Below are 129,320 nucleotides of genomic sequence, written 5' to 3' on the forward strand. Positions count from 1 at the left end.
GTTCCTGGCGAAGCGAACGGTGGCGACAGCTTGGTCGGGCGGCGTCTAGTTTGGTCGCCTCGCTTCCATGTCTGCCGCGGCGTTCACGGGAACAGGTCGTCGTCTCCGGCGCCGGCGGTCACGGGTTGGTGTTGGGCGCGTGTCTGGCGGCATCGCGGTGGCAAGCAGGCGCTCAACTCGTTCACAGGGGGTCCAGGGGCTGCGTGAGGGCGTGGGTCGGCGCGTGGCCAGTGCACGTCCACGGCGTGCACACGCACGACATGAGCGGCATCCTGGCGCGTTCTGGGCACGCTGTCTCCGGCGAGCTCACGGCGTCTACGGCGACAGGGCCATTGCTAGGCGAGGTAGAGAGGTGAGGTGGCGAGTGTGGGCACCAGGGCCAGGGTGGAGAAGAAGGGAGAAGAGAGGGGGCTCGACATGGCCGGCATGGTGTGGGCATGGCCATGGCTTGGTCTCCCTAGGGTTCTTCTTAGGTTTACTATGCTGCATTGAGTGAGAGAGGGAACCAGGGGACAATTTGGACTAGGGTTTAGGTGGAGTTGATGAGGTAGATCACTATTTGCAATAGTGTCAAATAGTGCCATAGTTGCAATTTGTGAATTTTGTCTAAATTTGAGTGAATTCGAATGGTTGACCAATTTGAATTGTGTGTGTTTGGTTGAGTTCTAAATGACCAGAGATGATGAGAGGTGGTGGTGGAATTGTTGAATTCAAAGTTTTGCAAAAATTGATAAGTGGGAGATTGTTGAACTTAATAAAAAGTTGCAACTTTGGATGAGCATAGCTCATGATCAAGAAATAATTTGGCATGGTGATCTTTACAAAAAGTGTTCACCTTGATGTTGACTTGGAAGTGGTGCAAAGAGTTAGCAAGGTTTGGTTTGAGAAAATTGAATTGTAATGGCTCAAAGTAGTGATCAGACTATAATTGGCAGATTTGACCATTATCATATGTGAGCAAGTTTTGTATTTGAAATTCATTTGAATTGTGATTCTTTGATTCAAAAAGTTGTAATAAGTGTTTAGTAACATTATTCAACTAATGGGGAAGACCAATTTGGTCTAGGGTCAAAATTTATAAAAATGCCATAGGGCATATGTGAGGGTTTTTAGGGTTTTGCATTTATTTGATTTCTTTCTCTTTTTGATTTTATTTGGTTTGTGATCTTCATATGATCACATTAGGGTTTTAGAGTATAGCACATACAAGTAATAACAATCATCATGGCATATCAATCAAATGCACAAATCCTATGCAGGGTACTATATGCAATTTAAAAAGTTTTTGTTGGTTTGAAATTTTGCTCTCTGGAATTCTCTAACTTTCTTTTTATTGAAATTTGGGATGTTACAAGCACTCACCAATCCCGGTGCAGCAACTCTGTTCAGCATATCTATATTGGAAAACGTACAGAATTTGTCATTTTGTGCCAAAGAGTTCGAATTAGATGTAGGTAATAAAACAGGGACAAAACAGCTCAATTTTTTTACAACACTGGTTACCTGGAGAGGCACATTTAACATCCACAGACCCAAACTGGATATCCTCTAAAAAATCACATTGTTCTTGCATAACATCTCCTCCTTTATTAGAATTTGAGCCAACTTGATCACATGAATGTAAGGCATTACCAAAAGGAGTTGGCTGTGTCCAAATGGACCTGTCAGTATGGTATGCAGCGACGAAGGATCGAGAGTCGGAGAACAATTGCTTCGTTGTTCAAGACACTGCCTACATGAGGAAGTAAAAATAGGTTAATCATCTGATGTCCTAGTGCCAACAGAGGAAACAGAGGAGTGCCACACCAGCGTAAGACCTCACATGTACCTGAGGAAGATGGGATGGTGAAGGAGGAGGTGAGAGCTTAAATAGGGGAAAGCTTCGCGAACTCACGTCGGCCGCCGTCAATTTCCGTTTCTCGCGGAGTTCACGGGGGAGAGGAAGCGAAGAGTGCATTTGGAGATTAATGGTGAAGAGGGAGTGGGAGGCGGTGGGGCGAGATCCGTTCGATGGAGAAGAGGAATAGTGGTCGTTTGGTCCGTCATACGGAGTACCCTCCGACCCATATTATTTGATGCTAATGTAGATGTATCTAGACATATTTTAGTTGTAGATACATCCATTTTAGCATCAAATAATATGGGTCAGAGGGAGTATTATTTTTTTCGAGCAGTTTTGATCTACCTGGTTCAGCCCGTAAGAATGAAGAGGAGAAGTGGACTTGTGAGGATTGGGCCAAAGCTACGAAAGACAAGGCCGTGTTTGGAAAATGCACGAAATAGTCGCGTGTGCATCAGTTGAAGAATACTGATCGGCTTGAGTGTCTGTTTGGTTGGATATATAAATGTAGAAGCCACACCTTTTTTTTCCTTCTTAGATTTATTTAAACACGAAATACGTGGATGATGTGTCAATGATGCATGTGTAACAAATGACCTTAGATATGATATCCGACGGCTAGGAATAATTAGGGTGATGTGGCTGCATGAGGTTTGAGCTTGTAAACATTAAATGCATTTTAGTAGGGATGAATTTTATAGATATTATAGATTTAGATTTGTCTTATATAAGTTAAATTTTATTTAATTCAATCTATTTCGTAGGAAAAAAAGTAGTAACGCTTACGATACTAAATTAGTACCGTTAGATTCATCTTGACATGTAGTTTTATAAAATATACAATTTAATGTTATATACGTTGTACTTTTGTGTGAAAAAGTTGGTCAAATTTAATAAAGTTTGACCCAAAACAAAGGTAAACCGGAGTGGGTATTAATTAAAAGAAGACAGTACCGAAACGTATAACACTTTTTTGGATACGTATCGACATGATCACTTGACCATTCCGTGCATGAGCCAAAAGAACAGGAAGCACAGCTGTGTACTTGCTGGAGTAATAAAGGAAATACTGTCATAAAAGACACAGCTATGTCTCAGCGAGGGCCAGACTCCTCTCTCCCATTCTCCCAAGACTCAATCCAGCCACCGCTTTATAAACCTCGACGACGGCTCCTCTACCCTTCCTCCCTCCTCTGCAACAAATCATCCATTATTGCGTATCTTCTGCCGTCGACCTCAAGTGCTGTGGAGAAGGAGTTAGATGGCTGGGCGCAAGGAACAGGGGAACAGGCGGTCGGGGCAGCAGGAGAGCAAAGCAAGCAGGGCGGCCATGGCGGGGAGGGACAACACGAAGAGGAAGGGCGATGGGAGGAGGAGGAGGGAGCAGGGGGTTGGGAAGGAGGGGGGCAAGAAGGTTGGGCAGCAATTCTGCAGGCTGTTCTTGGCCCCTGAATCTGGGGAGCGATTGGTGAGGGTTTTTGAATCTTTGTCTAATCTTTCAGTGATGAACTCGATATGTGTATGTTTAGCTCCAGTAGATTTTGGTTGTCTAAACATGAAAAAATCTGGTTTTGATCGTGTACTCATCCTCCCTGTATCTGAATCTCGGCCACAATTTGCACCACTCAGTAAGTCAGGATGGGGGGGAAAAACTATATGCCCTTTTCTTCGGAAGTTTTTGTATACCTAGCTAATGAAAGTGGACTGATCTAAGATGTAGAGAGAGATGGATTTTCGTAGTAGCAGTAGCTGGAGAGAGGAATGGAACACTGGCTTCCTTGAAACCAGATCTTAGACACTAGACGTGATAGTGCGACGAATATGTATTCCTGTCGTTGCGGGTCCTTGAACATTCTTGTTTGGTAGCTGGAGGGGATTACATTGTTAGTAGGCTAGTACTAGTTTTTCTTTACTGGCAACTGTTGGTAGTTCAAAGATATTCAGATCGTGTTAACTTCCTGGTCACCTTGTCTATATAGTGACAAGGTACTACAAAATTACTGAAGCAAATTATCTATGTATCATTTTGAACACATTAAATCCATTATCATAAGTGAGGAGCACAAGTTTATTCTTTCTAATTCAGAATAGATGTAGTACTACAATGTTTTACAAGTTTCTTTTACGTGCATGACTGCAATAGCTGTCTATAATCTTGGGTTTTGAACCCTTGAGCTTCATATCAAAAGAATTGATTTTTCTTGGACCAATTCATTCGACAATGTTAGGTAAGTGTAGATTTGATGAATTGTACTCAATTCTGAAGTTTTATTTATAGGATTCTGTTTGTGTGGGTTTAATCTATTCATGAACATGGCACTACAATATCCTAATTTTGGCATGCGGAGCTAATTAGCGTGGACACACCAGTTCAGAAACTAATAAAGAAGATTCAGCAGATTAAAAAATTAGTTTTGAATGAGCACTCAACATTTCAGCGCAAAAAGAAAAACAAACCTCCACTGTCTCTTGACAGGAGAACTGCATCTGTGGATGTATATTCTTGACATGGGTGGTTTTCTACGATTTTTTTCTTGCATTCTTTATTTCATCGATTATCTTTGATTAGGCTGGATGATTCAGATTTGATTTATTTTCTTATTTTTTGAAATTGAATTGGTATTGGTATTGTTCAAGTGCACTGTTTAATTGGAGCATGCAGAGATCGGATAAAGCTAACACAACAATGGTCATGCCTACACTATTATCTGATTTCATTTGGTTTGCCTTAGCTAGTTATCAGGGTTGAAATGGTTATTCTATTTGTTTGCTTTGACTGTTTCAGTTAACTGGTTTAAGTTAGATATGCTTACTACTTGTACAGGATCGTGCTTTATTAGTCCAATATATGATAGAATGCTCCAAAAGTGTTCTCGTTCATTCTCATAACATCCTCAGGTCGTTGGGTCATATTATCAAATCTAAGATGGTTTGTGTGATTTTGGTAGAGATGATTACAGACTTCATGTTAATTAATTTGTTTGAATATATAGATGATATTTATCCTTCTTAAACTTGTACATTAATATATTTGTGACATCGTCTGATGGGTAACCAATATAAAAGCGATTATGTGTGTTACATGTTCTGTCTTCTACATTTGAAAGTCAGGCAACCTTCATTAAATCATTGAATTGTTAAGGCACATCATAGTTGTTCAGCATAATGGGCACACATGGGCATAGTTATTGAACTTGGATATCTAGGGTTACTGGTTGAGAAAAAAGGAAGCATGGCAATGGGAATGCACTTGACATTTAACCAAGATGGTCTCAACAGAGGTTAAATAAGTGGTTTTACTGAAGTCGAGTATCAAGGTCGTGACAAGATATGAATTTTATCCTTTTTGGAACTCAATTAAATGTTGACATTAAGTAGATTGTAGAACTAATGATCCATCTTCCCAAATACAAAGTTCTATATATGGATATTGTTCGGTGTGCATTATTACATGGTTTGATGAATGGCAGAACCATTTACCAATATACTATTTGTGAAATACATTAATGTGTGTCGTTCAGGGGGGAAAGTGAAATTTAGATGTCGTAACAACTTCTTTTAGGTAATGCACATTATGTTGGGAGGTTCTGAATTCTGTGAAATTCAGAGTAAAAATATAAAAAATATTGGTTATTATTTCTTAGGGTTTTAGTTATTTGTTTTTTAAGTTGTTTGCTTCTATCAGTCATGTATACTCTCATATTATCAGTACATTTTGTTATTGTTGAGAATTTTCATAACATGAACTTTTTCCTGGTGTATTGTAGAGAATTCCACCAGCATTCTGTCAGTACCTTCAGAATATTCCAACTGGATTGATATCCCTGAAAGGTCAAAGTGGTAACACATGGCCTGCAAAGCTTTCTTCAGACACTGAAGGGTTATTCTTTGGACATGGGTGGAAGGAATTTGTTATGGATCATTCCATAGAGTCGGGACACATTTTAACGTTCTCTTATGATGGACACTCACGATTCTCGGTGGTGGTATTTGATGGACTATGTATTGAGAAGTCATCAGCTTTTGATGCTAAGCCTTCAAACAATCTGGTTTGTATAATAGAAACTGATGAAGAGGACAATGATATATCAGCTGCTTCAGTTGATTACAAATCATTAAGCCTTAACAGTACTGAAGGTAAAAGCCTTGTTAATTGAAAAACTGGTATTAATCCTTAATGATAATTAAGTTCTTATAAAAATGCAAATATAGTAATTCGTGATAGGTGATTAGGCGCAATTTTCTAAATTTGTTAGAGCAACAAGATGATAAGATTATTTAGAGTGCACATTTGACTAATAAATGCATAACCGTGCAGCAAGCGTCGTCACACATATTTGAACATTTGATATATAATAATATTGAGTAATAGTTGCATAAATTATTTGCCCCTTTCGTTTCATGGATATCGCCATGCATGGTCATAATTTATGAGGCTTCTTGTCAAATGGTAGTAAATGCTATAAAAAAATTGATCTCTCAGCAGTAGGTTAGATGTGGCTTCTATCATTGTCCTTATACTGGTTTTGACAATTATTGTTGTACATAGTACATGGTGAAGATCCTAAGGGTTGATATGATTACCCTTCAAGCTCACTTCTCATGTAACAGATTCTGATTCACCAAACCACGTGTTAGAAGAAAGTGTCACACTCAAAGATTCTTCAATGTTTTCACCGATGTTCAGAATTTCTAAGGAAGTGGATGAATCTGGCAAAAGTAAGTTATCCGCCCCTGCACTCATTTGTTATCAGCAAGTTTGCTACCACATATGTTTAGTAAGAGATGCATTTCTCGGTGAATGATTTAGTTAAGTAATTTAATTATATTGCACTTTCCAGCTGTTGTGAAAGTCCAACGAGGACCAGAAGCAATGTCGCAAAGGCTGCCAGTAAGTGAAGATCAGAAGAACTATGCTCTTCAAAAGGCAAAGAAATATAAATCGAAGTACCCTACAACTCTGGAAATAATGAAGGACACTAATGCCTACAAGACATTTTTCATGGTACTGTTCCTTTCCCCCCGTATTTTACTACTTATATCGAGCTTAGAACTGCTCCTTTTTTTCCTGTAAGAATGTTCATGATCTTTAGTACATGTATCGAACATTAATATTTCTCGCGGTTTCTTTTTTCTATTTTGGATCAGTGTTAGAGATTTTCTTGATGATTTTCCTTCAGAAAGTTATTAGCTAGTTCATTGTTCTACACATCCATTTGCATCATTAAACCTTGTTTTTGTCCATGGAATGGCCATTCATAATGAAATAACTCAAGTAATTAACTATATGCTTATTGTTGTTCAAGAGTTTAATGATCCAAGGTGCTAGTATGAATAGACTAGAGAATGAGGTTATGCGATTCATATGGGGGTATATTATTTCCCATCTCAGAATGTGGAAATGGTTAACCCCGCCAACGTAGTATGAGAAAAATTATGTTTCAGATTCTTTCATCTGACTGATGACTACTGATTCCGCATAGTAGTATGTTTACTTGATTCCTTATCTTTACTGTTACCAGTTTCCTGACTTATAGTCGCATAAAAAAATCATCCGCTCGTACATCCATATAGTGTAAAAAAACAACAAGTATCCCAGAATAGGCGCTTGAACATGCAAGGCAGAAGTACCATTGTACTGTATATGATAGTTTTCCTGAAGTACTTTCTTGTGTTGCAGATTATTCCAAGTGATTTTGTGAGGGATTATCTTCCCCACACCGACAAGAAGTTGACACTCTGGGATGAGCAAGGAAAGGCTTGGGAAGTTAGCTATGTCTATTGCAGTAAGCGTTCCTCTGGCGGTTTCAGTAAGGGCTGGGGCGCGTTTTCTCGAGGTAATCATCTGGAGAAGTTTGACGTGTGCGTCTTCGAGCTCTTCTCAGAGGACAACATAAAAGTACATGTCTACAGAGCTAACCCCGGACTAACTCCGTACATCCTACAGTCGAACAACTAGCTAGTAGCAGGGCTGCAGCTCCATATTTTGACCTGCGACTCTAGCTAGTAGTCAAATGGGAATGTTCGGATGGCGAAACATAATTTGAAATAAAGCTAGTGACTCCCTGATACACAAGGTTTTTGCGTCGATCGAATTGTTGGATGAACTGTCTGTACCCTGTTGTATCAGTGCTAGAATTAATATTGTTGCAGGCTGCTGCCGTTCTATTGCTGCAGTATATGTACAATGCATATCCGTAATCTGTCAGTTGTGTATTGGTTTCCATTGATAGGCTTATTGTTACGTGTTGCATGTACTATGCTATGCCCACAATAGATGTGCTATCCCACGTCCAGGCGATCGGGTAACAGCGCAAAGATCTGGTCAAAAACCAGACGCAATCATAGCTAACTTGATCCTAGGAAAATACTAGCTGAAAAAACTACAACCGGCACGCTAACTGAATTTTGACACTTATCTATACCTAATAATAAAGGAAAAAGTGTTTCCGTGGTTTGGTCCGTCATAATGCGCTTTCGTCGGTCCATCAATGCGTTTTCGTCCGTTATCCGATGCTGAAGTTTCCTAAAACCAACAAAGTCCGGATCAAACTGTACTCTTTTGTCGAGATCGAATTCCATCCAACTTCACCACGTTCGGGTCTAGGACGTGTGCCTTGCGAAAGTTTGTCTCCGTCCTGGTATAGCAGTTTCTTGTATATATGTTTTGGGAAACGTAACCGACCGAGCTAGGGACCTGAGCTCTAAACGCAATGAATAACGCCACCAAACCATCGTCTACGCACCGCGTTGGCGTCCTACATCGGCAAACCCGACATGGACTCCGGTTGTCAAGCTGAAGGCAGTAAAAACGACCCGATACCCTCGACAGAAACTCCAGATCGACTGCAAGTTCCGCTGCTGGATCCGTGTCAACCCGTGCTCGACCTTGACGTCGTCTCGCCGGAAATCGTCTTGCACGCTCTTGCCGATGAGTCTAGAACAATCTCGTCATCCTCAAACAGTCTCGCCGTCTCGTCATGTCCGGAGGTCGTGGCTGCCTCAAAGACAAGCAGTGAAGGAGATTCGATTACCTTCGTGCGAAGCTCGCCAGCACCGTCCTCGAACACTCTCGCCGTCTCGTCACGAACGGCGGTGGTGTACGCCTCAAAGACAAGCACACAGGAAAAAGGTATCGCTCCGCGTCGTCCCCCGCGAGCGACCGGGGCGAACCCTAGCCCCAACCGCGCTTCCACCCCTCCTCCTCCCCTCCTCCCCCGCCGCCGCCGGCGAGCGCCGCCGGGCAAAGCCCGCGCGGTGCCGGCGGCGGTGGGTTCTCTCACCGCGCGCGAGGGAGTCTGCGCGGGGCAGGCTCGGGCGGCGGCGGTGCTCCTCGGGGCTTCAAGTGCGCAGTCCGGCGGTGGTGGCAGGGCGTGACGGCGGTGGCCCCAGGCGGCGGTGGTGGCGGGCGCGGTGCGCGGCCATGGGCGGCAGCGGAGGGCGACGGCGGAGATGGCCTGCTGGCGGCGCGGCCCGGATTGGGGCCAGCTGGGCTCCGATCTGGGCACCGCGGGCCTTGTCCAGGGACAGGAGGTCTCGAGACGGCCAGCCGGCGGGACGGTCCCCTTGTTGCACTGCTGCTCGTGCTAGGTCTGGGCCAGGCGGGCCTAGATCCGGTGGCCCTGGCAACGCGGCGTCCGACCCCTCTCTCGTCCGGGAAGGTCGTTGGGATGCCTTGCTGCCATTCAAAGGCGCGATCTTGGATGCCGACAAAGTGACCGGCTCGATCGGCGGCGTGGCGGTGTCGGTAACGGCGCGGTGATGTCCCCGGGCGTTGCGGCGAGGGTGCTTCTTTGCGGCGGTGTGAGGCCTTGGCCATGGCTGTCTTACGGGAAGTGAGGTCGCGGGGACGCTGCGCATGGTACCTGGCTAACACATTGCGGTTAGGTTGGGGGCGACTTGGCTAGGTTTGGGATGGAGCTGCAGATATGGCTTAGGCGGCATGGGTGTAGCAGCGTGGCGGCACAGCTAATGGGACTTGTTCGAGACCTAGCAGGCGGCTGGGCATGATCTTGGCCTAATTGGTAGTGCTACTGCGTCCGGACGACGGTCACCTCGCGTGGCGGAGGGCGGATCCCCTTCCCTGTCTGTCGTTGGCCTGTTGGCTGTTGGCTATGTGTCGGCCTGCCCTGTCCAATCCGCCGGCCTTGCGGTGTTGTGGCTAGGCCATGGGCTCGAGTTCGTGGGATGCCGGGGCGGCGGCCCTGGAAGGCGGACTGCGCGGTTGGCTCTACGGCGGGCAACGTTGCGGTGGTGGTGGTCTCACTCTTCGGCCATGAGGATGGCGTGGAGCGGACGGCGGGAGATCCTGGTGTTGGCGGCACTTCGGCTGTGGCAGCTCCCAGATCGTGGTTTGGGAACCTTCCTAGGGGGCAGCGGGCGGCTGAGTTCTCGGGCGTGGTGTGAGGCTACTTCCGGGCGAAAGCTCAGCGCCGAGGCGCCAACGACGGCGATGCCCGCGGGTGTCGTAACCCTCTTGGGGGCGTCGTTGTGGGTACCCTCCCCGCGGTACGGCTCCGGGTGAAAACCCTAGACCTCACGGTCTCGACGACGGCGGCGTAATGCGTCGTTACCCTCTTGGGGGCGTCGTTGTGGAGCCCCGACTCGACTCGGTCTGTTCCAATGTCGTCGCTAGTTTTGGTTTTCCTTGTTCTTTTTTTGTTTATCCTTTGATCTGCTTTGTAAGAGGTTCTCCTCTCCACCATGTATCGGTTCGGCCGTTGTGGCTTTATTTATAAAGCGGGGCGAATGCCTATTTCGAGGAAAAAAGACAAGCACACAATGAGATTCGGTTGCACTCCTGTTTCCCGTCCCATCCTTCCGGCCTCCGGCCCGCTGCTGCACCCACCCAGCTGCGACAACCATGGATCTCCAGCGCATAGGCGTGAGGGCGCCCGAGTGCTCCTCTCGGTCCGGAGGTGAACGAGCAGGTTCTTGATCGCATCCTGCCGATGCTTGCGTGGCGGTGCGCGTCACTAGCGCTTGGGCTGGCCCCTAAGCAGCCCATCGATCTATTGCGCCACACGGAAGGGCGGCAGCGTGTACAGCCGACGCTCCTGGCGGGATACTTGATCGGCAAGGTGATCGGCTCGCTGGTGGACGATGTGATAACGATCAGTGCAGGCTTGCCGGGGCCAGCGCCAACCGTGACAGGCAGCTTTTCGGTGGACATCTCTAGAAGATGATATTGGATTTCTGAAATCCGTGGTGGTGATGAAGTAAAATTGGACCTGAGCTAGGGTTTCGGGTCAGAAAAGAGGACCAACTAGAATGTTGTGATGAAGTAAAATTACACAAAAACCTTGCATGTTTTATTCTTTACCTTTCATTATGATGCGATGATAACAATTTATCTCCCGATGCAACGCACGGGCACTGAAAAAACTACAACCGGCACGCTAACTGAATTTTGACACTTATCTATACCTAATAATAAAGAAAATAAGGTTTCTTGTTCGTCCGTCTTTTATTACCCCTGATTTTTGTACAATTTACAACACTGCCACCGCTTATGTAAAAAGAAAAAACGGTTCATCGGCTGGAACGACCACGTTCGATGGCCATCCCCCCGAAGACCCGAACAGATCGACCCGACCGCCACCCGATTGATCTCTCGCTCGCCACCGGCCCACCGGCGACCTCCATCTCCTCCGGTGGGTGGAACGACACCGTGGCAGCCCCAAAACTCTCAGCCCAACCTCCAGGCCCTCATCCATCAGTTCTTTCCCAACCTCGCCTGTAACGGAGGCTTCCAACAGGCGACCACGCCGCCCATCAACCGATTTACCATGGAGACCTCCAGCTGCTTGCCCGGCCCACTCTTTTCTACGTGTGGGCACCATACCGGAGTAGCGGTGGTGGCGTGTTCACGGCCGGCTATCGGTTGCCATGCGTCGGCACGCAGGAGCACGGAGCCTCACGAGCGTAGTGGCTGCCGCCGGTGGGGCGCACCGGGGCAGGCGTCACCCCCAACTACCAGCACCGTCCCTCTCTTTTATCTGGACCCTCCAACAGAGCCTCCTCTCTCAAATAATTACTAAAAATCAACCAAAAATGCTATTAAGTTGTTTCCAACTCCTATAGCTCATATTTTACTTACATTAACTAGCTGGGTTACCCGCGCACTTGCGCGGCTAGATTTCCTATATGTCTTAATCGATATCATTTATATTTTAGTTAGTTATGTGCCTGGGATGCTAAACCGTAGTGTCGTACTAATTTTTAGTTTTATCTTTTCACCAACTATGATACCTTTTTCTACTCCATTTATCATTGATCTATAATATCTCCGTTATCTTTAGTAGCTGAAGCATTTTGAATCAAAGGAACATGATCATATTTGACCATACGTGAATGCATGTTTTTGCTATGTTTAAGATGTATTTTCAAAGATCACCCGTATATTTAAGCCTACCTTTAAATGAGGAATATGATTGGTTGGCTTCTTAAGATTTGTAACCGTGCTTAGAATAGGGACCACCCCTACAGTTCATGCTCAGCAATTACTATAATATCATGCCTATATATATGCTTCAACTCACGACCATCTTAATGTATTTACTCATTTTATTTACCCATACTTTCACCGAGAAAAAAGGATCCACAATATATCTACTCATATATCATCATAACTTGTCATTTCGTATATATCCTACCCATTTTTTTTATTAACTGTTGTTACTTTGACTCGTTGCTACATCATCAGCTATGCTTCCTTGACATGGTATGTTAGCTTCCACATGTAAATTAATTGATTCTTATTCGAGTGCATAAGAATGGGCCTACGTAAATGTTCAGAACCAAGTGATCGCACACATGGACGATGCATTAGTGCATATCCGATCTACAAAATTAAACCACATGTATACATATTTTAAGAACTGAAGTACATATGCTTAGGGTTCGTTGAAGTGCGGTAGCAGATTCAGATTGGGCCTTCAACAACAGTAGAGATTGCCGCTTGCCGGATAGCCGCCTAAGTATGCGGCAGCGCGCCTGGTGGCATGCCGGCATGTACCGGCCTGATCAGCTAAAGCGATGCACGGGTTGGTGGATTAACCACGGCCTTGCATTTGCTTCAGGAAACGTGAAAGCCAACGAACATATAAGCCGGAGTGAATAACTTAATCTCCTTGTCCTTCTATTCAATCGTTTCTCTCAACTTTCTCGCTCTATATTACCTTTTTCTTCATTGTCATCGGAACCATCCATCTATTGTTGCTTAACCTGGAGCTTGCTATCATATGAAAGTTGTTAAGACATGTAGGGATGGGAACCGCTAATCGCACGCCAACAAATATTTACAGATATTACCCAAAAGCAACAACAGTGTCGTTATGCCTTCGATCTATTTGGTATTGGATTGCTGATGCCATGTCTTTGATGTGCCCGCTACCGGGCGTATTGTGAGGTCTATAACCGTTTAAAACCTTGAAAACATGCATCAGATATGTTCTGGTTCAAGCCAGCCTTGACACGGAAGTCGGGAGCTTCCGATCCGTTTCAGCTCCTCCGAGAGCTGGATGCTATCACTTTTACGATCTAGCTCTTTGGCACGTTTAGTAGAGTTTTCAAGGCTGAAATCACACCTGCCTGAAATCCTTTAGGGCCAAGTCCTTTGCCGCCGTGATCTTTCATACATACCGAAGGAGAAACTGGAACGTGCGCCGATGCAATCTGCACTCTCCTTTGCCAGCACCAAGGAAGCGGATCTGAGCAACACGACTTGGCAGTTGGCACACAGATAAGGTAGTGGCCCTGTCTACACTGCTTGATTGATTTTCCCTACTCATCTCGTTTTGTTGTTAGCTGACGCCCACAGCATGTTTGCGTTAATGCCTGAGCTGTGAGGAGTACGTTTGTTTGATTATGAAGAAACTGGGCTGAACGTTTCAGAAAGACACGAGGAGTTGCCCTCTTGGTATTAAATAACCGCAGCTGACATTAGTTTTTGAGACACTACTGAATGTAAGTTTGAGATGGAGAAACTGAACGTTTCAGAGACGAGGGGGATGCCGATGAGCCACGCCCTTTAGTCCTTTGCCTTGAACAGCAGGGTCCAACCCCTTTGAAAATATATGCAAGTTTTTAATATTTTGTATTAATCATTTAAAAAGCTTTTGTATTTATCACTATGTTAGGTCTGATGCTCTCATGGCCGCGATGCAAATAAATGACAGTCTATGATGCTGGAATTCAATGTCACGCGCTGAAAGCAGTGGCTCCGTTTCTCAGTTTTTTGTCTAATGAAATGTTGTGGCTTCCTCCTATAAAGGTATAACAGTAGTATGTTTTATTAGATATTAGGAAAAAAAATCTGTGAAAATCGTGCGCTCGTGGTTGACATTTTATTTGTTTAAACCAAGAGTTAATTTCAGACATACACACATACTCTTGGAGGTTGTTGTTCAAAATAAATGGAAAATGGAGGTGTTGTGTTATCCTGATTCATGGTGGTCTAGAATAAATTTTCTAGAACTCTCTCTTGTTACTTTGATATATAACATATCCACATCCTTCGAAAAAAGTAAAATAAACCCTGTTCACATTACACACTCCTCGTTATTTAATCGATATTTCAACTGATCAGGGAATACTTAGCTTGTCTGTATCGATATCCACTCTTTTTCTGCTAAATATTGTTCATAGTTTGATCAATATTGAACATTTCATGGTCTATGCAATAGGGTCTGTTGTTGCAGGACGGGGTTAAATTGGAGTACAAGTGGCTCTATCCTCTTACCTACGTATTAGAAGTTTCTATATGATATCAACATACTATAAGCTTATGAAAAAGTCGTATAATAAAGTGTATTCCGTAAACTAGCTGACATTCATAAACATTTATGTGTAGCAATAATCAAATCTGAAAAGTTAAATTCAACATAACGGTTCTTATGTAGTAGGTTATGTATGTCAACAGAAAAAATAGAAACAAATAATTTAACCCGTAGCATCGCACGGGTATATTTCCTAGTCTATACCTAATAATAAAGGAGCTAAGGTTTCTGCCAAAATTTTCGTCCAACTTTTTATTGGACGGATTTACCCTCCCACCAAAGTACATATTACATCAAATTGCCACAATGCCGGTTCGTTTTTTTGTTTTAATTTCTTTTTGGCTCCGCCTTAGAGCAGAGAACTGCTCCGCGCCCCGCTATGCGCCGCTCCCGCTGGCGCCAGCGCCCCTCATGCGCGCCTCCCGTCGCCGGCCAGGCCCCCGCCGACGTGCGGGCCTCAAGAGCGAGCACCCCCAATGAACAAATCAACCTCCACCGCCACCAAATCCAACGCCCCGCGACCAAGGCGACCTCCACCGCGGTCAGATCAAAGATTCCAGCAACCAGATCGAAGCTCCCAGCGATCAGATTAACCACCTGGTGGACAAGCTCCATAGCAAGACATGCTACGAGCGCCACCTCGAGAAATAAGATCAGACCAGGCCGCCTCCTTGAGAAGTCAGATCGAATTGAATCATGTGTGTTGTGCCTCGCGTGCGGCGATAAGGTCTGGGCTCCGGCACCGAGCTCGAAACATGGCCGACTGCCGGTGATGGTCGTGGCCGGGTTGCAGCACCACCAGCGAGGTCCTGTTTGGCCATTAGTACAGGCAGCGGCGAATGGCGGCCGAATCGAGCTGGCGCGAGGAGGACGGCGCTGGCGTAGAGAGGAGTGGAGGATGTAATCGGGAAGGATACCCATGCTGGCGATTTTGTGGAGGACAGAGCGTGGATGAAGGGACGGTTGCTCTGCTTTATTGCTTCGGTGCATTCGAGTTAAATTCCTAGGCAGACAGACATGGTTAATTTGAGGTACAATTAGTGACCCTCCTTCCCGATGGGCTCTGGCCGCTTCTTCAGAAATGGCATCTGGACTAGATCCCTTAACACCAATCCAAAGGTATGTGCTTTAGCATCATGAATCAATTCAGTCATCCATGTGACGGGTTGATGCGAGTACCATATGAGATGTGCAACCTTGGAGTTGCAGGAACGGCACGAATTGATACTGCACTCGTCCGTAACGCCTCCAAAGGTTTCAAATCCAAGGAATTCAAGATATTGATGCAATTTCTCTGAAAGATTTAATCGGGAGCAATTGGTCTTTTTTTTCGATAAGCAAAGTCTAGCCGTGGAAGACTGGAGCGGTCGAGGACAACAAGACGTCAGCCTTTTCTTTTGCTCGAGGTAGTGGAAATTGGATCGGTGGAAGATTTATCACTTCAAAAAAATAAGTTTTTTTTACTGCTCTCAATTATATGGCATACATTTTTATGCAAGGGCTGCAATCATGGCAAGCTGTGTCAAGAGCCTCTAATTTGAAAAAGCATTTGGTTAAGTTTTGCGGGTTAAGAAACACCGGAGCACTTTTAGATCAACGTTATATTTCTACTATCATACAAAAAATGCATACTGCTTCCAAGGATTCTCGCAAGTATCATGGAGCAAGTTTCTGTAGCATATTATATTTCTTTTTAACTATCTTTTGCTTTTCTATGGCAAAAAATATATATTTGTTTTTGGTGGCAACATAGAATAGTTTGCTAAAATGTTTGAGTATTTATTTTTTCCGATGCAATGCACGGACATTTTTGCTAATCTATACCTAATAATAAAGGAGCTAAGGTTTCTGCCAAAAAAAATCGTCAATGCTTTTTTTGGACCGTTTTGCCCTCCCACCAAAATACATAATACGTTAAATACCAACGTACTGGTTTGACGTACTATCACCGTACCTATTCACGCGATGCTTTCAGTAGTTACGGTTCCCATCACCAATTGCTCACAGGGGCCCAACACGACTGTTGGGGGTGGGCCGAACGATCGCTTAGCAACCCAGGGAGAGCGCAACAACCGTCCGTCTAGCCTTTAACATCTCTGCACTACTGGGCTTTTTTTATGGCCTGCGAACCATACCACATCTTAACTAGGCTCTTCCTATCGTTGCAACGAGTTTCACCGATTCATATAGTGCAAGTTGCCAGGATTCTGCAAGCCGCCTTGGGAATAAGAGAAGCAAAGCCTCCGTCGTTTGGTCGACGGGAGAGAGCGGGGCCTATATGGCCTAATTAAACGGGGGACCCTTTACATGCAAGGAATAGTGGAGCGCCTAAATTAATCGGGGATATGCAAAGAGAGCTCGGAGAAAAAAATTGAGTTAGACAGATAACACATTCCGTTAATCCGTTCTTAGCGACCGACCTGACGGAGACACACACACTTACCAAGAGCCTTGCCCAATGTCCATCTTCCACAACGGGCAGCTCAGGTGCGGCACCACTGCATCCACGTACTCCCTGCTGCTCTGATGTGTGTGTGCCCATGCACGAGGTCTCTTTCCAATTTGCTAGCTGATGTTGTTTGCAAAAAAAAATATTTTTGACGATTGCAATTCTCAGTTTTACCAAAGCTAGAAAATTAAATTTAAATTACATATTTGGAAAGACTAAATTGATTATTAAATCATTTATGTGCCAATATTTACTGCTATACTCCTAACATTAAAAAGTGGACTGCTTCTCCCCATTTGTTCGTCTCTTTTCTTTTATCTAGATTTTCAGTTAAAATTATAGCCGCTGTCACTCTTTAAGTGAAAAAATGCTTCACACCATCTTCATCGCACATTTGGGAAAGCAAAGGATCGACGCATGAGCAACTCATCTATAATATTTCGCGAGTTAAAAAAAGGGGATGCATTCCAATCATGTGAAAAAAGATTTTCTTTCATCTTTTTGTTTTTTCCAACAATTGAGGGCTTTACTTTAGTAACAAAAAGTGTAACTTTCCTGTTTTTTTTTTTTTTGACAAACAAAAATGTTGCAACTTTCGTTTTGTTCCCGAAAAGAAGACAACCCGTAAAGATACACAATGAGTAGGGACTAAACTGTAGAATATAAAGTTGTTTATTTTGATGTGAGGCCGTGGCAACGCACGGGTTTCGTGCTAGTACTTGAAAAACGACTAGATTAGCTGAACCCTCTGCCAAGCAGCTCCTGTCGTCCTGAGGACGCTTTCTTTTTTTTTTGCAGGGAAAAGAGAGTATTAACTTAGGAATACAGTCGTTGGCAGCAGCTTCAGTCACTCCTTGAGGGAAGCTCCTAAGCCAAAAGTTAGTTCTGCCTTGCACCTCACCCAGCTTGGCCAGTTCATGACTGACCACATTAGCATCCCTGCGAATCTTAGCTATTGTTGAACACTGGACATGTTTCTGGCCCAAGTGGCCCAAGCCCATATGTGTGCTGACATATAAAAGGAGGGAGCTGGAGGAGAGCTAACCCTAAGATAGTAGAAACCACGCCAGCCGCCAGGGACCAAGCAAGAGGAGGTGAGCTGCTCCATGACCAAGAGGAGTTGAGCAGCTGCTCCAACATGGTATCACAGCAAGGCGGCAGTGGGGCCTGAAGGGAAGCCGGTTCAGGCAGGGAGTGGGTCTGCGCGGCGGAGAGAAGACGAGGTGGTGCTACGTGCAAGGGGAAGGAGAAGGACAAGCTGGACTGTGGTTCTTGCTGCTGCGTGCAGCTGCTCGTCCAGGAGAGAAGCAGGGGTGGTGGTTTCTAAAGTTGTCTATGCCTTCAGGCAGGGACTAGGTCTATGCGGCGGAGAGAAGACGAGGTGGTGATGCGTGCAAGGGGAAGGAGAAGGAAAAGCTGGACTGTGGTTCTTGCTGCTGCGTGAAGCTGCTCGTCCAGAAGTGAAGCAGGGGTGGTGGTTTCTCAAGTTGTGTGTGCCTGCTGCTGGTGAAAGGAGGTTGCTGGTAAGCGTGCCCCGAAGCTGTTTGTTGTTTTTGCTGGGTGAAGGTGAGAGTGCAGATGGGTGAGTTCAAAGGCCTTGCGGAGGCTCTCGAGCAGCTCACGCTGTTTCTCTCAAAAGGGGGTGGCTCTGAGGCCATTGTTCCCCGACAAGAAGTGGTTCAGAAGATTGACATGTCACCCATAGACATCAAGCTAGAGGGGGTTACCAACTATCTGAGTTGTTCTCGGAGGGCAATGTTGGCTGTGGATCAGAAAGATCTTGATGGGTGCTTATTGGGGACTGTCAAAGAACCAGGAGACAAGACTAGTGCTGAGGGAAAGAAGTGGAGAACCGTCAACTCTCTGCTTATTGGGTGGCTGTTGAACTCGGTGGTGCCCTCCATTGGGCGTTCCGTGGATGGGTTGTCTACAGCTGCTGAAATATGGAAGACCTTGTCCATCCAGTACTCTGGTAAGGGCAATGTCATGCTCGTTGCTCAGATTGACGGGAAGATTCGCCATCTCCGCCAGGGGGACATGACAGTGATGGCATATGTGGCAGAGCTGCAAGCCTTATGGGCTGATCAGGATAACTGTGACACTCTCGAACTCTATGATGCAGCCTCCATCGAGTCAGTGCAAAAGTGGATAGCACGCAGGCGTGTGCTCAAGTTTTTGGAGGGGCTAAGTAAGTGCTTTGATGGCGGGAAGGCATCTCTGCTGCACCACACCTCCTTGCCCACTCTTGACGAGGCCATTGCAGCAATAGCTCAAGAGGAGGTGCGGCTCTCTCTGCAACCAGCAGATGAGAAAGTTGTGTCAGCTCCAATGTTTGCTGTGACCGAGCGTAGAGAGTGGAAAGAGACTAGGGACTGTTTCATTTGTGGGAGACTGGTCACCTGAAGTGGTACTACCCAACTCGTGGTAGAGGCAGCGGATATAACAGAGGGGGAAGTAGCAGGATGTCAGGAAGTAGAGGTGGATACTCAGGACGTCAAACTGCTAGAGGTAGAGGACACACCGGAAACTCCGGTGGTCAGAGTGCACACATGGCGACTGAAGTGGACAATGGGACGTCAAAGGATGCAGAAGCGGATGGTGCTGCCTATGGAAACTTTGCTAACTTGGTCTCCATGGATGAAGGTAATTCTGAAAAAGCATCCCTTGCTACTAATGAGAATGATACATAATGGATTCTAGACTTTGGCGCATCTAAGCATGTTGCGGGTAAATTTGGTGTGTTTGAGTCTTACATTAAGCATCCTCCTACTCACAAAGGCACCATTCAAACTGCTGATGGTACAAAACAACATGTTGTTGGAGAAGGCACAATAAAGTGCACTTCAAACATCTCTTTGTCATCTGTTCTACACGTCCCAGCGTTTCCTGTTAATTTTCTCTCTCTCTGAGTGCTCTCATTGATGACATAGACTGTAGTGTGACTCTTAACAAGTTTGGTGTCGTGATTCAGGAGCGAGAGACGAGGCAGATGGTTGGGACTGACACCAGGCGTAAGGGGCTCTAGTATATGGAAAAAAGGGGTGCAGCCAGAGTTGGTGTATGCTGCAACCATGGAGGACAAGGAAAAACAAGCTATGACCCATTGATGTCTACGCCCCCTCCTTTTCCTGTAGACAGTGTTGGGCCTCCAAGAGCAGAGGTTTGTAGAACAGCAGCAAGTTTTCCCTTAAATGGATCACCCAAGGTTTATCGAACTCAGGGAGGAAGAGGTCAAAGATATCCCTCTCATGCAACCCTGCAACCACAAAGCAAGAAGTCTCTTGTGTCCCCAACACACCTAATAGGTGCACTAGTTCGGCGAAGAGATAGTGAAATACAGGTGGTATAAATAAGCAGCAACGGCACCAGAAAAGTGCTTTGCCCAGGACAGTAAACAAGCAGTAGTAACGCAGCAGTAGTAACGCAGTAAAATAGTAAACAAGCAGCGATAGCAGTATTTAGGAACAAGGCCTAGGGATCATACTTTCACTAGTGGACACTCTCAACATTGATCACATAACAGAATAGATAAATGCATACTCTACACTCTTTTGTTGGATGATGAACACCATTGCGTAGGATTACACGAACCCTCAATGCCGGAGTTAACAAGCTCCACAATTCAATGTTCATACTTAAATAACCTTAGAGTGCATGAAAGATCAACACGACTAAACCAAGTACTAACATAGCATGCACACTGTCACCTTCACACTATGTAGGAGGAATAGATCACATCAATACCATCATAGCAATAGTTAACTTCATAATCTACAAGAGATCATAATCATAGCCTACGCCAAGTACTAACACGGATGCACACACTATCACCATTACACCGTGCAGGAGGAATAAAACTACTTTAATAACATCACTAGAGTAGCACATAGATGAATTGTGATACAAAACACATTGCAATCATAAAGAGATATAAATAAGCACTTCACTATGCCATTCATAACAGTGAATAAGTATTCTGTGAAATTTAGCCTAAGAGACCCACACGGTGCACACACTGTCACCTTTACACACGTGGGACAAGGAGTCTCCGGAGATCACATAAGTAAAATTCACTTGACTAGCATAATGACATCTAGATTACAAGCTCATCATATGAATCTCAATCATGTAAGGCAGCTCATGAGATTATTGTATTGAAGTACATAGGAGAGAGATGAACCACATAGCTACCGGTACAGCCCCGAGCCTCGATGGAGAACTACTCCCTCCTCATGGGAGACAGCAGCGTTGATGGAGATGGCGGTGGTGTCGATGGAGGAGCCTTCCGGGGGCACTTCCCCGTCCCGGCGGCGTGCCGGAACAGAGACTCCTGTCCCCCAGATCTTGGCTTCACGATGGCGGCGGCTCTGGATGGTTTCTCGTACCGTGGCTTTTTTCGTATCGAGGTTTTAGGTCCAGGGGCTTTATATAGGCGAAGAGGCGGCGTCAGAAGGTCGAAGGGGCACCGACACTATAGGGGGGCGCGGGCCCCCCCTTGGCCGCGCCGGCCTAGGGTTTGGTGGGCCTGTGCCCCCTCTCTGGCGGTTCTCGTGTGTTCTGGATGCTTCCGGGCAAAATAGGAACCTGGGCGTTGATTTCGTCCGATTCCGAGAATATTTCGTTACTAGGATTTCTGAAACCAAAAACAATGAAGACAAGCGGCACTTCGGCATCTTGTTAATAGGTTAGTTCCAGAAAATGCACGAATATGACATAAAGTGTGCACAAAACATGTAGATATCATTAATAATGTGGCATGGAACATAAGAAATTATCGATACGTCGGAGACGTATCAGCATCCCCAAGCTTAGTTTCTGCTCGTCCCGAGCAGGTAAACGATAACAAAGATAATTTCTGGAGTGACATGCCATCATAACCTTGATCATACTATTTGTAAGGCATATGTAGTGAATGCAGCGATCAAAACAATGTAAATGACATGAGTAAACAAATGAATCATATAGCAAAGACTTTTCATGAATAGTACTTCAAGACAAGCATCAATAAGTCTTGCATAAGAGTTAACTCATAAAGCAATAATTCAAAGTAAAGGCATTGAAGCAACACAAAGGAAGATGAAGTTTCAGCGGTTGCTTTCAACTTGTAACATGTATATCTCATGGATAGTTGTCAACATAGAGTAATATAACAAATGCAATATGCAAGTATGTAGGAATCAATGCACAGTTCACACAAGTGTTTGCTTCTTGAGATGGAGAGAGATAGGTGAACTGACTCAACATAAAAGTAAAAGAATGGTCCTTCAAAGAGGAAAGCATCGATTGCTATATTTGTGCTAGAGCTTTGATTTTGAAAACAAGAAACAATTTTGTCAACGGTAGTAATAAAGCATATGCATCATGTAAATTATATCTTACAAGTTGCAAGCCTCATGCATAGTATACTAATAGTGCCCGCACCTTGTCCTAATTAGCTTGGACTACCGGATCGTTGCAATACACATGTTTTAACCAAGTGTCACAATGGGGTACCTCCATGCCGCCTGTACAAAGGTCTAAGGAGAAAGCTCGCATTTTGGATTTCTCGCTTTTGATTATTCTCAACTTAGACATCCATACCGGGACAACATGGACAACAGATAATGGACTCCTCTTTAATGCATAAGCATGTGGCAACAATTATTATTCTCATATGAGATTGAGGATATATGTCCAAAACTGAAACTTCCACCATGAATCATGGCTTTAGTTAGCGGCCCAATGTTCTTCTCTAACAATATGTATGCTCCAACCATTAAGGTGGTAGATCTCTCTTACTTCAGACAAGACGGACATGCATAGCAACTCACATGATATTCAACAAAGAATAGTTGATGGCGTCCCCAGAAACATGGTTATCGCACAACAAGCAACTTAATAAGAGATAAAGTGCATAAGTACATATTCAATACCACAATAGTTTTTAAGCTATTTGTCCCATGAGCTATATATTGCAAAGGCGAATGATGGAATTTTAAAGGTAGCACTCAAGCAATTTACTTTGGAATGGCGGAGAAATACCATGTAGTAGGCAGGTATGGTGGACACAAATGGCATAGTGGTTGGCTCAAGTATTTGGATGCATGAGAAGTATTCCCTCTCGATACAAGGCTTAGGCTAGCAAGGTTATTTGAAACAAACACAAGGATGAACCGGTGCAACAAAACTCACATAAAAGACATATTGAAAACATTATAAGACTCTACACCGTCTTCCTTGTTGTTCAAACTCAATACTAGAAATTATCTAGACCTTAGAGAGACCAAATATGCAAACCAAATTTTAGCATGCACTATGTATTTCTTCATTAATGGGTGCAAAGTATATGATGCAAGAGCTTAAACATGAGCACAACAATTGCCAAGTATCACATTATCCAAGACATTTTACCAATTACTACATGTAGCATTTCCCGTTTCCAACCATATAACAATTAACGAAGCAGTTTCAACCTTCGCCATGAACATTAAAAGCTAAGAACACATGTGTTCATACGAACCAGCGGAGCGTGTCTCTCTCCCACACAAGCATTTATTCAAACAAAAATAGAAACAAATAGACGCTCCAAGTAAAGCACATAAGATGTGATGGAATAAAAATATAGTTTCAAGAGAAGGAACCTGATAATTTGTCGATGAAGAAGGGGATGCCTTGGGCATCCCCAAGCTTAGATGCTTGAGTCTTCTTGAAATATGCAGGGGTGAACCACCGGGGCATCCCCAAGCTTAGAGCTTTCACTCTTCTTGATCATAGTATATCATCCTCCTCTCTTGACCCTTGAAAACTTCCTCCACACCAAACTCAAAACAACTCATTAGAGAGTTAGTGCACAATCAAAATATACATGTTCAGAGGTGACATAATCATTCTTAACACTTCTGGATATTGCACAAAGCTACTGAAAGTCATTGGAATCAAAAAAATCCATCGAGCATATCAAAACAGGCAATGCGAAATAAAAGGCAGAATCTGTCAAAACAGAACAGTTCGTAAAGACGAATTTTATTGAGGCAACAGACTTGCTCAAATGAAAATGCTCAAATTGAATGAAAGTTGCGTACATATCTGAGGATCACTCACGTAAATTGGCATAATTTTCTGAGTTACCTACAGAGAATTTTGCCCAGATTCGTGACAGCAAAGAAATCTGTTTCTGCGCAGTAATCCAAATCTAGTATGAACCTTGCTATCAAAGACTTTACTTGACACAACAAAACACAAAACTAAGATAAGGAGAGGTTGCTACAGTATTAAACAACTTCCAAGACACAAATATAAAACAAAGTACTGTAGCAAAATAACACATGGGTTATCTCCCAAGAAGTTCTTTCTTTATAGCCATTAAGATGGGCTCAGCAGTTTTAATGATGCACTTGCAAGAAATAGTATTTGAAGCAAAAGAGAGCATCAAGAGGCAAATTCAAAACACATTTAAGCCTAACATGCTTCCTATGAAAAGGAATCTTGTAAATAAACAAGTTCATGAATAGCAAAGTGACAAGCATAGGAAGATAAAACAAGTGTAGCTTCAAAAATTTCAGCACATAGAGAGGTGTTTTAGTAACATGAAAATTTCTACAACCATATTTTCCTCTCTCATAATAACTTTCATTAGCAACATGAGAAAACTCAACAATATAACTATCAAGTGAAACATTCTTATCATGAGTCTCATGCATAAAATTATTACTCTCCACATAAGCATAATCAATTTTATTAGTAATAGTGGGAGCAAATTCAACAAAGTAGCTATCATCAAATATAGGAGGCATATTGTAATCATAATCAAATTTACTCTCCATAGTAGGTGGCAACAAAAGACTACTATCATTATAATCATCATAAATAGGAGGCAAAGTATCATCAAAGAAAATTTCCTCCTCAATGCTTGCGGGACTAAAAAGATCATGCTCATCAAAACCAGCTTCCCCAAGCTTAGAATTTTCCATAGCATTAGCAACAATAGTGTTCAAAGCATTCATATTAATGACATTCCCATTAGCATGCATATAAAGTTCCATGGGTTTTTTAATTCTCTCTTCAAACACATCATGTCCTAATTCAAGATAAAGTTCATAAAGATCTCTCATATTTTTGTTGTTTTCCATTATGCCTAACTAGTGTAAACAAGAAACAAAAAGATGCAATTGCAGGATCTAAAGGAAATAGCTTCGAGCACAAACACAATGGCACCAGAAAAGTACTGTTACCTGGAACCGAAGTATGAATGCCTTTTACCTTTCCTCCCCGGGAACGGCGCCAGAAAATAGCTTGATGTCTACGCCCCCTCCTTTTCCTGTAGACAGTGTTGGGCCTCCAAGAGCAGAGGTTTGTAGAACAGCAGCAAGTTTTCCCTTAAGTGGATCACCCAAGGTTTATCGAACTCAGGGAGGAAGAGGTCAAAGATATCCCTCTCATGCAACCCTGCAACCACAAAGCAAGAAGTCTCTTGTGTCCCCAACACACCTAATAGGTGCACTAGTTCGGCGAAGAGATAGTGAAATACAGGTGGTATAAATAAGCAGTAACGGCACCAGAAAAGTGCTTTGCCCAGGACAGTAAACAAGCAGTAGTAACGCAGCAGTAGTAACGCAGTAAAACAGTAAACAAGCAGCGATAGCAGTATTTAGGAACAAGGCCTAGGGATCATACTTTCACTAGTGGACACTCTCAACATTGATCACATAACAGAATAGATAAATGCATACTCTACACTCTTTTGTTGGATGATGAACACCATTGCGTAGGATTACACGAACCCTCAATGCCGGAGTTAACAAGCTCCACAATTCAATGTTCATACTTAAATAACCTTAGAGTGCATGAAAGATCAACACGACTAAACCAAGTACTAACATAGCATGCACACTGTCACCTTCACACTATGTAGGAGGAATAGATCACATCAATACCATCATAGCAATAGTTAACTTCATAATCTACAAGAGATCATAATCATAGCCTACGCCAAGTACTAACACAGATGCACACACTGTCACCATTACACCGTGCAGGAGGAATAAAACTACTTTAATAACATCACTAGAGTAGCACATAGATGAATTGTGATACAAAACACATTGCAATCATAAAGAGATATAAATAAGCACTTCACTATGCCATTCATAACAGTGAATAAGTATTCTGTGAAATTTAGCCTAAGAGACCCACACGGTGCACACACTGTCACCTTTACACACGTGGGACAAGGAGTCTCCGGAGATCACATAAGTAAAATTCACTTGACTAGCATAATGACATCTAGATTACAAGCTCATCATATGAATCTCAATCATGTAAGGCAGCTCATGAGATTATTGTATTGAAGTACATAGGAGAGAGATGAACCACATAGCTACCGGTACAGCCCTGAGCCTCGATGGAGAACTACTCCCTCCTCATGGGAGACAGCAGCGTTGATGGAGATGGCGGTGGTGTCGATGGAGGAGCCTTCCGGGGGCACTTCCCCGTCCCGGCGGCGTGCCGGAACAGAGACTCCTGTCCCCCAGATCTTGGCTTCGCGATGGCGGCGGCTCTGGATGGTTTCTCGTACCGTGGCTTTTTTCATATCGAGGTTTTAGGTCCAGGGGCTTTATATAGGCGAAGAGGCGGTGTCAGAAGGTCGAAGGGGCACCGACACTATAGGGGGGCGCGGCCCCCCCTTGGCCGCGCCGGCCTAGGGTTTGGTGGGCCTGTCCCCCTCTCTGGCAGTTCTCGTGTGTTCTGGATGCTTCCGGGCAAAATAGGAACCTGGGCGTTGATTTCGTCCGATTCCGAGAATATTTCGTTACTAGGATTTCTGAAACCAAAAACAGCAGAAAACAGCAACTGGCACTTCGGCATCTTGTTAATAGGTTAGTTCCAGAAAATGCACGAATATGACATAAAGTGTGCACAAAACATGTAGATATCATTAATAATGTGGCGTGGAACATAAGAAATTATCGATACGTCGGAGACGTATCACCCATCACTGTAGGATGGGGCATGTGTCTTTCGATAAGATGAGTAGAATATTTCCTGATATTATGTGTGGAATAAGCAATGGCAAGTTAACATGTGATGCTTGTGAATATGCTAAACATACAAGAGCCTCATATGTGAGTAAGGGGCTTAGGAGCATATCTCCTTTTATGCTTATTCATTCAGATGTATGGACTTCCCCAGTGGTGTTAGTGAATGGAATGAAGTACTTTGTTACCTTTATTGACTGCTATTCTCGTATGACTTGGGTTTATTTGATGCGCCACAAGGATGAGGTGTTTCACTGTTCAGAACTTCCATGCATATGTAAAGAATCAGTTTCAAGCACAGGTGCAGGTGCTCAGGACTGACAATGGCACGGAGTATTTGAACACCATCTTTGGGGCCTTCTTGTCTGAACAAGGTATTCTTCATCAAACGACTTGCCCTGATACCCCTCCCCAAAACGGTGTGGCAGAGCGGAAAAACAGACACGTTTTGGAAGTAGCTCGCTCGCTGATGTACACAATGAATGTGCCCAAGTTCCTGTGGAGTGAAGCAGTCATGACAGCCATTTTTTTGATTAACATGAAATCCTACATCATACTCGGTATGAAATCCCCATGCGAGTTGTTGTTTGGAAAAAATAAGTTTGTTGTCCCTCCGAAATTATTTGGCAGTACATGCTTTGTTCGGGGCCATAAACCATCGATTGGGAAGTTAGACCCACGAGCAGTAAAATGTGTTTTTGTTGGATATTCCTCTAGTCAGCAGGGATATAAATATTGGTGTCCCTCTGCAAAACGCATGTTTGTAAGTATGGATGTTACCTTCAGGGAATCCGAGCCATTCTATGGTGAGCAAACTGATCTGAGCTTGTTGTTTGCAGAACTTGACCAACTTCACTCTGTGCAAGATGGTCATGAGGGGGAGATTAAGGTAGTGTCTCACACTAAGGGCGATTCTATGGGTACTAAACCTGATGGTGATGTGCAGCTTCAAGTTCAACCAATAGTGGGTACGATTCCGCTTGATTCTCCCCAGATTATTGCTCCTGTTCAGGATCGGTGGCCACCGAATCTCCAAGTGTACACTCGATGGCAGCCACATGTGCAGGGGGAGCAGGAAGGTAGTGATGTTAGTTCATCTGACATAGTGGGACAGTAGCAACATGTGCAGGGGGAGCAACAAGGCAGTGCTAGCAGCCCATCTGACACAGTGGATTTGCCAATTGCATTGTGAAAGGAGACACATGAAGCAGCTAGAAAGGGTGAAGTGGCAAGGAAGGCTCTTTGCGAAATGCATGCTCTACAAACTGTTTCTGATGAACATGACATTAGCAAATTTGTTTCTTACAAGGCTTTGTCTCCTTCCTATAGAGCTTTTGTGGCCTCTCTACAAACCGTGTCAATTCCAAACGATTGGAAGACATCAAAGCAAGATCCGAAGTGGTGCGAAGTGATGATAGAAGAGTTGGAAGCACTAAAGAAAAACAAGACATGGGTGCTAACCACATTGCCAGCATGGAAAAAGTCAGTGAGTTGTAAGTGGATCTATACTGTGAAGCAAAATCCTGAAGGGAAGGTAGAAAGGTATAAGGCCAGATTGGTCGCTAGAGGGTTCAGTCAAACTTATGGAATTGACTACAATGAGACGTTTGCTCCAGTGGTGAAGATGAACACAGTAAGAATATTGGTTTCATGTGCTGCTAACTTTGGGTGGAAGTTGGATCAATTAGATGTCAAGAATGCATTCTTACATGGTGACCTGCAGGAAGAAGTGTACATGGAGATACCACCAGGTTTTGGTACCTCACAGACCAAGGGAAAAGTATGCAGGCTAAAGAAATCCTTGTATGGTCCGAAGCAATCTCCAAGAGCATGGTTTGATAGGTTTAGACGAGCTGTGTGTGGTATGGGTTATGGCCAATGCAATGGTGACCACACGGTGTTCTATAGACACGCTGAGCGGAGGATCACCATTCTTACAGTTTATGTGGATGACATTATCATCACTGGAGATGACCAAGAGGAAATAAAGAGATTGAAGGAGTGTCTGAGCAAGGAGTTTGAGGTGAAAGATTTGGGCAACCTGAAATATTTTCTTGGCATAGAAGTGGCTCGGGCAGAGAAGGGAATATCTTTATGTCAACGAAAATACACCCTAGATCTCTTGAGTGACATGGGCATGATGGGATGTCGTGCAGCCCCTACCCCAATTGAACAAAACCATCAAGTGACTGCACAATCAGGTGAGCTAGTGAATAAGGAAAATTATCAGAAATTGGTTGGGAGACTCTTGTACTTGTGTCATACCAGGCCTGACATTACATATGCCGTGGGTGTGGTGAGCAGATACATGCATGAACCAAGGAGTGGGCATCTTGATATAGTGCACAGAATCTTGAGATACTTGAAGGGAACTCCGGGGAAGGGGTTCTGGTTTGCAAAGAGTGGGCACCTTGAGGTTGATGGCTATAGCGACTCTGATTGGGCTGGTTGTCGAGATGATGGAAGATCCAGGCTATTGTGTGTTTGTGGGAGGAAATCTGGTGTCATGGAGAAGCAAGAAACAAATAGTTGTGTCCAGATCAACGGCAGAAGCTGAATACAGAGCTTTATCAAAAGGGGTGTGTGAGATGCTTTGGGTGAAGCATCTCCTGAGTGAGTTGAAGCTTCTCAGAAAGGGGCCCTTGAGAGCTTGGTGTGTCAATCAGTCAGCCATAAGTATTGCAAATAATCCAGTCCAACATGATAGGACAAAACATGTGGAAATTGATCGCTTTTTCATTAAAGAGAAACTTGATGCTGGGATCATCAGCCTTACTCATGTCAGTTCTGGGAAGCAAATTGCTGATTGCTTGACAAAGAGACTGGGAACAAGGGAATGCAACTTGCCATGTGACAAGATGAGATTGATAGATATCTACCATCCATCTTGAGGGAGAGTGTTGAATACTGGACATGTTTCTGGTCCAAGTGGCCCAAGCCCATATGTGTGCTAACCTATAAAAGGAGGGAGCTGGAGGAGAGCTAACCCTAAGATAGTAGAAACCACACCAGCCGCCAGGGACCAAGCAAGAGGAGGTGAGCTGCTCCATCACCAAGAGGAGGTGAGCAGCTGCTCCAACAGCTATGCTAGTTTCTCTCTCCCTCAACAATTCACGAATTACATTTATTTGAAAGGCATAGATCGACCTGTTTGGAGTACTATCTTTGATTAGCTCTACCTTCTCCGCATAGTCCATCTCGATCTTGATATTGAGGTTTGTCCACAGTAACGCCAACCGCAGTCCTTCAATCGCCTGAAGTTATGTTGCATCTTGGCAATGGTGTAGCTGTCGGCATGCTGCGGAGATAATATCACCACTCTGATCTCGCAAGACCATACCCGTCCCTGCATTTGTGCTTATGAAGGCACCATCACCATTCAGTTTGGCTTCTCCCTGGTCAGGTCGAGTCCATCTCTTCCGCTCCTTCTGCCTACCATCAGAAACTGTAGCTGGCCGCTTAAACCCCTGATCAGTGTCAACCACCATCTTGCCCTTCACAATACTTGCATCAGGGAATTGTTTAATCATCATAAGCGAGTTTAGGTAGCTTACTAGGAAGCGTCCGGATCTCAGTCATTCGGCCATACCACCCTTTACCACTCTTGTTTGTTGCGGCGGACTGTTCAACCTGCGAAGCATGTCCGACACATGTAGGCGTTGCAACTTCATCGTTAGGGTGGTCTGTTTGTTTTAACAGCCAGTCAAACACAGGTTTCTGTTCGTAATGTAAGTCCATAAATATGTTTTTATTAGAAGATTATAAATATGATGTATGTACCTTGCGTTAGATTAGATTGCTGCAAGGTAGAATATGTAATATCCTGTTGACTTGTACCACTATAGATTCCAGGGTGGGGAATAACTATAGACAACATTATAAAAATTATGACATATGAAGTGAAGTTTACATTGGTATAGTAAAGACAGTCTTAATACCAGGTGGCTCAAGTGCCGGGTATGCCTGAGCATTCTTTATGGAGTAAGCAACAACTCGTTTTTGTTGTCGGGCTTCGCGTTGTTTGCGTAGGTACTCAGCTCTTTGTTGTTCGGCCATACCATCCTTTACCACTCTTTGTTGCGGCAGACTGTTTAACCTGTGAAGCATGTCCGGCACATGTAGGCGTTGCAACTTCATCGTTAGGGTGGCCTATTTATTTTAACAGCCAGTCAAACTCAGGTTTCTATTCGTAATGTATAAGTCCATAAATATGCTTTTATTATAAGATTATTGTCGTCGTGGCGAACGAGCAGATGCCATGGGATGGCTTAAGTTGGGGCCGAATGGGCACAAGAGGATTCGGGGGAGGGTTTGTGATTAGATGGGATGAACTTCCGGATGCTTTCCTCAAGAACTCAGCCAAAGGCAGTGATACAAGAAGAAACACACAAGGAAGAACTCTGCTCTAGATTAGGATCTTCATTGATCTCAACATGGTACAGGTTTCTGGTTACAAGGTTCCTCTATTCCTCTATCATCTAACCTCTGTGTAATCATCTGTGCAACCGTGCCCGTAAGGGCTATGCCCCCTCTCCTTATAAAGGGGAGAGGGTGGCTTACAGGGGAAGAAACCCTAATGGCATCTTTGACTGGACAAACTACTTTACAAAGCTACTTTAATCATATATGACGCCGGGGTCTTCTTTAATCAGGAAGGCTGACGTCCTCCGTCTTCTTTCAGCGTCATCCCTCTCTTTGGCGCCAGGGCTTCGTTTAAAGCCACTTTGCTTAGCTCATCCTTGTCCTCTAGCTCTGAAGAGAATCTTTGACCAGTCTTGCCGACATGCTCTTCTTACCGGTAGCCCGATGTCTTCTGCATCCGGTTCCGGTATACCCCTCTTGGGGATACCGGCCTGGCTTTACTTAACCAAACTATTATCTTTGTGCTCCGGTATAAACATTAAACCGGTATCTTGATGGCTCAAACCATCCAGTTTGGCATGCCTTTGGCATACCGGGGGTCATCCCCCCAACATTAGTCCCCGAAGCTGGTATAGTCTGGTGGATTCTATCCAACAGACCATGCCAGGTTCTCACATCTTAGGATACCGGTTTAATCTTTCCGGCGGTTAGCTTGGATCCAGCATTTTTGCCCGGACTCTCCTTTTCTCTCTTTGCAAGGTATTTTCCGGTATCTTATTCTCCGGTATCTTAGCCATTAAACCTCTCCTCGGCGAAGTCAAGAATTTCTCGGGTCCCGCGCCTGTCAGTGACATGCGCACTGTAACTGACGCGCCAGTGTCAGGGGTCACTTCCCTTCGGATTCTGCGCCCGCAATAACTGCTGCACAGCGGATCCTGGCTGCCGTTCCGGATCCGTGTGGCCTCCCTGTGGCTTTCTGTTTTCTACGCGTGTATCGCTGCACCACGTGGCGCCCCGTGGAGCGAACCGTCGCGGCCCGGCGGTTTTCGGCCCACTTCTTTCCTCTTCCTTTATAATGAGAAAACCGCCCCTTCTTCTTCCTTCTTCGCATTCCCCACTTCCTCGCGCACAGAGCTCTTCGCCCTCTGCGCCTCCATCGCTCCCGTTCGTCGCTCGCACTTCGCCGCCCGGCGAACCTCCGCTGCTGCTCCGCCGGTCCTCGCCGAACTCCGCCGCGTGGAGAATCTTCGCGGTGCTTCCCTCGCAGGCGCGGCACTGGTGCTTCCTCAACCTTCTCTCCACCTCGCCGTCGCCGGACTTCCTCGGCAACCGCAAGTTCACCGCTCCGCCGATGAACTCCTTCCTCAACGACTCCGCCGCCTCAGGTTACGCCCAATCTGCATTTGCCCCTCTTTTGCTTGCTTTCTAGATCTTGGGCCGGTAGTATATTTACTTCCTCTTTTCTTTTGCTTTTTCTCTTACTCGTAGATCTTCGCGCAAGGGTAGATCGTGGGGATTGTGTTTTTTCGGGTCAAACCTCATGTCTAGCGAAGAGTCCTCCTCCGCTTCATCCTCCAGTAGCCACCATAGCCAATCCTCTGACGGATTAACAGCCGATCTTGTCCAGATGGACGTTGATGCCGGTAACGACCAAGAGGCCGGCAGCTCTAGCCAAACCTCCGGCATAGATCTTTCCGGTATCACGCGCGGGGCTTGGAAGGGCTCCGATGTTTCCCGATATGAGATAGACTGGCTTTACCGGTCTAGAAGGATACCGGAAGGAGTATCCTTCCGACTTCCTGGCGACGAGATTGAACCGGTACTTCAACCCGGTGAGCACGTCGTCTTCCTCGCTCACTTCGAGCGCGGCTTCGGCCTTCCCGCCTCCGATTTCTTCCGGAGTTTTCTCGATTTTTACCAACTCCAACCTCACCATCTTCCCGGCAACGCCGTTTTCTATCTCTCTTGTTATGCCACCTTTATGGAGGCTTATATCGGCATTCGTCCCACTCGCGAGACGTTTGCCCGCTTCTTTTCTCTTCGGATTAACTCCGTTCAGGGCAAGGAAATTCCTAAACCCAAACCCCCCGTGCAATGCGGGTCTTGCATCATCGGCTCCCGCCAAGGGAGCCCTTTCTTCAAGTTTTCCGGTCTCGAGTCATGTCGGTTATGGCAAGGGACCTTCTTCTACGTGAAGAACGACGGCGCCGCAGATCTCATCAATCTGCCACCTTTTAACCCGGCGCCGCCCAGAAAAATCAACTGGGGCTTCAACCCGAAGACAAATCATGTCGAAACAAACCGGGTGATATGCTTCATGGAGCAGCTGATGAAGGAGACTAACATCTGCTCCGATGATATCATCCGCGCCTTCATCTCGCGCTGGGTGCTTCCTCTTAAGCGCCGGGCTCACAAGATGAGCGAGATGTACGGTCCCGGTGATCCTACCAAGATCACCGGCCTTCCTCTCAGCAAGAAGGACATTGTCCTCAAGGCTAGGCAGATCTGCCAGACTGCCATGCCGGATGATTGGGAATGGGGCTTCCGGCCTCTCAGTTCCACTAACCCTCCGACCCAAGAAGTAAGAGATTACGCAACTCGGGTCGATTTACCGGTAACTTTTATGTTGTGGTTAACCTTCTTTTCATTTATTTCAGGCCAAGGACCGCTTCCCCCGCATCGACGCGGATCGGCGAGGCCCTTGCCAGAAGCATCCTCTGGACAAGGTAGACCTGGACCCCTACATCCATTGGCAAGATCTGAAGATGGGCCGGACGCCAGCCTCGCGCCTCGGTAAATCTCCACCTGAAGCATCCGGTTCCTCCGACGACCTGACCTTGCTTGAGGTAGCACTTCTTTTTGATCTCTCATACTCTTCTGTTATTGTTTCTCTGTAGATGTTCCCTCAGCCAACACCAACCCGCAGGTCCACGAGCACGTTCCTCCCCTGCGGGCCGAGGCAGGCCAAGAGTTTGTGGAGAAGCTCATGGCCCAAGGCCAGAAGAACAAAGCTCCGGCATCTGACGCCGGTTCGAGCCAGGCCCCTGCATCCAAACGCTTTCAGACGAAAGCCTTTGCGGGGAAGGTCGCACGCGTGAGGCGCTACAAGGGCAAACAGATGCCGACCTCTTCTGGGTAAGCCCCCGTTTCTCTGCTTGTTTTGTTTTTACCAAGTTCTTTTCCGGTTGCTTTTTTCTAACCCTTTCTTTTTCTGTCGTTCAACCCTGCGCTCAAGCTCGGCCCAAGGCCTGAGGGCTCTGATGGATCCGCAAGGACCTCAACCCCTCCTCCTCATTCAAGCCCGGCACCATCTGGTGCCGGCAACGCTTCTGCCTCCCCTCTGGGAGGCACTTCAAGTGCGGGGCGCGCGGCCCCTACACCGCCTGATCACCGCGCGGAGGAGGACCTTGTCTCCCCTCCTGAGAAAAAAGACACCGGCGCCGAAGAAGAAGCTGCCGGTCGGGCGGAACCTCTGGTTCCTCCTGTCCAGAAAAGAAAGAAGAAGAAGACCAAGGAGTCTTCCCCCTCCAGAGCCGCGCCGGATACTTCCGCGCCGGCTTCCTCCAACCTGGGTCAGGATGCGCCTGACACTCCTCCCTCTCCCAAGACTACGCCCGCGCCACCTCCAGAAGCTCCCCGCGCCGAACCAGCCGGGGCCACGCCAACGCCGCCGCCAACAACCTTGAAGACCGTCAAGGGGGAGGCGACGGCTCCCAGCACTTCCTCCGCCGGCCCGCAGCCCTTGGTGCTGCACGCCGCCCGCTCCGCTGCCGGCGAGAAGGCCACCGGCCTGCTTGGCCGGATTACAGAGTTCCAGCGCGAAGGCCGAGAGCTGGGGCACCTGCTGCCCTACGCCGAAAAGTGGAACGCCGCGGACGTGTCTGAGGCGACCCGCGGCCTGGGCAAGGACCGGCTACCGGCGCCTGACCCTGCTGGTCCTCGGTGCTCAGAGGAACACTTTATGCGGCTGCGTCGGGCCGTCAAGGAGCTGGACAGCGCGTGGTTCGATGCCACGAACAATATGATGGTAAGTCTCACCAAACCTTTTCCGTTTTTCGATTCACACCGGTTTCTTTTCTTCCGGATCTATTCTATTTTCCCTTCAACTTTTAAAATCTATGCCGGTTTCTCTTTTGCTAAATGTTGTCTATCTTCCCAGTCCCCGAGTTTCGTGTTGAGAGCGTAGCTCTTAGCGCGAAACTTAGGTAAAAACGCGCAAAACCGGCATAGCCAGTCCCCGAGTTTCAGGTTAAGAACTTTGCTCTTAGCGCGAAACTTAGCTAGAAACACGCGAAACCGGCATAGCCAGCCCCCGAGTTTCGGGTTAAGAACTTTGCTCTTAGCGCGAAACTTAGCTAACATCTTTTTCTTGAACAGACCACGGCTGACGCTCGGAAGATCCTCTTTGAGGAGCTTCTTTGGGAGCACCGGAATCTCGCTGAGGCACACATCAAGTGCCAAGGTAACCTTCTGTGCCTCCGGCATCTTCTTACCGGGAAGCTTTCTTTCTCTTAGTACTTATGATTCTCTGTTTAACAGCTATCCCGGAAGCTTCTATTGAGGCCCTCAGGACTCAGCTTGCCGCCACCCAAGGTACTGCTTCCTCTTTCCCGGTTGACTTGCTCCCTCTTCATTTTATCGGTACAAATTTGCTGACATTTTCTTTCCGGGCCCCAGAGGAAAAGGACCAGCTCATCCGGCAGCATCAGGAGGATCTGAGCGCCCAGAAGGCCATCTCCAAGGAGCTTAAGGACCAGCTCATCCAGCTCGGGCTCGAGCACAGCAAGGCACTGAAGGCCGCCCAGGCCATCGCTAAAGCCAAGCTGGATGAGGCGCTGGAGGATGCCAGCAACTCCAATGTGGTGTTGCAGGCCGAGCTGGAGGAGGCCGCCAAGGCGCGGAAAGCAGCCGAGGACAAGGCCGCGCGGCTGGAGGTGGAGCAGAAGGAATATGACCTTCTGGTCACGCAGACTGACGCGCTTGCCTTCCGTAAGTTTCCCTTTTTTCTTTTCCGGTTTCTGCTTATACGCTTATCTTTTCCGGTAGCATGTGCTTAGCTTCTTTTCTTCGTCTTGTAGGGCTCTTCCCAGACTCCCAGGCGTATGCCGTGAAGAAGGTTGGAGAGCGCCGGGTTGCACAGGCATATGAGAACCTGGATGCGCCCTGGGACCCTTATGACCACTTGGTCGCGCTGAACGCGCGGGTTTCCCACATGCGCGCCGTGGACTGGAACCTCTCCGACATCCCGCAGGTGGCCACCCAGCTCTTCCGGACTCTCTGGCCTGGAGAAGAGGTGCCAGACACCTTCTCGCTCATCAGCGACCACCTGAAGGGTGCCGGTCGAAGGATCCGGGAGTGGCAGTGCTCAGTTGCCCGTGCCGGAGCGGACTCAGCGCTTCGCCTTGCCTGCTCCTGGTATCCGGACCTGGACGCCCTCATCGGCGTGCGCGAGCAAGCTCCCACTGACTTGGACCCGGTCCTCACCGCGAAGCGGCAGGATCGAGCATACCACATCGCGGAGTACGCCGAGATGCGCACCTTCATCCCCCCTCCTCCAGACGTCAAGGACTATCTGAGCGACGAGGAGGAAGGTGAAGACGATGAGGAGGCCGGAGCTGGTGACGCGCCTCTGGAAGGTCCTGATGCCGACGACGCCCCTCATGAAGCCCCTGCTGCTTAAGTACTCTCTGTTACTTGTTTGCCTGTGATATGCTTGTCTGCCCTGTTTAACTTCGAAACAATGTCCGTTAAATTCTACCCGGGTATGTCGGGGTCTATGATGTAAGATAAAACTTATTCGCTCTTTTGGTTGTGCTACAACAGTTCATGCCGGTATGTTATACCGGTAGTTAATTAACTTATGTTTGCCTTAGCATATTTGCTTATTGTGTTACTTTTTCTTGCAGTGCAAAGATTCTGAAATTGTTTCCGCATTCAATTCGACGCACATTTGGCTCTTTTGCTTTGGCTCTGCCTGCCTTCTCTGGGTGTTCTTTGGCGTATGAGCACAAAGTTCTTTTACCAAACAAGCACTTTCTTGAACTTAGAAATAACTCGAAATTTTTGCAAAAAACCGGTTTAACCGGGGTTAGTTAAGCTTTTCCAGATTGTTCGTTCCCACTGTCTCTTTTCGCAGTTCGCGTGCTTAATTGCTACCGGTTTATCTTGCTTGCCATGAAGCCGGGTTGCGGACAGCAGCAGAGTCGAAGACTCCGGTAGGTTTAGCACGCTACTAAACCGGAAAGAAAAAATGTTCACTAAGCAACCGGTGAACTAAAAAAATAAACATATTGCATGCAACTTTAGGGGTAGTCCCCGAGATTCATTCGAGGTTCCGACATCTTTTATTCGTATCATATAAGGTACAAAAAAGGAACTTCTTACACCACAACTTCAAGAGTAGAATGGACGCAACAGGGCTACGTTCCATGGACGCTTGCTCTCCTCTCCGGACATGTCCGCCTTTCCTTTTTTCCATTCCTGTGCATCGATCAAGTAATAGGCATCATTGTGGAGAGCTTTGCTCACAATGAAGGGACCTTCCCATGGAGGTGAAAGCTTATGCCGGCCTTCAGTGCGCTGCACTAGGCGTAGCACCAGATCTCCTTCCCGGAATACTCTCGGGTTAACCTTCCGGCTATGATAGCGTCTGAGGTTTTGCTGGTAAATGGCTGTTCTTGCCAATGCCAATTCTCTTGCTTCTTCTAGCAAGTCCACATCGTTTTCTCTGGCCTCTTTTACCTCTTGCTCGGTATAGAGCTGCACTCTTGGTGAGTCATGGAGAATGTCGGTTGGTATGACCGCTTCTGCTCCGTAAACCATGAAGAATGGAGTGTATCCGGTGGACCGGTTTGGAGTTGTTGTTATGCTCCACAACACTGATGGTAGCTCATCGAGCCAACACCCCGGTGACTTTTCCATCGCCTCGATGAGTCTGGGTTTGATACCGGAAAGCACCAAAGCATTCGTTCTTTCCACTTGGCCATTGCCTTGTGGGTGTGCCACTGAACACAAATCCAACCGGATGTTGTTATCCTCACAAAATCTTTTGAACTCACCTTGAGAAAAGTTGGTTCCATTGTCAGTGATGATGCTATGCGGGTAGCCGTACCGCAAGATAACATCTTTTAAGAATTTCACCGATGTGCGCCCATCACACTTTGCGATAGGTTTCACTTCTAGCCACTTGGTGAATTTGTCCACCATGACCAAGATGTGGGTCATATTCCCTCTTGCAGTTTTGAATGGGCCAACCATGTCAAGGCACCAGAACTGACAAATGGCCAAGTTAGCGGTATGGTTTTTAAACCGGATGCTGGGGTATGATTTTGCTTGGCGTACCTCTGGCACCCGTTGCACTTTCTTACCAAATCCTCAGCATTTTCCAAAGCCGTGGGCCAATAGAACCCATGCCGGAACACCTTTGCTACCAGTGCCCTTGATGAAGCGTGGTGCCCACATTCTCCCTGGTGAATCTCCTCAAGCATTTCTTTTCCTTCTTCCGGTTCCACACACCTTTGAAGGACACCGGTAACACTTCTCTTGTACACCTCGCCATTGATGATGGTGTATGCTTTGGACCTCCTCTGGATCCTTCTGGATTCGTTTTCGTCATCCGGCAAGGTGCCGTTGATCAGGAACTCCTTAATAGGTTTAACCCATGATGGTGCCTCCCGAACCAGAAACACCGGTGCGTCTATCTCCATGTTATCCACCAGCATTGTTTCTTCCGGTATGGCCGCAACAGTCCCTGAGCTTACCGGTGCAGTCCCCGAGTTTGCCAGAGTAGTCCCCGGGTTCCCTTCATCGATATCCATGGGTACTATGTGCGATTCCGGTACAAAAATCGATTCCGACTCCGGGCTTGGTTTGATCGATGGTACCCTTAAGTGTGCCAAGGCTATTCCGGGAGGAATTTCTTGGCTAGATGAGCCCAACTTGGACAAAGCATCCGCGGCCTCATTTTCCGCTCGTGGCACATGGTGAAACTCACAGCCCTCAAAGAAGCCGGCAATCTTTTGCACGTGAAACCGGTACGAGGCCATGTTTGCATCTTTTGCGTTCCAATCTCCGGAACACTGTTGCACCTCGAGATCTGAATCCCCATAGAAAATGATCCGGTGCACACCGATTTCTTTTGCGACTTTAAGCCCATGAATCAGAGCCTCGTACTCAGCGACATTGTTTGATGCCCTGAAATGTACTTGCAGAACATACCGGAGATGATCTCCCTTAGGTGAGGTAAGCACCACACCGGCACCTAGACCCTCTTTGAGTTTGGATCCGTCAAAGTGCATCTTCCAGTACTCTATTTTCTGATCCGGCGGCTTGTATTGCATCTCCGCCCAATCAACAAGGAAATCTGCCAAAGCTTGCGATTTTATGGCATCTCTCCTTTCGTACACCGGTACGTATGGTGATATCTGAATTGCCCACTTTGCAATCCTTCCGCTAGCATCTTTGTTGCACATGATATCGGAAATGGGTGCCTCGCTCACCACTTTCATGGGGTGCTCCTCAAAGTAATGCTTAAGCTTTGTGGCGGCCATGAACACGCCATAAGTCATTTTCTGGAAGTGAGGGTAGTTTTGTTTTGAGAGGGAGAGCCCCTCGCTCAGGTAGTATACCGGCCTCTGGACGGTTTTTCCTTCCTCTTCTCTTTCAACCACAACCACTACACTCACAACCCGGTTTGTTGCTGCTATATATAATAGCATAGGCTCTCTTTCTAGAGGTGAAGCCAGTATGGGCGCTGTGGCCAGCATTGTTTTTAGCTCTTTAAACGCCGCGTCTGCCTGAGGGGTCCAGACGAACGTATCGGATTTCTTCATGAGAGCATAGAGTGGCAGAGCTTTTTCTCCCAACCTGCTTATGAACCGGCTTAGCGATGCCAAGCTACCGGTGAACTTTTGCACGTCCTTGAGATCGCGCGGTATAGTCATTCTTTCGATTGCCCGGATTTTTACCGGATTGACCTCAATGCCCCGGCTTGATACGAGAAAGCCAAGCAGCTTGCCGGCAGGGACACCGAAGGTGCATTTTGCCGGATTGAGTTTCATCCGGAATCTTCTCAAGTTATCAAATGTTTGCCGGAGGTCATCGATTAAGGTTTCTTTTACTTTGGTTTTTACCACAACATCGTCCACATAGACTTGCACGTTTTTTCCGATCTGATCAAACAAGCATTTTTGCATACAGCGTTGGTACGTTGCACCAGCGTTGCGCAAACCAAAAGGCATAGTGACATAGCAATAAGCCCCGTGCGGGGTAATGAACGCAGTTTTTATTTGATCTTCCTTTTTCAAAGGGATTTGATGGAAACCGGAATAAGCATCCAAGAAAGACAACAGCTCACACCCTGCAGTGGAACCAATCACTTGATCGATCCGAGGTAAAGGGAAAGGGTCTTTCGGGCAAGCTTTGTTCAAGTTGGTGTAGTCGATGCACATGCGCCACACCTTTGGAGCTTTTGCTTCCAGGTTCTCTTCTTTCTTCTTCTCGACCAGCACCGGATTGGCTAGCCACTCAGTGTGCAGTACTTTCACGATGAAACCGGAAACCAACAACTTTGTCACCTCTTCTCCAATGATCTTTCTCCTGTCTTCAGCAAACCGGCGCAGCGGCTGCCTTACCAGCTTTGCATCTTTCCGGACATTTAATGAGTGCTCAGCCAGGTCCCTCGGAACACCTACCAAGTCATCAGTAGACCAGGCAAAAATATTCCGATTCTCACGGAGGAAGCTGACGAGCGCGCTTTCCTATGCCTCATTCATGCCGGCACCGATACGAACGGTGCGCTCAGGGTAAGCCGGGTCCAGCACAATGTCCTTTGTCTCTTTTGTCGGCTTGAATGCCGGTGTACCCAAGTTTGCACTCATTGCCGCTAAACTCAGCTGTGAGGACTGAGCCAGCGCAACAACAGTTTGCATCCACCTCTTTTCCTCAACGATCACTAGCGACTCTGCCAGGTTTGATCCGGCGGAAGCAGTTTCCAGTGAGACTTTGTAATTTCCCACCACAGTTAAGGGTCCACGAGGTGCCGGCATCTTCATCTTGAGATAGTCCGTGTGAGTTGAGGCCATGAAAGCAGCCAACGCCGGTCTCCCCAGCAACGCATGATAAGGACTATCTAAGTCCACCACCTCGAACTCAAGGTTTTCAACCCGGCAGTTGTCACGTCCTCCAAACGACACATCCACCCGGACTTTCCCAACCGGTGCGCAGGACAGGCCCGGAACGATTCCATGGAAAGTTGTACGAGTTGGCTGAAGCATGTTTTATGTTATGCCCAGCATGTTCATGGTGTGCCGGTACATGATGTTTATGCTGCTCCCATTGTCTATCAGCACCTTGCTGAACTTGACTCGAGCGTTTGGCCCTTGCATGATTGGGTCCAAGACAAGAGCATAGCCACCCGGGTTAGGCATGATCTTGGGGTGATCCTTGAACGACCAAGAGATCTCTTGATCTGACCACAACATGTATTTTGGCACTGCCGGCATCACTGCGTTCACTTCCATAGAACGGTGATGCAGGCTCTGTCTGTCGGTTGGCTCAGTTACGAACACAACGCAGCACATATCTGGGTCATGGTAAACATTCCGGCCCAAAGGTGCCGGTGGAGGCGGTTGGCCATTGCCCTCTCCCACCTGGTTAACTTGCTGGTACTGCAGCCGGTTTGGCTGAGGTTGTACCGCTAAGGCATTTGCCCCGGTAAGCGGTGGTGGTGGTGGTAGCTGCTGCTGCCGTAGCATATCTTGGGATGGTGGTTGCATGGTGGAGCACCCTTGCGCTTGCGCATCTTTCGCTGCTCCCTTTAGCATCAAGTACTTGGTCCAGGTACAATCCTTCGTCAGATGATTTGACGGGTGAGCCGGATTCGGTGTGTGCCACCGGCAAGGTTGGTCCATGGCAGCTTCCATGGTGTACTTCGCGGGTTCTTGCCAGTTCTGTTTACGGCCCAGGGGTTTCTTTTCGACCCACTGTTTCTTTGGACCCGCCCATGGCTGCGATCCGGTTCTTTGCCTCACGATCGCCGCTGGCCTCAGAGTTTTCTTGTACAGTAGCAACTTGCTGCGGACCGTACCTTCGATCCGGGAAATCTTCCCTTCTTTTGTTATTCCGGTTATCCCGGTGTTGCTCTTGGCGTTGCTGAGGCGGGTTTGATTGTTCCGGCTCAGGTTGCACTGCCGGTTGCATTGGGTCTCCCAACGCATAGTTATCCGCCACGCGTATCATTTCCGCCAGCGTTGTCGGCATGTTCCGCTGCACCTTTTGCCACAACGCGAACCTCTTCTGCACCCACTACTAAACCAAGCAATGGCTTGCGCCTCTATCACCCCTTCACAGGAGTTCCTTGTGGTGTTCCACCGGGCCAGGTAGTCCCGGTCTGTTTCATTCGGGCGCTGTATGCACAGGGCGAGCTGCTGCGGCCTGTTTGGCCTTCGGTAGGTGCTGCTGAAGTTACTCACAAAAGCTTCCTCAAAATCCAACCAACCGTTTATGCTTCCTGCCGGCAAGTTGTTCAGCCAGATTCTTGCCGGTCCCACCAAGAATGATGGTATGATTCTCACGGCCCAACGCCGGTTTCCTCCTCCTGCTACGGTTCCTCCACCACCAGCGACGTATACCGCGGTCACATAATCCGCGAGCCAGTCTTCCGGCTTCGTGGTGCCATCGTATGTTTTTGTGTCACGGGGCAACTGGAAGTTGCGAACCGGTGGCCCCTCTTTCATGATCCTTGGACCAAAACACTTTGGGCCCGGAGGACCTTCTGCCTCGATCATTTCCGACAAATATACTCTGTCCAGACGGTGCTTGCATCCCGTTCTGGCAGGTATCTTTCTCCCAAGCGTTCTCCCAATGGGTTCCGGTATGCTGCCGGTCTTGTGGAATCAGCCTCATCATAACAATCCGGTACCGTGGCCCTTGCCTGCCGGTACCTCGGGGGAAGCATTTCCTCCTCATCATACGCTGCCCTTGCAGCTTGATAATTTTGCCCGGTTTCGTGTCTACCGGCATGATTGTTTCCGGCATATCCTTCTTTGGCGTAGCCTCTGTTTGCCCCTTGGCTTTTTCTACCGGCATCGTGTTGCACGGCTTGTTGTTTTCCGGCAAGAACCGGATCGTACACAGTCATCTGCTGCGCATTCATCTCTTTTTCTCTTCTTCTGTCCGGATGGGGGGACGAGGCCTGCCCATGGGACTTGCTACCGGCATTCCTTGTTGAACGCGCGGATTTTGAAGCCACAGCCTTGTTCAGCTTATCAAGTTGCTCAGCGTTCTGCTGCTCGATAGTTTCAAGTAGCTCCCGGACACGCTCTTGTTGTTTTGCCAGAGCGTCCCCGGAAAGCGATTCACACAGCTGTACTGCAGCTTTAGCAGCTTTTATAGTTTTATCCGGGCTACTGTACTTAGGCTTCTCTACAATGCTCACAGATGCAGAGGTGCTTTTGCCGACAAGAATTTCCTTACGCAGATCCTGGTCTAGATTGCGAGCCTTAAGCCGGTTCTCCGGTATCCTAGCAGCATGAGCGCTAACAGAAGCAAAGCCATGGGCAGCGTTATACTCACGTATGGTTAGGTTCAGCTCGCGCTGCGCACTGACGACGTCCTTGCCGCTCTCGAGCACCTTCTGGCGCTGCGCCTCCAGCTCCGCCTGAGCCGCTGCCGGGTCGATGTTCTGCGCGATGGGCGTGGCGAGGATGCTCATCGCCGCTTGGAGCGGTGTCTCCGGTAGCGCGGACGATGCTCCCGCAGCGCCTGCGTCGCGCTCGAGCGGTGGCTTGGCTGCACGGGTTGAAGCCGCACGCCCAGCACCTTCTTCCACAGCTTCTTTGCCGGTGCCGACCACGCCTGCCATCATCACCTCCACGCTGCCGGGTGCGCGGCCAGCATGTAGCCACCTTGGCGGATCCGGTGCCACCAGCACCGGCGAGGGGCGCTGGCGCACAGGAACGGTGCCGAAGTAGACGCGGTGGCTGCCGAACTCGATGATGCGGCCGTTCTTGGGGAAGATGCCGCCGTTGGCAAAGCAGCTCGCGTTGTCGTTGATGAAGTCCATGTCGTAGAAGTGCTGCACCAGCGCGGACACCGTACGCTGGCCGGCGACGTCGAGGATGCCCGCCCGAATGTGAACTCCAGCAAGCGCCACTTCATGCCCCACGGTGGGCGCCAACTGTCGTCGTGGCGAACGAGCAGGTGCCATGGGATGGCTTAAGCTGGGGCCGAATGGGCGCAAGAGGATTCGGGGGAGGGTTTGTGATTAGATGGGATGAACTTCCGGATGCTTTCCTCAAGAACTCAGCCAAAGGCAGTGATACAAGAAGAAACACACAAGGAAGAACTCTGCTCTAGATCACGATCTTCATTGATCTCAACATGGTACAGGTTTCTGGTTACAAGGTTCCTCTATTCCTCTATCATCTAACCTCTGTGTAATCGTCTGTGCAACCGTGCCCGTAAGGGCTATGCCCCCTCTCCTTATATAGGGGAGAGGGTGGATTACAGGACAAGAAACCCTAATGGCATCTTTGACTGGACAAACTACTTTACAAAGCTACTTTAATCATATATGACGCCGGGGTCTTCTTTAATCAGGAAGGCTGACGTCCTCCGGCTTCTTTCAGCGTCATCCCTCTCTTTGGCGCCAGGGCTTCGTTTAAAGCCACTTTGCTTAGCTCATCCTTGTCCTCTAGCTCTGAAGAGAATCTTTGATCAGTCTTGCCGACATGCTCTTCTTACCGGTAGCCCGATGTCTTCTGCATCCGGTTCCGGTATACCCCTCTTGGGGATACCGGCCTGGCTTTACTTAACCAAACTATTATCTTTGTGCTCCGGTATAAACATTAAACCGGTATCTCGATGGCTCAAACCATCCGGTTTGGCATGCCTTTGGCATACCGGGGGTCATCCCCCCAACATTAGTCCCCGAAGCTGGTATAGTCTGGTGGATTCTATCCAACAGACCATGCCAGGTTCTCACATCTTAGGATACCGGTTTAATCTTTCCGGCGGTTAGCTTGGATCCGGCATTTTTGCCCGAACTCTCCTTTTCTCTCTTTGCAAGGTATTTTCCGGTATCTTATTCTCCGGTATCTTAGCCATTAAACCTCTCCTCGGCGAAGTCGAGAATTTCTCTGGTCCCGCGCCTGTCAGTGACATGCGCACTGTAACTGACGCGCCAGTGTCAGGGGTCACTTCCCTTCGGCTTCTGCGCCCGCAATAACTGCTGCACAGCGGATCCTGGCTGCCGTTCTGGATCCGTGTGGCCTCCCTGTGGCTTTCTGATTTCTACGCGTGTATCGCTGCGCCATGTGGCGGCCCATGGAGCGAACCGTCGCGGCCCGGCGGTTTTCGGCCCACTTCTTTCCTCTTCCTTTATAAGGAGAAAACCGCCCCTTCTTCTTCCTTCTTCGCATTCCCCACTTCCACGCGCACAGAGCTCTTCGCCCTCTGCGCCTCCGTCGTTCCCGTTCGTCGCTCGCACTTTGCCGCCCGGCGAACCTCCGCTGCTGCTCCGCCGGTCCTCGCCGAACTCCGCCGCGCGGAGAATCTTCGCGGTGCTTCCCTCGCAGGCGCGACACTGGTGCTTCCTCAACCTTCTCTCCACCTCGCCGTCGCCGGACTTCCTCGGTAATCGCAAGTTCACCGCTCCGCCGGTGAACTCCTTCCTCAACGACTCCGCCGCCTCAGGTTAGGCCCAATCTGCATTTGCCCCTCTTTTGCTTGCTTTCTAGATCTTGGGCCGGTAGTATATTTACTTCCTCTTTTCTTTTGCTTTTTCTCTTACTCGTAGATCTTCGCGCAAGGGTAGATCGTGGGGATTGTGTTTTTTCGGGTCAAACCTCATGTCTAGCGAAGAGTCCTCCTCCGCTTCATCCTCCAGTAGCCACCATAGCCAATCCTCTGACGGATTAACAGCCGATCTTGTCCAGATGGACGTCGATGCCGGTAACGACCAAGAGGCCGGCAGCTCTAGCCAAACCTCCGGCATAGATCTTTCCGGTATCACACGCGGGGCTTGGAAGGGCTCCGATGTTTCCCAATATGAGATAGACTGGCTTTACTGGTCTAGAAGGATACCGGAAGGAGTATCCTTCCGGCTTCCTGGCGACGAGATTGAACCGGTACTTCAACCCGGTGAGCACGTCGTCTTCCTCGCTCACTCCGAGCGCGGCTTGGGCCTTCCCGCCTCCGATTTCTTCCGGAGTTTTCTCGATTTTTACCAACTCCAACCTCACCATCTTCCCGGCAACACCGTTTTCTATCTCTCTTGTTATGCCACCTTTATGGAGGCTTATATCGGCATTCGTCCCACTCGCGAGACGTTTGCCCGCTTCTTTGCTCTTCGGATTAACTCCGTTCAGGGCAAGGAAATTCCTAAACCCAAACCCCCCGTGCAATGCGGGTCTTGCATCATCGGCTCCCACCAAGGGAGCCCTTTCTTCAAGTTTACTGGTCTCGAGTCATGCCGGTTATGGCAAGGGACCTTCTTCTACGTGAAGAACGACGGCGCCGCAGATCTCATCAATCTGCCACCTTTTAACCCGGCGCCGCCTAGAAAAATCAACTGGGGCTTCAACCCGAAGACAAATCATGTCGAAACAAACCGGGTGATACGCTTCATGGAGCAGCTGATGAAGGAGACTAACATCTGCTCCGATGATATCATCCGCGCCTTCATCTCGCTCCGGGTGCTTCCTCTTAAGCGTCGGGCTCACAAGATGAGCGAGATGTACGGTCCCGGTGATCCTACCAAGATCACCGGCCTTCCTCTCAGCAAGAAGGACATTGTCCTCAAGGCTAGGCAGATCTGCCAGACTGCCATGCCGGATGATTGGGAATGGGGCTTCCGGCCTCTCAGTTCCACTAACCCTCCGACCCAAGAAGTAAGAGATTACGCAACTCGGGTCGGTTTACCGGTAACTTTTATGGTGTGGTTAACCTTCTTTTCATTTGTTTCAGGCCAAGGACCGCTTCCCCCGCATCGACGCGGATCGGCGAGGCCCTTGCCAGAAGCATCCTCTGGACAAGGTAGACCCGGACCCCTACATCCATTGGCAAGATCTGAAGATGGGCCGGACGCCAGCCTCGCGCCTCGGTAAATCTCCACCTGAAGCATCCGGTTCCTCCGACGACCTGACCTTGCTTGAGGTAGCACTTCTTTTTGATCTCTCATACTCTTCTGTTATTGTTTCTCTGTAGATGTTCCCTCAGCCAACACCAACCCGCAGGTCCACGAGCACGTTCCTCCCCTGCGGGCCGAGGCAGGCCAAGAGTTTGTGGAGAAGCTCATGGCCCAAGGCCAGAAGAACAAAGCTCCGGCATCTGACGCCGGTTCGAGCCAGGCCCCTGCATCCAAACGCTTCCGGACGGAAGCCTTTGCGTGGAAGGTCGCACGCGTGAGGCGCTACAAGGGCAAACAGATGCCGACCTCTTCTGGGTAAGCCCCCGTTTCTCTGCTTGTTTTGTTTTTACCAAGTTCTTTTCCGGTTGCTTTTTTCTAACCCTTTCTTTTTTTGTCGTTCAGCCCTGCGCTCAAGCTCGGCCCAAGGCCTGAGGGCTTTGATGGATCCGCAAGGACCTCAACCCCTCCTCCTCATTCAAGCCCGGCACCATCTGGTGCCGGCAACGCTTCTGCCTCCCCTCTGGGAGGCACTTCAAGTGCGGGGCGCGCGGCCCCTACACCGCCTGATCACTGCGCGGAGGAGGACCTTGTCTCCCCTCCTGATAAAAAAGACACCGGCGCCAGCAACATCGGCGCCGAAGAAGAAGCTGCCGGGCGGGCGGAACCTCTGGTTCCTCCCGTCCAGAAAAGAAAGAAGAAGAAGACCAAGGAGTCTTCCCCCTCCAGAGCCGCGCCGGATACTTCCGCGCCGGCTTCCTCCAACCTGGGTCAGGATGCGCCTGACGCTCCTCCCTCTCCCAAGACTACGCCCGCGCCACCTCCAGAAGCTCCCCGCGCCGAACCAGCCGGGGCCACGCCAACGCCGCCGCCAACAACCTTGAAGACCGTCAAGGGGAAGGAGACGGCTCCCAGCACTTCCTCCGCCGGCCCGCAGCCCTTGGTGCTGCACGCCGCCCGCGCCGCTGTCGCTGCCGGCGAGAAGGCCACCGGCCTGCTTGGTCGGATTACAGAGTTCCAGCGCGAAGGCCGAGAGCTGGGGCACCTGCTGCCCTACGCCGAAAAGTGGAACGCCGCGGACGTGTCTGAGGCGACCCGCGGCCTGGGCAAGGACCGGCTACCGGCGCCTGACCCTGCTGGTCCTCGGTGCTCAGAGGAGCACTTTATGCGGCTGCGTCGGGCCGTCAAGGAGCTGGACAGCGCGTGGTTCAATGCCACGAACAGTATGATGGTAAGTCTCACCAAACCTTTTCCGTTTTTCGATTCATGCCGGTTTCTTTTCTTCCGGATCTTTTCTATTTTCCCTTCAACTTTTAAAATCTATGCCGGTTTCTCTTTTGCTAAATATTGTCTATCTTCCCAGTCCCCGAGTTTCGTGTTGAGAGCGTAGCTCTTAGCGCGAAACTTAGGTAAAAACGCGCGAAACCGGCATAGCCAGTCCCCGAGTTTCGGGTTAAGAACTTTGCTCTTAGCGCGAAACTTAGCTAACATCTTTTTCTTGAACAGACCACGGCTGACGCTCGGAAGATCCTCTTTGAGGAGCTTCTTTGGGAGCACCGGGATCTCGCTGAGGCACACAACAAGTGCCAAGGTAACCTTCTGTGCCTCTGGCATCTTCTTACCGGGAAGCTTTCTTTCTCTTAGTACTTATGATTCTCTGTTTAACAGCTATCCCGGAAGCTTCTATTGAGGCCCTCAGGACTCAGCTTGCCGCCGCCCAAGGTACTGCTTCCTCTTTCCCGGTTGACTTGCTCCCTCTTCATTTTATCGGTACAACTTTGCTGACATTTTCTTTCCGGGCCCCAGAGGAAAAGGACCAGCTCATCCGGCAGCATCAGGAGGATCTGAGCGCCCAGAAGGCCATCTCCAAGGAGCTTAAGGACCAGCTCATCCAGCTCGGGCTCGAGCACAGCAAGGCACTGAAGGCCGCCCAGGCCATCGCTAAAGCCAAGCTGGATGAGGCGCTGGAGGATGCCAGCAACTCCAATGTGGTGTTGCAGGCCGAGCTGGAGGAGGCCGCCAAGGCGCGGAAAGCAGCCGAGGACAAGGCCGCGCGGCTGGAGGCGGAGCAGAAGGAATATGACCTTCTGGTCACGCAGACTGACGCGCTTGCCTTCCGTAAGTTTCCCTTTTTTCTTTTCCGGTTTCTGCTTATACGCTTATCTTTTCCGGTAGCATGTGCTTAGCTTCTTTTCTTCGTCTTGTAGGGCTCTTCCCGGACTCCCAGGCGTATGCCGTGAAGAAGGTTGGAGAGCGCCGGGTTGCACAAGCATATGAGAACCTGGATGCGCCCTGGGACCCTTATGACAACTTGGTCGCGCTGAACGCGCGGGTTTCCCACATGCGCGCCGTGGACCGGAACCTCTCCGACATCCCGCAGGTGGCCACCCAGCTCTTCCGGACTCTCTGGCCTGGAGAAGAGGTGCCAGACACCTTCTCGCTCATCAGCGACCGCCTGAAGGGTGCCGGTCGAAGGATCCGGGAGTGGCAGTGCTCAGCTGCCCGTGCCGGAGCGGACTCAGCGCTTCGCGTTGCCTGCTCCTGGTATCCGGACCTGGACTTGGACGCCCTCATCGGCGTGCGCGAGCAAGCTCCCACTGACTTGGACCCGGTCCTCACCGCGAAGCGGCAGGATCGAGCATACCACATCGCGGAGTACGCCGAGATGCGCACCTTCATCCCCCCTCCTCCAGACGTCAAGGACTATCTGAGCGACGAGGAGGAAGGTGAAGACGATGAGGAGGCCGAAGCTAGTGACGCGCCTCTGGAAGGTCCTGATGCCGACGACGCCCCTCCTGAAGCCCCTGCTGCTTAAGTACTCCCTGTTACTTGTTTGCCTGTGATATGCTTGTCTGCCCTGTTTAACTTCGAAACAATGTCCGTTAAATTCTACCCGGGTATGTCGGGGTCTATGATGTAAGATAAAACTTATTCGCTCTTTTGGTTGTGCTACAACAGTTCATGCCGGTATGTTATACCGGTAGTTAATTAACTTATGTTTGCCTTAGCATATTTGCTTATTGTGTTACTTTTTCTTGCAGTGCAAAGATTCTGAAATTGTTTCCGCATTCAATTCGATGCACATTTGGCTCTTTTGCTTTGGCTCTGCCTGCCTTCTCTGGGTGTTCTTTGGCGTATGAGCATAAAGTTCTTTTACCAAACAAGCACTTTCTTGAACTTAGAAATAACTCGAAATTTTTGCAAAAAACCGGTTTAACCGGGGTTAGTTAAACTTTTCCGGATTGTTCGTTCCCACTGTCTCTTTTCGCAGTTCGCGTGCTTAATTGCTACCGGTTTATCTTCCTTGCCATGAAGCCGGGTTGCGGACAGCAGCAGAGTCGAAGACTCCGGTAGGTTTAGCACGCTACTAAACCGGAAAGAAAAAATGTTCACTAAGCAATCGGTGAACTGAAAAAATAAACATATTGCATGCAACTTTAGGGGTAGTCCCCGAGATTCATTCGAGGTTCCGTCATCTTTTATTCGTATCATATAAGGTACAAAAAAGGAACTTCTTACACCACAACTTCAAGAGTAGAATGGACGCAACAGGGCTACGTTCCATGGACGCTTGCTCTCCTCTCCGGACATGTCCGCCTTTCCTTTTTTCCATTCCTGTGCATCGATCAAGTAATAGGCATCATTGTGGAGAGCTTTGCTCACAATGAAGGGACCTTCCCATGGAGGTGAAAGCTTATGCCGGCCTTCAGTGCGCTGCACTAGGCGTAGCACCAGATCTCCTTCCCGGAATACTCTCGGGTTAACCTTCCGGCTATGATAGCGTCTGAGGTTTTGCTGGTAAATGACTGTTCTTGCCAATGCCAATTATCTTGCTTCTTCTAGCAAGTCCACATCGTTTTCTCTGGCCTCTTTTACCTCTTGCTCGGTATAGAGCTGCACTCTTGGTGAGTCATGGAGAATGTCGGTTGGTATGACCGCTTCTGCTCCGTAAACCATAATAAATGGAGTGTATCCGGTGGACCGGTTTGGAGTTGTTCTTATGCTCCACAACACTGATGGTAGCTCATCGAGCCAACACCCCTGTGACTTTTCCACCGCCTCGATGAGTCTGGGTTTGATACCGGAAAGCACCAAAGCATTCGTTCTTTCCACTTGGCCATTGCCTTGTGGGTGTGCCACTGAACACAAATCCAACCGGATGTTGTTATCCTCACAAAATATTTTGAACTCACCTTGAGCAAAGTTGGTTCCATTGTCAGTGATGATGCTATGCGGGTAGCCGTACCGCAAGATAACATCTTTTAAGAATTTCACCGCTGTGCGCCCATCACACTTTGCGATAGGTTTCACTTCTAGCCACTTGGTGAATTTGTCCACCATGACCAAGATGTGGGTCATATTCCCTCTTGCAGTTTTGAATGGGCCAACCATGTCAAGGCACCAGACAGCAAATGGCCAAGTTAGCGGTATGGTTTTTAAACCGGATGCTGGGGTATGATTTTGCTTGGCGTACCTCTGGCACCCGTTGCACTTTCTTACCAAATCCTCAGCATTTTCCAAAGCCGTGGGCCAATAGAACCCATGCCGGAACACCTTTGCTACCAGTGCCCTTGATGAAGCGTGGTGCCCACATTCTCCCTGGTGAATCTCCTCAAGCATTTCTTTTCCTTCTTCCGGTTCCACACACCTTTGAAGGACACCGGTAACACTTCTCTTGTACACCTCGCCATTGATGATGGTGTATGCTTTGGACCTCCTCTGGATCCTTCTGGATTCGTTTTCGTCATCCGGCAAGGTGCCGTTGATCAGGAATTCCTTAATAGGTTTAACCCATGATGGTGCCTCCCGAACCAGAAACACCGGTGCGTCTATCTCCATGTTATCCACCAGCATTGTTTCTTCCGGTATGGCCGCAACAGTCCCCGAGCTTACCGGTGCAGTCCCCGAGTTTGCCAGAGTAGTCCCCGGGTTCCCTTCATCGATATCCATGGGTACTATGTGCGATTCCGGTACAAAAATCGATTCCGACTCCGGGCTTGGTTTGATCGATGGTACCCTTAAGTGTGCCAAGGCTATTCCGGGAGGAATTTCTTGGCTAGATGAGCCCAACTTGGACAAAGCATCCGCGGCCTCATTTTCCGCTCGTGGCACATGGTGAAACTCACAGCCCTCAAAGAAGCCGGCAATCTTTTGCACGTGAAACCGGTACGAGGCCATGTTTGCATCTTTTGCGTCCCAATCTCCGGAACACTGTTGCACCACGAGATCTGAATCCCCATAGCAAATGATCCGGTGCACACCGATTTCTTTTGCAACTTTAAGCCCATGAATCAGAGCCTCGTACTCAGCGACATTGTTTGATGCCCTGAAATGTACTTGCAGAACATACCAGAGATGATCTCCCTTAGGTGAGGTAAGCACCACACCGGCACCTAGACCCTCTTTGAGTTTGGATCCGTCAAAGTGCATCTTCCAGTACTCTATTTTCTGATCCGGCGGCTTGTATTGCATCTCTGCCCAATCAACAAGGAAATCTGCCAAAGCTTGCGATTTTATGGCATCTCTCCTTTCGTACACCGGTACGTATGGTGATATCTGAATTGCCCACTTTGCAATCCTTCCGCTAGCATCTTTGTTGCACATGATATCGGAAATGGGTGCCTCGCTCACCACTTTCATGGGGTGCTCCTCAAAGTAATGCTTAAGCTTTGTGGCGGCCATGAACACGCCATAAGTCATTTTCTGGAAGTGAGGGTAGTTTTGTTTTGAGAGGGAGAGCACCTCGCTCAGGTAGTATACCGGCCTCTGGACGGTTTTTCCTTCCTCTTCTCTTTCAACCACAACCACTACACTCACAACCCGGTTTGTTGCTGCTATATATAATAGCATAGGCTCTCTTTCTAGAGGTGAAGCCAGTATGGGCGCTGTGGCCAGCATTGTTTTTAGCTCTTTAAACGCCGCGTCTGCCTGAGGGGTCCAGACGAACGTATCGGATTTCTTCATGAGAGCATAGAGTGGCAGCGCTTTTTCTCCCAACCTGCTTATGAACCGGCTTAGCGATGCCAAGCTACCGGTGAACTTTTGCACGTCCTTGAGATCGCGCGGTATAGTCATTCTTTCGATTGCCCGGATTTTTACCGGATTGACCTCAATGCCCCGGCTTGATACGAGAAAGCCAAGCAGCTTGCCGGCAGGGACACCGAAGGTGCGTTTTGCCGGATTGAGTTTCATCCGGAATCTTCTCAAGTTATCAAATGTTTGCGGTCATCGATTAAGGTTTCTTTTACTTTGGTTTTTACCACAACATCGTCCACATAGGCTTGCACGTTTTTTCCGATCTGATCAAACAAGCATTTTTGCATACAGCGCTGGTACGTTGCACCAGCGTTGCGCAAACCAAAAGGCATAGTGACATAGCAATAAGCCCCATGCGGGGTAATGAACGCAGTTTTTATTTGATCTTCCTTTTTCAAAGGGATTTGATGGAAACCGGAATAAGCATCCAAGAAAGACAACAGCTCACACCCTGCAGTGGAACCAATCACTTGATCGATCCGAGGTAAAGGGAAAGGGTCTTTCGGTCAAGCTTTGTTCAAGTTGGTGTAGTCGATGCACATGCGCCACACCTTTGGAGCTTTTGCTTCCAGATTCTCTTCTTTCTTCTTCTCGACCAGCACCGGATTGGCTAGCCACTCAGTGTGCAGTACTTCCACGATGAAACCGGCAACCAACAACTTTGTCACCTCTTCTCCAATGATCTTTCTCATGTCTTCAGCAAACCGGCGCAGCGGCTGCCTTACCGACTTTGCATCTTTCCGGACATTTAATGAGTGCTCAGCCAGCTCCCTCGGAACACCTACCAAGTCATCAGTAGACCAGGCAAAAATATTCCGATTCTCACGGAGGAAGCTGACGAGCGCGCTTTCCTATGCCTCATTCATGCCGGCACCGATACGAACGGTGCGCTCAGGGTAAGCCGGGTCCAGCACAATGTCCTTTGTCTCTTTTGTCGGCTTGAATGCCGGTGTACCCAAGTTTGCACTCATTGCCGCTAAACTCAGCTGTGAGGACTGAGCCAGCGCAACAGCAGTTTGCATCCACCTCTTTTCCTCAGCGATCACCAGCGACTCTGCCAGGTTTGATCCGGCGGAAGCAGTTTCCAGTGAGACTTTGTAATTTCCCACCACAGTTAAGGGTCCACGAGGTGCCGGCATCTTCATCTTGAGATAGGCCGTGTGAGTTGAGGCCATAAAAGCAGTCAACGCCGGTCTCCCCAGCAACGCATGATAAGGACTATCTAAGTCCACCACCTCGAACTCAAGGTTTTCAACCCGGCAGTTGTCACGTCCTCCAAACGATACATCTACCCGGACTTTCCCAACCGGTGCGCAGGACAGGCCCGGAACGATTCCATGGAAAGTTGTACGAGTTAGCTGAAGCATGTTTTCTGTTATGCCCAGCATGTTCATGGTGTGCTGGTACATGATGTTTATGCTGCTCCCATTGTCTATCAGCACCTTGCTGAACTTGACTCGAGCGTTTGGCCCTTGCATGATTGGGTCCAAGACAAGAGCATAGCCACCCGGGTTAGGCATGATCTTGGGGTGATCTTTGAACGACCAAGAGATCTCTTGATCTGACCACAACATGTATTTTGGCACTGCCGGCATCACTGCGTTCACTTCCATAGAACGGCGATGCAGGCTCTGTCTGTCGGTTGGCTCAGTTACGAACACAACGCAGCACATATCTGGGTCATGGTAAACATTCCGGCCCAAAGGTGCCGGTGGAGGCGGTTGGCCATTGCCCTCTCCCACCTGGTTAACTTGCTGGTACTGCTGCCGGTTTGGCTTAGGTTGTACCGGTAAGGCATTTGCCCCGGTAAGCGGTGGTGGTGGTGGTAGCTGCTGCTGCCGTAGCATATCTTGGGATGGTGGTTGCATGGTGGAGCACCCTTGCGCTTGCGCATCTTTCGCTGCTCCCTTTAGCATCAAGTACTTGGTCCAGGTACAATCCTTCGTCAGATGATTTGACGGGTGAGCCGGATTCGGTGTGTGCCACCGGCAAGGTTGGTCCATGGCAGCTTCCATGGTGTACTTCGCGGGTTCTTGCCAGTTCTTTTTCTGGCACCAGGGTTTCTTTTCGACCCACTGTTTCTTTGGACCCGCCCATGGCTGCGATCCGGTTCTTTGCCTCTGACTGCCGCTGGCCTCAGAGTTTTCTTGTACAGTAGCAACTTGCTGCGGACCGTACCTTCGATCCGGGAAATCTTCCCTTCTTTTGTTATTCCGGTTATCCCGGTGTTGCTCTTGGCGTTGCTGAGGCGGGTTTGATTGTTCCGGCTCAGGTTGCACTGCCGGTTGCATTGGGTCTCCCAACGCATAGTTATCCGCCACGCATATCATTTCCGCCAGCGTTGTCGGCATGTTCCGCTGCAGCTTTTGCCACAACGGCGAACCTCTTCTGCACCCACTGCTAAACCAAGCAATGGCTTGCGCCTCTATCACCCCTTCACAGGAGTTCCTTGTGGTGTTCCACCGGGCCAGGTAGTCCCGGTCTGTTTCATTCGGGCGTTGTATGCACAGGGCGAGCTGCTGCGGCCTGTTTGGCCTTCGGTAGGTGCTGCTGAAGTTACTCACAAAAGCTTCCTCAAAATCCAACCAACCGTTTATGCTTCCTGCCGGCAAGTTGTTCAGCCAGATTCTTGCCGGTCCCACCAAGAATGATGGTATGATTCTCACGGCCCAACGCCGGTTTCCTCCTCCTGCTACGGTTCCTCCACCACCAGCGACGTATACCGCGGTCACATAATCCGCGAGCCAGTCTTCCGGCTTCGTGGTGCCATCGTATGTTTTTGTGTCACGGGGCAACTGGAAGTTGCGAACCGGTGTCCCCTCTTTCATGATCCTTGGACCAAAACACTTTGGGCCCGGAGGACCTTCTGCCTCAATCATTTCCGACAAATATATTCTGTCCAGACGGTGCTTGCATCCCGTTCTGGCAGGTATCTTTCTCCCAAGCGTTCTCCCAATGGGTTCCAGTATGCTGCCGGTCTTGTGGAATCAGCCTCATCATAACAATCCGGTACCGCGGCCCTTGCCTGCCGGTACCTCGGGGGAAGCATTTCCTCCTCATCATATGCTGCCCTTGCAGCTTGATAATTTTGCCCGGTTTCGTGTCTACCGGCATGATTGTTTCCGGCATATCCTTCTTTGGCGTAGCCTCTGTTTGCCCCTTGGCTTTTTCTACCGGCATCGTGTTGCACAGCTTGTTGTTTTCCGGCAAGAACCGGATCGTACACAGTCATCTGCTGCGCATTCATCTCTTTTTCTCTTCTTCTGTCCGGATGGGGGGACGAGGCCTGCCCATGGGACTTGCTACCGGCATTCCTTGTTGAACGCGCGGATTTTGAAGCCACAGCCTTGTTCAGCTTATCAAGCTGCTCAGCGTTCTGCTGCTCGATAGTTTCAAGTAGCTCCCGGACACGCTCTTGTTGTTTTGCCAGAGCGTCCCCGGAAAGCGATTCACACAGCTGTACTGCAGCTTTAGCAGCTTTTATAGTTTTATCCGGGCTACTGTACTTAGGCTTCTCTACAATGCTCACAGATGCGGAGGTGCTTTTGCCGGCAAGAATTTCCTTACGCAGATCCTGATCTAGATTGCGAGCCTTAAGCCGGTTCTCCGGTATCCTAGCAGCATGAGCGCTAACAGAAGCAAAGCCATGGGCAGCGTTATACTCACGTATGGTTAGGTTCAGCTCGCGCTGCGCCCTGACGACGTCCTTGCCGCTCTCGAGCACCTTCTGGCGCTGCGCCTCCAGCTCCGCCTGAGCCGCTGCCGGGTCGATGTTCTGCGCGATGGGCGTGGCAAGGACGCTCATCGCCGCTTGGAGCGGTGTCTCCGGTAGCACGGACGATGCTCCCGCAGCGCCTGCGTCGCGCTCGAGCGGTGGCTTGGCCGCACGGGTTGAAGCCGCACGCCCAGCACCTTCTTCCACAGCTTCTTTGCCGGCGCCGACCACGCCTGCCATCATCACCTCCACGCTGCCGGGTGCGCGGCCAGCATGTAGCCACCTTGGCGGATCCGGCGCCACCAGCACCGGCGAGGGGCGCTGGCGCACAGGAACGGTGCCGAAGTAGACGCGGTGGCTGCCGAACTCGATGATGCGGCCGTTCTTGGGGAAGATGCCGCCGTTGGCGAAGCAGCTCGCGTTGTCGTTGATGAAGTCCATGTCGTAGAAGCGCTGCACCAGCGCGGACACCGTACGCTGGCCGGCGACGTCGAGGATGCCCGCCCGAATGTGAACTCCAGCAAGCGCCACTTCATGCCCCACGGTGGGCGCCAACTGTCGTCGTGGCGAACGAGCAGATGCCATGGGATGGCTTAAGTTGGGGCCGAGTGGACGCAAGAGGATTCGGGGGAGGGTTTGTGATTAGATGGGATAAACTTCCGGATGCTTTCCTCAAGAACTCAGCCAAAGGCAGTGATACAAGAAGAAACACACAAGGAAGAACTCTGCTCTAGATCACGATCTTCATTGATCTCAACATGGTACAGGTTTCTGGTTACAAGGTTCCTCTATTCCTCTATCATCTAACCTCTGTGTAATCGTCTGTGCAACCGTGCCCGTAAGGGCTATGCCCCCTCTCCTTACATAGGGGAGAGGGTGGCTTACAGGGCAAGAAACCCTAATGGCATCTTTGACTGGAAAACTACTTTACAAAGCTACTTTAATCATATATGACGCCGGGGTCTTCTTTAATCAGGAAGGCTGACGTCCTCCGGCTTCTTTCAGCGTCATCCCTCTCTTTGGCGCCAGGGCTTCGTTTAAAGCCACTTTGCTTAGCTCATCCTTGTCCTCTAGCTCTGAAGAGAATCTTTGACCAGTCTTGCCGACATGCTCTTCTTACCGGTAGCCCGATGTCTTATGCATCCGGTTCCGGTATACCCCTCTTGGGGATACCGGCCTGGCTTTACTTAACCAAACTATTATCTTTGTGCTCCGGTATAAACATTAAACCGGTATCTTGATGGCATGCCTTTGGCATACCGGGGATCATCCCCCCAACAATTATAAATATGATGTATGTACCTTGCGTTAGATTAGATTGATGCAAGGTAGAATATGTAATATCATGTTGACTTGTACCAGTATAGATTCCAGGGTGGGGAATAACTATAGACAATATTATAAAAATTATGACATATGAAGTGAAGTTTACATTGGTATAGTAAAGACAGTCTTAATACCAGGTGGCTCAAGTGCGGGGTATGTCTGAGCATATTCTTTATGGAGTCCGCAGCAACTCGTTTTTGTTGTTAGGTTTCACGTTGTTTGCGTAGGTACTCAGCTCTTTGTTCTTCAATCATTCGGCCATACCATCCCTGACCTCTCTGCTTTTTTTGGGTAGGTTGATCAACCTGCGAAGTATCTTCAACATTTATGGGCGCTGGAATTAAATTGGTGTCCTGGTCTATTTCTCATACGTTGCATATTAACAATCAGTTGAAATCAAGATGCCCCTGGCTGTAGGTGTAAGTAAATCATAATTTCACCTGTGGACGATGTGTTTGTTATATCTTGAAACGGAGCACGTTTTCTTGCTGGGTGAAAGGATAAATTATTTAATTTTTGTGTCATATGGTAAGAGTAGATGAAGAACCACGCATAGTCATGTACTGATTTACGTACCATATACATCATTTCTTGTGTATGTATAGGCACTTGAGACTTACCAGTTAGAGAGCCTTGACTCGAAGTTGTATTTTACGACAGGGCTGATGGCGAGTTTGCAGGCTCCCAAGGTGGCGGAGGGTCACCACGACGACCGTCTGGAGTACGCCGGCGCAATGTGGCGGAGGTTCACCGCGGCGAGGAGTCGTCACCTGTCGAGTATGCCGGCGCGCGGCGACGGCGAGACGCGGCAGTGAGTCAGGCAAGTAGTATAGTTCACGCCTGGTGATGATGGTGAGCAATTGGTGGATCTGAAAACTGCATATGGTAGGTGTAATCCCTCGAGCAATCAGTGGGACAATTGCCTATCATACGTGTACAATCTTGGAGCAATAATTACCGCAGTTAATGGGAAAAAATAATTGGGAAAATTACCTATTATACGCGGAGCTGCAAAATGGGAAGTTGGGCAATGTCATGCCCAATGTTATTGGAGAGTCCTGAATCGTTAGATGAAGATACAATAGAGGGTTGAGATTTAATGTTCCTGTCATGTTAGTGTTTTTATAAGTAGTGGAGATGGAGATGGGCAATTAATGAATTCTTTCAATGAAGTTTAACCGGTGCGTCGGTACTTGCTAGACGTTTTGTTAATATGTACTCGCCTTGGCTCGCATCGGGCTAGCAATTTTTGGCTCGTTTGGTTGCCTGGTCTCGCTCACGTTGTTGCAGGAACCGCTTCTCAAAGCATCCTCGGGCCATGTCCTGGAGGAACGTCCGGTTCGGCCGTTTCTAGCGAGCCACCATCGTCTCCGTACAAATCGACAATGCTGCGTTCCCGCAGAGCCACCGTGGGAGATGGCGCGAGCTGGCGCGGAACAACGAAAACTCAGCGGGTGAATTCGGTCACCACGCTCCAAATTTCACCAGCGTATATAGGGTGGCTCTCTCACCGCCAAATACAAATCCCCTATTTACCCCCATTTCGAGCTCATCCACCCTTCCTGATCTAGTGACATGGCCGTCTCTTCCTCAGTTGCACGGTTGCCAAGGCTGGCGGCGGCGACGTTGGCTGTGGTGGCGGCTACTGGTCGCGGATTGTCATCTTCTTGCTCTACGTCGATCATTCCGGTTGTTGTAAACTTCTGCAAACCCTAGCCTTAGATCTTGATCTTTTTGGTACATAGGGGGGTCTGAAATAATCCATTGTAACCCATTCCTTCGTCGTCGGTCGAGGTTGGATCTGACTCTACCACGGGGACGGTTGTCGAGGTTGCATCTGACTCTTCCGCGGGGACGGTTGTCGCTGTTGCATCGGACTCTTCTACGGGGACGGTTGTGCTGCCTGCATCTTCGCTAGGGTCCCCTGCTTCCTCGACCTCGGTGTTGCGTGTGGCTCCTCTCATTGTAAGGCCGCTCTTCCTTTTCTCGTAGTTCTTTGAGGTGGTAGTGCTTAAGGATGTGGATGTGGTAGTGATAGTTCATTGATGTGGCAGTGTGTAAGGATGTGGATGTGGTAGTGGTAGTTCATTGATGTGCTAACTCTTAGGTACATTCTTCTGGTGTTTGTCATGTAGGCGATCATACCAGTGGGTTCCCTGATCTTTCTACTCCAACTGTCAATGCTCATCATTGTCAGTTTTCAAGCAAATCTGCCATGGTTTGGAAACCTGAGATTTTAGAGTTTGTGCTAAATCGGTTGGTTCAGCTCGTCCATAGAGACATTTGTTTTAACCTGGAATTCAAAGAGGAGCAGATGAAGAATGTAGCTGCTGATGTTCGTGCATTCACTGACATACATGTGAGCACTCTTCAAATCTACAACTACATCACAAGGCGGAGAACCAAGTGAAGCGTTATAATCAAGATGAAATCCGATTGCACTCTACATTGGAGCGAAGATGGTTGCTGCTTCTATGCTGCCGATGAAGAACGGCGCACGAGTACATTGAGGTAGTAAGCTTCATTGAGTTCCTTCATAGATTTGAAAATATGTCATTGTCATCCGCACTAACAATTGTTCCTTTTGGATTGCATCGCTATCCGAGGCATCGTCAGTACGTCGGGACCCCGATCACGAACTATGCTTAGATAAAGACGATTTTCACGCCCCGGTTTGTCTGCAAGGCGCAGCTGTTCTAACCTAACTTACTGGTCAGGGCAATCGACTACATTGTAGACAACAAAGAAGAGTATGCCAAGTACCGTCAGTTGCAACCATCGGAGAGGAGGACCTTTCCTGCCTAGTGCTTATGCTTCCTTCGTCATGATCTGCTGATTTTGGGAGGTGCTCTCGTATCCCCCATTAGCTAGGACTTGTTTGAACCCGATCCCTGATCTGTAATGATGAACTTTTTCGAGTATACTAACCCTTGTGTGATGAACCTGTGATACATCACGAAGAATAATTGCTTTGCTCATGATGCATCGCCCGATAGGGTAACTACTTGCTATTCTTAGCAGTACTGGGTAATCTCACAACTCTAAGGAAAGGAGTTACCACAGTGCGCTCATGTCTGCAACCAAACAAGGTGTGCGTTGCACAACCAAGGTAGAAATACGCCTGTGCATGCATCTAAACAATGGGGTTGGCTTCCCTCTTCGGTGCACAAAATCACACAAACAACTAAACAACACGTCTTTTAAATTACTAGCAAATTTGCCCGTGCGTTGCAACGGATTCTTCATGATCTCGCCGACTTTTTTAGTTTCTTATTTTTAGCTTAAAATGCCTCGTTCCTAGTCTGCTTATGTTTTCTATGAACTGAAAATAAATTTGCTTAAAATCTTGAAAATATAATACTTCTCTAATCTTAAATAATTTCTCTATTTAAAATACCATGCTATAGCCTATAGCCGCGGCGATTTTTAAAGCTATAAAAAGCTATATTGGGCTAAGGCCATATAGCTAATTTGCTAAATACCATGAAAAATATCAATATTTCAGCAGCATATAGTATATACATAAAAAATTCACATATGCATAGTATACTAACTAAAATATAATTCACAGATAGTTCTGTACAAAACATAGTTCACATATAGTTAAGAACATAGTTATGTCCAAATATTACAACGGCATTAAGTAGCAGCAGTTCATTACATAGTTGCATGATAGTTTTGTCCAAAATATAGTTCACAGTTAGTTAAGTTAGCCACGTGCGGATTTTCCTAGAGAATTAGGCCGCTCTGAATTTTTTTTGTCAAATTTGTTTGAGCCAATTCAACGGGAAGATAGTCCCTATTAGAAATCGGCTAAGCTAGAATATAACGGGAAGTTCTAGCCGTAGCCGTAGGCCTCGCGAAAGGCTATAATCGGCTAAGCTAGAATATAGCAGGCTATTTCAAACAAAAAATACTTGTCGTAGATTTAGGTACAAAATATAACAACCGTCTATTGTACGACATCTCTTTCGGTTGTCCTTTGAACACCTCCATAGCTCGTTGACAACAACATCACGAAGGATAGGATAGTATCTCACGGAGGCACCTCATGTTGTAGAACGCCAAGAATCACGATGCAGGCCTTACATATTTGATATGGCCAGTGGCTTGAGAGTGAGCAGCTGACCTGCAGCTTGTTTGACGCCCACGAGAGATACAATTTAGAAATATTGTACTTCTAGATCATATAACCAGACCACCAGATCGATTGAATTCTTTGTAACTCCTGCTGAAATAGTTGAGGCCACTGCTCTGCCACTGTTCATCGGGGACACTACCCACCCATGGCAGTAGCATGCTATGGAACGGCACCCAGCGCATCGCGTCAACCATCCTAGGCTCCTTGTGGTAGCACCGGCGAGCAGGTGGGCTAGTCGCCGATGTTTGTTCCCCGGGGAAGCATGTTTCGAGGCGTTTCTTTCAGGCCAGTAGAACGTTTCGAGGCGCATGCTGTTCTCTAGGAAGATGTCGACGGTGTCCGTGGCTAGCGGTATCAGCAAGGGCGCGACGAGCCTCCCGGCGATTCAGATGATGGCTAGTTCGCCTGGCAAGGGCGCGGCCTCCACGCGGTTGAGGTGATGGAGAGCTCGCTCGGTAGGGGTGCTACCTCCACGCGGTCTAGGTTCCGGCGACGGCGAGCTCGCCGGCAGTGGGGTGCCGCCTCCAAGCTCACTGGTAGGGGGCGATGCGAGGCACGCTTTTGGGTGTCTCCTGGCTCTGCAGTCTGCACCTTGCCGGTCAGGCGGTGGCTGGCTGATGGGTGAGCGGTAGAGTTGTGAGTGCGTTAAGGAAGAAGACGGTGTCGATCATAGGGCTTTTGATAACTCTGTTTCGCACGACATTGATGACTGGAAGCCTAGCGATTGGATTTTCTCCCTCCGGCTATATGGCCATTGCTCCGAACTCGATTGGCTCCGGTTGGTGTCCTGACGTACAGGGTCGAGGAGTGGCTACCGTTCTGATCTGATCTCAATTGTTGAAGGACCGTTCAGACCGATCTTAGCCATGGCAGTTCACAGGTGTTTATGTTGCAGGAGATCGCCGGCATCGGCGTCGCCGACACCCAGGCCCCAGCACGCCTCCGGCCACTGAGGACGTGTTGGCCGCGTGCAGTACATCGACCTGCCGCACACGCGATCTCTCCTCTTCCGTCCGCGACGGCCCGTGGTGGCGGTGGTGCATTGCATTATGGATCGATTTGCTTCTGTCTTTCGTCGATCGATTCGCTTCTGTCTTTCGTTGATCGATTCGCTTCCGTGCTTCGTTAGGCCACACAAAGAAAGAGGTTTTTATTGACCTGACAGGTGAGATGATAAAATAAACCAACCGGTACCATGGCAATGTGAAGTATTAAGTGATTTGGTGGGAGGGTAAATCGGTCCGGAAAAGTGTTGAACCAAGGGTATAGATATAGATTCCTGACGCAATTTTGACTCCTCCTTCCGCGGGAGAGGGAACACAAAACGCGAGGGAGCCACCCAACAGCTCGCATTTCTCCTCGCTCGCTTTGCGACTCGCGCCGTCTCCCCTCCCCAGCTCCCGGTCGATCCCCTATGCGCCGCCATCGTCGTAGGCCGATTCCGACCGGCTCCGGCGAGGCCTCGCGCCCCCGACCTCCATCCCCTCCCCCTCCTCTTCCTCCTCCATCTGTCACATGGCGTGGAGACTCCGATCTGTAGCCCCCACCCCCCGATGAACCTTAGACAAGCAGAATCCAGTCTCGCCGGCGCCGCCCCATGGCGACGTCCCCGAGCTTTTGCCGCCGGCCATCTCTATGGCATGCTTCTGCCAGTCACCTCCCCAACCATCTGCTGCCCGGTGAGCTCCATCTTCCCCTCCTGCATCTGTTTTTGCAAAACAAATCTCCTTTGTTGCATACAGATAGAGGATATGGATCCTCCATTTTCTTTTGACTCTGTTTAGTTGTGCATAGCCGGAAATTTATCTGTGCATTTTTGTGTGTGCAATCCTAGTAGCACGGGCACGCTGCATTTTCTTATCATGGTTAGAGGTGTTCAGTTGTTTAATTTTTTTTTGTGTGTACTTGGAAGTTGGAAATAGGTTCAGATTTTTATCCATATTTGTATGTTATCCGGTTATTATGGATACACACATGATGCTGAATCTGATTGTTGCCCCATGTGCAGTGCTAGAATCTGACCATCAACTTGTTTAGCTACTTGTCACGTGATATGGCCCATGTGTGCTTTGAACTGTTAAAATCGCGTGTCACCAAAATCATAGCTCCGTTTGATTGACGTCCTCTCTTGTGCCTATCCATTGCAGGCACCAAAAGTGGAAATAACTACAGGGATGATTTGTTGCGGAGGTCAGAGCGGCCGGAGCTTGTCAACAGGTGGCGGCCACAATGGAGTTCTTGCGGCCACAATGCCCTTCTGCTCATGTATCCCTGCCGCCCGTACCAAGAGCCGAGAGGCGCCCCTGCCCCAATTTAGCTGACGACAAGGTTGTTGATCCGGTGCAAGATTGCTACATGAGTTCAATGAAAACCTGGGTTCTTTCTTTTATGCTGGGATGTGAAAAGCATCTATATTCTTAGAGGTTTAACAACACATGTAACATTGCGAAAAGAATCAGTAGCCTATTTAGTTTCTCTATTTCTTACCATATTAGTACTCCTGTAAATTAGCCACGATGGATCTAGATTCTAGAGTACTAATATTTGCTGTGTTCTTGCACGTATTGAGGAACTTCCCTTTGGCCTACAGGGCAGTAAGGGCTACATGGCATTTAGAGTTAATTTCTAAATTCAGTATACTTCTTACATGATTGCATTCTTCCTAGATTTGGTTGTTCCATCTCAACCCTGGTTTTTCTCGGAGTAGCTGTTAAGTTCTACTACTTTCTTCTAGAAAGTTTACTATGTAAGTTAAACGTTTTCATTGCTTTTCATGAATAGGCTTGAGCTTTGGCATCCATGGCGTCGATGGCGTGGCAGCTGGTGATGGCAATGTGGCATGGTGACTGGCTGGACCGCATGGAGCTGATGCCGGTCTCCTCAGAGCTTACAGGAGAAAAGGCAAGGTGCTTTGCCAGCAGGGTGTGGCCCTACGTGGGGCCTCCTTCGGGTTTTTGTTCAGATTGTCATTCACAACAAAAAGAAGGTATGGCTTTGTTCTAAACTTTTGGTCCTATGTAGCTGGACTCAAGTCTCAACTCCTCAATGGAAATTATTGTTGCTGCCGAGTCTTGGGTTAATTCAGGCCATCGGTTGATTCGAATGACTCATTGTGTTCGATCACCCGTATTAGCGAGCATCGAATTTCTAAAGTTTCGAGTCATTTGTGTTGCTCTTCTTATGGATGTTCATTCTACTTGAGAAGGGTTTGTATTTAAACGCAGGCAATATTTTGAATATTCAAAGCATGAATCTGTTGTTCAGAAATTAGCCAACCGGGTCCCTGACCCTGTGTCCTAAAGTGCAGCATTTATAAATTGCTGTAGCTGCATGGCACTCTGGAGGCGAGATGAACACCAGCCGCTTCGTCCCCGATTCGATGGCTCGGCCGACTGCGATCTTTTCTCGAGCAGGTAATCAGTCGCAGAAGCTCCTTCACGATGTTGATGTCCTCTCGGCTGCCCCCTTCACGACGGCGGCGATGCCAGGATCTCTTTCACCATTTGTTCTTCATAGTTATGTCCTGGATGGATTTGGATTGGGTTCTACCTATTTTCTCTCCAATTTGCTCTTCATGGATATGTCCTTATACTGGTTTCTAAAACTGTTAAAGCAACAAGCTGATAAGATTATTTAGAGTGCACATTTGACTAATAACTGCATAACCGTGCAGCAAGAATGGTCACACATATTCAAACGTTTTATTTATAGCATTCTGTTTGTGTGATTTTGGTAGAGATGATTACAGACTTCATATTAATTACTTTTTTTAATATATAGATGATATTTATCCTTGTTAAACTTGTACATTAATATATTTGTGACAATGTTTGATACGTAACCAATATAAAAGCAATTATGTGTGTTACATGTTTTGTCCTCTACATTTGAAACTCAGACAACCTTTATTAGATCATAGAATTATTAAGACATATCATAGTTATTCAGCATAATGGGCACAAATGGGTATGGTTATTGTAACTTGGATATCTAAGGTTACTGGATTGAAAAAAAAAAGAATGCACTTGACATTTAACTAAGATGATCTCAACAGAGGTTAGATAAGTGGTTTTATGGAAGTAGATGGACCAAGTGCATCAAGGTCGTGACCAGAAATGAATTTATTCTTTTTTTAACTCGATTGAATGTTGACATTAAATAGATTGTAGTACTAATGATCCATCTTCCCAAATACAAAGTTCTGTATATGTATATTGTTGGGTGTGCATTATTACATGGTTTGATAAATGCCAGAATCATTTACCAATATACTATTTTTGAAATACATTTATGTGTTGTCGTTTCATGGAGCAAGTGACATTTAGCTGTGTAAGAACTTCTTTTAGGTAATGCACATTATGTTGGGAGGATCTGAATTCTGTGAAATTCACAGAATAAAATTATAATTTTTTTATTGGTTATTACTTGTTAGGGTTTTTAATTTTTTTGTTTAAGTTTTCTTTTGTCAGTCATGTATACCTTCATATTATCAGTACATTTTTATGTTGTCGAGAATTTTCATGACATGAACTTTTTCCTGATGTATTGTAGAGAATTCCACCAGCATTCTGTCAGTACCTTCAGAATCATCCAACTGGATTGATGTCCCTGAAAGGTCAAAGTGGTAACACATGGCCTGCAAAGCTTTCTTTAGACATTGAAGGGTTATTCTTTGGACATGGGTGGAAGGAATTTGTTATGGATCATTTCATAGAGTCAGCACACACTTTAACCTTCTCTTATGATGGACACTCACAATTCTCAGTGGTGGTATTTGATGGACTCTGTATTGAGAAGTCATCAGCTTTTCATGCTAAGCCTTCAAACGATCTGGTTTGTATATATCGGCTGCTTTAGTTGATTACAAATCAGCAAGTCTTAACAGTACTGAAGGTAAAACCCTCGTTAATTTTAAAAAAACTGTTATTATGCTGGACTTCATAATTAAGTTATTATAAAAATGACACATGTAGTTATTGGTGACAGGTGATTGGCGCAATTTTTTAAAACTGTTAGAGAAACAAGATGATAAGATTATTTAGAGTGCACATTTGATTAATAACTACCCGTGCAGCAAGCATGGTCACACATATTCAAACATTTGATATATAGTTATATTAAGTAATAGTTGCATAAATTATTTGCCCCTTTTGTCTCATGTGTAGTACAGTACAGTCTTATATTGTTGTTATCACCAGAATTTGACCGGATCAGAGGTGGGCCGTAATTAAGATGGACTTGAAGAATATACACGGAAGATATACATGAATCGGCCTTGTACACGAAGTTTGGGCTAGTTTGCCCGTGTATCTGTAAATATAGTAGGATACGTGTCGGTTAGTTAGAATTTGGCTCGTACACGGTTGGGATTATTCCCACGTTAGAAAGTCTACGGACTATAAATATGTATCTAGGGTTATTGAGAAAACAACAATCACGTTCATCACAAACCAATCTAGGCGCATCGCCAACCCCTTGTTTCGAGGGTTTCTTCCGGGTAAGCATCATGCTGCCTAGATCGCATCTTGCGATCTAGGCAGTATACGTTTATTCGTTGTTCATGCGTTGCTCGTGCTGAAGCCTTGTTGATGGCGAGCAACGTAGTTATCATAGATGTGTTAGGGTTAGCATTGTTTTACCACGATGCATGCTTTGCTCCATGCTATCCCTAGACGTCTAGCCGCCTTTACACCTATCTTAGGTGTAAGGGCGGCACCTTGCTTGATCCGTGTTTAGTAGATTCGATCTGTTATGATTGCTCCTTGTTCTTCAAGGATTAGTTTGATATCTGCATAGTTAGGCCTTGCAAACGGGTTGAAGGATCCAGTAGCATGTAGGGTGTAGTTTGCTAGCCCTAGATAAGATGTTCCGGGGATCAACTCTATGTTGGTTTTTAGGCCTTATCTAGGGCTGGTTCATTATCATCTTACGTGGCTGCCAGGCTCAATCACGTGTAGGACGTTCCGATTATGCGGTGAAAACCCTAAATCGTCGTAGGTTGTTTTAGCTATATATTGATCAAGCAGGACCACCATGTGATCGTAGACCTCATACGAACCATGGGTGGATCGGCTCCTTGAGCCGATTCACAGGACAACCTGAGAGCCGATCGAGGCTCGTATTTAATGTTTACGTGTATGCCATGCAGGAAACTAAGCGAAGCAAATCCATCACCTTCACGACCAGGTATAGGTCGGGTGGCACGCCTGCACCGGCATCGGGACGTGCGTACCAGAGCTTTGCGGGCCGTCGCTCGGAGGGACCAGGGCCAGCCGCGATTACGGGAGCCTCCCGGCTCTTCGTGTTGCCGGCCGCAGCTCGCCGGTGGGTTTCGGACGCCAACACATTTCGGCACGCCGGTGGGACAGTCTTCGACATCAATCGCATCGCCATCTACATACGAGATGGCGGAAGGTACTCCAGTCACGTACGAGGATCTGACTGAGGAGCTCAAGAAGAAGTATGACGAGGTCAAAGCTATCCTCGAAGCCGACCTCATCGGCTCTTTCCAGAGGACCCGCTCACACGGCATCAGGTGGAAAGGGTTCTCGCCTGAAGGCGCGCTCGATGGAGTGGACCTGTCTACCCCTTCAGAAGAACGCACTAGGTCTCTGCGTCAGGAGATTAATTTCATGGTAGCACATTCGCTACACCGCCATTCTGAGAGCCTGGTGAACACTTTGGAGCGTGTCGCCCTTCGGGTGATCCAGGAAATCATGAGGCATCAGTACTCTCCGTCAGGACCTGCTCTAGGGACTCACCAAGGAGAGATACCACTCCAGTCCCGACCACCGCTGCCGTTCGCGTTGGCAGCACCAGAAGTGCCGAGTTCACCGGCATTCGTCGTCTACAAGATCGGTGGTGACCCTAGTGATTACCAGTTCTTGTATGAGGCGCCTAAGGAGATCCCTCACGGGTACACGTGCACATACGTGCCGATCGCAGAATCGGGCACTCACGAACCAGATCGCAGTCAAAGAGGGACTGGAACAAGCGAGGGAGGAGCTTGGATCAGATCTTGAGAAGCGACGTGGCTAGCTAAGTATGCCACTCCGACGAACCTCCGAGCTCAACTCCTGCAATGGCTCGGATCGTGAGAAGCGACGTGGCTAGCTAAGTATGCCACTCCAACAAACCTCCAAAGCTCAACTCCTGCGGCTAGCTCGAGCTTGAGAAGCAAGCGTGATCGGCTAAGTACGCCACTCCGGCGAATCTTCGAGCTCGACTCCTGCCGGCCCGGCACCGCGGATCGGATCGGTACAATCTTGAGAGACCAGTTCGGCATGGTGCCGAAAAGGAGGGCAATCGGCTATTCCAAGCCGTACCCCAACGAGTACGATTTGATCCCACTACCACCCAAATATCGGCTCTGAATTCTCCAAGTTTAGTGGGTCGGATGGCTCAGTTCAATCGAGTATGTGAGCCGATATTTGGCGTAGCCGGGCACGATCTCGGCATCGGATGAACTACGTGTGAGGTTCTTCGCACAGTCCCTCACAGGATCGGCTTTCGGGTGGTACACCTCGCCGCCACAGATTCAATCCGGACTTGGAAGCAGATGGAAGAGCGGTTCCACATGCGGTATCACTCGAGAGGCTTCCGAGGCTGGCATTGCCGATCTAGCACAAGTACGGCGAAGCGCGGAGAAACGATGTCGAATACATCCGGCGCCAGGGGCCATCAGGAACCGATGCTATTCGGCTCGTTTGACTGAAAAAGAAGCAGTCGAGTTGGCGGTGGTGGGTCTCGCATCGCCGATCAAGGATATGGCTTCTCAAGCAGATTACCCTTCACTGGCGCATATGGTTCAGAAACTATCATTATATGAACAACGCCACCCAGAGTTGTACCAGGACAAGTTCAAGCGTGCGGTAGTCCTGGTTGAGGCAGATGAAGATGAAGGCTCTGCGGGAGATCAAGAGGTAGCAGTGGCTGAATGTACTCGGGGGGCAAGCCCCGTGTCCTGCAAGTGGGTTAAGCCACAAGGTCCTCCAAGAGGGTATGACTTCGACGTGACCAAAGCTGAGCAAATTTTCGACCTCTTGCTCAAGGAGAAGCAGCTAAAGTTACCCGAAGGCCTCAAAATCCCCACGGCACAGGAGTTGAACGGAAAGCCATACTGCAAATGGCATAACACGTTCACCCATACCACCAACGACTGCAGGGTGTGGCGTCAGCAGATCCAAATGGCGATAGAGCAAGGGCGTCTAATCTTTAGCCAGTACGCCATGAAAGTCGACACGCACCCCTTCCCCGCTGTTAACATGGTGGAGTGCACTTACCCTGGGAGGTGCCAGCCAGGTTTCTCATTCAGCATTAACATGGTAGGGCCTGGGCACCACTCTTGTAAGGACAGAGACGAGGGCAGCCGCTCTCGTAGCAAGGACAAGGAGGAAGCCGTTCCGCGCGATCGGCTCCGACACGATGGCAAGCGCTACATCATAGAGGGAGAAGTGAAGAATGTGCGATATCAACGACCTCTCTCTGATCATCTCCTCAACAAATATGTGAGTCAGTACGACCAACGCCGACGATACGACGACGGTGACGAAAGAGATCGTCTGGCTAGCAGGGACGCCAGGAGACATCGTCGGCATGATCATGACGAGGAGAGATATGAGCGCCATGCCAAGGGAAAATCAAGAGAGCAGGACGATATGGACAAGCACTGGGATTGTCCCTTCTTCAAGCACTGCTGGGATTCAGGAATGAGCCGATTGCCCACAATCGGCAACTGCCCAGAATGTAGACAGAAGAAGAGGGGCACAGGAGATGTGTCAGTGTTCAAGCGTCTAGGACCTCTCCCATCTCGGAACAGGCAAGCTGAGTCCTCTCGGGTAGAAGATCTCGAGGAGTTAGAAGATGACGATGAAGAAGAAGAAGATAAGTACCACCGGCCAAGGTGGCGCCCTGATGGACTCAGCCGTTCCCAAAAGCGCAGGGTTCAGCGACTACGTGGTTTGGAGGAAGCCGAAAGGTTATACCTGCACACGTTAAGGAAGGCGCGGCCCGATCTGGCCGCGAAAATTCAGCGAACTCTGGACGAAGAGGGTCGACCACAAAGGAAAGAGTGGCGCCCCAAGCAAAAGAGAGCCGATGACGAGACATCGGCTGGTACAAACATGGTGTTCATCCTGCCAGCAGAGTTTTGTGCTCCTGGAACAGAAGAGGCATCTGTGGCACAACTTGACTGCGGCCCACGGCCGGTTATTTTTGAGAAGCCACGAGAAAGAAGCTACAGACACCTGAAGGCCCTGTACTTACGAGGTTACATCAATGGGCAGCCTGTCAACAAGATACTGGTGGACACCGGAGCGGCAGTCAACATCATGCCATACTCCATGCTACGTCGTTTGGGACGCTCTAGCTCGGATCTGATCAAGACCAACGTCACACTGAGCGATTTCAACGGCCAAGCATCAGAAGCACAAGGTGTTCTGAACGTGGATCTGACCGTGGGGAGGAAAACCATCCCTACGACGTTCTTCATTGTCGATAGCAAGAGCACCTACGCTGTCCTGCTAGGGAGAGATTGGATCCACGCCAACTGTTGCATTCCATCCACGATGGGATGGAGATGAAGTAGAAATCGTCCACGCAGATGACTCAGCTGAGATCTCAACGGCTGGCATGAATGTTTGGGAGACGGCAGGCCAAGAGCCACTCTCCGGCATCACTTTGGACGACTGTGAGCGCATCGACGTGACAAAAAACGGGGTGAGGCTGGTCTTATCCACCGGCCTGACCGTGTAACAAGAGCAAAAGCTATGGACGCACGTGGCAAGGCCGATCGGCCCCAAAAAATAGAAAGTGATAATCTTGTCTCAAGCATGTCACGTAGTCATAGTAAAGCAAGACCAAGATGTAAACCTTCATTGAGCAATGCAATCAAAATGGGGGCCGATTCCAGCAATCGGCCCATATTATTATCCTCGCCATACGTTTTGCCTGTGTTCAGCGTCAATCTAACAGGAGACGGAAAGCTATGGGTTTACATCGGCTTATGGGCTCTAAGAAATCGACATTGGTCATGACTGCAGAGCCGATATCTGCAGTAACCTGATAGATTCGACTCGGGGGGCACCTAATCAGAGGAACATGTGCGATACATGGGCAGTGAAATGTGAGGGGCCGATAGAAAAATCGGCCAGTAAAAAATTTTTTTTTTTGCAAGTCATAGCCGATGCGCAGACATCGACTTGAGGAATATGGATACCAGTACAGCCGATGCACGGACATCGACTTTAGAACAATAAAAAGCCGATGCAGAGCCATCGACTCTAGACAGAACAAGCTCAATTGAGCAGGTTAACAGATCAGTTTCAAGCCAGAGTCCATGGCATTTGAGATGATTCTCTCATTGGATTTGCTGAGGAGTCGAATCTGCGCGTTTGAGATTGGAGGATGGCGTAGACACGGATAAGATCTGTTTGACTGCATGAATAGGCAACCGATTTGGCCTTAAAATGCGTGTTATGGTAGGAGCCGATGCTCTGCCATCGGCTCTTTGAGCGTTGACTTCGTTTGACAATCGGCAAATTGGACAAGAAGACAAAATTAATAGAGGAATATTTTCTTCATTAATAAAGGATTTCTTACAAAGAAAGAGCCGATTGCTCGAGGAGAGAAGAACAAAAGAAAGGCCTATTGGCCAATCTGCTACTACTACTAGACCTATACTAGTAGACGCTACCCTACGGGCCGTTGCTGCCCTCGTCGTCGGAGCTCTCGTCGGCGCTGCTGCCGGTGGGCTCCTCGTCGCTGCTCCCATAGCCCTCTATGGAAGCTTCTTCCTCCTCGTCGTCGTCGTCGTCGTCGTCGTCATCATCCGATCCGGCGCGGAAGCGCTTCGCCGGCGGATAGTCCTCGAGGGAGTCGTCGTCGTCGTCTTCTTCCTCCTCCTCGGAGGAGGTGTAGCCGTCCCAAGAGAACGAGTCGTCCTCGCTCGTCGCTTCCAGTTCCCCATCGGCAAGGAACTGGAGGTCGTCGTCGCCGCTGGTCAAGGACTTGTCGTCCTCGGACCAGACGTAGGGCTCGTGGTCCTCGTTGTCCCACTCCGTTGCGGCGAGGATGTCGTGCGCCGCCAGCGAGCCCCACTCCGGCGTCGGCTCACGAGATGAAGAAGAATTGGAGGAGAGATCTGACGAGGTGGAGGAGGACGAAGAGGAGAAGGACCGGGAAGAAAGATCCGACGAGGCGGAGGAGGAAGAAGAGGAAGACATTGCTACAGGAGATGGGGAATTTTTGCGTGCCGATGGCTAGAACAGAGCAAGGGGATGAAGAGGCGAACTGTTCGGCGCGGTTAAATAAAAGGGGGTATAGTGGATTTAATGCCACAGCATTTTCCGAGGAAGTGGTGCCAAGAAAAAAAAAACAACGGTCAAATCACGCGGAGAAGTTGAGAAGGCAAGGCATCATGATGAAGGATACTGCGACGGTTTTGCCCTGCCACGACATGACCCAACAAAGAAAAGGCAGAGTGGTTTTGGAATTATCATTTCCAAAACTAGGGGGGCATGTGTTATCACCAGAATTTGACCGGATCAGAGGTGGGCCGTAATTAAGATGGACTTGAAGAATATACACGGAAGATATACATGAATCGGCCTTGTACACGAAGTTTGGGCTAGTTTGCCCGTGTATCTGTAAATATAGTAGGATACGTGTCGGTTAGTTAGAATTTGGCTCGTACACGGTTGGGATCATTCCCACGTTAGAAAGTCTACGGACTATAAATATGTATCTAGGGTTATTGAGAAAACAACAATCACGTTCATCACAAACCAATCTAGGCGCATCGCCAACCCCTTGTTTCGAGGGTTTCTTCCGGGTAAGCATCATGCTGCCTAGATCGCATCTAGGCAGTATACGTTTATTCGTTGTTCCTGCGTTGCTCGTGCTGAAGCCTTGTTGATGGCGAGCAACGTAGTTATCATAGATGTGTTAGGGTTAGCATTGTTTTACCACGATGCATGCTTTGCTCCATGCTATCCCTAGACGTCTAGCCGCCTTTACACCTATCTTAGGTGTAAGGGCGGCACCTTGCTTGATCCGTGTTTAGTAGATTCGATCTGTTATGATTGCTCCTTGTTCTTCAAGGATTAGTTTGATATCTGCATAGTTAGGCCTTGCAAACGGGTTGAAGGATCCAGTAGCACGTAGGGTGTAGTTTGCTAGCCCTAGATAAGATGTTCCGGGGATCAACTCTATGTTGGTTTTTAGGCCTTATCTAGGGCTGGTTCATTATCATCTTACGTGGCTGCCAGGCTCAATCACGTGTAGGATGTTCCGATTATGCGGTGAAAACCCTAAATCGTCGTAGGTTGTTTTAGCTATATATTGATCAAGCAGGACCACCATGTGATCGTAGACCTCATACGAACCATGGGTGGATCGGCTCCTTGAGCCGATTCACAGGACAACCTGAGAGCCGATCGAGGCTCGTATTTAATGTTTACGTGTATGCCATGCAGGAAACTAAGCGAAGCAAATCCATCACCTTCCTGACCAGGTATAGGTCAGGTGGCACGCCCTGCACCAAAGATCGGGACGTGCGTACCAGGAGCTTTGCGGGCCGTCGCTCGGAGGGACCAGGGCTAGCCGCAGTTCTGGGAGCCTCCCGGCTCTTCGTGTTGCCAGCCGCAGCTCGCCGGTGGGTTTCGGACGCCAACAATTGTTTATAATCAGGAGCCATCTTTAAACCTTTCGTTTCATGGATATTGCCATGCATGGTCATAATTTATGAGGCTTCTTGTCACATGGTAGTAAATGCTATAATTTTTTTTATCTCTAAGCACTAGGCCCGATCAAAAGATCTTAGGTTTTCAACTTGAAGATAGTCCCCGTTCTCAAAACAATGCCTTCAACAAGGCCATTGCCAGGCACAACCACGGATTTTCACCCTGAAAGGTAAGACTCGAACCTCCATTGCTAGTACTCCAATCCGGCCTTCATGATATTCTCCGACTGTGTTTTCACCATGGACCAGAATGTCATCAGATGGCAACATAGAACAGAGCTTGGGTGCACACTACCGAATACCACCTGATCCAGCAAACTCCAGGCATAAAGGGCCGGTCTTAGGAAGGTCACCATCTTCGCAAAAGAAGAACCCTAGGGCAGCCACCTTTATTAGGCAGATCGGTGGAAGAAGAGGTCGCTGCTGACCACAAACCCATCGACGAGTCGTCCGCCGCCACCCCAAACACCGAAGTAGGCCACCACCGTGAGCCGCCGGGAGGGAGAGGCGCAGAGGACCTACCAACCACCACCAGGCACGACCACGCCGCCGTAGACGCTGGATCCGCAGCCATCGGGGACACCCCCGCCGCCAACCGCATCGCCGAAGCATCACCCGGCTGCCACAAACCTTGCTCGGGCAGCTAGGCCCGACGCGCCGTAGAACCACCGGTCGAGGCCGCCGCCCTGGATCCCGCCCAGGACACCACCACGCCGATCCCCGACCAGCCCCGCTACCGGCCGGCGATCTCTGTTGTCGATCCGGCGCCTCCTCCGCGCGCGCACACAAGAGGGTAGCCTGCCGCTGCCGCCGCCCAGAGCACCACGGTTTTTGTGTAATTTCATATTAAACAACTAAAATTGTTGATATTTTTTGCGACTTCATATTATGCGTAACTTTAATAGATCAATTTATTATTTACATATTTAGGTTCAAATTTGTTCGGCAATGTCAACGGCTAATTCAATCAATGTAGGCAGCATTTTCCACTTAAGTGAAGAATTGCAACCGTATGTGTCTCGAACTCGAAGGAAAACCGAGACAGGCATGCATCATCTCTTTTTGGCATGACTTGACAATTTTGTATTTGGGCGTGGCTAAAAACGCTAAAACTTAGTTGCGTCCGTCTGGGAAACTAAGTTCGGTCGTACTTCCTAGGTTCACAAATAAGTGTATATTTAGATTTGTTTTATATAATTTATAAATTTATTAAATTTGATTTTTTTTTGAAAAAGTAGCAATATTTATCACACTCGTTAGATTTATCTCGACATGTAGTTTAATAAAATTTACAATTTAATGTTATATATGTTGCTATTTTTATATAAAAAAATTGGTAAAATTTAATAAAATTTGATCTACGAGAAAGCTAACCAGGGACGAGTAAATAACATACACATCAAAGGAAATTCAAATCCCGGTTGTACACGGACAGAAGGCAGAAGTACCGACACGTAGAAAATATGTGGATACGTGTCGATTGATCACATGACCATTCCGTGCATGAGCTAAGGAAAAAAAAAGGAAGCGGAGCTGGTGTATTTACTGGAGTAATAAAGAAAACAGTGTACTGTCAAAAAAGAACACAGTTGTGTCCCAGAGATAGCCAGCCTCCTCCTCTCTCCCAAGACTCAATCCAGCCACCGCTTTTTAAACCTCAACGACGGCTCCTCTACCCTTCCTCCGTCCCCTGCAACAAATCATCCATTCTTGTGTATCTTCTGCTGTACTCCCTCCGTCCTCAAATAAGTGGATATCTAGCCTCAAACTTTGTCCATGAAAGATTGTACTTCTATGTTTTCAATGCACTTTAAATTAGCAAAAGTTGTTTCTCTCCCATCGCACGGAAATCAAACCCAATAATATTCAACACATGTTATCTTAACTTTGTACATGCACTTAGCCTATTGGATGTGTAATAATTATAGAGGAGAGAGATGTTGGTTGCATCTTCCCAATACAATTTTTTTCTCCTTTTACTAATTTATCTTGAAAATCCCGCACGTCCACTTATTTGTGGACGGAGGGAGTAGACCTCAAATGCTGTGGAGAAGGAGTTAGAAATGGCTGGCCGCAAGGAAGAGGGGAGCGGGCGGTCGGGGCAGCAGGAGAGCAAAACAAGCAGGCGGCCATGGGGGAGGGACAACGCGAAGAGGAAGGGGGATGGGAAGAGGAGGGAGCAGGGGAATGGGAAGGAGGAGGAAGGCAAGAAGTTTGGGCCGCAATTCTGCAGGCTGTTCTTGGCCCCTGAATCCGGGGGGAGTGATTGGTGAGGGTTTTTGAATCTTTTTCTATTCTTTCCGTGATGAACTCAATATGTGCATGTTTAGGTCCACTAGATTTTGGTTGTCTAAACATGAAAAATCTGGTTTTGATCGTGTACTCATCCTCCCTGTATCTGAATCTCGGCCACAATTTGCACCACTCAGTAAGTCAGGATGGGGAGGAAAAATGCCATGCCCTTTTCTTAGGAAGTTTTTGTATTCCTAGATAATCAAGGTGGACTAATCTAAGAGGTAGAGAGAGATGGATTTTCTTAGTAGCAATAGGTAGGGAGAGGAATGGAACACCGGCTTCCTTGAAACCAGATCTTAGACGCTAGACGTGATAGTGCGTTGAATATGTATTCCTATCATTGCAGGTTGTTGAACATTGTTCTTTGGTAGCTGGGGATTACATTCCTAGTACTAGTTTTATTTATGACAACTGTTGGTAGTTCAAAGATATTCAGATCGTGTTAACCTCCTGGTCACCTTGCCTATAGTGACAAGGTACTACAATATTACTGAAACAAATTGTCTCTGTATCATTTTGAACAGATTAAATCCGTTACCACAAATGAGGAGCACACTTTTATTCTTGCTAATTCCGAATAGATGAAATACAATGTTTTACAAGTAATTTTTATTACGTGCATGACTGCAGTAGCTGTCTAATCTTGGGGTTTGAATCCTTGAGCTTCGTATCACAAGAATTGATTTTTCTTGGACCAATTCATTTGACAATGTTAGGTAACGTGTAGATTTGATAAATTGTACTCAAATTGTGAAGTTTTATTTATAGGATTATGTTTGTGTGGGTTTTATCTAGTTATGAACATGGGACTACAATGTCCCAATTTTGGCACGCGGAGCTAATTAATGTGGACACACCATTTCAGAAACTAATAAGGAAGATTCCATGGATTAAAAAATTAGTTTGGAATTAGTGCTCAACATTTCAGCGTGAAAAGAAAAACAAACCACCACTGTTTCTTGACAGGGAAACTTCCTCTTTGGATGTACATTCTTGAGCACGGATGGGTTTCCTTGGTTTTTTCTTGCATTCTTTATTCAATCAGTTATCTTTGATGAGTATGGATGTACATTCTTGAGCAGGGATGGGTTTCCTTGGTTTTTTCTCGCATTCTTTATTTCATCAGTTATCTTTGATCAGGTCATACGATCTACCGAAACAAAGATGGTACAAACCAAAAGTGGATTTTTTGTGTGATTTTGGTAGAGATGATTACTGTTGAACCGTTACTGGGCTTTATGTTTCTGGCCCATGTGGCCCATCTGCTGTGTATGTGGCTGAGCTATATATATTCTCACCTCAGTACCGTGTAACCCAAGACAGAATAGAGAGTGAGCTTCCACCCACAAGGTTAGCCGCCGCCTCTGATCTCTACATGGTATCAGAGCTCTAGAGGATGGAGGGGGTGGCGCTGGAGATGAAGACCCAGTGAGTGGATCTGTTGGAGGCTGCGAGGGATTTGGTGGTTCTGCATCAGGAGGTCTGAGGGAAGTGTTGTGGCAAGGCTGAGCCATGGGAGACGATTTGGCAAAGGCACTGGACAGGCTGGCGGAGATCCTCACCGCCAAGACTACAGAGGCTACGGCTGTGGTCAGGTCAGGAGATGGGGCTCTACTTGCTGGAGTCTCACAGGCAGAGGGGGTGCAAAAGCTGGAACTGACACCAAACGAGATTAAACTGGAGGGTGTTAGCAATTATTTGAGCTGGTCTAGGAGAGGACGGCTGTTGCTGAAGACGAAAGCTTTGGAAGGATATGTTCTGGGAGAAGTTGTTGAACCTGTTGAGAAGCAAGGTGCCGAGTGGAAGAAATGGAGCACTACTGATTCAGGAATACTTGCGTGGTTGCTCAGCTCTTTAACCCCGCCAGTTGCTGCATCTGTTGAGGCACTGCCTACTGCAAAAGAGGTATGGGAAGCTTTGTCTCAGATGTATTCTGGTAAGGGAAATGTGATGCTTGTTTCTCAACTTGAGGATAGACTGCATGATCTCACTCAAGGTGAAAAGTCAGTGATGACTTATGTGGGGGAGCTGAAGCAGTTGTGGGCTGATTTGGATCATCTTGATCCTTTGGTGCTCACCCATACTGAATGTGTTGTGGCAGCAAAGAAATGGATTGAAGGCAAGCGAGTGCTCAAGTTTTTGAAGGGTCTGAATCAAGACTTTGAGAATAGGAGGGCGAATCTGATGCATGAAACTCAGTTGCCTTCACTTGAAGCTGCTATTGCCGCTATTGCACAAGAGGAAACAAGACTGAAGTGCAATGAAAAAGGGGAACTTACACAAAGGCCTGCCTATCTTGTGTCTGAGTGGCAGCAGACCAGAGAGTGCTTCAACTGTGGAATAAGTGGCCACCTTGTCCATCAATGTACAGCTCCACCTCGCCGAGGCAGAGGAGGTTTCAGAGGCAGCAGGTATGGCAGGGGATACTATAGAGGTGGTAGAGGCAGAAACGGAGGAAATTACTACCACAACTCAGGCGGTCCACAAGGAAGGGCCAGAGCCAATATGACATTTACAGAGGGAGGTAGATCAGTAACTCAGAATCAGGAAAGTGTTGAAGGGGAAGTGAAGAAAAATGAACAGCAAGGAGAAACGAGCTTCGGGCAGTTTGCTCATTTTGTCTACAACAAAGGTAATACAGAAAATGTCTCTCTAGCTGCTCATAAGCTTGATTCTGATTGGGTATTAGATTCTGGTGCCTCAAGGCATGTTACTGGTAATAGTAGAGAGTTTGAGATGTATAATCAGTACCCATCTACATACCATGAAACCATTCAAACGCGGATAGATGGTCTTGCTCAACTTTGTAAAAGGTGTTGGAGATGTCCAGTGTTCATCTAACATAAAGTTATCCTCTGTCCTACATGTGCCTGCATTTCCAGTGAGCTTGATCTCTTTGAGTAACATGGTGGATCAGATTGATTGCCGCATTATTCTTGATAAGTATATGTGTTTAATTCAGGAGAGGATGACTGGAAGGAAGCTTGGGGACGGAATCAGATGTAGAGGGTTATGGTACCTGGACCGAGAGAAGCCTAAGTTGCTAGGATACTCAGTGGTGCTCGCAGCGGTCCAAGGTGATAAAGAGAGCAAGGCCATGATCCATCATTGTCGAATGGGGCACATTTCCTTTGATAAGATGAGCAAAGTTTGTCCTGATGTAATGAGTAGAGTAGACATGAACAAACTGAAATGTGATGCATGTGAGTATGCTAAACATACCAGAACATCTTATGTGAGTAAGGGGCTGAGAAGTATAGCTCCCTTTGCTCTTGTGCACTCTGATGTATGGACATGTCCTACTATGTCGATTAGTGGAATGAAATATTTTGTAACCTTCATTGATTGTTATACCCGCATGACCTGGGTGTATCTTTTACGCCACAAAGATGAGGTGTTTCAATGCTTTCAGGACTTCTGTGCATATGTAAACACTCAATTTAGGGTGCAGGTACAAATGCTCAGATCTGATAATGGGACAGAGTATGTTAACAACAGATTTGGCAGATTCTTATCCGAGAAAGGTATCATGCATCAAACTTCCTGCCCAGATACTCCTCCCCAAAATGGAGTAGCTGAAAGAAAGAATCGACACATATTAGAGGTAACTCGCTCTCTCATGTACACTATGAATGTACCGAAATTTCTATGGAGTGAGGCAGTTCTAACTGCTACCTTTCTTATTAATCGCATGCCTTCACGGATTTTGGGCATGAAATCGCCATGTGAACTTTTATTTGGAGAAAACAAATTTCCTGTTGCCCCCAAGGTCTTCGGCTGTACTTGCTTTGTCAGGGATCACAGACCATCAGCAAGTAAGCTTGATCCCAAGGCTGTGAAATGCATTTTTATTGGCTATCCTCCCGGACAACAAGGATATAAATGCTGGAATCCAACTGAGCGCAGAACTTTTGTGAGTATGGATGTCACCTTTCGTGAATCTGAACCCTTTTATGGTGAGCAAACAGACTTAAGCATATTGTTTGAAGGTCTTGATCATCTGTCACAGTTGAGCGCTGATCAAGAGGGGGAGAATACAAACGGTACAGTCACACCTGCAGAAAATTCTGATGCAACAACAAAGGGTCAACCTTCTCCGCTGGTGATTGGATCGGATCTGATCTCTTCAGAGTCTGAAGCTGATGGTGCCCATGTAACTGCACCACAACAGGGTGCCCATGTAACTGCTTTACAACAGGGCCAAGAAAAGCAACTTCAAGTGTACACAAGGAGGCGACGTGAGAATGTTGAACAGGGGGAGAATGCTGAACAGGGGGAGGAAGATAATTTGGTACAGGGGTCACAAATACAAGAGGAAGAACAATCTGCTGAAGACAGACAATCTGCTGAAGATAGTTCATCGAGTGCACCGTTGGAGGTGAACTCAAATATCACTAGAGGATCGGCAGACCTACCAATTGCACTAAGAAAGGGGACTAGAGCAGCTACAAGCAGACCTGTGAAGAAATATGGGTTTAATGTTCATGATATCAGCAACTATGTGTCTTATGAAGCCTTGTCACCCTCCCATCTGGCATTTGTTGCGTCTCTCCAATTAGTGCATATTCCTACTGATTGGACAGTTGCAAAACAAGATCCTAAATGGTGTGTTGCTATGAGAGAAGAGTTGGAAGCATTAAGGAAGAATCAAACTTGGGAGTTGACTACCTTACCGGATGGAAAGAAAGCTGTTGGATGCAAGTGGGTGTTTACAGTCAAACAAAGTCCGGAGGGAAAGATAGAAAGGTATAAGGCAAGGTTGGTTGCAAGGGGATATAGTCAAACATATGGGATTGACTATGACGAAACCTTTGCCCCTGTGGCGAAAATGAACACTGTGAGGATCTTGATATCTTGTGCAGTTAATTTTGGATGGCCACTACATCAGCTTGATGTGAAGAATGCCTTCTTGCATGGTGACCTTCAGGAAGAGGTGTATATGGAGGTGCCACCAGGAATGGCTGCTGCTGAAAATGGAGGTAAAGTGTGCAAACTAAAAAAGGCTCTCTATGGTCTGAAACAATCTCCAAGAGCCTGGTTTGATCGGTTTAGAAGGGCCGTGTGTGCCATGGGATATAGACAGTGCAATGGTGATCACACTGTGTTTTACAGGCATTCAAACCAAAGGATTACTATTCTGGCTGTTTATGTGGATGATATCATAATTACTGGGGATGATGAAGCTGAAATACTCAGATTGAAGAAGTGTCTAAGTAGGGTTTTTGAGGTGAAGGATCTTGGCCAACTCAGGTATTTTCTTGGGATAGAAATAGCACGATCGGCAAGGGGCATAGTGTTGTCACAACGCAAGTATGTTCTAGACCTGTTGAATGACACAGGAATGATGCAGTGTCGAGCAGCCGCAACCCCCATTGATCAAAATTATAAGATAACAGCTGAATCTGGAGAATTGGTGGAAAAGGAAACTTATCAAAGACTTGTAGGAAGGTTGCTATATTTATGTCATACAAGGCCAGACATTGCTTATGCAGTGAGCGTTGTAAGTAGATATATGCATGAACCAAGGACTGGTCACCTAGATGCAGTACATCGAATTCTGAGGTACCTAAAGGGAACTCCAGGAAAAGGGTTATGGTTCAGAAGTAATGGACATCTAGTAATAGATGGTTATAGTGATGCTGATTGGGCAAGTTGTCTTGATGACAGGAGGTCAACTTCAGGATATTGTGTATTTGTTGGAGGTAACCTAGTATCATGGAGGAGTAAAAAGCAACAAGTTGTATCAAAGTCATCCGCTGAAGCTGAATACCGTGCCATGTCTGAAGGATTGAGTGATATGCTATGGGTAAAAAATCTCTTACGTGAGCTGAAGGTGCTAAGAGATGGTCATTTAAATGTTTGGTGTGATAACAAGTCAGCAATATGTATAGCAAACAATCCAGTCCAACATGATAGAACCAAACATATAGAGATTGACAGGTTCTTTATCAAGGAGAAATTAGATGCTGGAATTATCAAGATTGATTATGTGAACACTAGACAGCAGATTGCAGATTGTTTAACAAAAGGACTAGGAACAAAGGAATGCAACTTGGCTTGTGACAAGATGGGGATGATAGATATATATCACCCATCTTGAGGGGGAGTGTTGAACCGTTACTGGGCTTTATGTTTCTGGCCCATGTGGCCCATCTGCTGTGTATGTGGCTGAGCTATATATATTCTCACCTCAGTACCGTGTAACCCAAGACAGAATAGAGAGTGAGCTTCCACCCAGAAGGTTAGCCGCCGCCTCTGATCTCTACAATTACAGACTTCATGTTAATTAATTTGTTTGAATATATAGATGATATTTAACCTTGTTAAACTTGTACATTAATATATTTGTGACATCGTCTGATGCGTAACTAATATAAAAGCGGTTATGTGTGTTACATGTTTTGTCTTCTACATTTGAAACTCAGGCAACCTTTATTAGATCATAGAATTATTATGGCATATCATAGTTGTTCAGCATAATGGGCACAAATGGGTATAGTTATTGTAACTTGGATATCTACGGTTGCTGGCTTAAAAAAAAGGCAGCATGGCAATGGGAATGCACTTGACATTTAACCAAGATGATCTCAACAGAGGTTAGATAAGTGGTTTTACCGAAGTAGATGGACCAAGTCAAGCATCAAGGTCGTAACCAGAAATGAATTTTATTCTTTTTGGAACTCGATTGAATGTTGACATTAAGTAGATTGTAGTACTAATGATCCACATTCCCAAATACAAAGTTCTATATATGGATATTGTTCGGTGTGCATTATTACATGGTTTGATGAATGCCAGAATCATTTACCAATATACTATTTGTGAAATACATTTATGTGTCGTTGTTTCAGGGAGCAAGTGACATTTAGATGTCGTAACAACTTCTTTTAGGTAATGAACATTATGTTGGGAGGATCTAAATTCTGTGGAATTCATAGAATAAAATTACGGAGTATAAAATTTATTGGTTATTACTTGTTAGGATTTTTAATTTTTTTGTTTAACTTGTTTGCTTTTGTCAGTCATGTATACTCTCATATTATCAGTACATTTTTATGTTGTCGAGAATTTTCATGACATGAACTTTTTCTTGATGCATTGTAGAGAATTCTATGAGCATTCTGTCAGTACCTTCTGAATCATCCAACTGGATTGATGTCCCTGAAAGGTCAAAGTGGTAACACGTGGCCTGCAAAGCTTTCTTTAGACACTGAAGGGTTATTCTTTGGACATGGGTGGAAGGAATTTATTATGGATCATTCCATAGAGTCAGGACACACTTTAACCTTCTCTTATGATGGGCACTCACAATTCTCAGTGGTGGTATTTGATGGACTCTGTATTGAGAAGTCATCAGCTTTTCATGCTAAGCCTTCAAACGATCTGGTCTGTACAACAGAAAGTGATGAAGAGGACAATGATATATCGGCTGCTTTAGTTGATTACAAATCAGCAAGTCTTAACAGTACTGAAGGTAAAACCCTTGTTAATTTTAAAAAACTTGTATTATGCTGGACTTAATCATAATTAAGTTCTTATAAAAATGACACATGTAGTTATTGGTGACAGGTGATTGGCGCAATTTTTTAAAACTGTTTGAGAAACAAGATGATAAGATTATTTAGAGTGCACATTTGACTAACTACCCGTGCAACAAGCGTGGTCACACATATTCAAACATTTGATATATAATAATATTGAGTAATAGTTGCATAAATTGTTTGCCCCTTTTGTTTCATGTGTAGTACAACAGTCTTATATTGTTTATAATCGGGAGCCATCTTCAAACCTTTCATTTCATGGATATTGCCATGCATGGTCATAATTTGAGGCTTCTTGTCACATGTTAGTAAATGCTATAATTTTTTTTTATCTTGAATCACTAGGCCCTATCAAAAGATCTTAGGTTTTCACCCTGAAGATAGTCCCCGCTCTCAAAAAATGTCTTCAACAAGGCCATTGCCAGGCACAACCAATTAAGGCTCGACCTTGGATTTTCACCCTGAAAGGTAAGACTTTGAACTTCACTTATGTTGCCGCCCCCCACTTGCATACTGCTAGTGCGAAAAAACCCCGGCTAGGGCAGCCAAGTGGGACGCGCCACAGAACCACCGGCTGAGGCCGCCGCCCCGGATCCCGCCCAGAACACCACTATGCCGATCTCTGACCAGCCCCGCTACCGGCCGGCGATCTCCGTCATCGATCCCGCGACTCCTCCGCGCGCGACACGAGTGGGCAGCCTACCCTGCCGCCCAGAGCACCCCGTTTTTTTGTATTATTTCATATTAAGCAACAAAAATTGTTGATATTTTTTTTACTTCATATTACGCGCAACTTTTTTTTTTTCGAGAAAACGCAAAGGACCTTTGCGCTTCATTTCATTGAAAAGAAAGAGTTGTAATTACAAGTCTCCTAGGAGACGGTGATACAGGGTGGGGGATGGTTTGCCTAGTGCACATCCCAACTCGTTGGAAGGACGGCCCTCAGTCCTAGAGCTCCTGCCCTTGCCCAGAGACAAGCTTCTTCCTTGATGTTGGCGAGCAGCGCTTGCGTCGATGGCTGGGCCCTGTCAAACACGCAGTCGTTTCTGTGTTTCCAGAGCATCCATGGTATGAGCAAGGAGGCTGATGCGAACCCTTTCCGAAGCGGCTTTGGGAGTGCAGGCTTGACCTTTGCCATCCAGTCACTGAGCGAAGCGTCCTCGGCGCTAGGGATAGTGCATGGCATCCTAAGCCAGGATAGCACCTCATGCCAAACTAGCTTGGCAAACGGGCACTCCAGGAGCAGATGATGCATGGTCTCAGGCAGCTGATCGCAGAGAAGGCATCTGGGATGGTGCTGCAACCCTCTCCGTGCAAGCCTTTCCGCGGTCCAGCAGCGATCTTGGAGGGCCAGCCAGAGGAAGAATTTGACCTTCTGGGGCGCCCAGGTGCGCCAGATGAATTTGGCCGCAGGGCACGCCGTGGACCCGTGGAAAGTGGCCATGTAGGTGGATTTGGCAGAATATACTCCCGAGGCAGTCCACTTCCAGTTGAGCCGGTCCGGCTCACCACTGAGCATCGTGCCCTCGATCCTTCGCCAAAGGAGCAGGTATTCGCCGATCTCTTGGATGCCCAGGTTCCCGTGTATGTCTGTAGCCCAAGCGTTTCCTTGCAGCCCATCGGCGACGGTGCGGGATTTGCGGCGTCTTTTTGGTATGCACTTGAACAGCGATGGCGCAATCTCACCCACCGAGCGGCCCTCAATCCATCAGTCGTCCCGAAACTTGGCTTTAATAGATAAATTTATTATTTACATATTTAGGAACAAGGATTTGGTGCACATGGGCACCAGTGCTCCTTTCACTTTTAGTTTTTTGAAAATTTCAAAACCTTACCCTTTTATATTTAAAAAATTATGGCGTTAAATATGTAGATAGATATGTACATAAGAAGTGTATGCAAAAAATGTCCTGGTAAAAAATACTTTAAATTTTGGGAAATACAAAAAAACAAATTTCTCACAAAAGGATACACTATTGTTATATTATTTTACTACATTTACTGTCAGAAATTTGTCTTTTTTATATTGTTCAAAATACAAAGTATTTTTTAAGGGGACTTTTTTGCATACACCCCACCCGTATATATCTATCTATATATTTAACGCCATAATTTTTTTAGACTTAGAAACGCGAGGTTTTAAAATTTTCAAAAATCTGAAAGTGGAGAGAGCATTGGTGCCCATGTGTCAAACATACTTTCCGCATATTTAGGTTCAAATTTATTTGGTAGTGTCAACGGCTAGGTCAATTAAATGTAGGCAGCATTTTCCACTTAAATGAAGAATTGCAACCTTACGTCTCTCGAACTCGAAGGAAAACCGAGACAGGCATGCGTCATCTCTTTGTGGCATACGTAGTATCCTCTTTTTTTTTCTAGTGGACGACTGACAATTTTGTATTTGGGTGTGGCTAAAAGGCTAAAACTATGTTGCATTCGTTTGGGAAACTAAGTTCGGTCGTACTTCCTAGGTTCACAAATAAGTGTATATTTAGATTTGTTTTATATATAAGTTATAAATTTATTAAATTTGATCTATTTTTAAAAAGTAGCAATATTTATGACACTAAATCAGTATCGATAGATTTATATTGACACTTAGTTTAATAAAATTTACAATTTAATGTTATATATGTTGCTATTTTTACATTAAAAAGTTGTTAAAATTTGATTAAGAGAAAACTAATCGGGGGCAAGTAAATAACATACACGTCGTAGGAAATTCAAATCCTGGTGGTACACGGACAGAAGACAGAAGTACCGACACGTAGAAAAAATGTGGATACGTGCCGATTGATCACATGACCATTCCGTGCATGAGCTAAGGGAAAAAAAGGGAGTGGAGGTGTGTATTTACTGGAGTAATAAAGAAAATAGTGTACTGTCAAAAAAGACACGGTTGTGTCCCACAGAGGGCCAGCCTCCTCCTCTCTCCCAAGACTCAATCCAGCACCTCTTTTTAAACCTGGGCGATGGCTCCTTTACCGTTCCTCCCTCCCCTGCAACAAATCATCCATTCTTGCGTATCTTCTGCTGTAGACCTCAAGTTCTGTGGAGGAGTTAGAAATGGCTGGGCGCAAGGAACAGGGGAGCAGGCGGTCGGGGCAGCAGGAGAGCAAAGCAAGCAGGGCGGCCATGGCGGGGAGGGACAACGTGAAGAGGAAGGGCGATGGGTGGAGGAGGAGGGAGCAGGGGAATGGGGAGGAGGAGGAAGGCAAGAAGGTTGGGCAGCAATTCTGCAGGCTGTTCTTGCCCCCTGAATGTGGGGAACGATTGGTGAGGGTTTTTGAATCTTTTTCTAATTTTTCAGTGATGAACTCGATATGTGTATGTTTAGCTCCATTAGATTTTGGTTGTGTAAACATGGAAAATCTGGTTTTGATCGTGTACTCATCCTCCCTGTATCTGAATCTCGGCCACAATTTGCATCACTCAATAAGTCAGGATGGGGAGGGAAAACTCTATGCCCTTTTCTTGGGAAGTTTTTGTATTCCTAGCTAGTGAAAGTGGACTAATCTAAGATGTAGAGAGAGATGGATTTTCGTAGTAGCAGTAGCTGGAGAGAGGAATGGAACACTCGCTTCCTTGAAACCAGATCTTAGACGCTAGACGTAATAGTGCGATGAATATGTATTCCTGTTGTTGCAGGTATTTGAACATTCTTGTTTGGTAGCTGGGGATTACATTCCTAGTACTAGTTTTGTTTACTGGCAACTGTTGGTAGTTCAAAGATATTCAGATCGTGTTAACTTCCTGGTCTCCTTGTCTATATAGTGACAAGGTACTACAAAATTACTGAAACAAATTGTCTCTAGATCATTTTGAACACATCAAATCCATTATCATAAATGAGGAGCACAATTTTATTCGTTCTAATTCAGAATAGATGTAATACAATATTTTGCATGTTTTTTTTATTACGTGCATGACTGCAATAGCTGTCTATAGTCTTTGTGTTTTGAACCCTTGAGCTTCATATGAAAAGAATTGATTTTTCTTTGACCAATTCATTCGACAATGTTAGGTAAGTGTAGATTTGATGAATTGTACTCAAATTCTGAAGTTTTATTTATAGGATTCTGTTTGTGTGGGCTGAGTCTATTCATGAACATGGCACTACAATATCCTAATTTTGGCATGCGGAGCTAATTAGCGTGGACACACCAGTTCAGAAACTAATAAAGTAGATTCAGCAGATTAAAAAATTAGTTTTGAATGAGCGCTCAACATTTCAGCGCAAAAAGAAAAACAAACCTCCGGAGAACTACCTCTGGATGTATATTCTTGACACGGGTGGTTTTCTTCGATTTTTTTCTTGCATTCTTTATTTCATCAATTATCTTTGATTAGGCTGGATGATTCAGATTTGATTTATTTTCTTCTTTTTCGAAATTGAATTGGTATTGTTCGAGTGCGCTGTTTAATTGGAGCATGCAGAGATCGGATCAAGCTAACACAACAATGGTCATGCCTACACTATTATCTGATTTCACTTGGTTTGCCTTAGCCAGTTAGCAGGGTTGAAATGGTTATTCTATTTGTTTTCTTTGACTGTTTCAATTAACTGGTTGAAGTTAGATATGCTTACTATTTGTACATGATTGTGCTTTATTAGTCCAATATATGATAGAATGCTCCAAAAGTGTTATCGTTCATTCGCATAACATCCTCAGGTCGTTGGGTCATATTATCAAAACTAAGATGGTACAACTAAAAGTGGGTTTTTGTGTGATTTTGATAGAGATGATTAAAGACTTCATGTTAATTAATTTGTTTTGAATATATAGATGATATTTATCCTTGTTAAACTTGTACATTAATATATTTGTGACATTGTCTGATGCGTAACCAATATAAAAGCGATTATGTGTGTTACATGTTTTGTCTTCTACATTTGAAACTTAGGCAACCTTTATTAGAACATAGAATTGTTAAGGCACATCATAGTTGTTCAGCATAATGGGCACACATGGGCATAGTTATTGTAACTTGGATATCTACGGTTACTGGCTTGAAAAAAAAGGCAGCATGGCAATGGGAATGCACTTGACATTTAACCAAGATGGTCTCAACAGAGGTTAAATAAGTGGTTTTACTAAAGTAGATGGACCAAGTCAAGCATCAAGGTCATGACAAGATAGGAATTTTACCCTTCTTGGATCTCGATTGAATGTTGACATTAAGTAGATTGTAGTACTAATGATCCATCTTCCCAAATACAAAGTTCTATATATGGATATTGTTCGGTGTGCATTATTACATGGTTTGATAAATGGCAGAATCATTTACCAATATACTATTTGTGAAATACATTAATGTGTCGTCGTTTCAGGGGGGAAGTGAAATTTAGATGTCATAACAATTTCTTTTAGGTAATGCGCATTATGTTGGGATGAATTCTGTGAAATTCATAGAGTAAAAATATAAAAAATATTGGTTATTATTTCTTAGGGTTTTAGTTATTTGTTTTGTTAAGTTGTTTGCTTCTGTCAATCATGTATACTTTCATATTATCAGTACATTTTTATATTGTTGAGAATTTTCATAACTTCAACTTTTTCATGTTGTATTGTAGAGAATTCCACCAGCATTCTATCAGTACGTTCAGAATCATCCAATTGGATTGATATACCTGAAAGGTCAAAGTGGTAACACATGGCCTGCAAAGCTTTCTTCAGACATTGAAGGGTTGTTCTTTGGACATGGGTGGAAGGAATTTGTTATGGATAATTCCATAGAGTCAGGACACATTTTAACCTTCTCTTATAATGGACACTCACAATTCTTGGTGGTGGTATTTGATGGACTCTGTATTGAGAAGTCATTAGCTTTTGATGCTAAGCTTTGAAACAATCTGGTTTGTATAATAGAAACTGATGAAGAGGACAATGATACATCGGCTGCTTCAGTTGGTTACAAATCATTAAGCCTTAACAGTACTGAAGGTAAAACCATTGTTAATTGAAAAAACTGGTATTATTCCTTAATGATAATTAAGTTCTTATAAAAATGACACATGTAGTAATTCGTGAGAGGTGATTAGGCGCACTTTTCTAAAATTGTTAGAGCGACAAGATTATTTCGAGTGCACATTTGACTAATAAATGCATAACCGTGCAGCAAGTGTGGTCACACCTATTCGAACATTTGATATATAATAATATTGAGTAATAGTTGCAAAAATTATTTGCCCCTTCCGTTTCATGGATATCGCCATGCATGGTCATAATTTATGAGGCTTCTTGTCACATGGTAGTAAATTTTATAAAAAAAATTGATCTCTAAGCACTAGGTTAGATGTGGCTTTTATCGTTGTCCTTGTACTGGTTTTGACAATTATTATTGTACATAGTACATGTTGAAGATCCTAAGAGTTCATATGATTTCCCTTCAAACTTCTCATGTAACAGATTCTGATTCACCAAACCACGTGTTAGAAGAAAGTGTCCCTCACAAAGATTCTTCAATGTTTTCACCGATGTTCAGAATTTCTAAGGAAGTGGATGAATCTAGGGTGTCCCTCACAAAGATTCTTCAAAGTTTTCACCTCAAGTTTTCTAAGGAAGTTAGACCTGCTTGAGCCCCGTCGTGCTTAGTTGCTTGCTCGTGGTCATGTTCCCCTTTATGAGGTGCGGTCTGAGCTTCGTGCTGAGGAGACTCGCCTACGTGGCGTTGGTTTACTGGATGTTCCTTCTGTACTTGCTACACATGGCCCTTCGTCGCCTGCTCTACCGCCTTCTTCGAGGCACGTTGCTCTGCCACTTTTACCCACTACCGAGGCCCAGGGCCAAAGTTGTGGTTAGGGTCAGGGCCAGTGTCGTGGCTAGGGTCGCTCCCGTCCTCACTGCACCTATTGTGACATGGATGGTCATATTGAGTCCCGCTGCTACACGAAGGAGCGTGATATACGTCAGCAGAGGTCGTTCGCTTTCGGATCTTCTCCAGCTAGCTCCACCAAGCAAGATATTGTGTGGCTCAGGCGGCTGCTCGCCGCTTCAGGGTCTCCCTCGACAGCCTGTGACTGATTCTTCTGGCACTATGTGACCACCATCTTCTACACAGGTACGTCCCCGTGGTTTTGGACTCTGGAGCTTCTTTTCATATGACTTCTGATTCTTGTCTGTCCTCTCTTCGACCTCTTGATTCCCCTCTTAGTGTTCTTACTGCCGATGGTACTTCTCTCTCCGTTTCTAGTGAGAACACTCTTTCGACTCCTTTTTTTGTTCCTGATATTTCTCATGACGTCTTATGAGGAACTTGTTTTCTGCGGGCCAGCTTACTGACTCTGGTTGTCGTGTCATTCTTGACATCGATTCTTGTTCTGTTCAGGATCGTCGCACACAAGCTTTGGTTGGAGCTGGCCCTCGCCGACATGATTCCCAGGGGTTTTGGGAGTTAGACTGGCTTCGTGTTCCTTGCGCTGCCACCTCGTCTTCCAGTTCTTCTGCTATCGTTGCTTTTGCCACCAGTGGTATCATCGTCTTGGCCACCTTTGTGGTTCTCGTATGTCGTCATTAATTCATCGTGGTCTTCTAGGGCATGTCTCAGAGGCAAGGTAAACATATTCAGTTACCCTATCATAGTAGTGTGTCTGTATCTCAGCGACCTTTTGATTTATTCACTCTGATGTTTGGGGACTGGCTCCTTTCGCTTCGAAAGGCTGCATATTTCACCTTGTACATGTACTATATATTGTGACCTTTGGCCTCATGGAATACATATTGGCATATTCCCTCCAACATTAATATTTTTCGCGGTTGCTGTTTTCTATTTTGGCTCAGTGTTAGAGATTTTCCTTGATGATTTTCTTTCAGAAAGTTATTAGCCAGTTCATTGTTCTACACATCCGTTTGCATCATTAAACCTTGTTTTTGTCCATGGAATTGCCATTCATAATGAAATAACTCAAGTAATTAACTATATGCTTATTGTTGTTCAAGAGTTTAATGATCCAAGGTGCTAGTATGAATAGACTAGAGAATGAGGTTATGCGATACATATGGGGGTATATTATTTCCCTTCTCAAAATGTGGAAATGGTTAACCCGCCAAGTAGTATGGGAAAAAAATATGTTTCAGATTCTTTCATCTGACTGATGACTACTGATTCCGCATAGTTGTATGTTTTTTTGATTCCTTATTTTTGCTGTTACCAGTTTCCTGACTTATAGTCAGCATCAAAAAAATCATCTGCTCATACATGCATATAGTGTAAAAAACAAGAAGTATCCCAGAATAGGCGCTTTAACATGCAAGGCAGAAATACCATTGTACTGTACATGATCGTTTTCCTGAAGTACTTTCTTGTGTTGCAGATTATTCCAAGTGATTTTGTGAGGGATTATCTTCCCCACACTGACAAGAAGTTGACACTCTGGGATGAACAAGGAAAGGCTTGGGAAGTTAGTTATGTCTATTGCAGCAATCGTTCCTCTGGCGGTTTCAGTAAGAGCTGGGACGCGATTTCTCGGGGTAATCATCTGGAGAAGTTTGACGTGTGCGTCTTCGAACTCTTCTCACAGGACAACATAAAAGTTACGTCTACAGAGCTAACCCCGGACTAACTCCGTACATCCTAGAGTCGAACAACTAGATAGTAGCAGCGCTGCAGCTCCATATTTGACCTGCGACTCTAGCTAGTAGTCAAATGGGACTGTTCAGATGGTGAGAGAGATTTGAAATAAGTGACTCCCTGATAAACAAGGTTTTTTGTGTCGATCGAATTGTTGGATGAACTGTCTGTATCCTGTTGTATCAGTGCAGGAATTAATATTGTTGCAGGCTTGCTGCCGTTCCATTGCTGCAGTATATGTACAATGCATATTCGTAATCTGTCAGCTGTATTGGTTTCCATTGATGGCCTTATTGTTATGTGTTGCATATACTATGCTATGAGTCCACTGGAGGTACAATAGTAGCCCTATTTTTACCTTAGAGAAACACATCTATTTTGGTTTGGTTTGGTTTTATTCAACTGGTAATTAATTCTGCTGTAGGGTAGTTTCCGCTCATAGAGAAATTCACTTTTGATCTTTTTTGATCTTACGTGCATATGCTTCTGTGCCACCGGAAAACAACATTAAGTGTTAACAAAAATCCGAACAAAAATTTTGCACGTACATCTCGACATTCCGTGTGCACACACCATGTTTCGCGAAAAATGGATATTTTTAAGTCCTATGTGAAAAAGATTAAAATAATGTCTTGTGAAGAGCTTTTTTTTAGCACGGAATTTTGTGTTTATTACACACGACACAAAATATATTGGTCTTTTGTCAAACAACTTTGCAAGCACATAGAATGCTGAGATGTACGCGTGACTTTTTCTGCTGATTAAAAGAAATAAAAGCATATGCTCCGGATGCAAAATCACCTTGCCCTGATAATAACATTTCTTCAGATTCTTTAAACTGTTATTGTTTAGCCTTCGGCCTATGTTGTACTATTTGTGTTTTGTTTTCTCCTATATGGAATGAAAAAGCAGCCTGCTTGCATATTTGTCAAAATAAATATTGAGTGATTTAGCTATATATCCGTCATACTTTTTTGTGTGGTATAACCATGTAGAATTGAGCTCCTACAGATGATGCATAAGGGAGAGCTACACGTTCAAAAGCTTGTATGACTTACTGTTTATGGCTAGTTTGTCAATGGACCATTAGGATCAAAATATGAAAAGTTTATGCAGTAGATCTCTCAATCATGGAGCAAACACATAGCATATAGTTAATAATACATGTATTGATGTGTAGTATGTTAGCTCGAAGTTGCCTCAAAATAAATTATGCATGCTACTCATTCGGACTTAGCTCATTAAATTAAAAACATATGAACTCTCATAAAAGTGTATATTCACACTTAATAATATATTATTAGGCCTTCCCCAATGAACTATATTTGAAAGTGTTTTCATAGGTAGTGGTGTATTCAATGTTCTTTACCCATCAGAAAATTATAATCCAACGATGGTAGAAAACATCTCACTAAAGATTGATACTGGTGTTAAATTTATATACAACTACAAAATTATATATGAGATCGCATGTGCACATTCACTTAATTGATAAATTAGCTAATATGTGGTTGGCAATGAGCAACACACAAATTATACAAATATACGTATATTGATAAATTGTTTAATGTGTTGGTAAAAAAATGAGTACAATTAGATTTAACTGCATAAGAGCGCATCGTACATATTCGATTACCCATGACAACTAATTGAACAATGCACGCACATAAGTATACACAACTACATGATAACTAGTCGAGGATGCCAACAAAAGTAAGTGACGGGTATGCCCATATAAATACGTAGTAGTGCTAGGTAGTCGAGGTGGAGGAAAAATAAGTAAATTTCAAATTAGCTGAAAATAAGTAACTAGCATACACTCAAAGCGTCTATAAATGGTTCATTGAAGATGGCAAAATAAGAAAAGGGAACAATAAAATAAAAAGTGTACATATGGTTGGCAGCAAAGCTGAGTTGTTGATCACATGGTTGATGACGAGGTTGTTCTTCATCTATTGGAGATCAAACCCTAAGGTTGTTCTTTAGTATTCTATCCAAGGATTAGATGGAATATATGTCCATATATTTGTACCGAATTTTTAAACTCTTGCGATAAGCCAGACAACTTCCAATCATTGTGCAAACTATATAATCTAATTTTTTGCACACATGACCAGTCGTGCTCAAAACAAAGGGTCTGGACATTCATAACCTGAAAGGATAACCATTACATTGGCTACTCCCACTAAACCACTACTTACTGATTTCCAAGAAGTGCAAGAACAAGTTCAACAAGCCATTTTAGAATTAAAAGTTTGAGAAGGTGATCAAACTAAACAAAAAAAATAAGAGGATGGTCCACTTATCCTTCCTCCTACACAATACTTCAGTTTAGGGGTACTTCAGTTGCATCAGTATTGAGGGTATTGCGTAGGGCAGGTCTATGAAATAAATTTGAGATTGATGTCCTGGACAAGCTAAGTTCCATATAGACATCGAATTTGCATAGTACTAAGTGTTTGCCTCCCTTTTCCCTTAGTCCAAAACTCACCCCGCCACCTTTCTAGAGAGCGGCCAAAAGAAACCTACCGGTTCAGGTTAGACAAGCTGTAAAATGTATGAGCTTGATCTCTTGTGTCAAGTAGCTTGTATAAACACTATTTGAGGAACCACTTTATCATATTGTTAGGGATATCTTTCTTCACATTGTTAGGATCTACAAACCAATATTAGGATGGAATTTTCTTTTGGGGTCAAGAGAGGGAGCATAATAAAGGGTCTAGAGGATATGGAGAAACACAAGAAACTTATACTGGGAGAAACATCATACAGTGTACTCGTCAAGGTTATTTTTATCCCTCTACTAGATTAGTCTAAATAACCCATCGTAATATTTGTCTGGATATAAGAAAAATATTAGAAATGCAGTAGGGATGTTACTGGGCCATGGATCTCGACCTTGCAAAATTGTGTCCCATGTCATGTCAATCCCCTTGAAGTTCATCATCTGGGTCTTAGTATCGCCTACTTACCCTCATTTGAAGTACTTATACCCTTGTTTACACGATCAGTACAAACTTGGCATTGAAAAGTATAAAAAAACTCAGGAGCAATAGAAACTAATATCCCTTGAAGTTACAAAACAGAGGAACAATTCTCAACTGTATTGTACTGGATAACTAGCTTGGTTTACAAAGGTGCAACTCAGACTATGAATAAACCTATATAGATTCACGATATGGAACCACAGGCATCCTATATGGAATAACCATAGACCATTCAACCCATAAATAAGAGCTAGCAACATGCCATAGTGCTCGAGGATAACACCTCAACCTTACCGATTGTCTACCAACTCTGAAATCTGACCCCTTCACAAGGAACAGTTGGGGAACACTTATATTACGGACGTCTGCAGGGGAGTGAATCCAAATAAAAATGAAGAATTATTTAGTGAGAGCAAGGTTGTAGATGTAAAATATTAATTTCCTAGCAGTTTGCATGTGAACTTCCATAAATTTTCACTCGAAACATTAAACAGCACATCATTTTCTTTTCTTTTCGAATGAGTTTCCCCGGTCTCTGCATCAAAATGATGCATACAACCGCTTTATTAAGATTTAAAACGAACCTAGTTGTACACACGAACGATTAAAGACTTATTACAAATCACGGATCACAAAGGGTCTCAACAAAAATGAGCCATCTAAAAAAGGGTAGCAACGGGAAGCTCCTTTGCATCAGCATTCCAAACGCCTATCAGCAGACCATCCGCACTGGTTGTAGAAATCTCGTGCAACCATAACCAGGCGGTTGCACCCAATATCCATATCTAGTCGCACATCCTCCGACTGTAGATAGGACCACATATGGATAAAGTGTGTAGCTAAAGGGATGACCTGCAAAAATGATGGGAAACTCTTTTTGTTAAAGATGCAATCATTCCGAACTTTCCAAATCGCCCATAAAACAACACATACACCCACTCTAATATGAGCCTTTACTATTTTGTGCACCCTGTTCAAAAATTTCCCAAACAAATTTGTAATGTTTAAGGGGGGGGGGGGGGGGGGGGAATTTATATTGAAAGTCATGTAAATAATTCTCCATATCATACGGGTGAACGGACAGGTTAAAAACAAGTGTTGTATATTCTCCTCATGATCACAAAAACAATATATCACGTCCTCCTGCCAATTACATTTAACTAAAAGAAGTGAGCCTAGCTCACTTGGTTAGGGAAGTGGATGTACAACCCAGCCACCCAGGTTCAAGTCCCTAGGAACACGAATTTAGGTTCTTACTATTTTAAAATAAAATCATTGTAGGGGCTTCCTCTACCGTATTCTTTTCAAAAAAAATACGTTTGACTAAATTATCCTTCATGAGTATAACCTTTTTCTGAAGAAACCACGTAAAAATCCTAATCTTCAAAGGTACCTTCATCTTCCAGATATATTTATTAAGGAAAATAGAGTTATCATTAAGCAAATCAATATACATGGATTTAACCGTACAAATACCAGAGGACGTGAGGCTCCATTTGAAAGTATCCTAGCTATCCGAAAGTTTTACCATGATTAATCTATTTAACAAATGAGTTCATCTTTCCCATTTATAATCATTCAGTGTTCTTCTAAAGACGATATTAAGCGGTGAGGCCGATAACATTCCTGTGGTTCACTATGTTATATAAAGATGGGTATTCACTAGCCAAAGACCTTTTTCCTAGCCAAATATCCTCCCAAAATCTAGTACTCTGGGCCATTACCTATTTGAAACGAACCGCATTTAAAAAATCATCCTTTACTTTCATAATCCCCTTCCAAAAAGGTGAGTCTGTTGGATTAACAGAAACCCGACAGAGAGTTTTAGAACTTAAATATTTCTTGTGCAGCAACTCTTGCCACATATCCTCTTCAATAATGAGTTTATGTAGCCACTTGGCTAACAGACTTTTATTTTTGAGTTCTAAATCCTCAATTCCTAACCGTCCTTGTTCTTTCGGCCTGCATATTATGTTCCACTTTGTCAACCTATATTTCTTTTTATGACCATCACTTTGCCAGAAAAAACGAGATCTGAAGTAATCCAATCTCTTCCTAACCCCCTTCGGAATTTCAAGAAAAGAAAGCATAAACATGGGAATGCTTGTGAGAATATAGTTAATAAGTACGAGACGATCCCGTAAGAAAGCATTTTACCAATCCAACTACTTAATTTTCTCTCAAATCGATTTTCAACTGGTTTCCAATCCCCATTTCTTAACTTATCAGAATGGTAATGATCCAATGTCACACCCGAACAGAATTTTATAGTCACTCTCCATCTTCCCGGCCTTACCAAAACAGAACAACTCACTGTTATGAAAGTTTATTTTCAAACCCGATAGTTGCTCCAAAATCCATAGAACTAATTTCATGTTTAAGGCTTTATTTAAATCATGCTCGAGAAAAATGATAGTGTCATCTGCATATTGTAGAATCGAGACCTCCCGTCAACTAAATGAGGAATCAGGCCAGCTACCTGACCATCCTATTTCGCTCTCGCAATCAAAATTGCTAGCATGTTGATATCTACACACGCTTCTATTCTTGTAGACAATGTTGGGTCTCCAAGTGCAGATGTTTGTAGAACAGCAGCAAGTTTTCCTTAAGTGGATCACCCAAAGTTTATCGAACTCGGGGAGGTAGAGGTCAAAGCTATCCCTCTCAAGCAACCATGTAATTACGATACAAGAAGTCTCTTATGTCCCCAACACACCCAATACACTTGTCAGATGTATAGGTGCACTAGTTCGGAGAAGAGCTAGTAAAATGCAAGTGATATGGATGGATATGAAGGGTAATATCAATTTGAAATAAATATGGCAGCAAGTAAACATGCAGTAAAATAGTAAATAAACGGTGATTCGATGTTCGGAAACAAGGCCTAGGGATCATACTTTCACTAGTGGTCACTCTCAACAATGATATCATAAAGGAATATAAATATAAGCACTTCACTATGCTACTCTGAATTACTCTCCGGTTGGATAACGAACACTAATTCACCATGTAGGGCTGCAAAAACAAACCTTAAAGATGTATTCCCAAGTAATAATGAACACCCCGCGCTGCACTTTGAGCATTCATAGGAGGTAGTAACACAAACAATTTCATAGAGACATCCAACTCAAATCATAATTCAGTGAACAAGTATTCTGTGAAATATAGCCTAAGACACCAACACGGTGCACACACCCTCACCTTTACAAACGTGGAACAAGGAGTCTCCGGTGATCACATAATTAAAGTTCACTTGAATAGCATAACGACATATAGATTACAAAGCTCATGGTCACATAAAGATCACACCATGGGAGAGAGATAAACCACATAGCTACCAGTAGAGCCCTCATCCCTGGGGGAGAACTACTCACTCCTCATCATGGGAGTCAACGATGGCGATGGAGATGGTGGTGGAGTCAATGGGGATGGCTCCGGGGGAAATTCCCCTTCCCGGTAGGGTGCCAGAACAGAGATTTCTGTCCCCCGAATCTTGTCTGCGACGACGGCGGAGCTACGGAACTTTTCGTGGGCGGATGCTTGTATATTTAGGGTTTTTGCGTCGGGAGCTTTATATAGGTGGAAGGGCAAGGTCGGTGGAGGTCAGGTGGGTCCAGACCACCCCTAGGCGTGGGCTAGGTCCAGGCCACGCCTAGGCATGGTCTGGCCTCCCTGCGCCACTTCTTCGGCCCCCCCTCTGAACTCCGTCTTCGTTTCGGTAAAATAGCAACTTCGGCTTTTATTTCGTCTAATTTCGAGAATATTTCCTGTATAACTTTTCTCAAATACAAAAATAGCAGAAAACAGGAAACTGGCACTATGGCATCTTGTCAATAGGTTAGTTCCGAAAAATGCATAAAAGTGCGACGAAGTGTAAACAAAACATATAGAAATTGGTGTAGAACAAGCTTGGAGCATCAAAAATTATAGATATGTTTGCAACGTATCACATGGCTGCAACAATGTTGAAAAGAATAGGTGACATCGGATCACCTTGTTGAAGCCCTTTTCTCGTTTGAAAGTAGTGTCCAATATCTTCATTAATTTTGATCCCAACACTACCCTTTTCAATAAAGCTTTTTAGCCAAGCACACCATTTTGGCGCAAAATCTTTCATTCTTAACACTTGTTGTAAAAAATACCATTTTACTTTATCATAAACTTTCTCGAAATCAATTTTTAAAAGAACCCCATCTAATTTTTTTCTATGGAGCTCATGTATTGTCTCATGCAAAATAACCACACCTTCCAAAATATCATAAAAGCTGATTGTAAACAACGCATCATGAAAGAAAACTTCAAATATTATCATATACTTACCCTTAAACATGCTAGAAACTCCCATAATTCCTCGTGGTTATGTGGGAAGTTATAGATCAAATTTCGAGGTGATATTCGGATTAATTGGCACCATAAGCTCTCCAACACAGACATGACTTTGGTCATATCTTCCTTTGGCTTGCCACGTGTAAATTTAGCAGGAGAGTGGTGACATGGGTTTACCCTTCGGGTACCCATTATTATTATACCTGGTTCGGCTCGGCCCAATAGTGAGAAGGCCCAACAAGGCAACCCGAAGAAGTAGTCGATCAGGACTCTTGTAAAACCCTAGGCTGGTTGCATATATAAAGCCAGCCAGGGCACCCGATAGAAAAAAGGCCAACAGATAGACAACATAGTTCCGCTACGGCGGCACCTGTAAATATACTTATGATCATATACTAGATTGCTAGCAGCAGGTAGGGATTATCCATCGAGGGGACCCAAATCTGGGTACGTCGTGTGCCTAATCTCGCTCCCGGAATCTCATTCGTCGCTCTCTCCCGAAACCCAAGTCTACAATACGTAGGCATTGGCGAGGTGATCCCTCGTCAATTGACGCCGTCTGTGGGGATCGCGGCGACTGGATTTCGTTATCCGGGCGGGATACTTCTACTTCATCATCGGCTGATTTCAATCGCTGGATTTAGCGACCACGGCTACAGCGCACTAGCGCGCGGCGTCGCAATTCTGGCTATTCACAAGACCACACAAAGGCATGCATGTCGAATTTATTTCTTCACTTTTGAAAGCCAGAGCTAATCGTGTGCCCAAGATCTTTGTTGGTGTTCGCGTAAAGCAGCAACAAGGCAGCGAGCAGTTCCGAGGAAAAAGAATCAGTCACGTCATGTCAAGCGGAAGTTGCATCGGCCAGCTTTTGGAAGTAACCACGTGATTTGGTTTTGCGAATCGGTTTTTTATTATTATTCAATGTTTCTCTAATTGACTCATTTGGATTGAACCTTCACACGCACAGCTCGCGGAGGAAAAAGGATTTTGGAGCATGCGGAGCTTCTACCTGTAAAAAAATCTGATTTATCGGTCGCGCACCTGCCAGCACGCGCTAGCTGTCGCGAATTTTCCATCCAATATAGAGACTATCAGGTGCTATATTTCTAACTATTTATTACTTGCAAAATTATTTGGATAAATATTTTTGGCTCGTACTATTATTTGCGCACAGTTTTTTGCGTCGTAATATAACTACAGATCGAAGCAAGTTTCGACGACTTTGCAGCGTACAGTCGCATGCTCGGGGGCTCGCCTGCCGTTAACCCGACAACGCGCACACGCCTCGCCTGGGGGCTCGCCCACCGCGAACTCGACGATTCTTTCTTCTATGCCGACTACTTCCACCTTGTCGAATATTTTCTGCTAAACGCTGCACGGCTCCGCTGCATCGGTTGCGTCCGTCACATCGACTTCGTATGCCGGGTGATGAGGGATCACCTCGCCAATGCCTACGTATTGTAGACTTGGGTTTCGGGAGAGAGCGATGATAGAGATTCCGGGAGCGAGATTAGGCACACGACGTACCTAGCTTCGGGTCCCCTCGGTGGAGGATCCATACGTGTTGCTGGCAATCCAGTATATGATCATAAGTATCTTTACAGGGTGCCGCCGTAGCGGAGTTATGTTGTCTATCTGTTCTCTATCTCTTTTCTCCCTCTATCGGGTACCCTGGATGGTTTTATATATGCAACCAGCCTAGGGTTTTACAAGAGTCCTAGTCGACTACTTCTTCGGGTTGCCTTGTTGGGCCTTCTCCATATTGGGCTGAGCCGAGCCAGGTATACCAATAATGGGTACCCGAAGGGTATACCCATGTCAGTAGCCCCCGAGTGCCTAGGGAAGTCGAAGACTTACGTAGAGACTCCAAGCATAATTATCTCCGAAGTCGAAGAAATATAAGGCGAGGTCCATGTCGTAGATCATGTATAGCGTAGATGATGTCGATGATTATCGAAATTATTTTTTCTATCGGGTGCGCGGTAGCGCTCCCGATGGGAGTAGCCCCCGAGTCTATGTGTAAGTACTTGCACATGGGCATAGACTCAAGTTGTACTACTCGATAAAGAACTTGACTATATTTCTGGGCGCAACCCCTCTTTTTATCGACTCCTGCTGGAGGACTTAATGAAATCCAGCGCTCCCGATGGGAGTAGGCTCCACTCGAGTCGCAGAGTCAAGTTGAGTCTACTAACCTTTATATATTTATTGAATCGAATGAAATTTTCATGATTTTTCTCTTTTTGAAATTCTTCGAGACCAAAGAGACACTATATTTTCCTCGTCAAATATATTTTACAGAGATATTGGTAAATGCGACTGGTTCATCTGACGGATCAGGTACCAGTTAATTGCTCTAGTGGCAAATCCGGATAAACCTACTTCAAACTCGTGTCCCGGACACGAATTCGGTATACTGGCGTAATCCAGAACGTGCCGCTTTAGGACTTACCGAAACTGAATTCCAGCAAAATTATCGGGTCCACAACGCGTTCGCCGGGATTTTTCTTCACATCTGTTGATGTGGAAAAAAGTGGCAGAGCGCATTCGGGTGCGATGCCACGCCACACAGGACGGATCCTGGGGTCTTACCTTCGTGAACTTTTTACGAGTCACGGCATTCAGAGTTTTTACCGCGGCGGACGCGCTCCGAGAAGATATTGTCTAGTGCCTTGATCGGCTGATGTAATGACCCATTTTTCGGCTCTTCTATATTTTTCGCGGCATGATGGGATAGCCGACTATATCGGGTTCTTCTATATTGTCGTCAGGTACCTCACCGATGCTTTTTGTTTGGAATAAATGACGAGTTAATGAACCCGGAAATTTTTCCACCCTCGTTTTTTTTGGTTCCTCCTTGATGAAAATTTCGTCGAGTTCCTCCTTGAAGAAAATTTCTTTGGGTCCTCCTTGAAGAAAATTTCTTCGGATCCTCCTTAAGGAAAATTTCTTCGGGTTCTCTTTTGAGGAAAATTTCATCGGGTGCGCGGCCAGCGCTCCCGATGGGAGTAGCCCCCGAGGCTATGGTTGGGTACGCGCATCCGGACATAGGCTCAAGAACTTATATACTTTGAAATTTGCTTTCTCCTACACAAATAAACAAACTTTTTCTATCTTTTCCTTGACTCGCTTTTTCGCATGCAGTGTCAGATGCTCGAATTCGATAATATGTAAAGTGAATATATGCCGTGCAGCCTCCGAGCGTCGAGTGCGGCGAAAGTAAATGATAACTAACTTTATGTGAAATAAAGGAACACTTAGCTTACTGGGCACGACGGAGTCACTGCGCGATGAAGTCTTCGAGTGCAGCGAAAGAGTCGAGCCGAAGAAGAAACCACCGAATAGCGAAAGTGGATGCCACAAAATTGTTGATGAAGAGATAGCCGAGCCCCCGAGCACTGCTGGGGTGATGTCATGATAGTTGCTTAGCCACCATGTCACAGTTGTTACTCGGGTGAAGTTGTTGTCGAGCCCCCGAGTGTTATCTGTGAAGCCGAAAGAAGTTGACATAGTCGTAGCGTCATATAAGGTGAATCCATTTAGGATGAAGCCATTGACAATAATATAATATGAGTCCACTGAAAATTTACGCCATTGTAGATGAAATTATTTGAAGATTAAATCATTGAAGATTACGCCATTAAGGATGAAATACTGAAGATGAATCCAAGATGAAGTATTCGAGATTAATCCACATTGAAGATTACACCATTAAATATGAAGTATATATTAAAGATGAATCTGTTGATATCAAAGAGAATGAATCCATTGACCCAAAAATAAATCCAGTGATTACCATAGAAGATGAATCCATTGACCCAAAGAAAATAAATCCAGTGATAACCATAGAAGATGAATTCATTGACCCGAAAATGCATAGGGTAGTATTGTATAGAGGAAATCAATGATAACCCGAAGAAAACTAGTCCAGTAAGCCGAAGAAAACCAGTCCAGTAAGCCAAAGAAAATAAATCCACTAAGCCGAAGAAGATAAATCCACTAAGTCGAAGAAAATAAATCCACAAAGCCGAAGAAAATAATTTCACTGAGCCGGAGAAGATATATCCACTGAGCCGAAGAAGAAAAATCCACCGAGTAATCTAGTGTATTTGCGGTAACGATGTAATGTCGTAGCCCCAAGTGTTGGGTGAATTTGCTGTAATATTGTAATGACCCAGCCCCCGAGTATTCGGGTATGGCGAAAGTAAATAAATAATTAAATTTTGGAGGAAAAGGGAAACTTAGCTTTTTATCGGGTGCGGCGGGGCCGATGTGGACGCAAGTCGTGCCTCGGACGCAGTCTGTAGTTACGCGGCGCCTAGCCGGAAGTAGTAGATGTGGCCGACATAGTTGATGAAGAGGACGCAACCGATGAAACAGAGACATGCCGCGTTTTAACCGAAAGTTGTTGACCTGACGGAACGCAGTCGATGAAGTGGATAAGCGACGGGTGATCCCCCGAGCGTGCCGATGTAAAAGACGTAGCCGATGAACAAAGGATGCAGCCGATGTGGTGAATCCGTGATGTTGAGTCCACCACGGGCGAGCCCCCGAGCGTGGCAAATAAGTGGCGGGTCAAGTCGCTCAACATGGCGAGTCGTTGACGACCAGTCCGCGGCGGATGGGTTTCCCGAGTATGATGAACCCGCGATTCATCCGCCCTGCTTTGCTGATGTAGATCGAAAGCGTTCTGCTTGATTTTGATGGAGTTGAATCCGCCGAAGATGAACTTGAAGGATGTTGATGATGAACTCGATGGATCCCGCCCGAATGACGGAGTTAATGATGATGAAGTGTATCACTCTGTGCGCAGAAAAGTAGACAAAATCCGAGACAAGTGCACGTATATTTGTCACTTGTTCGTAGCGAAGCGTCCGAGCACGGAGCCTCCGGCTGAACGACCTACACGAGTTCCTGCAATTTTTGAGGTTGTTCGTCCGCCAAGATCCAGCATTGCTTCATTACTCCAAAGTGACATGCAATACAAGATAGACACGCATGTATATGAAGGGTTAGGTTCTAACAATAAAATATTTAGTATACAACAGAGCAATCAGAGAGAGATGAGGAAAAGGATCAATCTGCCTTGCACATCGTTGGTACGCGCGAGACTTGTAGGGTCCAGGTAACGCGGAGGCTGCCAGACTTGATTTTGTCCGACCAGTTCTCGATTCCCTGTACTTCTGCGCACACATCGACTATGAAGAAAACGTTGGTCGTGGCTGCGTCCTGACGAGGAAGCTCACGAATCGGATGGGCCGGCCACGTTCCCCATCGATCTCGCCGTTGTTGACGATGAAGATCCCGCCCGAATAACGAAATCCAGTCGTCGCGATTCCCACAGACGGCGCCAATTGATGAGGGATCACCTCGTCAATGCTTACGTATTGTAGATTTGGATTTCAGGGGAGAGCGATGATGGAGATTCCGGGAGCGAGATTAGACACACGACGTACCCAGCTTCGGTCCCCTCGGTGGAGGATCCCTACGTGCTGCTGGCAATCCAGTATATGATCATAAGTATCTTTACAGGGTGACGCCGTAGCGGAGTTATGTTGTCTATCTGTTCTCTATCTCTTTTCTCCCTCTATCGGGTACCCTGGCTCGCTTTATATATGGAACCAGCCTAGGGTTTTACAAGAGTCCTAGTCGACTACTTCTTTGGTTTGCTTTGTTGGGCCTTCTCCATATTGGGCCGAGCTGAGCCAGGTATACCAATAATGGGTACCCGAAGGGTATACCCATGTCACCGGGTGACCTGCTTCCACGTCGACTCTGTCGCACCAGATAAAAAAGCTAAGTGTTCTCTTCCGATATTTAATTATTATTTACTTTCGCCACACCCGAATACTCGGGGGCTGCACCATTACATCATTAGAGCAAATTCACCCAACAGTGGGGGCCTGTGCCATTACTCGAAGAAATTGTCTTCAAAAGAGAACTCGAAGAAATTGTCTTCAAGAGAGAACCCGATGAAATTGTCTTCAAGGATGAACCCGACGAAATCTTCTTCAGGGAGGAACCCGACGAAATCTTTAGAGAACCCGACGAAATTGTCTTCAAAAGAGAACTCGAAGAAATTGTCTTCAAGAGAGAACCCGATGAAATTTCCTTCAAGGATGAACCCGACGAAATCTTCTTCAGGGAGAAACCCGATGAAATTTTCTTCAAGAGAGAACCCGACGAAAATTTCTTCAAGAGATTTGATTTACACGTAGAAGCTCCGCATGCTCCAGAATCCTTTTTCATTCGCGAGCTGTGATCCTGTCTTGGGCTCATGATTGTTTCGGATTAAGCACAGGTATATGTAAAATAAGTACATGTGTGTGAAGGTTAAATCAAACGAGTCAATTAGAAAAAGATTGAATAAGGAAAAAAAACCGATCTGCAAAACCAAATCACGTGGTTACTTCCAAAAGCTGGCCGATGCAACTTTCGCTTGACATGACGTGACCGATTCTTTTTCCTTGGGACTGCTGGCTGCCTTGTTGCTGCTTTACGCGAACACCAACAAAAAGCTTGGGCGCACGATTAGCTCTGGCTTTCAAAAGCGAAGAAATAAATTCGACTTGTAGTTCTTTCTGTTGTCTTGTGAATAGCCGGAATTGCGACGCCGCGCGCTAGTGTGCTGTAGCCGTGGTCGCTAAATCCAGCGATTGGAATCAGCCGATGATGATGTAGAAGTATCCCGCCAGGATAACAAAATCCAGTCGCCGCGATCCCTACATACAGTGTCAATTGACGAGGGATCACCTCGCCAATGCCTACGTATTGTAGACTTGGGTTTCGGGAGAGAGCGACGATGGAGATTCCGGGAGCGAGATTAGGCACACGACGTACCCAGCTTCGGGTCCCTTCGGTGGAGGATCCCTACGTGCTGCTAGCAATCTAATATATGATCATAAGTATGTTTACAGGGTGCCGCTGTAGTGGAGCTATGTTGTCTATCTGTTGTCTATTTGTTGGCCTTTTTTCTATCGGGTGCCCTGGCTGGCTTTATATATGCAACCAGCCTAGGGTTTTACAAGAGTCCTAGTCGACTACTTCTTCGGGTTGCCTTGTAGGGCCTTCTCCATACATGGTTATACCCTTCGGGTACCCATTATTAGTATACCTGACTCGGCTCGGCCCAATATGGAGAAGGCCCAACAAGGCAACCCGAAAAAGTAGTCGACTAGGACTCTTGTAAAACCCTAGGATGGTTGCATATATAAAGCCAGCCAGGGCACCCGATAGAAAAAATACCAACAGATAGACAACATAGCTCCGCTATGGCGGCACCCTGTAAACATACTTATGATCATATACTAGATTGCTAGCAGCACGTATGGATCCTCCACCGAGGGGACCCGAAGCTGGGTATGTCGTGTGCCTAATCTTGCTCCCGAAATCTCCATCGTCGCTCTCTCACGAAACCCAAGTCTACAATATGTAGGCATTGGCGAGGTGATCCCTCGTCAAGTGGTACTTACACTTGGAAGCACTAGTTCATGAATTGGTTTATATCAACATCAATAATGAATCCAGTACTAATTCCAGCTCCCAGATTTCACCAAAATCTTCATGTGCATCAATTATTATGCATTTCGCAATATACCTTCATGGTGGAATCCAAACGATAGAGCTATGTACTGTCATGAACATAGCGTCAAACTAGATTATCAACCCATTTTAGGAGCTCCACGATCATTTGATCACATCGACTGACAAAACGATTTCATCAATATGCGTTTATGATACGTCTCCAATGTATCTATGATTTCTTATGTTCCATGCTAGTTTTATGCGAATACCGACATGTTTTATTCACACTTTATAATGTTTTTATGCATTTTCTGGGACTAACCTATTAACAAGATGCCACAGTGCCAGTTCCTGTTTTCTGCTGTTTTTGATTTCAGAAAAGTTGTTCTACAAATATTCTCGGAATTGGACGAAACAAAAGCCCACGGCCCTATTTCCACGGAGTGTTCCAGAAGACCGAAGAGGAGTCGAGGAAGGCCAGCAGTGGGCCCTCCCCATATGGCGGCGCGGGGGGGGGGGGGGGGGCACTGTCGCGCCGTGACGTGGGGAGGGAGCCCCCTGGATCCCCCGACGCTGCCCCTTCGCCTATTTATTCCTTCGTCCCCGAAAACCCTAGTACCGAGAGCCAAAATACCAGAACAGTTCCAGAGACGCCGCCGTCAAACCTAACTCGGGGGGTTTATAAGATCTCCTCCGGCACCCTGCCGGAGAGGGGAATCATCACCGGAGGGCTCTACATCACCATGCCCGCCTCCGGACTGATGCGTGAGTAGTTCATCCTTGGACTACGGGTCCATAGCAGTAGCTAGATGGTTGTCTTCTCCTATTGTGCCATCATGTTTAGATCTTGTGAGCTGCCTATCATGATCAAGATCATCTATTTGTAATGCTACATGTTGTGTTTGTTGGGATCCGATGAATGTGGAATACTATATCAAGTTGATTATAGATCTATCATATATGTGTTGTTTATGATCTTGCATGCTCTCCGTTGCTAGTAGAGGCTCTGGCCAAGTTGATACTTGTAACTCCAAGAGGGAGTATTTATGCTAGATAGTGGGTTCATGTCTCCATTGAATCTGGGGGAGTGACAGCAACCCCTAAGGTTGTGGATGTGCTGTTGCCACTAGGGATAAAACATCAATGCTTTGTCTAAGGATATTTGTATTGTTTACATTACGCACAATACTTAATGCAATTGTCTGTTGCTTGCAACTTAATACTGTAAGGGGTGCGGATGCTAACCCAAAGGTGGACTTTTTAGGCATAGATGCATGCTGGATGGAGGTCTATGTACTTTGTCGTAATGCCTTAAGTAAATCTCATAGTAGTCATCATGATATGTATGTGCATTGGTATGCTCTCTCTATTTGTCAATTTCCCAACTGTAATTTGTTTACCCAACATGTTATTTATCTTATTGGAGAAACACCACTAGTGAACTGTGGATCCCGGTCCATTCTTTTACATCTGAAATACAACCTACTGCAATCATTGTTCTCTTTTGTTTTCTGCAAGCAAACATCATTTTTCACACCATACCTTTAATCCTTTGTTTTTCAGCAAGCCTGTGAGATTGACAACCTCACTGTTAAGTTGGGGCAAAGTAGTTTGATTGTGTTGTGCGGGTTCCACGTTGGCACCGGAATCTCTGGTGTTGCGCCACACTACACTCCTTCACCAACAACCTTCACGTGATCTTCATCTCCTACTGGTTCGATAACCTTGGTTTCTTACTGAGGGAAAACTCGTTGCTATACTCATCATACCTTTCTCTTGGGGTTCCCAACAGACGTGTGCTTTACCTTCACAAGCAGTTTATCATACAAATCTAAAACTTAACAATGTAGAGTCCCACATAGGGGATATGGATATGATACACTATAGCACACAGTTTAATAAATACTTCACAGTGTTTGGTGACCCATATAAGTAAGTCACTACACATCTCAAGTGCATTTAACATTGCGTTATACCTAGAGATGACAACTTAGACATTTTTCCATAGCGTCTCAAGTTTGGTGAGTCCATGACTGTGGAACATCCAAATATAATTGGTTCAATATCTATATATCCATGACATGCGAAATATAGTCATCAACCACTACATATGCTAGTATATCATCCATATGTCTTCTCACATGGATTTCGAATGTGGAGCAATTTATTATAACATTCAAGTTTTGTACATAATATCATAAATAGAATACAACTTATGATTGATTTGGTGATTTAACCATGGTTCATGGTCTCACAACGACAGGGAAAACTACAATTATGAGGATTAATTTGAATATGATGATTGGCTAACTAATCCATGAATAAACGGATGATTGATATTCACTACAAAATTTAACTAGATGCATGATTCTATCAAGTTGTCCTAGAACCATGATTAACTTACGCGAGAAAGACTTTAGTTTCCTACAAATGAATAAGAACACAAAAGAAGATAATGCAACATGCATTTTTTTACAGTGTGTTAAAGGAGAGGGTTCAAAACCTCATTTTTTCTTCTTTCAGTTACACTCTAAATGTCCTCCCAAATTCATGAAAGAATTGTGGCATCTTAATCTATCGCTTGTGCCATCAACAAATGAGGCTTCAAAACCTCATTTTTTTCTTCTTTCAGTTACACTCTAAATGTCCTCCCAAATTCATGAAAGAATTGTGGCATCTTATCATACATGGCTAGCAGTTCTCCACAAACTTGTATGAAATTAGGATGATTTAAACCTGTAAAAAAATCATATTGTTTAATACCAATTTAAGCGAATCAAATACATATCAAATGGAGGCACTTAATGTCTATAAAAACTCGATACAACTTGTAAATGTTATTCCTATACTAGTATGAACCTACTATAAAAATTCCATGGATTTTTAATAGTAAAATGCATCCTCATGATATAAAATTTCAAGGTGTGCCAAAAAATTTCTAGTTCTTTAAAAGTGCACATCTACTTCCAAATTCTATATAAGTCGTTCAGGGCACACTGCAAAAAAGTCCACCTTACCTGACTGATTTTTTTGATGGCACAAGCGATAGATTAAGGGAGGCACATAGTAGCGCGTTGTGGATCCTGTGTGACGTGTTGACTTGTAAACCTCGTCTCACTGAATGGTATGATCCACGACTTTAATGTTGTAGGTTTGATACATTTGCAAAAAAAAATTGTGTTTCATGCATATTGATTGCTAAATATAACTAATGATTTTGTGTATCCCCGGACTGATAATGTTTCACGTTATACATGGACAATTTAAATTTCGCAACTTTCTAAAACTTTACTGGTAGCAATGTGCACCAAACCCACGTCAACGATCGAAATCACTTTAACCTTCAACTTTATAAAGGTGGAAGTCAGCTAGCCCGTCACCGACTACATATTATGGGCCCTTTTAGGAAGTGCAACCCACATAGCTGGACCACACTTGCTCAAAAGGTCCCAAAGACGTAAAGAACTAATCCGTATTTGCCACACCCCCACTATACATATAAGAAAAAAATAAGAGAGAGGGAACCCTAGCCCCACCTCCCATTTTCACAACCTATCCCCACACCGCCGCATTTTCTTAGCACTGGTTTCCAGTTAATTAGTAAACGAATTGTACACTGTGAAGCTGCACTGGATCTTGCACGGATCTCTAAGCACCGTGCCGAATCCATATATGTATGCTTGTTCTTTTGTCCCCTTCTCTGCAGGTTTATTCCCCATCCTATCACACATCCCATTGCATCTTATTTATCTGGATACATATGCTTGTTCTTCCGTCTCCTTATTAATCATTGGAGTTCTTCTTTCAGATCCGCACCGAAGTCGTTAGCTTAGGCATGCACAAGATGGCGTGCAGATGCGATGTGATGATGATGTCTTCATCTAGCTTTTGGATTATAGCATATAGATTAGTTAACACCAACGTGATTCATCAATTGTGAAGAATAGAGAGAAGCTCACTACATCTAAGAGACTAAGACTAATCGATAGTTTTCTTTCTAATTAGTTTGTTAGATCTAGATCTGCTGAATAGAGAGGGGCTCAAGAGGCTATCTCTTTTCCCCTCTTTATTAGAAGAATTTACAACTAACCTTTGTGTCTTACTGGTTGCACTGCAATTCGATGTAATTGAATGAAAATATTTCATCTTAATGAAGTTAGAAACCTTTATCTGGAACGAAGATATTCTTAGAACTAATTGCAATTAACTCTTCTGCCGTCGATATATCCACGAAACACGGCAAAATAATGTGCTGCCATTTCTTTGTGCACGACACTAAAATTATCAGCTGAGGCGTTTCAATTTATATGGCGCGCATGAGAACGCATGGTGTATCACGATGTGCCAAGTGAAAAAACTGTCGGCTCTGTAGTTCTCTCGACACAGGTATCCCCAATAGATTTTTTTCTTGTTGTGCTAGCGCGAACGTGGGGATTACAGACGGGCTGCAGCGTTTGAAGCCGTCGCGGGCTGCATGTCGTGTTGTAGTGGTAGGTTTTAAACTAGACTAGCATGCGTGCCTGCCGCGTTGACTGATGCCACATAATCTATATTCTGCCAAACACCCCCTTAATTCGTCTCTATTCTAATCTCTTGTCCCTCTATTAGACCAACACTATTGTGTTCATCTTCACCATGCGCCTACGAGACGGAAGTCCTGAAGGAGTTTGTTGTGCACCCCACCATCAACCAAGTCAAGAGTCTTATATGTCTTATCTTTCTCATGCAGATTACCCCCACCTTCATTTTCTACAAGGAGAAGTGGGGAAGCTTTTCCAAGGCATAGCAATGACGAACTCATGGGCATGGTGGGGTACCACATGCCCGCCGTTGGTTGGTGAGTTGGAGAGGTGGATCTACCTAGTTGTGAAGCCGCCACTTCCGTCGCATACCTAGGGGTCACCGTCCGTAATAGTGTCAAGCTTGTTAATAAATGATGGTTGACACCTCACTTATGTTGGTTTGGAGAAGTGATGTCTACGCACGCTTCTATTCATGTAGACAGTGTTGGGTCTCCAAGAGCAGAGGTTTGTAGAACAGCAACAAGTTTCCCTTAAGTGAATCACCCAAGGTTTATCGAACTCAGGGAGGTAGAGGTCAAAGATATCCCTCTCAAGCAACCCTACAATTAAGATACAAGAAGTCTCTTTTGTCCCCAACACACCTAATACACTTGTCAGATGTATAGGTGCACTAGTTCGGCGAAGAGATAGTGAAATACAAGTAATATGGATGATTATAAGTAGTAATTGCAATCTGAAATAAAAATGGCAGCAAGCGAACATGTAGCAGAACTTGTTGGAAACGGTGTTTCAATGCTTAGAAACAAGGCCTAGGGATCATACTTTCACTAGTGGACACTCTCAACAATGATCACATAACTGAATAAATAAATGCTACTTTTAAACACTCTCTTGTTGGATAACAAACACCATTCATTGTGTAGGGCTACAAAAGCACACCTCAAACTGGAATAAACAAGCTCTACAACTTCCGGAGTTCATATTAAAGTAACCTCTAGAGTGCGTAATAGACCGTTGCAATTTAGACTGAGTACTAACATAGCATACACACTGTCATCAATAGCTATGAAAGGGGGAATAGATCACATCAATACTATCATAGTAATAGTTAACTTCATAATCTACAAGAGATTACAATCATAACCTATGGCAAGTACTACATGATGCACACACTGTCAACTTTACATCATGGAAGAGGAATAGACTACTTTAATAACATCACTAGAGTAGCACATAGATTAATAGTGATACAAAGCTCATGATCACATAAAGATCACACCATTGGAGAGAGAGATGAACCACATAGCTACCGGTAGAGCCCTCAGCCTCGGGGGAGAACTACTCCCTCCTCATCATGGGAGTCAGCAGCGGCGATGAAGATGGCGGTGGTGTCGATGGAGATGGATTCCGGGGGCACTTCCCCGTCCCGGCGGTGTGCCGGAACAGAGACTTCTGTTCCCCGAAACTTGTCTTCGCGATGGCGGCGCCTACGTAACTTTTCGTGGAATATCGTCGATTGTGTTAGGGTTTTCGCGACGGACAGAATATATAGGCGAAAGGGCTGAGTCGGAGGAGTCCCGAGGGGCCTACCCCATAGGGCGGCGCGCCCCCCTTCTTGGCCGCCCCAGCCTATGGTGTGGAGGCCGTGGGCCTCCCCCTAGCTTGCCCTTCTGGCTCCGTGTGTCCCTCGGAAAAATAGGAGGTTGGGCTTTTGTTTCGTCCAATTCCGAGAATATTTCCTGTTTAGAATTTCTGAAACCAAAAACAGCAGAAAACAGGAACTGACGCTTCGACATCTTGTTAATAGGTTAGTGCCGGAAAATGCATCAAAATGATATAAAGTATGGATAAAACATGTAGATATTGTCATAAAACTAGCATGGAACATAAGAAATTATAGATACGTTTGAGACGTATCAAGCATCCCCAAGCTTAGCTCCTACTCGCCCTCGAGTAGGTAAACGATAACAAGGATAATTTTCTAAGTGACATGCTACTATCATAATCTTGATCAATACTATTGTAAAGCATATGATATGAATTAAGTGATTCAAAGCAATGGTAAAGATAATGACTAAACAACTGAATCATATAGCAAAGACTTTTCATAAATAGTACTTTCAAGAAAAGCATCAATAAGTCTTGCATAAGAGTTAACTAATAAAGCAGTAGATTCTTAATAGAAGGTTTTGAAGCAACACAAAGGAAGATTTAACTTTCAACAGTTGCTTTCAACTTTCAACATGTATATCTCATGGATAATTGTCAACACAAAGTAATATGATGAGTGCAAATAAGCAAGTATGTAGGAATCAATGCACACAGTTGACACAAGTGTTTGCTTCTAAGATGGAAAGATGTAGGTAATCTGACTCAACATAAAGTAAAAGAAAGGCCCTTCGCAGAGGGAAGCAGGGATTACTCATGTGCTAGAGCTTTTATTTTGAAAACATGGAAACAATTTTGTCAACGGTAGTAATAATTTATATGTGTTTGATACGTCTCCGACGTATCGATAATTTCTTATGTTCCATGCCACATTATTGATGTTATCTACATGTTTTATGCACACTTTATGTCATATTCGTGCATTTTCTGGAACTAACCTATTAACAAGATGCCGAAGTGCCGATTCTTGTTTCTGCTGTTTTTGGTTTCAGAAATCCTAGTAAGGAAATATTCTCGGAATTGACGAAATCAAAGCCCGGGGGCCTATTTTCTCACGAAGCTTCCGTAAGTCCGAAGGAGAGACGAAGAGGGGCCACGGAGGGGCCACACCATAGGGCGGCGCGGCCCCCTTGGCCGCGCCGGCCTGTAGTGTGGGGCCCCGTGCCGCCTCTTGACCTGCCCTTCCGCCTATAAAAAGTCTCCGTGACGAAACCCCCAGTACCGAGAACCACGATACGGAAAACCTTCCAGAGACGCCGCCGCCGCCGATCCCATCTCGGGGGATCCAGGAGATCGCCTCCGGCACCCTGCCGGAGAGGGGAATCATCTCCCGGAGGACTCTACGCCGCCATGGTCGCCTCCGGTGTGATGCGTGAGTAGTCTACCCCTGGACTATGGGTCCATAGCAGTAGCTAGATGGTTGTCTTCTCCCCATTGTGCTATCATTGTCGGATCTTGTGAGCTGCCTAACATGATCAAGATCATCTATCTGTAATTCTATATGTTGCGTTTGTTGGGATCCGATGAATAGAGAATACTTGTTATGTTGATTATCAAAGTTATGCTTATGTGTTGTTTATGATCTTGCATGCTCTCCGTTACTAGTAGATGCTCTGGCCAAGTAGATGCTTGTAACTCCAAGAGGGAGTACTTATGCTCGATAGTGGGTTCATGCCTGCATTGACACCTGGGACAGTGACAGAAAGTTCTAAGGTTGTGTTGTGTTGTTGCCACTAGGGATAAAACATTGATGCTATGTCTAAGGATGTAGTTGTTGATTACATTACGCACCATACTTAATGCAATTGTCTGTTGTTAGCAACTTAATACTGGAAGGGGTTCGGATGATAACCTGAAGGTGGACTTTTTAGGCATAGATGCAGTTGGATGACGGTCTATGTACTTTGTCGTAATGCCCAATTAAATCTCACTATACTCATCATGATATGTATGTGCATGGTCATGCTCTCTTTATTTGTAAATTGCCCAACTGTAATTTGTTCACCCAACATGCTGTTCGTCTTATGGGAGAGACACCTCTAGTGAACTGTGGACCCCGGTCCAATTCTCTTTACTGAAATACAATCTACTGCAATACTTGTTCTACTGTTTTCTGCAAACAATCATCTTCCACACAATACGGTTAACTCTTTGTTACAGCAAGCCGGTGAGATTGACAACCTCACTGTTTCGTTGGGGCAAAGTACTTTGGTTGTGTTGTGCAGGTTCCACGTTGGCGCCGGAATCCCTGGTGTTGCGCCGCACTACATCCCGCCGCCATCAACCTTCAACGTGCTTCTTGGCTCCTCCTGGTTCGATAAACCTTGGTTTCTTTCTGAGGGAAAACTTGCTGCTGTGCGCATCATACCTTCCTCTTGGGGTTGCCCAACGAACGTGTGAAATACACGCCATCAAGCTCTTTTTCTGGCGCCGTTGCCGGGGAGATCAAGACACGCTGCAAGGGGAGTCTCCACTTCTCAATCTCTTTACTTTGTTTTTGTCTTGCTTAGTTTTATTTACTACTTTGTTTGCTGCACTAAATCAAAATACAAAAAAATTAGTTGCTAGTTTTACTTTATTTGCTATCTTGTTTGCCATATCAAAAACACAAAAAAAAATTAGTTACTTGTTTTACTTTACTTAATATCATGCATGTTTTTATTTCACTAGTTTGGCATAATGGACAAGAATGAGCTTCTATTTCTATTTCCTGATTTAAAACATGGATTGTTTGATGCGAAAATTAAAAAACCTATGGAAACTTATTTGCATGCTGGTAGTAATATTAGTATGAACGCTTTGAACACCATTGTTGATAATAATATAGAAAGTTCTAAGCTTGGGGAAGCTGGTCTTCATGATCTTTTTATTCCCCCAAGCATTGAGGAGAAAATTTTCTTTGATGATACTTTGCCTCCTATTTATGATAATGATATTGGTCTTTTAGTACCACCTGTTATGGAGGATAAATTTGATTATGAATACAATATGCCTCCTATATTTGATAATGAGAATAATAATGATAGCTACTTTGTTGAATTTGCTCCCACTACAACTAATAAAATTGATTATGCTTATGTGGAGAGTAATGATACTTTTATGCATGTGAATAAGAATGCTCTATGTGATACTTATATTGTTGAGTTTGTTCATGATACCTCTGAAAATTATTATGAGAGAGGAAAATATGGTTGTACAAATTTTCATGTTACTAAAACACCTCTCTATCTGCTGAAATTTTTGAAGCTACACTTGTTTTATCTTCCTATGCCTGTTACTTTGCTCTTCATGAACTTGTTTATTTACAAGATTCCTTTGCATAGGAAGCATGTTAGACTTAAATGTGTTTCTAATTTGCCTCTTGATGCTCTCTTTTGCTTCAAATACTATTTCTTGCGAGTGCATCATTAAAACTGCTGAGCCCATCTTAATGGCTATAAAGAAAGAACTTCTTGGGAGATAACCCATGTGTTATTTTGCTACAGTACTTTGTTTTTATTTTGTGTCTTGGAAGTTGTTTACTACTGTAGCAACCTCTCTTTATCTTAGTTTTGTGTTTTGTTGTGCCAAGTTAAGCCGTTGATAGAAAAGTAAGTACTAGATTTGGATTACTGCACAGTTCCAGATTTCTTTGCTGTCACGAATCTGGGTCCACCTCCCTGTAGGTAACTCAGAAAATTAAGCCAATTTACGTGCATAATCCTCAGATATGTACGCAACTTTAATTCAATTTGAGCATTTTCATTTGAGCAAGTCTGGTGCCATTTTAAAATTCGTCAATACGAACTGTTCTGTTTTGACAGATTCTGCCTTTTATTTCGCATTGCCTCTTTTGCTATGTTGGATGAATTTCTTTGATCCACTAATGTCCAGTAGCATTATGCAATGTCCAGAAGTGTTAAGAATGATTGTGTCACCTCTGAATATGTCAAATTTATATTGTACACTAACCCTCTAATGAGTTGTTTCGAGTTTGGTGTGGAGGAAGTTTTCAAGGATCAAGAGAGGAGTATGATGCAACATGATCAAGGAGAGTGAAAGCTCTAAGCTTGGGGATGCACCCGGTGGTTCACCCCTGCATATATCAAGAAGACTCAAGCGTCTAAGCTTGGGGATGCCCAAGGCATCCCCTTCTTCATCGACAACATTATCAGGTTCCTCCCCTGAAACTATATTTTTATTCCATCACATCTTATGTGCTTTTTCTTGGAGCGTCGGTTTGTTTTTGTTTTTTGTTTTGTTTGAATAAAATGGATCCTAGCATTCACTTTATGGGAGAGAGACACGCTCCGCTGTAGCATATGGACAAGTATGTCCTTGGTTTCTACTCATAGTATTCATGGCGAAGTTTCTCCTTCGTTAAATTGTTATATGGTTGGAATTGGAAAATGATACATGTAGTAATTGCTATAAATGTCTTGGGTAATGTGATACTTGGCAATTGTTGTGCTCATGATTAAGCTCTTGCATCATATGCTTTGCACCCATTAATGAAGAAATACATAGAGCATGCTAAAATTTGGTTTGCATATTTGGTTTCTCTAAGGTCTAGATAATTTCTAGTTTTGAGTTTGAACAACAAGGAAGACGGTGTAGAGTCTTATAATGTTTTCAATATGTCTTTTATGTGAGTTTTGCTGCACCGGTTCATCCTTGTGTTTGTTTCAAATAAGCCTTGCTAGCCTAAACCTTGTATCGAGAGGGAATACTTCTCATGCATCCAAAATACTTGAGCCAACCACTATGCCATTTGTGTCCACCATACCTACCTATACTACATGGTATTTTCCGCCATTCCAAAGTAAATTGCTTGAGTGCTACCTTTAAAATTCCATCATTCACCTTTGCAATATATAGCTCATGGGACAAATAGCTTAAAAACTATTGTGGTATTGAATATGTAATTATGCACTTTATCTCTTATTAAGTTGCTTGTTGTGCGATAACCATGTTCACTGGGGACGCCATCAACTTTTCGTTGTTGAATTTCATGTGAGTTGCTATGCATGTTCGTCTTGTCTGAAGTAAGAGAGATCTACCACCATATGGTTAAGCATGCATATGTTAGAGAAGAACATCGGGCCGCTAACTAAAGCCATGCTCCATGGTGGAAGTTTCAGTTTTGGACAACAATCCTCAAATCTCAAATGAGAAAATTATTAATTGTTGGTATATGCTTATGCATAAAAGAGGAGTCCATTATCTGTTGTCTATGTTGTCCCGGTATGGATGTCTAAGTTGAAGAATAATCAATAGCGAGAAATCCAATGCGAGCTTTCTAGTTAGACCTTTGTACAGGCGGCATAGAGGTACCCCTTTGTGACACTTGGTAAAAACAATGCATTGTGATGACCCGGTAGTCCAAGCTAATTAGGACAAGGTGCGGGCACTATTAGTACACTATGCATGAGGCTTGCAACTTATAAGATATAATTTACATGATGCATATGCTTTATTACTACCGTTGACAAAATTGTTTCATGTTTTCAAAATCAAAGCTCTAGCACAAATATAGCAATCGATGCTTTTCCTCTATGGAGGACCATTCTTTTACTTTCAATGTTGAGTCAGTTCACCTATCTCTCTCCACCTCAAGAAGCAAACACTTGTGTGAACTGTGCATTGATTCTTACATACTTGCTTATTGCACTTATTATATTACTCTATGTTGACAATATCCATGAGATATACATGTTACAAGTTGAAAGCAACCGCTGAAACTTAATCTTCTTTTGTGTTGCTTCAATGCCTTTACTTTGAATTATTGCTTTATGAGTTAACTCTTATGCAAGACTTATTGATGCTTGTCTTGAAGTGCTATTCATGAAAAGTCTTTGCTATATGATTCACTTGTTTACTCATGTCATATACATTGTTTCGATCGCTGCATTCACTACATATGCTTTACAAATAGTATGATCAAGATTATGATGGCATGTCACTCCAGAAATTATCTGTGTTATCGTTTTACTCGCTCGGGACGAGCAGAACTAAGCTTGGGGATGCTGATACGTCTCCGACGTATCGATAATTTCTTATGTTCCATGCCACATTATTGATGTTATCTACATGTTTTATGCACACTTTATGTCATATTCGTGCATTTTCTGGAACTAACCTATTAACAAGATGCCGAAGTGCCAGTTGCTGTTTTCTGCTGTTTTTGGTTTCAGAAATCCTAGTAAGGAAATATTCTCGGAATTGGACGAAATCAAAGCCCAGGGGCCTATTTTCTCACGAAGCTTCCAGAAGTCCGAAGGAGAGACGAAGAGGGGCCACGGAGGGGCCACACCATAGGCCGGCGCGGCCCCCTTGGCCGCGCCGGCCTGTAGTGTGGGGCCCCGTGCCGCCTCTTGACCTGCCCTTCCGCCTATAAAAAGTCTCCGTGACGAAACCCCCGCACCGAGAACCACGATACGGAAAACCTTCCGAGACGCCACCGCCGCCGATCCCATCTCGGGGGATCCAGAGATCGCCTCCGGCACCCTGCCGGAGGGGAATCATCTCCCGGAGGACTCTATGCCGCCATGGTCGCCTCCGGTGTGATGCGTGAGTAGTCTACCCCTGGACTATGGGTCCATAGCAGTAGCTAGATGGTTGTCTTCTCCCCATTGTGCTATCATTGTCGGATCTTGTGAGCTGCCTAACATGATCAAGATCATCTATCTGTAATTCTATATGTTGCGTTTGTTGGGATCCGATGAATAGAGAATACTTGTTATGTTGATTATCAAAGTTATGCTTATGTGTTGTTTATGATCTTGCATGCTCTCCGTTACTAGTAGATGCTCTGGCCAAATAGATGCTTGTAACTCCAAGAGGGAGTACTTATGCTCGATAGTGGGTTCATGCCTGCATTGACACCTGGGACAAAGTGATGAAAGTTCTAAGGTTGTGTTGTGCTGTTGCCACTAGGGATAAAACATTGATGCTATGTCTAAGGATGTAGTTGTTGATTACATTACGCACCATACTTAATGCAATTGTCTGTTGTTAGCAACTTAATACTGGAAGGGGTTCGGATGATAACCTGAAGGTGGACTTTTTAGGCATAGATGCAGTTGGATGACGGTCTATGTACTTTGTCGTAATGCCCAATTAAATCTCACTATACTTATCATGATATGTATGTGCATGGTCATGCTCTCTTTATTTGTCAATTGCCCAACTGTAATTTGTTCACCCAACATGCTGTTCGTCTTATGGGAGAGACACCTCTAGTGAACTGTGGACCCCGGTCCAATTCTCTTTACTGAAATACAATCTACTGCAATACTTGTTCTACTGTTTTCTGCAAACAATCATCTTCCACACAATACGGTTAACTCTTTGTTACAGCAAGCCGGTGAGATTGACAACCTCACTGTTTCGTTGGGGCAAAGTACTTTGGTTGTGTTGTGCAGGTTCCACGTTGGCGCCGGAATCCCTGGTGTTGCGCCGCACTACATCCCGCCGCCATCAACCTTCAACGTGCTTCTTGGCTCCTCCTGGTTCGATAAACCTTGGTTTCTTTCTGAGGGAAAACTTGCTGCTGTGCGCATCATACCTTCCTCTTGGGGTTGCCCAACGAACGTGTGAAATACACGCCATCAGTGTTATGCATAAAACATCCTATAAGTTGCAAGCCTCATGCATCGAATACCAATAGTGCTCGCACTTGTCCTAATTAGCTCGGATTTCCATGGATTATCATTGCATTACATATGTTTCAACCAAGTGTCAGAAAGGGGTACCTCTAGGACACCTGTACAAAGGTCCAAGGAGATAGATCACATTTGATTTCTTGTTTTTGATAAATCTCAACTTGAGGACATCCATACCGGGACAACATAGAAAACAGATAATGGACTCCTCTTTAATGCTTAAGCATTCAACAACAGATAATATTCTCATAAGAGATTGAGGATTAATGTCCAAACTGAAACTTCCACCATGGTACATGGCTTTGGTTGGCGGCCCAATGTTCTTCTCTAACAATATGCATACTCAAACCATTCAACTCATGGCAAATCACCCTTACTTCAGACAAGACGAACATGCATAGCAACTCACATGATATTCAACAAAAGTGTAACAGTTGATGACGTCCCCAGAAACATGGTTACCGCTCAACAAGCAACTTATAAGAAATAAGATACATAAGCGACATATTCTTTACCACGGTAGTTTTTAAGCTACTTTCCCATGAGCTATATATTGCAAAGACAAGGAATGAAATTTTAAAGGTAGCACACAAGAAATTTACTTTGGAATGGCAAAGAAATACCACATTGTAGGTAGTTATGGTGGACACAAATGGCATAAGTTTTGGCTCAAGGTTTTGGATGCACGAGAAGCATTCCCTCTCAGTACAAGGCTTTGGCTAGCAAGGTTGTTTGAAGCAAACACAAGTATGAACCGGTACAGCAAAACTTACATAAGAACATATTGCAAGCATTATAAGACTCTACACTGTCTTCCTTGTTGTTCAAACACTTTTACCAGAAAATATCTAGACTTTAGAGAGACCAATCATGCAAACTAAATTTCAACAAGCTCTACAGTAATTCTCCACTAATAGGTTCAAACTACATGATGCAAGAGCTTAAACATGATCTATTTGAGAGCTCAAAATAATTGCCAAGTATCAAATTATTCAAGACCATATACCAATTACCACATGAAACATTTTCTATTTCCAACCAAATAGCAATAAATGCAGCTGTTTCTAACTTTTGACATGAACATTAAAAGTAAAACTAAGAACACTAGTGTTCAATATGAAAAAGCGGAGCGTGTCTCTCTCCCACACATGGATTGCTAGGATCCGAATTTATTCAGAGAATGAAAATAACAAATCGAAAATAAAACACACAGACGCTCCAAGTAAAGCACATAAGATGTGACGGAATAAAAATATAGTTTCACTAGAGGTGACCTGATAAGTTGTTGATGAAGAAGGGGATGCCTTGGGCATCCCCAAGCTTAGATGCTTGAGTCTTCTTGAAATATGCAGGGATGAACCACGGGGGCATCCCAAAGCTTAGACTTTTCACTCTTCTTGATCATATCATATCATCCTCCTCTCTTGATCCTTGAAAACTTCCTCCACACCAAACTCAAAACAATCTCATTAGAGGGTTAGTGCATAATCAAAAACTCACATGTTCAGAGAGGACACAATCATTCCCAACACTTCTGGACATTACCCAAGGTTACTTAAATTTAATGTAGCAAAGAAATCCACTCAAACACAGTAAAGGAGGCAATGTGGAATAAAAGGCAGAATCTGTCAAAACAGAACAGTCCGTAAAGACGAATTTTTTCGAGGCACTTAACTTGCTCAGATGAAAAAGCTCAAATTGAATGAAAGTTGCGTACATATCTGAGGATTACTCATGAATTTTCACAGATTTTTTAGACTCTCCTACAGAGAGATCAACTCAAATTCGTGACAGCTAAAAATCTATTTCTGCGCAGAAATCCAAATCTAGTATCAACCTTCTATCAAAGACTTTACTTGGCACAACAATGCAATAAAATAAAGATAAGTAGAGGTTGCTACAGTAGTAACAACTTCCAAGACACAACAAAACAGTAGCAACATAAAACATGTGTTATCTCCCAAGAAGTGCTTTCTTTATAGCCATTAAGATGGGCTCAATGGTTTTAATGATGCTCTCGCAAGAAGTAAGAGTTGAAGCAAAAGAGACCATCAAAAGCAAATAAGAAACACTTTTAATTCTAACCCACTTCCTATAAAAAGGAATCTTGTAAATAAACAAGTCATGTACGCATAATGCAACAAGCATAGAAAGACAACACAAGCGCAACTTCAAGATTCTCAACATAAAGAAGGGAAACTTAATATTATTAAGATGCATATAACCATGTTTCCCTCTCTCATAATAACTTTCAGTAGCATCATTGATGACATCCACAATATACCCATCACTTAAAACATTCTTATCATGGTTCATATGCATAAAAGTATCATTAATTTTGACATAAGAAAAACTCTTCTCATTAATAGTAATTGGAGCAGGATCATTATCAAGAATTTGAACGTGGTAAACAAGTTGCATACTAAGGGAATGGTTTTTGGCAATCCCATGATAACTATGACAAGTTTCATAAGGATAATTATAACCTGTGTCATAGCATTCTTTATAATAATTGTCAAAGATTGGAGGCATAGTATCATCATAAGAAATAGAATAGTTATCTTCCACAGTATGTTCATCTATAACCATACCATCATTGTTACTAGAAGGAGATGTATCAAACATATAATCGTCAGTAGCAAAAGGATTTTCAAACACCTCATCCCCAAGCTTAGAGCTTTCTATATCATTATGGGAAGAAGCATGGATAGTACTAATACTATGGCAATTATTAACATCATCATTTTCAGAATTAGTTTCCCAGAGATTTTCAACATCAAAAGTAGTGTGCTCTTCTAAATTATGATCACTAATGTAGGTAAAGGGCATAGGAAGATCATTGTACTCAGATTCATTATCATAATAATCATTAGGAGCAACATACTTACGGTTACCTATCGTTATCTCATACACGCGGGGATATGTCGTTACCTCTTTCTTTTTATTCCCCCTCTTCTTCTTCTTCTTCTTCTTCTTCGTTTCCTTCTTCTTCTTCTTTTCCTTCTCCTCGTTCCCTTCTTTAGGAGGAAGAGGCTTGAAGGGAGGCTTCTCCACAGAACCTGATTTATTTCCAGAAACAATAGAAGAAACTTAGGAGGGTTCCTCCTTTTCATTAATAAGTTCAAAACACACAGCGGTCCTATCATATTTTGGCAAAGTGTCATCTTCTAAAATATTTTGTATGTAAGTATTTGTATGGCAATTATCAATGCAATAAGAAAGACACACATGCAGAACACTATTAATATCAAGAGCACTCATATCCACCAAAGAAGTTTTTCTCAATAACTCTTCACACTCCAAAAATAATGTAAGTTCATCATGCTAATTAGGAATGATTTCATCATCATAATACAAATTTGCAGCACTCATGGGGTTCGAATTATCATTGGAGGAGCATTGAAAATTAAAATGACCCACTCTATGGCAAAGTTCACAAATAAAAGGATAGAGGGCACAAACTTTTTCACCAAGATCATCTAGAGCCCTAGACCACTTTCTAGTTTTTTCATTCCCGTGATGGATACAATATTCTTCTTCAATTTTATTCTTTTCACAAGGTCTATGAACTCCACAAAAATTAACATGCTTATAGGAAATGGCATTCTCAGGAGTTTGAGCATGTTCATTGCAAGCATTAACAACAATTTCATTTTCCATGCAAGTGTCTTTAAAAGGTTCATGATACATGTACCAATTTTCTTTAGGAACACTAATATGAGAAGCAAAGGCTCTATAGCAATCGACTATAATTTGAGGATCAAGACCATATTTAGCACTAAGCTCTTGAAAATCAGCGGTTTGAGCGAAAGACTTAATGCATTCATATTCATAGTTTATACCTGATTCTTTACCTTTGTCGTTCTCCCAATCTTCAATATTCTCCTGAATCCGATCAAGAAGGTCCCATTTAAACTCTTCTTTGTTACGCGTGAATGATCCAGAACAAGTAGTATCCAGCAAGGTTTTATCTTGAAAAGAAAGTCTTGCATAGAAATTATCAATGATGATATTACCGGGAAGCTCATGAATGGAGCATTTGAGCATTAAAGACTTCAATCTTCCCCATGCTTGGGCAATACTCTCTCCATTATGAGGCCAGAAATTATATATGCGGTTTCGGTCTTTGTGAATTTCACTTGGAGGATAGAATTTAGAATAAAATAGAGGCATAATATCCTTCCAATCAAGAGAATGCCTATTCTTGAGCAATTTATACCAATGCGCCGCTTTACCAGACAACGACATAGAGAATAGTTTCTTCCTAACTTCATCCATAGAAATACCTGCACACTTGAATAACCCGCATAATTCATGTAAAAACAGTAAATGATCTCCAGGATGGACAGTTCCATCCCCTTCATAGCGGTTATCCACAACACGTTTAATAATTTTCATAGGTATTTTATATGGAATACTTTCAACAGGTGGATTTGGAATATCACAAGCATCATTCGAATTACCACATGTTGAAGACAAAGCATTATCAAGGCAAAATACTTCATCCAAAGCTGATGAGCAAAAAAGATTATTTTTATATAAACTAGCTTCCCCAAGCTTGGGTTTTTCCATAGCATTAAAAATAATGGTGTCCAAAGAATTTATACTAATAACATTACTACCACTATTATGCAGACAAACTTCCATAGGTGTTTTAATTTTCTCTTCAAACACCTCATGTCCTAACTCAAGATAGATACTATAAAGATCTCTAATTTTTTTTGTTGTTTTCCATTAAGCCTAACTAGTGAAATAAAAACAAGAAACAAAATGATGCAATTGCAGGATCTAAAGGAAATAGCTTCGAACACTCACACACCGGCAACAGTGCTAGGAAATAGCTTAGTAGTCGGAGGATGTGAATACCTTTTACCTTACCTCCCCGGCAACAGCGCCAGAAAATAGCTTGATGTCTACGCACGCTTCTATTCCTGTAGACAGTGTTGGGTCTCCAAGAGCAGAGGTTTGTAGAACAACAGCAAGTTTCCCTTAAGTGAATCACCTAAGGTTTATCGAACTCAGGGAGGTAGAGGTCAAAGATATCCCTCTCAAGCAACCCTGCAATTAAGATACAAGAAGTCTCTTGTGTCCCCAACACACCTAATACACTTGTCAGATGTATATGTGCACTAGTTCGGCGAAGAGATAGTGAAATACAAGTAATATGGATGATTATAAGTAGTAATTGCAATCTGAAATAAAAATGGCAGCAAGCGAACATGTAGCAGAACTTGTTGGAAACGGTGTTTCAATGCTTAGAAACAAGGCCTAGGGATCATACTTTCACTAGTGGACACTCTCAACAATGATCACATAATTGAATAAATAAATGCTACTTTTAAACACTCTCTTGTTGGATAACAAACACCATTCATTGTGTAGGGCTACAAAAGCACACCTCAAGCCGGAGTAAACAAGCTCCACAACTTCCGGAGTTCATATTAAAGTAACCTCTAGAGTGCGTAATAGACCGTTGCAATTTAGACCGAGTACTAACATAGCATACACACTGTCACCAATAGCTATGAAAGGGGGAATAGATCACATCAATACTATCATAGTAATAGTTAACTTCATAATCTACAAGAGATTACAATCATAACCTATGCCAAGTACTACATGATGCACACACTGTCAACTTTACATCATGGAGGAGGAATAGACTACTTTAATAACATCACTAGAGTAGCACATAGATTAATAGTGATACAAAGCTCATGATCACATAAAGATCACACCATGGGAGAGAGAGATGAACCACATAGCTACCGGTAGAGCCCTCAGCCTCGGGGGAGAACTACTCCCTCCTCATCATGGGAGTCAGCAGCGGCGATGAAGATGGTGGTGGTATCGATGGAGATGGATTCCGGGGGCACTTCCCCGTCCCGGCGGCGTGCCGGAACAGAGACTTCTGTCCCCCGAAACTTGTCTTCGCGATGGCGGCGGCTATGTAACTTTTCGTGCAATATCGTCGATTGTGTTAGGGTTTTTGCGACAGACAGAATATATAGGCGAAATGGCGGAGTCGGAGGAGTCCCGAGGGGCCCACCCCATAGGGCGGCGCGCCCCCCTTCTTGGCCGCCCAGCCTATGGTGTGGAGGCCGTGGGCCTCCCCCTGGCTTGCCCTTCTGGCTCCGTGTGTCCCTCGGAAAATAGGAGGTTTGGCTTTTGTTTCGTCCAATTCCGAGAATATTTCCTGTGTAGAATTTCTGAAACCAAAAACAACAGAAAATAGGAACTGGCGCTTCGGCATCTTGTTAATAGGTTAGTGCCGGAAAATGCATCAAAATGATATAAAGTATGGATAAAATATGTAGATATTGTCATAAAACTAGCATGGAACATAAGAAATTATAGATACGTTTGAGACGTATCAAGACGCGCAAGGAGGAAGCGTGGTACATGTCGTCTAGCTTGTTGGCACGACGGAGGGCTAGGATGACCGGTTGATTCTATTCTTTCGAGTGGGGCTCATGGAGAATTTGTGATGGGTGAGGATGTTGTCGGATGGAGGAAGGAGGGATAATGACGAGACGATTCGAATAGATAAATTGGAGGGACTATTTTGCAAAATATTGTCTATGTGGCATCCGTCAATGTGCCACACATGCATCTTAGACCTAGGTAGGTCTTCTTTTGAACCACTTGTTAACAATTCAAACATAGATATTAGAATTAGGACCTAGATATGCATTTTCAAACTAATATATGGC

The 129,320-nt window shown here is 45.3% G+C and overlaps 3 protein-coding genes, 1 long non-coding RNA gene and 1 pseudogene across 4 annotated transcripts; all 5 read left to right on the forward strand.

Moving 5' to 3' along the window:
* Positions 1-2,962: 2,962 nt before the first annotated feature.
* On the forward strand, positions 2,963-8,070 carry LOC139829699 (B3 domain-containing protein Os11g0197600-like). Its single transcript, XM_051324751.2, has 5 exons — positions 2,963-3,308; positions 5,608-5,977; positions 6,452-6,559; positions 6,682-6,845; positions 7,521-8,070. Exons 1-5 carry the CDS (start codon positions 3,102-3,104, stop codon positions 7,797-7,799), a joined length of 1,128 nt encoding a protein of 375 aa, XP_051180711.1. The 5' UTR covers positions 2,963-3,101; the 3' UTR covers positions 7,800-8,070.
* Positions 8,071-18,472: 10,402 nt separating this feature from the next.
* LOC139839161 (uncharacterized) lies at positions 18,473-20,071 on the forward strand (annotated as a pseudogene).
* A 44,034-nt stretch (positions 20,072-64,105) lies between these two features.
* Positions 64,106-67,378, forward strand: LOC139830130 (uncharacterized). The gene is made up of 5 exons (XR_011742884.1): positions 64,106-64,466; positions 64,935-65,115; positions 65,569-65,773; positions 66,012-66,200; positions 67,339-67,378. It is a non-coding gene; the product is annotated as an uncharacterized lncRNA (long non-coding RNA).
* A 2,805-nt stretch (positions 67,379-70,183) lies between these two features.
* Positions 70,184-94,212, forward strand: LOC127294850 (uncharacterized). The gene is made up of 8 exons (XM_071829206.1): positions 70,184-70,201; positions 70,641-75,439; positions 84,926-85,295; positions 85,708-85,830; positions 90,938-91,307; positions 91,773-92,424; positions 92,692-92,917; positions 93,677-94,212. Exons 1-2 carry the CDS (start codon positions 70,184-70,186, stop codon positions 72,366-72,368), a joined length of 1,746 nt encoding a protein of 581 aa, XP_071685307.1. The 3' UTR covers positions 72,369-75,439; positions 84,926-85,295; positions 85,708-85,830; positions 90,938-91,307; positions 91,773-92,424; positions 92,692-92,917; positions 93,677-94,212.
* Positions 75,449-81,162, forward strand: LOC139830536 (uncharacterized). Its single transcript, XM_071818833.1, has 2 exons — positions 75,449-80,453; positions 80,784-81,162. Exons 1-2 carry the CDS (start codon positions 79,334-79,336, stop codon positions 80,825-80,827), a joined length of 1,164 nt encoding a protein of 387 aa, XP_071674934.1. The 5' UTR covers positions 75,449-79,333; the 3' UTR covers positions 80,828-81,162.
* Positions 94,213-129,320: the final 35,108 nt, after the last annotated feature.

This window comes from Lolium perenne, chromosome 4 (genome assembly GCF_019359855.2).
Source record: "Lolium perenne isolate Kyuss_39 chromosome 4, Kyuss_2.0, whole genome shotgun sequence".
In the NCBI taxonomy this organism is placed as follows: domain Eukaryota; kingdom Viridiplantae; phylum Streptophyta; class Magnoliopsida; order Poales; family Poaceae; genus Lolium; species Lolium perenne.

What these genes read in the sequence shown, in the direction of transcription:
- LOC139829699 (XM_051324751.2), top strand. Translation starts at nt 3,102, where the DNA reads ATGGCTGGGCGCAAGGAACAGGGGAACAGGCGGTCGGGGCAGCAGGAG. An exon ending in AAGCCTTAACAGTACTGAAG is followed by an intron (nt 5,978 to 6,451) that starts GTAAAAGCCTTG and finishes CTCATGTAACAG; the next exon opens with ATTCTGATTCACCAAACCAC. An exon ending in AGTGGATGAATCTGGCAAAA is followed by an intron (nt 6,560 to 6,681) that starts GTAAGTTATCCG and finishes TGCACTTTCCAG; the next exon opens with CTGTTGTGAAAGTCCAACGA.
- LOC139830536 (XM_071818833.1), top strand. Translation starts at nt 79,334, where the DNA reads ATGGGAGACGATTTGGCAAAGGCACTGGACAGGCTGGCGGAGATCCTC. An exon ending in TCATTTTGTCTACAACAAAG is followed by an intron (nt 80,454 to 80,783) that starts GTAATACAGAAA and finishes TGTTTAATTCAG; the next exon opens with GAGAGGATGACTGGAAGGAA.